The 119,877-nt window shown below is 51.2% G+C and overlaps 5 protein-coding genes and 2 long non-coding RNA genes across 9 annotated transcripts; 5 read left to right on the top strand and 2 right to left on the bottom strand.

The window, feature by feature from the left end:
• Positions 1 to 6,293: 6,293 nt before the first annotated feature.
• On the top strand, positions 6,294 to 18,024 carry KRT73 (keratin 73). Its single transcript, XM_001504434.6, has 9 exons — positions 6,294 to 6,902; positions 8,368 to 8,582; positions 9,286 to 9,346; positions 10,007 to 10,102; positions 10,846 to 11,010; positions 13,646 to 13,771; positions 14,148 to 14,368; positions 15,372 to 15,406; positions 16,204 to 18,024. Exons 1-9 carry the CDS (start codon positions 6,456 to 6,458, stop codon positions 16,458 to 16,460), a joined length of 1,623 nt encoding a protein of 540 aa, XP_001504484.1. The 5' UTR covers positions 6,294 to 6,455; the 3' UTR covers positions 16,461 to 18,024.
• Positions 18,025 to 22,110: 4,086 nt separating this feature from the next.
• On the top strand, positions 22,111 to 35,052 carry KRT72 (keratin 72). The gene is made up of 9 exons (XM_001504432.6): positions 22,111 to 22,926; positions 24,479 to 24,693; positions 28,305 to 28,365; positions 28,666 to 28,761; positions 29,507 to 29,671; positions 30,304 to 30,429; positions 32,800 to 33,020; positions 33,674 to 33,708; positions 34,474 to 35,052. The coding sequence occupies exons 1-9, from the start codon at positions 22,465 to 22,467 to the stop codon at positions 34,662 to 34,664; spliced, it is 1,572 nt and encodes a 523-aa protein (XP_001504482.4). The 5' UTR covers positions 22,111 to 22,464; the 3' UTR covers positions 34,665 to 35,052.
• Positions 35,053 to 44,052: 9,000 nt separating this feature from the next.
• KRT74 (keratin 74) lies at positions 44,053 to 48,589 on the top strand. Its single transcript, XM_005614775.3, is given in 6 exon segments — positions 44,053 to 44,523; positions 45,136 to 45,350; positions 45,801 to 45,861; positions 46,364 to 46,459; positions 46,932 to 47,090; positions 48,295 to 48,589. Coding segments are annotated over 6 exon segments (1,179 nt in total). The 3' UTR covers positions 48,472 to 48,589.
• An 8,400-nt stretch (positions 48,590 to 56,989) lies between these two features.
• LOC106783331 (uncharacterized) lies at positions 56,990 to 68,648 on the bottom strand. 3 transcript variants are annotated; one of them, XR_011440111.1, is made up of 6 exons: positions 68,383 to 68,519; positions 68,042 to 68,219; positions 66,092 to 66,274; positions 59,789 to 61,712; positions 58,723 to 59,184; positions 56,990 to 57,339 (listed from the first exon to the last, which is right to left on the bottom strand). It is a non-coding gene; the product is annotated as an uncharacterized lncRNA (long non-coding RNA). The 3 variants fall into 3 exon arrangements; XR_011440110.1 differs by lacking the exon at positions 68,042 to 68,219 and having other exon boundaries at positions 68,496 to 68,648; XR_011440109.1 differs by lacking the exons at positions 56,990 to 57,339; positions 59,789 to 61,712; positions 68,042 to 68,219 and having other exon boundaries at positions 58,719 to 59,184; positions 68,496 to 68,648.
• On the top strand, positions 59,700 to 68,862 carry KRT71 (keratin 71). The gene is given in 9 exon segments (NM_001346219.1): positions 59,700 to 60,218; positions 62,572 to 62,786; positions 63,490 to 63,550; positions 64,063 to 64,158; positions 64,519 to 64,683; positions 64,871 to 64,996; positions 66,412 to 66,632; positions 67,214 to 67,248; positions 68,059 to 68,862. Coding segments are annotated over 9 exon segments (1,578 nt in total). The 5' UTR covers positions 59,700 to 59,771; the 3' UTR covers positions 68,271 to 68,862.
• Positions 68,863 to 88,104: 19,242 nt separating this feature from the next.
• On the bottom strand, positions 88,105 to 95,010 carry LOC111773988 (uncharacterized). Its single transcript, XR_011440108.1, has 4 exons — positions 93,865 to 95,010; positions 93,174 to 93,313; positions 92,938 to 93,063; positions 88,105 to 90,974 (listed from the first exon to the last, which is right to left on the bottom strand). It is a non-coding gene; the product is annotated as an uncharacterized lncRNA (long non-coding RNA).
• A 138-nt stretch (positions 95,011 to 95,148) lies between these two features.
• Positions 95,149 to 101,402, top strand: KRT5 (keratin 5). The gene is given in 9 exon segments (NM_001346208.1): positions 95,149 to 95,773; positions 96,357 to 96,571; positions 97,319 to 97,379; positions 97,488 to 97,583; positions 98,176 to 98,340; positions 98,924 to 99,049; positions 99,305 to 99,525; positions 100,294 to 100,328; positions 100,738 to 101,402. Coding segments are annotated over 9 exon segments (1,782 nt in total). The 5' UTR covers positions 95,149 to 95,221; the 3' UTR covers positions 101,049 to 101,402.
• The last annotated feature ends 18,475 nt before the right edge of the window (positions 101,403 to 119,877 follow it).

Here is a 119,877-nt window from a genome sequence, read left to right as displayed (position 1 = left end):
TTGTTTGTTCCTTTCCATTGCTGAGGAGTACGCATGGTATGGATGCACCACAGTTTGTCACCCATTGAAAGGCATCTGGATTGTTTGCATTTTTGGCTATTATGAATAAAACTGCTATAAACATTTGTCTGCAGGTTTTTCTGTGAACGTAAGATTTCATTTCTCTCAGATAAATGCCCACGTGTGTCATTGCTGGGACGTATGGTAGTTGCATATTTAGTTTTTAAAAAATTGCCAAGCTGTTTTCCAGAGTGGCTGCACCATTTTACACTGCCACTAGCAATGTATGAGAGACCCAGTTTCTCGTCAGTGTTTGGTGTTGTCACTGAAGTTTGTTTTAGCCAATCTCATAGATGTGTAGCGATATCTCATTGTGGTTTAAATTCGCATTCCCGTAATGGCTAATGGTGTTGAAAATCTCTTCTTGTGCTTAGCTGCCGTCTGTCGATCCTCTTCAGTAAAACGTCTCTTCATGTCTTTTGCCCATTTTCCAATGAAATTGCTTGTTCTTTTATTGTTGAGTTTTGAGATTTCATGATATATTCTAGATTCTAGTCCTTTGTTGGATACGTGGTTTGCAAATAATTTCTCCCAGTCTCTAGCTTGTTTTTTTTTAGCCTCTTAACAGGGTCTTGGCAGAGCAAAATTTTTAATTTTCATGAGGTCCGATTTATTAATTTTTTTCTTTTATGGCTCATTCTTTCGATATCAAGTCAAAGAGCTCTTTATCACCCTAGATCCTGATTTTCTCCAAAAGCTTTTTAGTTTACATTTTAGGTTTCAATCTGTGATCCATTTTGAGTTAATTTTTGTATAAAGTGTGAAACTTAGGTTGAGGGTTTGTTTGCTTGATTGATTTTTGGCTTATGGATGTTCAATTGCTCCAGCATCATCTTTTGAAAAGACTCTCTTTCCTCCATCGAGTCACTTTTGACCCCATCTCCAAAATTAACTGGAGTCCACTTATCTATTTTTTCTTTTGTTGCTTGTGCTTTCGATGTCCTTTATGGGTTGAATTGTGTCCTTCAAAGAAGATGTGTTGAAGTCTTAACATCTACTACCTCTGAATGTGACCTTATTTGGAAATAATATTGTTAAAATTTTTTCTTTGACCCATGAATTGTTCAGAAATATGTTGTTTAGTTTCCAAGTGTTTGGAGAAATCGTTTTTTAAAAATTGATTTCCAGTTTCATTCTTTGTGGTCAGAGAATACACTCTGTATGATTTAAATTCTTTTCAATTTGTTGAAGTTTGTTTTATGGCCCAAGATATAGCCTATCTTGGTATATGTTCCATGGACACTTGAAAAGATTATTTGTTCTGCTTTTGTTGGGTACAGTATTCTATAAATATCAGTTAGATCCTGTTGGTTGATAGTGTTGGTGAGTTCTTTTATATCCTCATTGATTTTCTCTCTAGTTGTTCTGTTAATTGTTGATAGAAGAATATTGAAGTCTCTAAATTTAATTGTGGTTTTGTCTATCTCTTCTCTTAGTTCTCCAGTTTTTGCTTCACATACTTTGTAGCTCTTTCATTTGGTGCATACAAATTAGGATTGCTATTTCTTCTTGGTAGATTGGCCCTTTTACATTATATAATGTCTCTCCCTGTCTTATAATTTTCTTTGCTCTGAAGTTTACTTTATCTGATGTTAACATAGCGACTCCTATCTTGCTTTGATTAACATTTGCATGATGTATCTTTTTTCTATCCTATTTCTTTCACTTTGCATGTATCATGATATTTGAGGCAAGTTTTTTTGTAGACAGCATACAGTTGGCGCATGTTTTTTAATACACTCTGACAACCTCTGTCTTTTAACTGGTGTATTATACCCCTTATATTTAACGTAATTGTTGATGTGTTAAGGCTTAAGTCTGTCATTTTATTTTTTGTTTTATATTTGTTCTTTGTTTTTCATTTCTGTTTTTTCCCCCTGATTTCCTGTGGGTTATTTGAACCTTTTTAAGAGCTCATTTTGATTTATCTGTAGCGGTTTTGAGTATATGTCTTTGTATGGCATTTTTAGTGATTGCTTTAGGTATTATGTTATATATACATAACTTATGACAGTCTACTGCTGTCACCATTTTACCAGTTCAACTGAAGTAAAGAAACCTTAACTCTCTTTACATCCCTTTGCCCTCTCTCATTATAATATAATTTCTTAAGTATTTCCTGTAAATACACTTAGAATCCCATGAGACAGGGTCATAATTTTTGCTTCAATTATCAAACATAACTTAGAAAATTCAAGAGGAGAAGGAAAGTCTATTGTATTTATCCATCTTTTTTATTACCATCTTCTTTCCTCCTTCATGTTCCCAAGGTTTCTTCTTGGATCATTTCCTTTTTGTTTAGAGAAATTCCTTTCGCCATTTTTTTTAAGATAGGTCTGCTGGCAACAAATTTTCTTAGTTTTCCTTCATCTGAGAATGTTTTGATTTCCCCTTCCTTCCTGAAAGATGCTTTTGCTGGATATAGGAAAATGCACTGATAATTCTTTGCTTTCAGCACTTGAAAAATATTGTGCCACTCTCCTTTAGCCTCCATGGTTTCTGATGAGGAAACTGTTATCCTTCAGAATAGTTTCCCTTATAGATAAGCTATTGTTTCTCTTTTGCTGTTTTCATGATTTTTCTTCGTCCTTAGTTTTCAGAATTCTGACTATGATATATCTTGGTGTGGATTTCTTTGAGTTTATCCTGTTCAGATTTGCTCAGCTTCTTAAATCTGTAGGTTTATGTCTTTTGCCACATTTGGGAAATTTTCAGTCCTTATTTCTTTGAGTAACTTTTCAGCCAATCCTCTTTCTTCTCTTCTGGAATGCCAATGACATGAATATTAGATCTTTTGTTATAATCCCACAGGCCCCTGAGGCTTAGTTTACTTCTTCGTTTTCCAGTCTATTTCCTCTCTGTTACTCAGGTTGGGTAATTTTTGTTGTTCTGTCTTCCAGTTCACAGATTCTTTCCTCTGACCCCTTTATCCTGCTGTTAAACCCATCCTTTGAGTTTTTTATTTGGTTATTGTATTTATCAGTTCTAAAACTTCCACTTCGTTCTTATTGATATCTTTTATTTCTTTTTGAGATTTCTATTTTTTCATCTGTTTAGCGTTTCTTAATTGCTGTTAAAGCATTTTTATGATGGCTGCTTTAAAATCTTTGTCAGATGTTTCTAACATCTGTGTTGCCTTGTTGTTGGCATCTATCTTTTTTCATTCGAGATCTTCCTTATTCTTGGTGTGACAAGGGATTTTTGATCAAAACTTGGGCATTTTGGATCTTATTCAAATCTCTTGTTTTAGATGACTTCTTCTGACATTGCCCTAGCAGGGGAAAGTTGTGGGTTCTACCCTGTTACTGCCAGGTCGGGGTAGAAGTCTAGGCTCCCCATGTGGTGTCCACAAACATTGGATGGATTTGGGACTTATTCCTGCCTGGTGGCGATGACAGTACCAGCTCCCATTGTGGCCTTTCCCGACATCACCCAGTTCCTGGGGGAAGGGGGCAGTTGGGGCCTCATTATAGCCTGGTCAATAGGGAGTCTAGGATTCCCACTCTGCCCTAGCTGGAGCGGGTCGGGGCAGAGCTGCAGTGTTTCAGTGGTGTTTGGCTGGAGTAGAGTGGTTACTCTCTATAAGCTTTCTATCTAGGCTGCCCCATTCCTGGAGCTTGGGCTGGAAAGATTGGGCTTTTAATAAATCTGTGCCCTTCCAGGTTGCTGCTTTCTTTGGTACCAAGTCTGCAACATGTGAAAGAAATAGAAAATGCAGGGAACTCACCGCCATGTCGTTCTTTGGCTCCCAAGATCCCTAGCTGGTGTGCCTTCTTCTCTCCACCTTTCAGAGTCTTCTTACATTTGTTTCATATATAAAGTCCAGGTTTTCAGTTGTTGTAAGTGGAAGAATGGTGTTCACGCCATTTCCCCTGTTAGAGCAGTGTCAGAAAAAGTATGTCTACTCCATCTTCCTGGATGAGAAGTACTAAATATTCTTTTACAACGTGATTTTTTTTTTTTTTTTTTTTTGCCTCTGGGGGAGATGGGAATTGATTTCCTGCCTCCTTGGTGTTGAACCCATCTGAGCCACCTGCCCTAGAGGCTGGGCCAGGCTAATGGCAGCACTGCCCCTCTGTGGGAAGTGGGACTGACTTAGCAATTGGGTGAAGATTAGATAAGGGGTCAGCTGGCATTGAGTTTCCCGTGGCAAAGGCAGTGGCAGGATGTGAAATGTAAGGGGCTCACTAATTGAAAACCCACTTCAAAGAGTTTTAAGGACAGAGGCTAAGGACTCTGTTGTTAGGGGGAATGATTTCAAGGGGCCCCTAAGAGTCTTCTTGTCCCCTCCCTGACTTCCTGAGGATCCCTCGCCCCCGTGGCTCTGGACAGTGAGTAAAGAGGACTAGACAAAGGATGGGATCTGGAGCTTGTCCTCAAGAAACTTTCTGGCTGTCGGGGAAGATTGGTACGCCCCTGGAACACAGGTGGAGATACCGCACTAGAACAGAGACGTAGTACAATTTGGGAGGCTTGCCAGACAGGAGGGGCTGCATTGAGATGAGCGACCAGAGAAGGTTTCCCAGGGTGCCCTGCGGCAGGCTCACAAGGTGAGAAGACCAGGGTGGGGGAGGGGAAGTGAAGGTCACGCAGGGGTGAGGAGCTGGCTGCTGGCTAGCACTCACACACGGCCTTGCAGAGATGGCATTCACAGCCCTCAGGGGGTGATGGCAAGCCTGTGACAGCAGTTTGTAGTTTTGCTGAGACACAGGTCTGAATCACGTCCACCCTGACTCTGCTGAGCGTGAAGGAGCCAATTAGGGGGTCATTCCGTCTGGAACACTCAGCACCCTCGTCCCAGCATGGCTCTGTCGGTCTTCCCTCATCATGCCCCATGAAGAAATTGCAAAGGGATAAAAACCTTTGTGTCTAAGGACCAAAGACTAAAAAGATTGCTAAGCCCCATTGCTGGTAGTGAAATTGAGACTGTCTAAGAAAGTGGTTTTTCTTGAAAATAGCTGTTTCATATTAAAAAAAAAAAATGAGGGAGGTTGAATTTGCCAATTGCTTGGTACAGCAGTATTGGAGGCATAATACTGTGTGTCATAGTACGTAACACAGGATGGGGCCATAATCTCTGTATGGAAATAGAAAAGAGGGATTGACAAGCTGTTCATTCAAGTACTCGGCCAGTGAAATGACTGCAGTTTTATGGGGGAAATTACATACATTTGGGAATTGTGAAACTCTTCGGTCACATACTTTGGTAATGTCAAGAGTCTAATAAAATTCAAGTGTCAGCCCTTCCCCTAGAATAATGAACTTGTCTTATTAATTTGTGACCCCAGAGCCTAGCACAGTACACTGGGCAGAGTCAGCCCTCAACAGAGGTTTGTTACATGAAGGGATGGATGATTGAACGAGTAGGTGAATGGCTGGCTGGCTGCTGGATAAGCAAATAAGTTCTGAATAGCTGTGAATCTGGGGTCAGAAGACCAAGCAAGGGGGTCCTCCAGGCTGGGGCCTACATTTTGTTGGGCATTTGCATGCTCTGGGATTCATACAAAGAAAAGGCTCATGAAATGTTTGCTGTCCTCAACTGTCTGAGCCGCGGTTTTCCCAGTTGTAAGCCATGGATTTCACAGCTCCTCCCCAGGTCACGTGGATTCAGAGAGCTCCTGTGTGCAAGGAGCTCTTTAATGCTGTAAAGCACTGTACCAGCGTCAGCCGTCGTGAATGGTGGCAATGCCATTGTGTCAAGGTCAAGGGTGGAGGCGGTGGGAGAGTACAGGAACAAAGTCAGTGTGTGCAGGGCAGCCTGGCCAGCACAGAGGAGCAAAAGACCTGCCTGGGAGGGCACAGCAGGGATGGGCACCCAGAAAGCTGGGCCTGGATCCCTAGAGGGCTTGTTTCCCATGGCCTTGGCCAGCCATGAGAACCGTCTCCGGAAGCCCTGGGGAGCCAGACTGCAGAGTCTCTTCCTAACCACATAAAAGCAGCTCAGTCAGGGTCCCGGGGGCAGCCCATCTGATGCTGGTACGGTCCGTGAGATCTCTCACCGATGACGCTGTCGATTAAAGGTCTCCCCTCTGCACCTCCGCAATCTAGTCCCTCCACTCCCTGGGGAAGGGCAATTGAGGCTGTGACAAACCTCCCAGCCAAGATCTTTCTAGGGATAATTTGGCCAGGCTAATGATCCCATGTAATTAGATAAGACTCAAATTATACCAGCAAGATTTGCAAGCTCAGCACTTTGAAGGTTTTTAAGTTATTTACCCGTTGTCTCTGATTTTGCTGGGAGGAAATGATTTCTTGCTCCCAGGCAAACTAAACCCACAAATTAGGGCAGTGACTCTCTCCTGAGCCCTATAAAAGGGGAGCCTGAGATCGCAGGCTGGTGAATTGCATCTCAGCTAAGGGTTAGCATCCTATTCTAGCTCTCTGGCCTCCCCAGCATGAGCCGCCAATTCACCTACAAGTCAGGAGCTGCCGCCAAGGGGGGCTTCAGCGGCTGCTCAGCAGTGCTCTCAGGGGGCAGCTCCTCCTCCTACCGGGCAGGGGGCAAAGGACTCAGCGGGGGCTTCAGCAGTCGAAGCCTCTACAGCCTTGGGGGTGCCCGGAGCATCTCCTTCAACATGGCCAGTGGCAGTGGGCGGGCAGGGGGCTATGGGTTTGGCCGAGGCCGGGCCAGTGGTTTTGCTGGCAGCATGTTTGGCAGTGCGGCTGTGGGGTCCGCGTGTCCGTCTGTGTGCCCTCCAGGGGGCATCCACCAGGTCACCGTCAACAAGAGCCTCCTGGCCCCCCTCAACGTGGAGCTGGACCCGGAGATCCAGAAAGTGCGCGCGCAGGAGCGGGAGCAGATCAAGGCGCTGAACAATAAGTTTGCCTCCTTCATCGACAAGGTGGGACTTTCTAGAGAAAGCCAAGCCTAGGACCCCTCCTTCTTCCACCTTCACTGCCCTTGGGCAGTGTCTGGGGCAGAGGAAGGCAGGACACCTCCCCAGGATGCTAACACAACCGAGGACAGAGTAAGGAGGAACTGGGCCAACCCTGGACATCAGTGCTGAGGGATGGAGGTGCTCAGTGGGGTGGGAGGAGTTCAGGGAAGATGTCCTCAGAGTCGAGAAGTAGGAGAGTGACGGCACATGAAACAGAAGCCAGATGAAGGAGAGGCCCATGGCAGCCTGGGGTATCTAGAAAGCCATAAGGCCCATCTCCTCCTCTCATGGGACTCAGACCAGCTCAGATTCTGGTTGAAAGACAGACTCATAGCATACAATACACCCAAACTGTAAGGCAAGGCAGATAGGGATCAGCGGCGTCCTGGAGCAGTGGTTCTGAAAGGCGGTCCCTGCACCAGCAGCGTCAGCATCACCTGGGCCGTTGTCAGACATGCACACTCTCAGGGCCCGCCTCCTACCCAATGTATCACACACTCGGAGGGGGCCCAGCACCTTGCATTGCAACAAGCCCCCAGGTGGTGCTGATGCACACTTGGGTTAGAACCCCTGAGGAACCAAGGCAAGGGAGGGTCTTGGGAAGCAGAGACTTCCTGAGCCTAGGGGAGCAGGGGAAGCTCACCAGGGATGACAATGAGATAGGGTGGTGAAGCATGAATAGGAGTTTACCAGATGGAGGTGGGAAAGGCAGTCTAGGGAGAGGGAGCTGTCAGGACTTGTCTGGAGAGTGGGGAGAGCCTGGGTTTGCATGGGTGCTGGGAGAATGGTTGAAGGGCGATGGGCACATTGTAAAGAGCAAAAGAAAGAATTTGGACTTGACCCTGTAGGTGATGTGGAATTGCCAGAGGGTTTTAAGCAAAAAAATGGCCTGATATTTATAGGCTGCAACTTGAGAATGCCGGCTCTCCCCCTGGAGAGATGCTCTGAGACCAGAGAGAGTGGGGCATGAAAGCAGCATGGGAGGCCCGAGACCTGAGATCAGCTAAGCGCCCGCCTCTGGCTGGGCTGGGAGAGGCCGTGAGCAAGGACACAGAGGAGGCAGAGCCCAGGCCGGGCCACCAGGCCCCGAGCAGAGACGCCCATGAGCGTGAAGGCCGTTTGCACGTCTGAGGACTTGCCTTAGAGAGGTGGCCCTGGCTGACCAGCAACCAGGTCAGGGCAGGTTTAGACAGGTGCAGAGGAGACAGACTAGAGGGAAATGAAGATGTTGAGGCCCCTCCTGATCTTAGGGGCTGTCCCCAGAAAGAGAACCTCAGTTAGACGAAATGCCCTGGCTGGGAGGGGCAGGAGAGACATTTTCTAAGACATTTTCTTACCTTTGAAGCTAATGTTGCATAAGCTGCTGCCCAGGAAAGGAAACCCCATTGCTTCTCTTCATGGACTGAGTGTCTGTTGATTCGGGGTCCAGGTGCGGTTCCTGGAGCAGCAGAACCAGGTGCTGGAGACCAAGTGGGAGCTGCTGCAGCAGCTGGACCTGAACAACTGCAAGAACAACCTGGAGCCCATCCTGGAGGGCTACGTCAGCAACCTGCGGAAGCAGCTGGAGACGCTGTCCGGGGACCGGGTGAGGCTGGACTCGGAGCTGAGGAGCATGCGGGACGTGGTGGAGGACTACAAGAAGAGGTGAGTGGGGACCCTGCACCACGCTGACCCCCTCCCGGGCTGGGCTTTCCCAGCAGGCACAGGAACATTTGCCTCTGGCCTCAGGGGCACTGATCTCAGGTGAGAGTGACCCAGGCTCCCTCCTGGTCCCCTCTGGGGAGAGCCCGAGTGTGGTACCCCATAGCCTCTCGGTTCCTGAGCTCACTCAGTTTCCTCCAAGTTCCAAGGAAAGTCCCAAAGCAAGGCAGGGAGTTGGAATTTCTTTTGGGTTTCCTCTCTCCTTTCCCTGGGGTCCTGGACATTTGGGCCATGTTCCTTCCTCCTGTCCCCAGGGGCAGTTCTGGCTTCCTCGGGACTCATGCTTGGAGATGGGGTGGAGTTATCAGCAGGGGTGTCAGGCAGCTGGGCGACACAAGAATCATGGCTGACAGGGGCAGAGACACGTTCCTGTGACTTGGCCACTGAGTGGGAGGAGGAAGGACCTACTCGCTCTCCAGGGAGCTGAGGAAATCCAGACCCCAAACCGCTGGTCCGCTGGCCCGGGAGGGCGTTGCTTCAAACCAGCCTGCAACGCTGGCCAAATAGTCCTGGTGAGCTGGACAGATTTGCAAAGATGTAGAATAGCACCTGTTAAAAGTTACATGACATGGGCACCTCTGCTCTCTCTTCCCCATGAGAACACACGCACGCACACCGCCTGCTCACTGGGACACTTTCCCTGCAGGTATGAGGAGGAGATAAACAAGCGCACAACAGCCGAGAACGAATTCGTGGTGCTTAAGAAGGTGAGGAGGGGGTGGGTATCCCTCAGTCACCGGGGGAGCGGAGAGTGGAGGGTGGGAGGAGGTGACATCAGAGAGGAAACTGAGGCCTGCGCGCCCTACAGAGGGGCCTGGAGCTGACGTGCCAGGAGAAGACGGAGGCATTTGCTGCTTGGGACACCGTGGGACACCTTGATGTTTCTCTAGCACATACCACTTTGTCTGCCCCTGTTTTGGATAAATGGGGAGGAGCCCAGATGTGGATACTCAGTCCCCAGGTCATGCCCACTTTGGCTTGGGGAACAGGACATGCTTCAAGAGGGGCTACAGGTTTGCCCTCCAACTCTGCCCAACTCTGGTAAATTGCCATGGCTGCCCTCAGCTCTGACTGCTGGATGACTGACCACATGGGGGATGGGGCTCTCTCCATACTCTCTTTTGGAGAAATAGAGGCAGTAAAAATATTCTGTTTTTGGATAGGGCAGAGGAGTTTCAGTGCCTGGAGGAACTTGCTCAACGTCCCACAGTGCGTCCTGGGTGGAAGTCAGCTTCCTGCCACCTGGATCTTGACTCTATTCCCTGGGGCAGCTAGCTACAGAGTTGGGTGCTGGGGTGTCAGTTCCCAGGAGAACCCTGTCTGGGCTTGAAGAAGGGTGATGAATGGGGCTCTCTGGATTCCCTTAGGACGTGGATGCGGCTTACATGAGCAAGGCAGAGCTGCAGGCCAAGGTGGATGCCCTGGACAGAGAAATCAAGTTCTTCAAGTGTCTGTATGAGGGGGTAAGGCTCCCCCCGCCCCACCCCCAGCTCGGACTTCTGGAAGGACAGGCCTGTGAATGAGTGATTACCTAGTCATCTGTGACTTTAAGAGCCTAGGGGACCTCCAGCATTTGGATGCTGAGAGCTTTGTAGATCAAAGGCGAGAGTGACATCTATCCTGGTGCCCCCAAATGATGTGTGCCATCAGTCCCGGCCTGGCCTCCAGATGTCCCACTCTCATATCCTTCAGGAAGCCAGGGGTCCCTAAAGTGTCCCCACTGACCTTCAGCCAAGCATATTCTCATTTTGGTCTATCTTTTCTCTGCCGCCTGGGGAATTTCCTCAGTCTTAGGCAGGAATCCCCAGGGATGGAGGTGGGGAGTCCTCACACCCTTTCGACCACCTCTGTGACCATCTGGCTTCAAGTCGCAGCCTGTTGGCCAAGCATCCATGGCCTCTCGTGTCCTTGGTGTCTCTTGCGTGGTGGCCAGGCTGGTTCCCCTCCACCTTCCCCACTCCTGACCTGTCTCAGCTGACAGACATATGGGCTGTTTTCTTCTTGAGCTGCTTCAAACCCATCTATCAGTTTTTAGATGTGGTGTTGAAAGCTCCGGGTTGGTGGGTTCCATTTATATAAGCTTTGGGGAATACAGCTTGCATCTGTTTGGGAGGGTTTGGGGGCTCCCCAACTGGGACAGGGCCATCACCTTGGCACCTTCCTCTGCTCACAACAGGCATTTCATGCTTCCTTGTGTCCTATGCAGGAGATCGCTCAGATCCAGTCCCACATCAGTGACACATCCGTCATCCTGTCCATGGACAACAACCGGAACCTGGACCTGGACAGCATCATCGCTGAGGTCCGGGCGCAGTACGAGGAGATCGCCCTGAAGAGCAAGGCCGAGGCTGAGGCCCTGTACCAGAGCAAGGTGAGGTTGGGGTCACATGTTCTGGGCCTGTGGTCCCGTCCCAGGACCCACCACGGCTCACCTGCTTGCTGGGAGCATAGCACTGTCCCAGGCACTGGGGGAAGCCTGAAGGGAGGAGAAGACAGCTCTGTCCTTGGGATCCACTTAGTCCGTGGTGGCCATCGGAGGACACAGCTGAGTGCAAATGAACGTGGCACCGACAGAGTCGTGAATGCTGGGGAGACAGGGCTTAGGGGACTAGGATCAGGTGGGGCAGGTCAGGAACGACTTCCTGGAGGCAGAGAGTTTTGAACTGAGTCTGGGAAGGAGAGAAACATGGGTAGTTAGCATCTCAACTCCCTCAGTAATTACAATAAATTAGGGGGTCTCTTCAGTGTGATCTGAGATCAGGTGACTCCTACCTTTTCACTCAAGTCCAACGCCAAGAAGAAAGGGGGAGTTTGAGTCCCTTAGATCTTAACTCCTCTAATGGGCAAGGGGTGGGGAAATGATTCTAGATAATTTGGTCTCTCAGATCAAGATGGCAACTTCCTAATTGTTGCTTGCTTTTTATCAGGCTCCTTCTCAAGGGAAATCCACACTCTCAAGACCGTCTCTTGTCCTTCCTCCTGCCTCCTTGCTCCCCCAGGGTCAGGGAGACTTGGCCTGCAGGGGTGGGAGGAAGGGAGTCTTTCAAGGCCTAGGGGACAACACAGGCCAGGGCTTCTTGATAAACATTCACACTCAAGTCCCCAGATGCCAGTCCCTCCACATTACCGCTGCCGGCCAGGGTCGGGGTGGCCGTGTGGCCTAACCACTCTGGGTTGCCAGTGGCCAGTGCTTAACCCTAGGCTCCTTCCCGAAGAATTAGGAAGGTCTGTGCACACGTGATTTTTGGATCATTTGCTCTCTGGGGTTATCCACACTGGCACCTCTCCGGTTAGGGGTAAGCACTCACTCAATAGAATTTCACGCGTGCAATCTTAGCAACAGTGTTATGAGGGCTTGTTAGTCTCATTCCCCTTTTAAAGATGAAGAAGCCGGGGCTCAGGGAGTTTAAGGAACTTGTCAAGGTCATTTAGCTGGTAAGTGATGGAGCTGGATCTGAATCTACATGATTGACTGCCAATTCCATGGTGTTTAGACACAAAATCGTGGGGTGACTCTGGTTAAGAAACATTTATGATCGGGGATAGGGGTGGGCTGAGAGCTGAATGGCAAGAGCTTACTCTCCCATTTGCCTCAGAGGGCGACTCCTTGGTGTCAGAACTGGGGGAGTTAGTGGCTCTGTCCCGGTCAGTGTGGGATGCACCCTTGTGCTCACACGGCCTTGCAGAGGAGCAGGAGAAGGCCGCCTGTCCTACCCTGGTGTTTATTGTCCCAAGGTTAGCATCAAAGACAAAACACGGAGCATAGAGAGAAGCCCCCCTGCCTTCCAGGGGGCTTGGCATCTTTAAGAAGAATCCTGAACCTAGGGCCTTGCTGGGGACAGATATGAGACAACTAGCAAGACCGAGCACCCAGGGCTAGAGACAGGCAGTGCACAGCCACCGGAGTTCTGAAGGTCACACGTGTTTTGCGTTCCCTTCAAGCCAAATTCTGGGGTAGAAATGGAGTACTCTCTGTTGACCAGTCAATGGATGACATCAAAGGCGGGAATAATCCAAACTGGTAGATGACTCCAAATTCATGACTCGTGGAGTTGGGATATAGCCGGATCTGCCCCCACCATGCATACACAAATGTTCCTCCATGCCCAGCAAGGCTGCCAGTAGTCTGCGGCCCAGCTGAGCTATGACGGGAGGAAGTCACAGAAAACACAGATGGGCAGCTTGTCAGCTCCCTCCTCGGTTTATTCATTTATTTATTCATTCATTCATCAGACCTATTTTGAGCCCCAGCCAGGCACTGTGCTAGGTACTGGAAATTCAGAAATAAAAGAAAAGGTCCCTGCCATCCAGTCATTCTGAGTCTGATGGGGAAGACATAGAAACGTGTGATCACAGTACAGTGTGGTAAGACCTGTGGGCTGGTATGCTGGGTGCTATGGGAACAGCACTGCACCCAACCAGGGGATCAGGGAAGGCCGCCTGGAGGAAGTGACCCTGCACTGGCTGAGTTGGACCTAGCTAGGGAAAGAAGGAGGATGGATGGGGAAAGGTTTTCCAGGTGGAGGGAAAGGCTCAGGCAAAGACTCAGAGACTTGAGAGCACAGGGGACATAACATGAACCTGTTTGGTACAGGTGGAGAGCCTGGTGGGTGATGGGCAAGGGCAGTGAGAAATGGGGCCGGAGAGGCTGGTAGTCACCAGATCTCAAAGCACCTTGATGCCACGGTAGGAGTTTGACCTTGACTTGGAAGGGCTATCGGCAGAAGCATTTCATAATTGGAACTGTGTGTTATAAAGTTGCAGTGTTGGAAGTGTGGAACTTTCAACAGTCCTTATGGCCAAATCTAACCATGAGACCAATTATGTTTAAGGCAAACAAATAAGCCTAATGAACTGATGGTTGAGTGGGGGGCTGTTGGTAGGCCTGGTGAAGTTGGGGACCCCTCCCCACGTCTGCCATACTCCCCAGGCAAAGGCACAGTCTGCCAGAGGAAGCTCAGCTGGGTGCTGAGTCAAGGTTCCTGCTTTGGCTTCTCTCCCTCTAGTTCCAGGAGCTCCAGCTGGCGGCCGGCCGGCACGGGGATGACCTCAAACACACCAAGAATGAGATCTCAGAGCTGACCCGGCTCATCCAGAGGCTGCGATCAGAGATTGAGAGTGTGAAGAAGCAGGTGAAGGGGCTCGGGGGCTTCCTGGCTCACTCCCAAGGGAGAGCGAGCTGCCTGTCACACACTCTCCTCCGGGCCCCCCTCCTTCTCTTGTTCCTCCGTCTTAGAACCCCCTTCCTCAAATGGAGCCCCTGCTCTCATCCCCCACACTTATCACCCTTCTGAGATCTGGAACAACTGGAAGGACCTTTTCAGAAAGCCAAGGGGGCTGAGAATACCAAGCCTCCCAGGCCGAGGTTGTCAGGGCTCCATCATCATGGGTCTTTGCTGCAGGAAGCAGGGCAGGACCGAGGAGGGTCCAGCCACAGTGAGCAAAGGGGGTGAAGGGAGGCTCAGGGGAAATGAGAACTCAGGGGAAATGCTACCTCTTGGCCCTCAGTGCTCCAACCTGGAGATGGCCATCGCTGATGCCGAGCAGCGGGGCGACTGTGCCCTCAAGGATGCCCGGGCCAAGCTAGATGAGCTGGAGGCTGCCCTGCACCAGGCCAAGGAGGAGCTGGCCCGGATGCTGCGCGAGTACCAGGAGCTGATGAGCACAAAGCTGGCCCTAGATGTGGAGATCGCCACTTACCGCAAGCTGCTGGAGGGCGAGGAGTGCAGGTTGGTGGGGAGAGGGGTCTTAGAATATTAGAGCTGGAAGAACGTTTGGAATGCTCTGACTCAGTTTCCCGGAGTATGGGGGACAGGCTGCTGGAGGGGCTGAAGATGCTTTTCAGGTCACCCACAATGTAGCCTTAAACAGCATCCAGTATGTGACAAGACAGAGATTTCCTTTACATTTCTTCTCCTTCGACTCTTCCGATTACGACCGGGAGGAAGTCTCATGGTGGTGCTGCTGTGTCTTTAACGCCTCTCCGACACGTGCAAATTCCCTATTAATAAAGAGACAGCAGATCCCAATTTCAGAGTCTCCGGGCAGACAATATCTAGCCAAAAGTTTTTAAAATTGATTTATTTTCATCACATTTATTTTTACTGCTGCCTTTTTGTTCTGTTTTTGGTCAGGTAGTCCTGGTTTTCTATTTCCCACAGCGATATCAAACTTCCTTTTGAGAGAAATACATTGTTGTTATAAAATGCAGAGTCAGTGAAAAATGCTAAATACGTAACAGCATGACTTTGCATGGTCATAGCAACAGTCGGAAGGGTCGTACATGAAGCACCGACATTTGAAAGACGCTGTTCTAACCTATCGTCATTGTTTCCTGGGACCTGGAGAGGAGGAGTGACTGGTCCTAAAGTCATACAGTTAGTTCCTTAGTGGCAACTCCTGATGATAATATTTCCACGTGTATTTGTTCAGGCAGCAGCCTTACAGGAAGGAAGAGGTGGACTAGAGAGAAACCCAGCAGGAGGGCCCCTGGAAGGTGGTGTTGCTGTTGGGGGCTCCAAGGTCGCGAGTTTGCACATCTCTGAAGTGGGAAGAGTAGACTGAGGAGGGGGAGGGAGGTAGTTAGAGACAGGCAGGTGCAGTTAACACCGTCTGGCCAGCTGGAGGGCTTGCAGAGGCTGAGCTGGTCTGGCTGATGATTTTTGACGATGTGGCTAGGGCAACTCAGATTCCGTGTGAGGGACACTCACCTGTGCTTTTCTCTCCATGCAGGATGTCTGGAGAGTACACCAACTCCGTGAGCATTTGTGAGTATTTCATTCCTCTGAGGGAATGTTTTTAGTCCTTTAGCCAACACAAAGTAAGTGGGTGCCTACCACCCGGCCCGCTGTGGGACAGCCTGGGCTCTGCCCGCTAGAGCGCCATTGTCATAATTGCCTCCCTTGCTGAGACCTGCTGCCTCTTCCCCGTGGAGTTAACTCCCTATCACATTCTATCTCACATTTGCCCCTTCTCCAGAAATCTCATCCATGCTGGGTAGACGCTCTCAGCCCCACCCCTTCTTCTGTCACCTCCATCCCAGCTTTCCTGCATGAAAGAAGATGTCAGCAGGAAGAGTCACACTTCCTCACTGAGAGTAGAGACCTGTGCACAGACACGCTGTGCACAACCAGTTTTAGTGCTGGCCCCACAGCATTCACCTCCATCTCCCTCTGAGATAGACCAGCAGAAACTCCCCTAAATCAAGCAATCAGGAAATTCTTTGAAAAAGAATTGAGAATCTATTCTGAAGTTAAATGCAAGACTTATTGGCTTCTGTGAGCTTGGGCATCACCTGTTCCTCAGGGCAGCCCTCACTACGCTTGGTTTGTCAGAGAATGAGCAGACTCCTGGTCTGGGGGTCCTGTGGGATCCGGGCTGTTTCTCGCGGTGCTTGAGCTGCTCAGGGATTGAGCGTGTGTCCCTAAACTCAAGTCCACGGTTGACAGGAATTGTTTATTTAAGAGGGAGACATTTAAGCTACTTGGGGCTGGGAGGTTAGAGGAGACTTAGGGTCACCGCTGTCAGGGACACACACTTACATTCCTGCCTCTATCCTCTGCAGCGGTCATCAGCAGCTCCACGGCTGGAACCCCAGGCGCAGGAACCAGCTTTGGGTTCAGTGGCGCTGGCACCTATGGCTACCGGTCCAGCTCTGTCAGTGGGGGCTACAGCATGCTGTCTGGTGGCTGTGTCACCGGCAGTGGGAACTGCAGCCCCCGCGGAGAGGCCAAAACCAGGCTGGGGAGTGCAAGTGAATTCAAGGACCTCCCGGGGAAGTCTTCAGCTCTGAGCTCGCCCTCCAAGAAAACCACGAGATAAAGTGAAAGACAGCTGTCCGCCTTGCCCTGGTTTCCTCTGGACTCTCTTCTCCAGGAAATTCCTCTGTCACATCTGTCATCACCTCCTCCTTGCTTTTCTTTGCCACTGACATCTCCTCCTCTCTTCCGCATCTCTGTCTTAGTCTTTCCTAATCTAGAATCAGGAGTCTAGCCCATCCTTCTGCCTTCATACAAGGGACCTCTGAACTCAGCCTCCCCTTCCTGAGCGTTGCCAAAGATGGAGGCCTGACCTTTCTCTGGCCTGCATGCCCCCTTGCAGAGGGAGGTTTTCTCTCGAGCGTAGCCGCCATCTTCCTGCTGTGTGTCCCACGCCCTAGCGTAGGTAGTTCCTTGGCCGTGGGCTCCATGGGTACGTGAGATTACAGGTGCACTGATGGACCTGCCAGAACTGTCGCCTGTCAGAGCACCACCAGCCCAGCGAAACACCAGTTATAGGTCGTATCTTACATGTTGCCTGCAGACTATATAGCTGGCAGTACCCCTGCAGGCTGGTCCTGTCAACGAAGAGATCTCTGCCTCCATACATGAGCTCTTGTCCTCATCCAGGCCCCACCTCCCTGCTTCCCCCGTGTCAGCAATAAATTTATAAAACTCATGCAGGACCAGGCTGCATCTCTCTCCTAAGGGAATCCTCATTCAGGCCACGTCTCTTCCACGTGTGGAGGTCAATGACCTGAAACCTGGGGCATCGGAGGTCCGTCTGTTCCCTAGAACCCCAAGTACCTTTAGATCTGAGTGACAGAGACCCTTGCACAGATTGCAGAGTCCCACCATCACCTCTGCTGGATTTTGTGACATTCAGGATTCAGCTCTGTCCCCAGCCCCAGCAGATGCACCTTCTAAATCGTGCTTTTCCCAGGCCAATGCTCCAGTGAATGGGTCATCTTTAAGAACACCCAGATTATTAGCAGGGAGAGGAAGCCAAAACATGCCTTGAGGCATGATTTAAAACTGGCCAAGAGGCAGCAGATGGCCAGTTCCCAAGATCCTGGGGCTTCAGTGATGTCTGTTCCCTGTTCTGTGGGGAAAAGCCAAAGGTAGCTGCTCTTCAGAGTGACGATCCATGACCTCTTGGTCCTTGGTAAAGTTTCACTGGGTTGACTATGGATGTGAATGTACATATGAGTTGTGTTTAAGCAGGAGGCCACTACTGTACACACACCACTCAGCTTCCCACACATTCTTATGCTCAGAGATTTCTCTTAGGTCCCCAGGCCAGGATGATGCTGTCAGGATGCAAAGAGCAAGTGAGAGGCTGGCACACATTCAGGCTGGGGCTCACAGGTGCATCTGAACAGGGTCACCATGGGTCTGGAGAGAGTCCTGGAGTTCAAGTCAATAGCTTTGAATTCAGATTCAGACTCTGCAACTAACTGCTGATCATGAGCAAAGCTCTCAACCTTTTTGAGCCTCATTGCTTTAGCTATAAACTAGGCAGAATAATACCCCCGGATTGTTATTAGGCTAAAATGAGACAACACGAGGATGTCTTGTGCAATTCTTGATACAAAGTTCATGCTTAATAAATGTTGGTGGAAACAGAATCTTGTCCTCAATCTTTTTGGTTCAAAAACTTGACTTAATTAGCTCACTAAAAGAGGTATTTAGCTGCTGGAAAAGCAACTCACCAAATCCAAACTTTAAAGAGACCCTCGTATAAACTATATGCTGGTTTATTCATTGCCCAAGAGAGAACTGGCTGTCAGAATAACTAGTCTCAGGGAACACATTCTCGGGGCCAGTAAAGAAATTGTGGTCAGTTCAATGAATATTTATTAAGTGTCTATGATGTGCCTGGCATGCATTAGTGTTGGAAATACAGGGATATATAAAGCTGGTCCATGTCCTTGATGGAGACATAATCACAAAGAAATGAAGCTGCAACATGGTGAGATATTGGCAGCAAAAGAAGTTACAGAGGCCTCACAGAGGAGAGAGTTTGCTAGAGAGACAAGGGGGAGGACTGGGCACCATGGCTGGAGGCACCAGCATGGTGGAAAACAGGGCCCGATTGCGGGAGCGGGAAGCAAAAGGCTGGAGGACGTCCCGCAGGTGGAGAGGTGGGTGCAGTGGCAGCTGGAGCTGGGGAGGCAGGCAGCAGCCAGATCAGAGAGGCCCTCTCAAGTCTGCTAAGCAGCTGGGATTCTATGCTGTCGAGCTCGCAGGATGAGCTAACACGCTGGGTGTGAGATGGACCCAGGACTGAGTCTTTGTCTGCCCCTTACTGTGTGACTTAGACACTTCTGCTCCGCGAGCCTCAGTTCCCCCATCTGTAAAAAGGAGTTAGGAATAGCAATTCCCTCATAAAGTTGCCATGAGAATTAAATTTAATGAAAGAGTATGCGAGAATTATTTAATTCAGTGCCTGGCACATAGTTTGTGCTCAAGAAACAGTTGCTATTAAGTCATGTTTACTATTAGCACTCAGTATTATTAGGATGGACTCTTCTTTCAAGAAGCCTAAGTGAGAAGTAAGGAGGTCAATAGCCAGCAGAAGATTATGTGATGAACATTAAGGACAAAGAGCATTGGCTGTTAAGAGAGATTTGTACCATCCAACTTCTATGCCTGGATTCAGATAATTAACACTGACTGCCTCAGTGGACAAACCCTGAAATCCCAATGGCTCAACTCAACACAAAAGAGATTTATTCCTCACTCACAGCCCAAGACAGGTGAGGCCAGCCCTCCTGCATGAGTCTCCCAGAGGATGTCTCCGGGACCTGGGCTCTTCTGTCTGGTAGCCTGCCACACGGCACGCGTGGCCTCCAAGGTTATTGGGACGGGGGAAAGAGAGACAGAGGAGGCACACGGGCTGTCAACTGCCTCACCCTAGCAGTGACACACTTTAATGCCATTCACATTTAACTGGCCAACATGACTCCAAGCCCCAAGTGAACCCCAAAGGAGGCTGGGAAATGAGGAGGAGAACAAGGATACTCAGTGAGCCCTGGCAGTCTCTGGCACAAACTTCCTCAGTGTAGACACCCGACATCCGTCACCAGCCTGAGAATTCTTTCTCCCTGGAGCAGGCAGGATGATGCTGGCACATGTTCTCTAGTCCGTGCGAACAGCCTCCCTTTGGTTTTGACCATGTAACCCTGAGCTTGTTGCCACAAACTGGATCAGGCTGCACGTTATATTTATTATATTTAGATCTCCTTCATGTTTTTTAGCAGATATAGTAAATCTGTTTGCTTTTGGGACATTTAAGTCTATTTAATGGCAAAATGGAAATGCTTTGTTCAGTGTTCCTTAAAGAACATTCCTTGAAACCTGGTTCCTATAAGATATTTGGCCAAAGAGAGGGCTTTATGGCCAAAAAAGGGGAACAAACTTAGAAAGCACCGAGGTTTATTTTTTGACAAGAACAAGCACTTTATTTCCGACACTAGAATCATCCTTCCGCCCCTTCTTCTCTAGTTTTGAAAAAATAACATTTATAAAAATATTATATGCTCGTATTAGAAAATTTAGAAATATTAGAAAGTATAAAAAATAAATATTATTCATAATCCCCCTTCCCAGTCACCATGTGAGGAAAACACAGAGTTTTGTGTTGCTCTCTGGTGCAGCCGACAGCACCAGGCACATTAATGCATCTAAGAATTCCCGCAGTGAGATAGCTGCTGAACTTTTCTTTAAACCCAGCATGGAATGCACCCATACACTTTGTTTTTCGAAGCGATACCTATGAATTCGCCAAGAACTAGCATTCCAGGGCAAAAGCCACCCAGTTCAATCGGCAACGCATTCACATACCCTCGCTTGGAGCGGTCATCCAGCGTAGGCTGCTGAGCTCCGGTTTCAGAGGGGATGCTTCCGACCTGGCTACCAATCCAGGGGTTGCTCTCACCTAGAATTAATGGCAGAGGTGGCCCCCAGGGCCTGAGGTGACAGAATAAGCTGCTGTCAGAGGCAGCCGCCGTGAGAAGCCCTCCTCCCACGCCTCAGCCACCATTTCGTCTGCCCGCGTGTCCACACATCTAATGCCTCTGGAAGCTGGATGTGTCACTCTGTCTCTTCAAAATCTGTAAGAAAGGCGAGCTGAAGGGTTGAGGAATTCCTGATTCATCCAGCCGGTCAACCCCTCACGGGAGGATAAGGAAAGTCCATCTTACCTGATCCTTAACCCTCAGCAGAAGTGCCTTGGTCCCAGAAGGATGGGTGTCTCGGCTTCTTAGAAAGTTTCCAGAAAAAAGGAGACTTCAAAGGCTCCCTTTGAAAGCCAATCCTAAGGAAGTGTCTCCTATTTCTATTTAAACCCTTTTCTATCCTCAGTGACCAGAACTAATAAAGTCTTGGGCTTGGGGGGAAAAATTAAGGGGTGGAGAGAGGAATCTCATGAATAATGGAAAGCATAACACTGAGCTTCCTGTAGGGCCTGCTGGCCACTCAGCCTCACTGACACTCACCCTCCCTTCTCCAGAGGCAGTGGACTATGGCATCTCCTCTTAGGCAACACAGAGAGCCCACCCACTTCCCCACCCAGGACACCCCAGACGACTCTATCTGTTCATCTGTGGCCGGCGCCATCTCCACCCCTCACCCATGCAGTAAACACCTTGGCTCTTATTATGCTCTGTGATTTGTTCAGCGGAGGCTCTGCCAGCCAATTACCCCCGGGTGCCATCCGGCCACCCCATGAGGGTCTCAGGGGAGCACAGTCACCAGGGTATAACTGAGGACACATCAACGAGCCCCATCTCAAGCACCCATCTATTTCACATTCATTCTGAATCTCCCTGGGACCAAGGCCTGGTCTGAGCACAGGCAGAGCAGGGGAGGGAAGGGTAATCCACAGGGACCTGTCCATCTGATGGGGAATGGGACCCACCCCCAGGACTCAGACAGGCTGAGCAATAAAAGCAGTGAAATAGAACTCCGCCCGGAAGCCCAAGGGGCAGTACAGGAAGGGGCTGTTGCCTTCGGAATGGAAGAGCTGAAGGCAACTTCAGTTGGGGAAAACAAAATCGGGTTACATCGCACACAGATACTTCTGAGCTCATATGGAACGAAGTTCTAGAATTGAGTTCTTAATTTCAGATCCGAGGAGCCTTCCTTGGCCCTTCTTGACCTGTTCCTAAGAGTCCGTCATATTTCGACCCAGAATCAGAGACGCCAGGGGAGCAAATGTCCTGATCAAGGTTCCTTGGATTGGATGAATGATCCTCTTCTGCCACTAAAAAGCAAAACAAAAACAAGGAAAGACATCTACCTAAAGCTTTCCTGTGTCATCTCCCCAGGCTGCCTTCTTCCCTCCTTCCCAGCTGGCATCTCCCCCACTGGGTCCAGAAACGCCCGCCTGGAGAAACATTTTAACTGGGGCCTCACACTTGTGGCCAGAGCTCTCAGTGGCCTTCAGTCCATCACTGTGCCCAGCCTCCCCCAACAGATTGAGAGTTCCCTGCAGAAGGGCCACAAGTCTCCACCCTCGCGACTGCCTCCCAGGACTCCGGACAGAGCCATCCTCAAGCCTGGGGACGCAGCCAGGACAGGCTACAGATGATTCTCTGGAATCCTCTTGACCCTGTTCATGTCCTTCTGAAGCAGCACCTGCCTGGACATCTGCTCCCTGTATCACCCTCCCACACACACCCCCAGAGAGGCCAGACCTGCTGGAAGCTTCCATGGAGATCCTGGCAGTGATAACCCCAGTAATTGCAGGGCAGCAAGTGGAGATAAGGGAGCCAAATTATTACAGTGCAGGAGGTAAGCAAAGCAAATAAAGGGTCTGGGCCTTTTATGGGGGATGCATGGGGCGTTCAGGGTGGAAGAGACAAAAATCTCAGACAGGGCATGGTAATTTCCTAGACGAAGAACCCAAGAGGCCCCATGTGGCCTAAAAGATGTCCCCGACCTACAAATTAGGCTGACTCCAGCCCGCCCGGCCCCGCGCTGGGGCTATTTAAGGGGCGAGCGAGGGCGGCGAGTCAGCGGCCCCGCGCCCCTCTTGCTCCACGCGCAGCGCGGTCCCCGCAGCCATGAGCCGCCAGCTGCGCTACTGCGCGGGCGCCGAGCGCCGGGGCTTCAGCGGCTGCTCGGCCGTCATCGCGGGCCGAGTCAGCGGCAGCGCAGCCTCGTTCCGGGCCGGCGTCCAGGGCACGGCCGCCTTCGGCAGCAGGAGCCTCTTCAGCCCGGGCGGCGGCCGGCGCCTGGCGCTGAGCGTCGCGGCCGGGCGACCCGGTGCCTACGCGCTCGGCCACTCCGCGGGCCCCGGCGGCGGTCGCCTGGGGGGCTTCGTGGGCACGGTCTTCGGCAGCGCCGGGCTGGGGCCCGCGTGTCCCTCCGTGTGCCCGCCCGGTGGCATCCCTCAGGTCACCGTCAACAAGAGCCTCCTGGCCCCCCTCAACGTGGAGCTGGACCCTGAGATCCAGAAGGTGCGCGCCCAGGAGCGGGAGCAGATCAAGGCGCTGAACAACAAGTTCGCCTCCTTCATCGACAAGGTGGGTCCTCCAGCACCTGCCTGTCCCTGCGTTGGTGAGCAGTGTACACAGGATACTGGCCCTGCCACTGACAGCTGCGCGGGATCTGGGTCCAGCGAGTTATCCTCTCTGAGCCTCCCCTTCCTCATCTGGAAAATGGGCCCAAGAGCGCCTCTTGCCCCAGAGGGTTGTAATGAGGATGAGCTGCCTGTTTTTAAATTGCCTGGCTCACACTCGGGAGTTCATTATAAATGGGAGCTTCATTCCTTCTTTGCCAGGACAAGACTCTTGGAAAGGAGGGAACATGTCAGGGGCAGGAGATGTGGGGAATGGGCCCTCTGAGGGCCCTCAATATCAGACAAGGAGATGGGGACACACATTCAGGACAGGGGCATTAGAGGGACACAGGTCAGGGGTGTCACAGGACGCAATGCTTGGCAAATGGGGGAGGACTTGGAACGTGGGAAGTGGGGTAAGGGTGTAAGCCAAGAAGGTTTCTAGAGGAGTGAGAGAAAAGAGCCAGGAAACTGAAGGGTGGGGCTGAAGGGAGACGGTTCAGAAGGAGGGCATGGCAGGTTACACGTGTGTGTGTGTGTGTGTGTGTGTGTGTGTGCGTGCCCAGAAATTGAGTAACGGGGAAGCTGTCTCTGGAGAATCAGAGACAGTGACCCCAGTGAATGGGGAGGAGACAAGGACTGGGCTTCACCTGTCTCACCCCTGGGGCAGAAGGTCTGGACCATGAGTGACAGGGGACATAATACGAGTAATGGCTGACATTCCTCAGTGCCTGGTGCTGTTCCAAGTGGCTCTCATTTATCAGCCCATGGTCAGCCTTGCAGACGAGGAAACTAGGACAGAGGGAGGCTAGGAAAGGTGCCCGAGCTGCTGGGAGAGGCGACAGTAGCCGGTGTCCCTCACCCCTGAGCTGGGGAAGAGGAGGTGAGGCGGCTGGAGGAGAGGAGCAGGGCTGCCGTCCCAGAAGACAGCCATTTCCTCCCCTTGGTCTGTTCTTCCCTGGCTTATCTCATTCTCTCCCTTAAGCTAGAGGGACAGGGGAGAAGAGGAAGGAGTGGGTGGCAGAGGACCTGAAGCTCTTTAGTCCAAAAACGTGAAACCTTTGGTCCAGTAGGAAATAAACCTGTAAAGATGTGATAATTCACTTTGAAAACCAAAGAAACAAATCAATGAAGGGCAGTTTAGACTGTCTATAAGAGAAATGCCGACCGCCAGTGTGGCCCTCCAGAGCCAGCCCCTGCCACTGTTCTCCTGCTTCCCATTTCCCTTCACTCCGAAAACACGAGCATTTCTAGCAAAAGGAGCTACCTCACTCACGTGGTAACTCAGGGTGGCAGACAGGGCGTTGCTGAAACGCACTTCCTGGTTTCTTTTAGACTGGATCTTATTTCTTGTCTTGGAGACCCAGGTGGGCATGTTGCCTGGCTGAATCCACTCTCTGATGTTGCTCTTTCCTGCCCCCACCCCCCACCTCAGGATGATTGCATCTGATTTCTGGGGCCCTCTCCCCTCTCTTGAGAAGCAACAGCATGGGGCTATGAGCACCTTTGGGTTCCAGGTGCGGTTCGTGGAGCAGCAGAACCAGGTGCTGGAGACCAAGTGGAACCTGCTGCAGCAGCTGGACCTGAACAACTGCAAGAACAACCTGGAGCCCATCCTGGAAGGTTACATCAGCAACCTGCGGAAGCAGCTGGAGACGCTGTCCGGGGACCGGGTGAGGCTGGACTCGGAGCTGAGGAGCATGCGGGACGTGGTGGAGGACTACAAGAAGAGGTGAGCAGAGGGGCAGAGAATACAGGGTCTTGATTACAGTGACGTTTCCATTTGGAGCCAGCATTTTTACCTTCTTAGATCCTGTGCTGATTCCATTGCTATTTCCCTTTCCATAGGGTGAGGAGAGAGATCCAGATGGGATGAGATTTAGGAAGAGAAAAGATCTACCCCAAATGGTGCTCTGAACTGCCTAGGAAATGGTGTGCTCAATTTTTAACTTTGGAAGCATAGGAATGGGGGGAAAAGAATTTTCTCAAAACCAGATGGACAACCCAAATAGCTTTTCAGCTCCTCCTAAGTGAGTTTTCCATGGGAGTTTCCAGAACATGAGACACCCCACCAATCCCAGAACAAATCTTAAAGCTATGCAAAAATGAATTTTAAAAACCTTTATGTTGCGGCATATCTGTGTTGCTGAATCCCACCATTAAAGAGAACAATTGAGAGTGTACATGGAACCAGAGATGGTTTCTGCCTCCGAGTTGAGCCAATGGGGAGAGAGTGATAAATCCAGGCTCAGTGTGGTCTTGGAAGTTTCTAGGTGCCAAGATTTCTAGGGATCAATGACTTCTTTCACTGTTCAAGGGGTAGAGATGGTCAGAGCTGAGCAATTTCTCTTGCTCCTCTTTCAATCTGCCTGTCATCCCTATTCTGCAGTTCCCTCAAAGCAGAATTCTGGCCTGAGTCTGCATGGAGATCCTGAGGGAGGAGGTGACATGGCCCCTGGCCTCTCAAGGCACACAGATTTGGGGGAAGGCTTAAAGAACATTTTCGGAGAGCCCTCAGTCCATGGACATGAATGTGGTGTGAATTGACACTGACTGGAATTAAGATGGAAATTGGAGCCCAATGGAAATTTGAGCAGGATTCTGGGAAGTAGAGGGGGCTGCCAGGCACAGCCTAGATGTCCAGGTAAGGGGCATCTGGGGGCCGTGCTGTCTCTGGGCCTTTCAGACTGGAAAGGCCAGGTGTTCCTGAATTACCACTCACTAGTCAAGTGACCACGATTGAGTCTCTTGGTCATCTGTGAACTTCAGTTTTAATATTTATAAAAATCAGATATGGAAAAATCAGATACCTGTCCTGCCACCTGGAAGAGCTGTTGAGAGGGTGATGCCAGATAGTAATGCGTTAACAGCTCTTAAAAGAGCCAAAGTGGCAGACCAATGTAAGGCGTTGTCACCCTGATGTCAGAAGTCTTGAATTTGAACCCTTGCTTCCCTATTTTTTTTCCCTGGTAAGCTGTATCAGCGGGGGCACCTGGATTCAATTTACCATGCTTAATGGAGTTTCAGAATTCAGTATAACTGGTCTGGCCAGTTCCCACCAGCCCGGAGCTCCACATCCCTTCTTTAGATGATATTCCAGAGCACCCAGCCTCAGTGCTCCCACCTCTCAAATTAGCAGGAAGCCCAGGCCGATATGTCAAAAACTCCCGTGATCTTATATATAGAAAACCCTAAAGACTCCATCAAAAAACTATGAGAACTCATAAAGGAATTCAGTAAAGTTGTAGGATACAAAATCAAAACTCAAAAATCTGCTATGTTTCTAGACACTGAGAATGAATCCAGCTTCACTAATGACCAGCTTTATGACCTCGGCCAAGGCTTCACCTCGTTCACAGAATTGGGAGATAATAATAGAAGCTGCTGCGTAGGGCCGTCGTGGGGATTGGAAGGGATGATGTCGGTGAAGAGTTTAGCGCAGTGTTCTAGGATGTAGTAAGGGGTGTAAGAAATATGGGCTGCTTTTGTTATTATTTTTAAAAATTAATTTTATCACTAATCTTTCACACCTGTGGGTCCTCAGCCGCTGTTTGGGTACCTCTTTCATGATATAAGAGATCATACATCATGCCTGTGTTAGAATTTTCCATGTATTTACCTTCTTGTAAAACTATGAGATTCCAGAGGAGAGGCAACTTGTATGTCTTAAGCACCATTGTATACCCTGTGGCAGTGGTCTTCTAGATTTTTCTCACAGGCATTCTAAAATAATTACTTAAAACTCACAATGTAAAAAAATCTTCCCACAATTAAAAAATTGATATAAAATTATTTATCATAAATTTAAGTAGTTGCAGAGGACATACTTTCATGCATATTATATATGTTGCTATTTAATATTATAACGGCTATATCAGCTCGTTTAAATGTATCCAATTGCATATATATTCATGGCAATTGAATACCCACCATCGTTTATCTAAAAAGTTAATGAACAAGCTCTGCTGTAAAAATTGTGAATTTTGATCCTTTCCTTGTTTGAACTCCAATTTTCTTCATTTCTAAATTCAAATAAAAATATAAATATGCACTTTGGGAACTATTATAAAACCCACTCAGCAATCAACTGAGGACTGTATCTTGCGTAGTAGGTTATTGAAAACATTCAAGATTAAAGTGATGTAGATTTAATGTAATAATACATCTATCTTATAAAATAAGAAATCAATATGCACTTTCTTGTGGTTTAAATTTTAATTGTGCATTGTAATGTGTTTTTTAAGTTATAAGTTATTTATAAAGTCAGTAGTACTATAAAATGCATTGTTTTCTTAGTAAATGTGTGTATGTGTGTATTGAACTCCAGTGTTTGGTTTCTAGAAGTAAATAATGAAAAATTATATGTGACAAACTAGTGTCATTAATTTTGATAGCCATCATCATCAAATTTTTTCTACATATTTTATGAAATAGAAAGATATAAACTGCTAAAAACTAAATGGTCTGATAACTAACGTATGTTTTTATTTTTGTTAATAGGAGGTAGATAATATTGAATATTTTATAAGATAATATGAGATAAAGATTGAAACAGAAACAACTATTCCATAACATAATGTGATAAAAAGTTTTCAATTATCTCTTGAATAACACGTGGAATCTGAGATAAATTATACAAACTGTCTCCTATGTGTTTCATCTGGTGTAACTAGAAAAATCTGTCAATCTCAGAAAGTGTTCCAGTCGAATTTTAAATAACCCATTTCACTAACGTGGCAGAGAGATGGAAGAGCGAGGTCTTTAAATGGGATTAAGTAATTTTACCCGCCCCACCCCCATCTGCTCTGCAGTATGTCTGTATTAAGAACATCTCAGCCCCTTCCAAACCCCTGATCTCTAAGATCTTGCTTCACCTGGAACAGAAATATGTCTAAGAAACAGGTATAACGTGGAGCTGGAAGGTGGGAATGGTGTTTTGTCTGGTGCCTGGAAGGTTTTTGTGCCCTGGGCAGATGCACTGCACTCAGGTGCCAGATGGCAGAGGGGGTGTGTCTTCCTGCTGTCGCACGGGAGGGGGTCATTGTGAAGGGATGTGGGACAGAAGACCCCGCCTGACATCTCCATCCCTGGTGCGTCCTCAGGCAGATACCGTTTAGGGCAGACTGCCTCTGAACTGCGGAGCTGGAAGGTGATTCCTTCAAACCTGTCCTTGTCTCATCGCCTTTAGGGAGGCTATGCACGTCCCAGGGGTGCGTGAACCCCAGCTTGTGGATGCTGCCCTGCAGTTCTCAGCACAGGGGTGAGCGCTAACTGCTCAGTGAGTGCTCGCAGAATGGAATTATCCCATTGGCAACGCTTTCTCCTTTCTCTTGCCCCACGCAGGTACGAGGTGGAGATTAACAGACGCACAGCTGCTGAGAATGAGTTTGTGGTGCTTAAGAAGGCAAGAGGGGAGCAGGAAGGGCTGGAAGAAGGCTAGAGGGCCCCTGAGCACCCGGCAGGGTGATGTTTGCAGGCTGAGGAAAGAGACCCCGTGGGTCACTCAGTCCCTTGGCTGGGGCTTAGACTCCAGGCATTTGCCGCCCTCCGGGCTGGCCATCCCGCTGCACATTAGCTGGTTTGCTCTCCTGGATCAGGCCTCCCTGTGGAGCATGGGGTAAGGGGAGGGGGTCGAGGAGGGGACCTGGGGCTCCTTGTGGCAGGGAGGGAGGGAAGTCAGCTAGCCCCTCTCCATGCTCCCCAGGATGTGGACGCCGCCTACATGAACAAGGCTGAGCTCCAGGCCAAGGTGGACTCCTTGACGGATGAGATCAAATTCTTCAGGTGCCTCTATGAAGGGGTGAGGACCTCGCTGACCTCACTTGTGTGGTCTGCTCCTCTTCCAAGTGCCTTCTGGCCCTTGGCCAGGATGGTTGTGTGGACCAAAGGCTAGCAGAGAAGTCTTTCAACGCAGGGCGGCAGACATTCGCTGAGGCCCTACTGTGTGCCAAACAATGAGGTGGGCTTTGATGGGACCGTGATGGAGAAGAAATGACCCCTGTCCTCCAGGAATTCACAATCCGACAGGGAAAACCACGCGTAGCTGAGTTTTGGGACTGCAGAGGAAGGAAGCGCGAGTTCTGCCCGAGCTGTCAGGGACACATCCTGCGGAAAGATAAGGGAGGCTGCGTGGGTGCTGGGAGGGGCATGATCCGGCCTGACGGAGCAGAACGAGTGGAGGGTCAGAGGCCCGAGCTGTGCTAGAGCTTGAGGGGCCTGGAGCAGGGAAGGTCACTGGTGACTCCCTGGAGGGCGCTGAGGGCCAGGTAAGGAGTTCAGACGGTCCTATGGGTGAAGGTGGCCATTGCTGCAGAGAGCGTGGAATGGGGGTGGGGGAGGTCCTGAATGCATCGTGGAGAGGGCCAGCCAACCTGGGGCTAGAAGCCCAGTGCGCTCATCTCACACCGGCAGACACTGGTTGAAGGCAGGGCTCAAACCCCAAAGAAGGGCAGAAAGGGGCGGTGGGGGATTTGCCAAGGAGGATGAGGAGATGGGCTCCCACCAGGGGAACCCTAAATGGCTCCTCTCCCCTAACTGCCCCCCAGGAGATCGCTCAGATCCAGTCTCACATCAGTGATACATCCGTCATCCTGTCCATGGACAACAACCGGGACCTGGACCTGGATAGCATCATTGACGAGGTCCGCGCCCAGTATGAGGAGATCGCCCAGAAGAGCAAGGCGGAGGCTGAAGCGCTGTACCACAGCAAGGTGAGCGGAGTGTCAGCTGTGTGGAGGCCCAGTGACCACAGCTCATCATGCATGCATGCGTGTGTGCATGTATGTGCTTGTTTGTGTGCATGCGTGTGTACTTGGGCTGGGCAGAGACCTCCATCTTGGAGTTGGGCCTTGTGGAAATGCCTCCCCCTGGTCCAGGGAGGTCAACCACAGTCTTGGCACATGTTGGGAACGTATATGGGCTTGGCCTTTCCCCTGCCATGGCCCTTGCTGACAGTAGAGGCCACACCAGCCACAACTCTGATAAGACTCTGACACCGTTTCTGTGGGTAATCTGTACATCTTGGCTTTTCTTCTTGTTTCCAACATTGTCAAAATGAGGACAGGAAATTCGAACTCCACCAAGGCTGCCACTTTTGAGAACACAAGGATGCTGTGAACTGGGGCAGGGCCTTCCTCTCCAGAAGGAAAGGGTTGTCTTTCTCCTCGACCTTTGTCCTCCCTCTTTCCCTCCCTCCCTCTTCCCTCCCTCCCTCCTTCGCTGCTGTCTACAAAGCTTGGATAATGAGAACAGCATGTAGCCACCCGCCTCCCCATGCTGAACACACTTAAGAGGTAAATTCCCAACTGTCCTGTCCTCCTCTTCTCTTGTCACTGAACTTCAGATCCAGGAGCTGCAGGTTACGGCAGGCCAGCATGGGGATGACCTCAAACTCACCAAGGCCGAGATCTCGGAGCTCAACCGGCTGACCCAGAGGATCCGCTCAGAGATAGGGAGCGTAAAGAAGCAGGTGGGTTCTATGAAATGAACCAGCTGACAAGGTTCGTTGAGCACCAAGTGGTATGAGACCAATTATGGAAAAGGGGTAAGACACTGTCGCTCCTTAGGGCATTTATAATTCATGAAGAGAGCTCGGTCTAAAGTCGTATGGAAGGGTGAAGCGTCCCGCCACTGGCGGCATGCTCGTAAGTGCTGTGGGAGTCCAGCGGGCTCGAGCTGAATGAGGACCCAAGTGAGGCTGTCTGCAGGATGCGGGATTACATGGAGAGGGGAAGGGGTACTGAAGGGACCAGCAGGAGCCGTGGATCCAAGGTGGGCACGTGCCTGGCATGTGTACAGGGAGGAGAGTCACCTACCCAGAGCAGAAGGTCCACGATGGGTGGGGTGGCAGGGAGCAGAACACCACTAGGTAGCAAGGGGCAGATTATGGACACCCTCAAAGCTGGGCAGTAGAGTTTAGACCCGGTGCAGTAGGTAAAAAGGAGCTAGTTGGAGGTTTCACATGATGAATCCATGCTGGAGGAAGGAGGGTCCGGCAGTGGATTTCAGAAGAGAGTGAGGAAGGAAGAGCCCCCACCGTAGCCTTGGCTGGGGCTCTGCTCTGTGTTTGCCCTTCCCTGTGGTTGTGCTGTGGGGGGTGCTGCACCGGGAACCCCCTGGAAGGGCCTTATTGGGGCCGTGATTGTGATTCCCGTGCAAACCCGTGCGTTTCCCAGAGTTTGTGGAGGCCCGTGTGAGGGTGTAAGGTCTCAGCTTCCTGGACAAATTAAGTCGCCTTATCACCCTGCCCTGCCCCCTTACCGCCCTCTCCCTCACCTTGCACACACATGCACACATACATGTACACACAGAGCTCCTCTGTGCAGTAGGCTCATGGCCACGGGAAGAAGAAAGAAATGAGAGCTCACGGTGTTCTTACTTAATCAAGTTTTGCATAAATGAAAGAAAATCAAGGTGTTTGAAGCTACCTCAGTATCTGATTACAATGTTTATCTGATAAAATGCTACATGTTCATGGCTATTACCGTGAACCAGAAAGTGACTTTCTGCGATCAGAATGCCACCATGCTTTGGAGGTCAGGGAAGATGTCCTCCATGTGGATGACTCTTGATGCGTGGTCCCTCTCTTGAGGGCCCTCAGCTGAGGTGCCTTCCTGCCCTTCTGGCCCCTCACCTAAGAAGCCCACAGTTTCATATGCAGACTCTCTTGGCATTCAGTGGCCCCAGAATTCACATGATAATTGTTTCAAAGGATGCCCAAATTTTGTGTTCTCTCAACTCACACCACATTCACAAGACCCAAGCTTTTGGAGTCCCCCAGGTTCACCCTTGGGATCTTGGGTAGTGAAAAAGAATGGAGGGCAGTTTGATTGAATTCAGGGCACAGAGTTTATTGCCATCCCATGAATAATTAGACCTCCACAGTCTCAAGGATGGGGCATGGTTTTCCGTGGTTGGGCAGCTGGGTTCTAGGTGGTTCTAGGTGTCTCCACTGATGCTGTGAGCTGCTCACCCAGAACGCTCTGGCTGGGGGCCCCAACTGGCAGAGGAGAGTGGCACCAGCTGGACAAGAGCCTAGAATTCCATCTGGCTTCAGGATCAGCTGCTCTCCTTGGGGTGAAGCAAATTTGACTCCAGAGGAAGGGGACATCCCAGAAAGAGAAGCCAGATACTTAGATCCCACCCAAACCTTAGCCAAGCGACCGGAACACACACCTAAGACCCCAAGGCTCAAGAAGCCCATGGAGCAGCCCTCCCACCATGCAAACGCAGAGCCCCATCTGCAGTTTCCTCCTGCAGGTTACATGTTTATTTCCAGAAGCCGGACCTCGGTAAACTTGTAAGACCTGTTAGTTATGTAAAAGTGAGGCTGATGCCAGATAGCATGATTCTCTGTGGAACTTCAGAGACTCTCAGTGCCGCAGATTTAATCGACAGACATTTTATTAATAGGAACTTCATTAGTCCCCCATTTTTTTTCACAATTTACGGGATCTTTCAAGACAGCCTTGCACTGTGGGGCAGAATTAAGGCCAGCTATCCGGAGACTTTTCAGGGTTGGCATTACAATCTTACAGCTGATGTTACAGACGGGAGGGAAGGGCAGAGGCCACGTCCCAGGTTGCCCACATTCTCTCCTTCCCCTCCTCTCTCCCATGGTAAGGATGCTTCATCCTTCACATGCCAGGGCCTGAGCTGGGGTGAACAATACCTGGAGTCAGGGCAAAGACACAGTCACCTCCAGTGATGTCCAAAGCTGGAGAAACCAGGAGGACCTCAAAGCGTCTTCTGTCAGTCAAGACTGAATGAGGGGAGGCCGTCTGAGCAAGATCTCAGAACCGTGCTCTGACTCAAAGCTCCGAATCTGTTTGCCCCTCAGTGCTCCAACCTGGAGATGGCCATCGCCGATGCTGAGCAGCGGGGCGACAATGCCCTGAAGGACGCCCAGGCCAAGCTGGAGGAGCTGGAGGCCGCCCTGCATCAGGCCAAGGAGGAGCTGGCCCGGATGCTGCGTGAGTACCAGGAGCTGATGAGCCTGAAGCTGGCCCTGGACATGGAGATCGCCACCTACCGCAAGCTGCTGGAGAGCGAGGAGTGCCGGTGAGAGCAGATAGCTTTGTCTGGATCAGTTATGTCTCCGCGTTAGCAGAAAGACTGAAAACAAGCTGTGTAGCTCTGTTGAGGGCCCACTGAGGTGAAACTAGAGAGAGTGGGCTTGACATGGTGCAGTAAGAAAGACCAAACTTAGACAACAAGAAAGACTAAGTGGTAAAAATCTCAAAAAGGTGGTAGGAGAGGAAGTATGAACGTCAGCGACGTTTGAGAAACAGATTATCCCTGGCCCCTCATGGTGCATTCTTAAGGGTGAGGGGAGGGACCAGATGGCCACCAAGAGTCCTCTAAGTTCAAGGTTGCTCTGGCAAAGCTGGGGCCCAGTGAGGATGTGAGCTCATTCCTCTTAATTGTCTAAGACCAATGGCATAACCGGAGGGAAGCGGGGGCCCAATTATTCTACACGGATAATCAGATAATCCCACAGCCTCTTTGATGGCGAGCTGACTCCTTGTAGCAGACTTGTCATCTCAGTTCTCCATTTCTTGAGAGGCCCCCTGGGTGTGTGGGAAGAAAGGAGGCTGGGCTGGGGTGAGAGGTGGCACGTTCTGAGAGGAGAGGCTCATTCACAGAGGTGGCCCCCTGGACAGATGGGGTGATGGTTTATGGGGAGTTTACCAGCTGTCTTTCTCCCTCTTCAGGATGTCTGGTGAATACCCCAATTCCATGAGCATCTGTAAGTACCTGCAGGACCCGCTTCTGCCCTTGGCCACCTACCAGAAGTCTAAGCCCCTCTAATTCCATGACACCAAAGAGAAGTCAGAACGCCAGAGTGGGTTCAGGGGGTGCTTAGGGGCACAAGGAGGGAGCTGGCTTTAGTAAGCAAGGAGAAGCAGTGGATGGAGAAAAATAATAATACGAAATACAAAAGGGTAACCTATAGAAAGTTTGGCTGATACCCAACAGTGTATAATCTGAGAGTCTATTGTAAGAATCAGGCTTAACGGCTACATTCCATTTTTGTTGAGGCCAGACCAAAATAAAGGCCCAGAATGGCAGTAAGAGGGGTTGAGGGGAGCCTGAATGGTGCAATGATGGGACAAGACAGCTGGAGGCCCCTCCTCTGGGTTTAGAAGCCTGCGAGCGTGCAGGGGAGGTGCTGTTAGGAGAGGAAGGGATACCCCGGCGGCCGGTTCTCTAGCAGCACCTAAAGGCCTCCGGGAACTGCCTGTCTCCATTTGGCCCCACTCGTGGGAAATTCACTGACAGAGCCTTAAAGCCTGATATTGCTAGATTGACACAGACTCATAGGAAAAGGTCAAATACACAGGGCCAAGTATATGAAAAGTGGTCGGTGCTGATGAAAATCTCTTAGTAAACTAAAAATACACAACAGAGAGCATCTGTGTACCCGTGAAGCCAGAGCAGGAGCGAGAATGAAGGGAGTGGCCAGGGTGCCCCAGGAGGGCCCACGGATCCAGGGTCTTCTCTCTCGTTCCAGCCGTCGTCAGCAGCACCAGCGCTGGGGCCGGAGGCGCTGGCTTCAGTGTGGGCTTTGGCGCCTCGAGCTCTTACAGCTACAAGCCCGCGGCGCCAGATGTCAAAACCAAAGGCAGCTGTGGCAGCGAGTTCAAGGATCCCCTCGTCAAAGCCTCGGGCAGCAGCTGTGCCACCAAAAAGGCCTCCCGATGAAGGGCAGGTGGCGGGGGGCTCTGTGAGCAGGAAGCTACGGCCACCTCCTCCTCTCCACCCCGGGTCCCCTTCCAAGTCAGCAAGTGCTTCCTCCGTCACCAGACTCCCAGTCCCATCCCCTCTCCTGGTTGTCCTCAGTCGGTGACACTCTGATGCGGGAAGTCCAGTTGTGGGCACCTTTGGTGACCTCCTCCTTGGCCACCTTTCACTGGGTCACTGCCCCCAGGTGCAGACATAATACACATACCCAGGATGCTTCCCTGCAGCCAGGTGCAGCCCCTCTGTCCCCGTGCCTTTCTTGGGCCTTCACAGCCGAGGGGCTCTCTTTGTCCTCTGGTTGGGGTCATGTCTCATTCTCTGCTTCTCCCACAATAAAGCGTCAGTGCCATTTGAGTTTCAGTGTTGAATCTGTGCCTAGGATGTCATATCTGCATTGTCCTGTCTGACTTTTCCGGGTCTCACCCTTGCTTTCCCTCGGGTCCCTGGCCTTACGTGGATCTTGGCCGTCTGGTTCTGGCCAGGTGGCCACTGGGTGAGCGCTGCTCCTGGTAAACAGCCAGGATTTGTTGCTGAGGTGCCTCCTGGCAGGTTCGGTGCGTCCCCTGCACCGGGGTGCCGATTCCACGTGGCAGCTGTGAGACAGGCATTGTCACCCGTTATAGAGGCTCCCACCGCTGTGAGCAAGGAGCCAAGTCACGCCAGGACTGTCAGGTGTTCGCGCTTCAGCGTGGCTTCTCAAAAGCACCCCCACTGACACACACTAGCCGCTTCTTGTTGCCAGAGTGGTTGGTCCTTCTTTTTCCTCATCTCTTCACTCTCCGGCCGACCTACCCCAACCCTGCTCCCTGACAATAGCCCTGCTTTCCTCTTTCTCCAGCCAATTCTTCTCCACCCTAAAGTTTGTGACCTGCATGTATATATGCTTGTGGAGGCCTCAGTATCTGTTGTGTGCGTGTGGCAGGGGCTCACTGACCAGTCTTTAGTGAGCCGGGCGTTGCTCAGGCACTGGGAGCACTGGGGTGAACCACCGGGCACAGACCTGTGCTCACAGGCTTACGGTCCAGCGGGACGGGGAGAGTGAAATAAGCAGCTAACAGAGAAACCGCGAATACGCTGTCAAGCAGTGATGAACGCCGCGAAGCAAAGTTGGTGGAGTAAGAAGCAGGGGGTTCCGGGGTGCTCTTCGAGGCACACATGTGATTCTGCAAGCGTGTATGTCTTCTCAGGGGTGGTTAGCAGCGTTGGCTTGAGCACGGTGCTAGGGAACCGGGTCCTCAAGGGCAAGACCACCTCCCAAGGACGAGCCTCACTTGAGGGGGGCATTTGAGGTGCCCATGGCCCCTTCTCCTCCACGTTGTTCCCTATCCTTTCACTGCAGCCTTTCTTCCAGCAGGCCAGGACTTTTCACATGCAAGGACCTTCGAAAATATGATTTTCCAATCTCTTTCTTCAATGCCACATTTATTGAAAGCTCGCCCATCCTTTGTGGCTCAGCTGAAATGCCACCTCTGATGTTCACGTGTCTTCTGGTGCCTCTGGGTGGATGCTGTTAACTCATCAAGCGTTAAATGAGCAGGAACATTAGAGCTGCCGCCCAACGACTCTCCCGTCCCCCTTCTTTACAGGGGGGCAAAGCAAGGCCCGGATGGCTACGTGCACTGCCCAAGGTCACAGCCCCACACACCCATGGCATCATCCCCAATCTGTATTACAGTTGGTCCTTTATTTTCCTGGTGCTGTGTTAGCTGCACACATCTGTCCCTTCACCCCATCCCCTCCCAGCCCCTTGTCCCTGGTTCCTCAAATCTAGCTTACAGTTGGCGCTCAATACAAGTCTGCTGCAGAAATGCATAGCTTAGTCTAGCCCGCCCTCACAGGAGAGAAAGAGCTCAAGGTACACACATGTGTCCTGATGATCGGGCATGCAAATGAAGAGACACATTTGTGTTAATAAAATTGTGTTTGCTATGCATCCGTTTGTATGCAGTTTATATAATTTATCAACCAAACTGGGGCACATGCTAGACTGGTTCTCGGACGACAGGCATAGGCCAGATGGTCTCAGGCAAGGCCCCCCAGGTCTAGCACACTGGCTCAGTGTAAAAGGCCTGCCTTCAAATCCTGGCTCTTCGAATGGCTAGTTGTGGCCCAGGGCAAGATCCTGCCCTTGTAAAGTGGGGTCGATACCATCTGGCCTCTACCGAGCTCTTCCCTTGTCCGGGGTTCTCTTCCCAGCAAAACTCTTCTAAGCATCTTATGTCTGGCAACTCGGTGAATTCTCCCAACAACCTTCTAGGTTTTATTGTTATAAGGGGCGATTATAATAATACACATCTTGGTCATGAGGGTTTAAATGACCCACCCGACATCGCATGGATAGTAAATGGCAGAGGTGGGAATTGAATGGCAGTTCCAGAGTCCATGCTTCCAGCTGTGACACCTCATTCCCTGACAAAGTTCTCACCTTGGAGGAGAGGTGAGAATATGAAAAGGGTTAATGGAAGTAACACAGTGCCTGGAATACAGTTTGCAGCCAATAGATGTCAGTTGTTATTCTAATAATTAACGCATGTTCATGGGGTCTCCTGTGTTCGCTGGCTGTACACAGGCCCACGACCCGTCGATCCACAGCAGGACTGTGCCCAGAGACCCGGCTGAGACGGGCCGAGCGAGGGCCGGAGGGCACTGGGTCTGTTCACCGGAGCACATTGCCAGCCAGTCACCAACGGCTAATTTCCAGACAGGAAAAATAACTCTTTGGTGCCTGTATTTTGTGCACACACTGCCCTCTGCCATCAGCTCCAGGTACCGCACCTTCCTCCCAACCACGGAGGGAGCTGTGGGATGATCTTGAATGGCTCTGTGCTCACTGCGGAGCTGCCAGCTGGAGGAGATGCGTTTCTGCTCCCAGACATGCCCAGGCTGGCCCCAGCCTCCGTGTTGCCCAGGCCCCATCTCCTGTCTCCCCTCCCTCTCCTCTCTGACCTCTCCTCTATGCTGGCGTTACAGTCCCGTCAGAGGACTGGGGGCCTTCAGACCACTCTTCCTCCACGGGCACCTGAGAATCTGGTGCTGATTCAGGGGTCCTGGGAGTGAGCCCCCATCCCTCAGCACACCCTTCCCCGGCCCCACCTGCGCTGTGTGTAAAGCCCTGCCTGGCTGCAAGGGGGTTCCTCTGAGAACTCTCTCTCTCTCTCTCCTTCTGGGTGTTTCTTCCCTTCTCCTGCCCCGTTGCTAACTCCTGTTCCCAGGACCCTGCAGGCTCCCTTATAACGTGGGCACAGGGCAGGGGGATGGCCATTACTCCCACCCCTCAGGCAGGTGCCCCCAAGCCCAGCCCACAACTCGGGCTCCTCCCTATGGGACTGGGTAGGGGTGGGGGTGGGGATGGGCTTCTCCCTCCTCTTTGGGCAGGGCTGCACGATGCTCTGATGGGAGATAGCGAGCATGTCATTAGTGATGACTGGCTTAATCACAGCCTGCCACGCGGCCAGGCCTGTTTGCTCTGGAAGTGGGAGAGGAAGAGGCAGATCGAGCATCAGAACTCACAGTCACGATCGAAAGATTAAGGCATTTCTCCCAGCCTCTCTGTTCTCTTTCAAAAGAAGAATCACGCAGTAAAGGGGCTGGGGGTCAGCAGATGCCTTAGCAACTTCTTCCAGACGTGGCTGTGGGTGGAGGGGTCTGAGGGAAAGAGATGGATGAAATAATACAGGAGTGGGGGCCCGCCGGTGTTTTGAAATGAGGAAATGGAAGAAAATATGCCTTCCCGGAGCAAGACCGAGCTTGTCCCGACACAGCTCTGTGCTTCTGAGCTCAGGGGAGAGCTCCGTGTGATGACTAGGTAGGTGGTGGAATGGAGCTGTGAAGAGTGCAGAGAGCTTTTCTTTTTAAAAAGAGGGAAGAAAGAGAACTAAAGAGGCTTGATCTTCACTAAAGGCCTGGGGGTCTGTCCAGTCCTAACAGCCAAGGAGCCAGAGCAGGAGGAGAGAGAAAGAAATGAGAATGAAGGAGCTCCATGAGATGCAGTCCAGATGGGCTGAAGGCAGAAGGACACTCAGGCTGGGAAAATGGAGAACTGGCCTGCAGCTCCCCAAGCCAGAGAGCAGCTGGGCAAGGCAGTTCCTGTTGACAGAGCCCTGGGGGCCCTGGTGAGGTGGGAGCCGGGGGAACATCACTTTCCCCCAAGGCTCAGAGAGGAAAAGGTCCAGGGGACCAGAAGACAGAGCTCAACCAGCCCTGAGAAGTAAACAAGAATTCAGGGGAAGCCAGGCTGATGACCGTCCCCTTGGGAGGAAGGAGAATTCTGGCCAGAGGCTCCAACTCACCTTTGTAACGAGAGCCTATCCTCGAGATTCAGGCGAGCCACCCAGGCTGCCCCAAGGGCCACGTGGGTTGTGCCCAGCACTAGGGCTCAGGGAGGGGCAAGTGGGGACTGAAATCCAGCTGTGCACCCAGGAGAAGGGCTGCATCTGCCCAGAGGAAGGGGTGCCTCTTTCTAATGGGCGCAAAGGTGCCATGTGAACCCTGCAGCCACTTGGCTGAATTTCTCTGACGTTTCTCTCTTGAGGTAGGAAGGAAGGGATGTGCCCCTCCTGAGCTGGGCTGCAGCAGGCAGATGGAAGAGATGCTAATGCTGAGGAGAGGTCCTGGGGCAGGCCCTGGACCCAGAGGACGGTGTTTGTGGAGTGACACTGAGGAGCATGGTGGAAAGTTCTAACACTAGCAAAGATAAGGGAACCACTGCCAGGGTTCAGGTCACCCAACATCCTCTGCTAAGTTTTAATAAATAGACGCTTGCTGCAAACGTCTTCTGCAGTAATGTGGCGCCAAGAAATGGGAACTGCGACCATGGCGACCGCCTGTCTGGGATTTCACCAGCCTGGGGGCTTATGACAGAGCAGGCATGCAACAAAGGAAAGTGGAATTGAATTTAATTTCACGTCACCCAGCTACCTGCCTTCTTAATAATCTGGGGAATTCATGTTAACATATGTGTGTCACGGGTGGAGGGACAGGGACTAGGAGGGACGAACAGCTGGAGTATTCAAGTTTTACAGACTTGGGGAGATGTCACTACAGCGACCCCTGCAAACTACTGGAGAATCTGGTACTCTGTGCTCTGCGATAGGGTGGGTCATGTTGGGGGTGATCAATGGTCCAGGTTTTCCAGAACTGTCCAGATTGTAGCTCTGAAGTCTCATGTCTTGGAAAACCCCTCAGTCCTTGGCAAATTGGGACAGTTGGTCACCCTACAAAACAGTATGTAAGTCAGTCCTTCTTCCTAACACAGGACTTTCTGCTCCCCTCCCCCAACATCTCTCCCACCCTGCCCCAGCCCTGTGTCTAGAGCCCCAGATAGCAGCAGTGGGCTCTGCCCCACCTCTTGGGTGCATACCCCTCTGACGTTGGACTTGACTCTCCAGGACCCAGAGAACTACATGTCAGGAAGGGTGTGGGGAGGGGGTGTGGAGAGAATGAGGAAAAAGTAGATGCACTCTATTGTCTGAGAGAGCTAACTCGGATGAACAGGCTGCTTTCAAACTGGTTTAGACAGGCAGGGAGCATTAGGGTTCAGCTCTGAGCTCATTTTCAAAGGGAAATCGGAGAACTCAGTTTCAAGTCCTTTCCAACTCTGAGACGCTGTGGTTTGCCTCCAAGTCTTGTCTCGTCCAACTCAAGAATCCCTTAAGCTTCTTCCTCTCTCCATCAGTGACTTTGATTTACGGAACGCTGGTTCCCTCGGCTGTGCCCAGGAGTAGTCAGAAGGCCAATGGACTAGAGAAGAGTGACCTTCAGGATCCATTCTCAAACCAAGCAGACACGACTTTGGTTATGTCCATTTGGGATTATTCGGGGCACTTCTCTCTATTTACCTCCAGTGTGATGTACTCTGCAGAGTGGGACTCTTACCTTCCAGGAGTATCCTTAACCAAGATGGCAGGAGATTATGGTGCATACGGGCTCAGCTCCCTCGTGGCTCCCTGGGTACACGTTCTTTAACCTAAAGCACTGGCTCTTCGAAATTTCTTCCCCCAGGACCTCACATGATTCCACACTATCTGCCAGGAGAAGGGAACTATCTTGGCCAGCTCCACATGTTTCTCCCATTAATCTCTACTCCCTAAGTCAAACCTTCCCCTGCAATGGCCTGGGCGGCTCACTGCCTCTCAGATGCCCTGTGCACCTGACCAGTCCAGCCCACTTCCCAGTTCCCAACCCCCACCTCCAAAAGCCCGAAGTATTTTATCCTAAGTTTTTTTAAAAATCAGAACTTCAATAACGCCTTGTCTCAATCAGTCATTTCAACACAGACTCCCATACAGGCACATGGAGTTAAACTACAGCAATAACAACAGCAAAACAGCTTTCGTGTGCTTATATTTTGTCTCTTCCAGTTTGAATTTCTTCGAGGGGAAGGAGAGTGTCTTAGATGTCTCTCTGTCTGTCTAGGGTAGAGCAGTACACACAGGACACACTCAATCTTATAAGCCACGTGCTGCTTTACGATGTTTTGGTCAATGACGGACGGCATATATGACGGTGGCCCCATAAAATTAGTCCCATATAGCCTAGGCGTGTAGTAGGCTTTACCATCTAGGTTTGTGTAAGTACACTCTGTGATGTTCACACAATGACAAAATTGCCTAACGACACGCTTCTCAGAATGTATCCCTGTTGTTAAGTGACACATGACTGCACTTACTGAATGAACCATTTCTTCAGGCCTTCTTGGGACACTCATTAGTCCAATAAACTCAAGGACTGGGGTGTGGAGTGTGATGACTAATTGAAGGGTAGCCAACACAGTGAAGATTGGAACTGTCAGAGGCCATGGACAATTCCCTGCAATTAAATTCCCCAGGAATCAGTCAGGAGGGGCCCCTGTGTGCGGCACGGTCACAGCACGGCCATCAGGAAATTCCCCTCTACTTTCTCCTCTTCCTTCTGCATCACCACCACCACCATGGCCATCATCACCATCACCACCATCACTAGCCCCATCCTGACCGGCCCCCAGCACAGAGCCCGGCACATGGAGGCACCCACTGCGTGCTTGTGGAACGAATACAAAGGGTGCCCGGAGCCCTGCCCACTCCCAGCTCTCCCCGGCTGTGACTTCTGGGTGTGAGTGGGCTCAGTTCATTCTGCAGCATTTTCCTGGACACCTGAAAGCCTACTTTTTATTTTCCCTCAGTCTTCTCCAGCCTTGAAGCTCCAGCCTCATTCCTTTCCTGCTCTTTGGTTGACGTCTCCGGTAAGAGGTCCAGCTCCTCTGGCAGATTGGGGCTCACACTCACCAGGCGGCAGAGGTGCAAGCTTGGCCCAGGAGACTCAAATCACCAGAACCGTGTTTCTTTCCCCTTGGAGCCCCTTAGTGAAGGCCCAGCTCATAGGGATTCTAGAATAAAATAGCCTGGTGTGAAAGGGAGTCTTTTCTTCCCTCTGCCCATCCCCATTTTGGCTGACTTTCTCTCTGAACCCCAGAGTGGTGTCTAATCTAGAGCAACGACCTTGCATAAGCCCCCAGTTCAGGCGCAACCTCCCCTTCTCGTGTCATCAACTCGTCTCAATGACATAAGAGAAACACGAGCAGGAGGGACTCAGAGCCCACGGCTGCCGTGCCTGCCTCGTGCATCAGAAAGTCTGGGCATCTTTGGCTCTACCTCTCATCTCTGTCAAGTAATGTGATAGTCAGGAACCTGGACTCTGAGACCAGACATGCTCGAAATCCAGTCCCAGCTCTGCCTTAATTGCTGAGTGACCTTGGGCAAGTTCTTTAGCATCTCTAAGCCTCAGTTTCTTCAACTGCAAAGTGAAGTTAGTAATGTGAGAGTTAAACTAGAAATCCTTGCTCTGCCCCGTGCCTGGCACACGTGAAGTAAACAATCAGTGCTGACTCTTCTCGTTACTTACCGTCGCGATTACTATTGCTGCCAACATTGCTCCTCTGCTACAGAGAATGCATGCAATCTGGCTTAGAAAACCACGAGAAACCGCTGCAGGATGCCCTCCCAGGCCCTGGGCTAGGCCCTGCTGGGAGGTTGGGAGACAGGGTCCTGGAGAAGGAGCTTCCACTGCTGCCTTAGGAACCGTGAGCAGAACACCGTGTAAGGGGAAGACCCCCCTAGGCAGCATCCCAGGCCTAGGCTCCATCCATCCCACTGCCCAGCTCACAGGCTCCCCCTTTTTCCTCCCCATCAGCAGGCACAGTTGTCTGTCTACCACCTCTGGCTGATCCAAACGGGTCAGGGCTCCCCAGCTTAGTTACAGAAAGTATCAGAGTCCTGCCTTGGGCAGCTACCAGATGTTTGTTTTTGGAATAATCTTTTAACATTTCACACCGCCAGGACTACCTAAGCTATAAAGGCCTGGTCTCTCCTGTCCCCAGACTGAGTGGCTTCCTGAGGTGGCCAGGAAAGAGGCAGAACAGCCCACAGTGGCAGGCGTGAAACTCAGGGGCTGCTGCGCTTTCATCACTGGGCGCGGTGTGTTACCCCAGGGAGCACAGGGGAGAGTTTCTCCCAGGCAGAGAAGAGCCAATGTGCCAGCTCCTGAGGCAGCTCCACGGCTTGACCTCTAGGATGGGGCAGGCAACCTCATCCAGGAGAAAAACTTCGGCTGCAGGAACTGCCAGCTGCCTGAAGAGATTCCCACTGTTGAAAAGTCAACATCAAGGTCACCACCACGCAGGCCCTGCCCCGTACAGAAAGCTCCAGATAGCACCCCTGCTGGGGGGCCATGCAGGCTCTAGGTGGTCATTCCCACTCTCTTCCTGGGGTCCGTTCCATTGCTGGACAGCTGTGGTCCTTAGAGTGACCCAAAGAGAGGCCCCGAAACTTCTTTCTCGGGCCCAGATCTTTGAAGACAACATCGTGTCCCTTCTGAGTCCTCTTCCTGCCATGAACACCCCAGTTCCTCAACAAGACCGGATAATAGGGAGACGGGTTCTCCTGGGAGGAAAGCTGGGGGCTTTGGGTGAGCCCTCAGAGCCAGGCACTTCCCCTGCTCCTTGCTGATAGATAAGCAAGAAGGAGGCACCTGGAAAAATAAAGCGAGGAGATCCCTGAAGGGGATAACTCTCTGGGTCCCTCATTAGGAGCTCAGATGAAGGCCCATGAGACTGCTGCAGTCTGCAAGGGCAGTGTATTCCACTCACTATCAGGAGCGCTTTGTGGCCGCAAAGGGCTTGGAGATCTCTGTTCTGACAATCATCCATGGTCCCTGGCCCTCCAGCACAAGGAAAAGAGATAGCGGAGAGACGCCCTTTCCGGTGTCCCGGGCTGGATGGGATAAAAGGAGGCAGTGCTCTGCGTGCCCCATCAGAGTGTCCTCCATCCGTTGGTGACTGCTTTTCTCCAGCTCTGTCAACGCCACCCTTCCCGCCATGAGTTGGCAACTGAACATCAAGTCTGGTGGTGACAAAGGTGGCTTCAGCGGGCACTCGGCAGTGGTGCTCAGGAAGGCTGTGGGCGGTGTGGCTTCTCACCGTGCAGCTGGCAGAGGAGCTGGGGCTGGCTTTGGCAGTCAGAGCCTCTACAGTATTGGAGGGAATCGGAGTATTTCCCTCAATGTGGCTGGTGGCGGCGTTCGGACTGGAGGGTACAGCTTCCGGCCTCGCTCTGGGTGTGCAGGGGGCCGGACCACTGGCTTTGCTGGCAGCGTCTTTGGCAGCATGGCCTTGGGGCCTGCATGTCCATCTGTGTGTCCACCCAGGGGCATCCACCTGGTCACCGTCAACAAGAGCCTCCTGGCCCCCCTCAATGTGGAGCTGGACCCCGAGATCCAGAGAGTGCGCACTCAGGAGCGGGAGCAGATCAAGGCACTGAATAACAAGTTCGCCTCCTTCATTGACAAGGTGGGTCTCACGGGAAGAGGATAAAACAGTCCAGTGAGATATAAGCAATTCCCCGCAGCCTGGGAGTGGACGGGCCATTGTGGATGGCAGGGTTGCAGCTGGACCTCAGGGTGGGTTCCCTGATCATAACAGGGGCAGAGCAGACCTGTGAGCTAGATGGTGCAAAGGCATCAATGAATGTATTGCTTCCTTTGGGATTTTACAGAGAAGGGTGGGAAACTGGGTAAAGGGTAGAAAGAAGCGATGGGTTTCCAGAGGACAGGTGGATGGATCTCAGCTCTCTAAAGAGGGTGAAGGGCTGATAGAATCAGCATTGTTCCAGAGGGAAGGGCTCATGGTGCAGAAGAAACGCTCAGGGGAGACAAAAGGAAGAGCATCTCCCGGGTGCTGGGCCAGGCAGCAGAAGAAAGCTCTGGAATGTCCTTCTTCAGTGAGTTTTCAGTGACTGGATTTGTCCAGAAGGCTCTGCAGTGAGTATTTGCAAAGGGTCTGCGTGGAATTCCACGAGTGGAGAGTCAGCACTTGAGCCAAATGACTTTAGAAAAATCTGGATAACCCAGGGAGTTAATGGTGTATGTCTGCGGGTCATGATAGCATCCATTGTGGTTCCAGGTGTGGCTCCTGGAGCAGCAGAACCAGGTGCTGGAGACCAAGTGGAACCTGCTGCAACAGCTGGACCTGAACAACCGCAAGAACAACCTGGAGCCCATCCTGGAAGGTTACATCAGCAACCTGCGGAAGCAGCTGGAGACGCTGTCCGGGGACCGGGTGAGGCTGGACTCGGAGCTGAGGAGCATGCGGGACGTGGTGGAGGACTACAAGAAGAGGTGAGCAGGCCCCACCAAAGGTCATGGGTCATGTTCCCAGAGGCTCCTGGGCTCATGGAATCTCTGTGCCACTTTTTAGGAGGGGATGGAGTGAGTACCAGGTCAGGGGCTCCCCCTGCTCCTTGGTTGTGGGGGAAGGACCTCCCTTGCTTGATGAGAACGTCCTGCCTGGCCGAGAGGAAGGAGTTCTGTGCTCGTTGACCCACTGATTGGTTCAGTGGCCGATCTGGGGAGGCTAATAGGCACCCGGATATTTTCCTAGGATCCAGCAGGTGGAATGTAAATGAAGTAACTTAGGGACATAGCACTGCCACCACCAGGCTCTGAGGGCTCACCTCTAGGAGATCCTGCAGGGTCTCTGTGTCCCGAGCACTCGCCCGGCTAGGCGGAAGAGGAGATCACTTGGCCGAGGGGATTGAGGCCTCTGCTGTCTTCTCTCCTTGTCCACAGGTATGAGGTACAGATTAATCGGCGCACAGCAGCTGAGAAGGAATTTGTGGTGCTCAAGAAGGTAGGGGAGAGAAGAGCCTATGGACTCGGGTCTCTCTTGCGCCCCCATCCTAACCATCTCTGCTCAAGACTTCAGCTGGGGCCTCCTGGGGAGGGGCTGGAGCCTGAATGGGGATGGAGTCATGGTTCTGGCCTCTAGCAAGTTGGACAGGCAGGGCACAAACCCAGGAAATGGACAGAGACAGACAGGAGAGAGCTCTGGTCTGGGAATTGTGAAACTCTGGTCCAGTTCAGCCTTCCTGTGCGGCTTGAGAAAACTTACTCTACCTCTCTGGGCTTTGCTTTCTCCAGGTGTAACAGAAGAAGAGCAGGCCCTATTCCTCTTTCCCTATTCCCAAAGATTCAGTAAGTCTGTGAGAAACACAATATCGAGTGATTTTATTTATCAACATGCGTCCCTTTGTGGGCAAAAAATAAGAAATCAGATGCCTTTAGGGGCAGGAAGAGGGCAGCTGACGGGATGAGGGTTGTCTTGACCGACGGCTCCGGGTGCCTCTCGTCAGGATGCAGATGCAGCCTACGCAGTCAAGGCGGAGCTCTAGGCCAAACAGGACTCTCTGGACAAAGACATCAAGTTCCTCAAGTGCCTGTACGATGCGGTGAGGACACGCCTGCCCCCCACCCCCTTCTCCAGCCGAGGGCTTCACCGGGCTCTGCCGGGGAGGGGCCAACAGGAGGGATTTAGGAGAAACAGAATGAAGGATGTTTTCATGGAAAGGTGCAAAACCCTGCAGTGGGAGACCATGGAAGTGTAGGATCCTGGTCTCCGGAGGCCATCACACAGGAGACAATCCCATCCCAGCCACTAGAGTGACCTTGCCTGCAGGCGGGAAAAAATGAGCCCATGAGGTCCCACTAAAGCACAGGTTCTTGATTCTGTGAGTTGTAGGAAGTGCTCTGCCTGCTGCCCGTGCGAGGCACACCCTGCCCCTGGGAGCACTCCTCCTTGGCTCCAGTAGGCACTTTTCCCTTGTACTTTAGTCCTTTCTGCCAGGAGCCACAGGGCCAGAGACTGACAGGCAGAAGAGGGAGGCGGGGGGACCTTGACTCTGTCGTCACCTCTCAACTCAGGAGATGGCTCAGATTCAGACTCACACCAGCGAGACCTCCGTCATCCTGTCCATGGACAGCAACTGGGACCTGGACAGCATCATCGATGAGGGCCGTGCCCAGTATGAGGAGATCGCACTAAAGAGCAAGGCCGAGGCCCAGGTGCTGTACCAGAGCAAGGTGGGCACCGGGTGGGTCTCCTCCTCCACCAGCCCCTCCTTTCTTGGGGAGGGACACCTCCACCAGTGACTGCGAGAGAGACCTTTGTAGATGTGCTGTCTGAGAGAATGGTTATGGCCAATGGTTGAATGACATTCTACTCAAGAATTCTTGGCAGAGACTGTTCTCAAAGATAAATCAAAAAACTGGTATGGGTGACATATCCAGCACTGAGGGATGGGCAGTCGTCTGATGGAGGAAAGCAGCAAGGTGTTCTTGCTATAAAACAAATGTATTTCCAGGGATTGGGGCCGATGGAGAGTCATAAACATGGAAGAGAGTAGCTGTGGGTGACCCAGGTGGGGCAGGGAGTGAAGAAGAGGAAGCCACGAGCTCTTTTCTGACGCGTGTGGGAGGACTTCCAAGAGGAAGAAGTGGAATTCAGGGAGCCCTCTGGGTGATGGGAGTTACGCTTTGGAGTAAAACACTCTGGGCCGGTCGCTGAGAAACCCTTTACCTGGGCACTCTCCAGGGCTCCCACCAGCCCCGCTCTGGCGCTCCTTTTCACATTCGTTAAATCTCACCACTGGGAAGGATCACAGGCTCCTTGTTCCCTGTCCATGGCCCTGTCATCCCCCCGTCTCTGGAGGACTGGGCAAGGGGACAGGGGAAGAGCTGAGCTGCAAGTCCTGAGCCAACAATCCCAGCCCCAAGGGTACACGCGGCCCTCGGCTTCCCTGGCCCTCCCATCATAGAGGAAGGATTGCCCGAGAATACACGTTCCATGGGGACAGGGACCTCACCCATCCTGTTCGCTGCTGTATCCTCAGTACCTGGGGCAGTGCTTGGCCTTTAAAAGATGCCTTTATAAAGAGGCGCCAAATGAGAGGAGAGAGTCGGAGCTCTTCGTACATCTTGGAAGTGCTCAATAAATGCGACCAGCATCTTTCCTTTATCCAGCCCAGGAAAGACGTCAGGCAGGGTGATGAGAAAGGAGGGTAGGCTAGCAAATAGGTTCTGCTTGGAGAAGCAGGTGGACCTCTAGGTCAGAACCGCCACCAAACAGCTGGAAGGACGCCCGGGTCCCAGCTCCATCACCTTCTGCTCCAGAGCCACCTCCTCTGGCTGGGCCCCAGTGGTGGAAGAGGTTGCTCAGGACCCTTTCCCCACCTCAGATTGGGGGCAATTCTGTCTCATCACCAACTTCCTATCTCTGGGAAACCAGATCCAGGAGCTGCAGCTGGCGGCTGGCCGGCACGGGGATGACCTCAAACACACCAAGAATGAGATGTCAGAGATGAGCCAGCTCATCCAGAGGCTCCAGTGTGAGATTGTGAACGTGAAGAAGCAGGTGGGCAGCAACTCCACCGAGAACGCCGGGGCTCAGTTTCACCCTCTGTGATGGAGGTCCTGGAGCCCCCTCTTTAGCAAAAAGCAAATCTCCCTTGCCTGGGCTCGGGAGCCCCTCAGCCACCCACAGCCCCTCTTTCCCATCCTGCCCCAGGACCCCTGCACTCAGAGCTGACACCCTGCTCAGAATTGGGAGGGGCCTCAAGCGTATTTCATCTGACTCCCACAGTTTACAGATAAGGAAACGGCTGGAGAGGGGAAGTGACTTGCCCAGGATCCTCAACTGGTTATTAACAGAGCCAGGACTGGAACCCAGGTTTCCTCTTTCTCAGATTTTTTCTGTGTGCAACAAACCTGCCCTACATCCCTTCAGGTGTGCCCCTCTGACGGGAGGTCCCACACCTCCTCCCACTGGACACACAGCACACACAGGGTGCATGGGGTGTGCAACTCAGCCCCTCCACGGCCTATAAAGATGGGCACAGACGCCTGGAGAGAGAACTCAGACACGCCATCACAGTAGTTTGGGCACAGGCTTTGTGCCTATTTTGGTTGGGGGTGGGAGGCCTCAGATTTTCCGAAGTTGGTAGTGGGCCTGGATGGGTTTCCAAGTCCCTCAGCTTTGGCCTGCAGAACTGAGCCCTCGAGTCAGCCTTCTGATCATCTTGTGTTCTGGGTGTGCTGGAGATGGTTCCCCCTACAGCTCTCAGGGCAACGGGGTCAGGGGGGTTGTGAGGGCGGGGCCTCCACTGGCCTCACTTCCCTTTCGTGTGTTGAGGGTCCTCTTCTGTGAGTGCCAAGAGGCAATAAACCTTGGGAAGCACAGGAACCCAAGAGTCTGGTGGGCTTTCTGCCCAAATGCCTCCCTCTGACGTCACTGCTGTCGTCTCTGTGGTGCTGGGAGTAGCACCCTGGGAGTTACGGGGTTCTGTTCCAGCTCAACCGCTAACCGGTCACCTGCTATACTCAGACTAAACAGAGATTCTTCACCTCGTGAGCGGGTCATGCACCGCTTTGAGAGCCGCTTAAAGCTGTGCACCTTTCCCCCTGAAAAGTGCACAGATTCATGTCTGTGTGTTCAGAGGTCCATCCGTGGACTCCCCGGGTCATGGACCCCAGGACCAGATACCCCTAAGGCCCTTCCCGGCACTGATGCTCTGCCCTCCCCAAAAGACCAAATTCCCGGTGAAGCAGTAAGAGGGGCTGGGATGATGGGGTGGAGGGGACCCACAACCTGAAATAGCCTTTAGCGGAATCCATGAGCCCTCCGCAGAATTGCCTCCTCCGGGGTCACAGTGCAGGCGTGCCTCTGACCTCTGGACTGTGGGGCCTGAGTGCGGTGCCCAGCCCGGATGCACGGTGAAGGTCCCAGCGGCTAGGCGAATGGGATCCTGGGGGATGGAGTGTGTCTTGTGCTGGAGCGCTGGGAAGAGCAGAGGGGCAGCGCCCTGGCTGCAGCTTGTCCGCCTGAGAAATGGAGAGATTCCTCGGCATCTGGAGCTTAGGTGTGATCCTGAGAAGTGCACGGGGTGACTTCAGGACTCAGTTTGGAGATTCCTTTGAAGCCCTAGAGGGGAAATCTTGAAGACAGGACCAGTGGCGACAACTTCAGCTCTGTAGTCAGACTTCAGCACGTGGGGCAAAGAGACAGAAGGAATGGGGGCGTGTGGGAGTTTTGGATGGAGAGCAGCCCAGGGCACTGAGGGAGCACCCCCACTGTCCAGTTCACTTGCTCTGTGTAGACCCCCAGTGAAGGTCCGTTTAGGGGCTGAGTCATCCGCCGGGCGATGCTCCTGCTCCCGTGGTCCCTGCGCATGGATTGTCATTCACACCTTTCATTACCTGGTCAACTCTCACTGCTCCTTGGAGATTCTGTTCAGGTTCCCACTCCTCCTAGAAGCCTTCCTGAACCCCCCGGGCTGGGCTGAGTGCCTGCTTTCTAGGATCTCACAGTGCCCGGTGCTTGTCCCCACCGTGCTGTTTCCACATGTGATTGAGATGGTCTGTGTGTCACTGACTCCATCACCACCAGACTTGGCGGTCCCAAGGGCAAGGACTGGCCTTGTTCTTTGCTGGGACTTGCAATTAGTCAACATGCAAGAGAGCTTCACCCGACAGAGACGCCCAGAGAACGGTGTTCCTAGGCCCTTACTATCTAGCACAAATATTTTTCAAAATTTTGAGGGGTAAAACCCACACAAGTATGGCCATTTTGACAAGATCACCAAGACCATTTGTGGAGGAAAGAATAGTCTCTTCAAGAAACGGTGCTGGGAGGAGTTGGCCCCTCCAGTGGCAGTGGTTAAGTTCACGCACTCCGCTTCAGCGGCCCAGGGTTTCGCCGGTTCGAATCCTGGGCACGGACATGGCACCGCCCGTCAGGCCACACTGAGGCGGCGTCCAATATGCCACAACTAGAAGGACCCACAACTAAAAATACACAACTATGTACCGGGGGGGGGGAGGTGGTTTGGGAGAAAAAGGAAAAATAAAATCTTTTTTTTAAAAAAAAAGAAATGGTGCTGGGATAGTTGGATTCCCACATGCAAAAGAGGGAACGTGGACCCTTGCTTCTCACCATGTGCAAAATTAGCTCAAAGTAGATCAACAACCTAATATATAAGGGCTAAAACCATAAAACTCTTAGAGGAAACATAGGGGGAAATCTTCATGACCTTGGATTTGGCAAAAGATTCTTAGATATGATGCCAAAAGCACAGGCAACAAAAGAGAAAATAGATAAATTAAACTTCATCAAAATTAAAAAACTCTTGTTCATCAAAGGACATTATCAGGAAAGTGAAAAGACAACCTGCGGAATGAGAGAAAATATTTGCAAATCATCTATCTGATAAGGCTCTAGTATCCAGAACGTATGAAGAACTCTTACCACTCAGCAATAAAAAGACAAACAACCCAATTAAAAAATGAGCAAAGGATTTTAATGGACCTGTCTTCAAAGATGACATACAAACCGCCAACAAACACATGAAAAGATGCCCCACGTGATTAGTCATCAGGAAAACGCAAATCCAAACCACAATGAGATACCATTGCACATCCTCTAGGGTGGCTGTAATAGAAAATACTGGAAAATAAAAAGTGTTGGCAGGGATGTGGAGAAATTAGGACCTTTGTACATTGCTAGTGGGAATGTAAAATGGTCCGGCCATTGTGGAAAACAGTTGGATAGTTTCCCATAAAGTTAAACATAGGATTGTCATCTGACCGAGCTGATCCACTCCTAGGTGTAAATATGCAAAAGAACTGAAAACAGGTGCTTTGAGAAATTCATGTCCGTGTATGCTCGTAGCAGCCTGTTCACAGTAGCCAGGAGTGGACACAGACTGCTATGGTCTGAAGATTTGTGTCTCTCTAAAATTCACGCGTTGACATTCTAACCCCCAAAGATGCTGTATTGGGAGTTGGGCCTTTGGGAGGTACTTAGGTTATGAGGGCGGAGCCCTCGAATAGGATTAGTGTTCTAATATAAGAGACCCCACAGAGCTCCCTACCTCCTTCCTCCACATGAGGGCACAGCAAGAAGGCACCGGCTGTGAGTCAGGAAGAAGGCCCTCTCCAGATGGTGACTGCGCTCACACCTTGACCTTGAACTTCCCAGCTTCCAGAACTGTGAGAAATAAATTTCTGCTGTTTATAAGCTACCAATCTGTGGTATTTATTACAGCATCCTGAAAGGACTAAGACAGCCCAAATGTCCATCAACAAATGAATGGATAAAAAACACTCAGGGTATACACTTTACAATGGAATATTATTCAGCCATAAAAAGGAAGGAAGTGCTGATACATGCTACAGTGGGGATGAACCTTGAAAACATTACACTAAGTGAAAGAATCCAGTCAAAAGTCACAGACTGTATGCTTCCATCCGTATGAAATGTCCAGAACAGGTAAATCCATAGAGATTTGGTGGTTGCAGGAATTGGGGTATGGGAATGGTGTGTGCCTTCTAATGGGTACTGATGACAGTGTTTGGAACTGGAGGAAGGTGGTGGTTGCATGACATGGTGAATGTACTCTATGCCCCTGAATTGTTCACTTTAAGATGGTTAATTTGAAGTTATGTGAATCTCACCCAGATAAAAAATAGAACTTGGGGATGGTAGCAGAGAAGAGGCCAGAGAAACTGTGTCCCTGAATTTTGCTCCCAGCCTTGCCCACCTTATGGCAAACAGCAACCTGGGATAAAGACAAGGAGAGAAGTTGGGCTAGCAGGAGACGACGTACCCTGCATTCGACTGACCAAGGGCAAGCCTGGGGGATTTGGGGTGTGTGGCAAATGCCTGGCACAGAGCAGTTGCTCAGTAATTGGTGACTGAATCACCAAATGCAACAGAAGATGGCAGTCAGAACATCTGTGCCCTGTCTCCTAGGGCCTCATCCACTCTTGCCTGACACGCCTCCTTCTGCCTCTGACCTTCCATTTTCTGGTCTTTACAAACATCCTCTCTAGGTTCCAAACTTGGCGCAGCACAAGGCTTTAACTGATTCAGCCATTGTCATTGGTCCAGAAAGTCTCATTGAGACTGATGCTCTGTGACCTTGAGAAGTCCCCTTGTCTGTCCTCCTGCCCCTGGGAAGGAATGTTCTTCAGGCCAACTCGTCAGAACCTCTTCTGCTTGTATGTTCTCAGGGATGTTGAAAGAACAAGTCAATGAATGGATGAATTTGATTCCCTCAATTGGTCACCAACTGGGAGTCACCCCATCCCCCACGGCTGCTATTGAAAAAGAATATAATGAAAATGAGATAAGCGCCTCCCACTTGTGTGCCACTAGTGGAGAGGAATGGAGTCCTGGAGATCTGAAAGTGATAGCTAAGCCAAGATGGGCCCATCGTCAGGTGGATTGTCACCAGAAACCCGTGTACACACGCATAGACACGTGCTCATTGGCTCACAGGCTCAGGTCTATGGAAGATACCGAAAATATTTAACAGCTGGTACAATCAGTCACTAACTCTGCACAGTGGCTGTCAGCCACAGACAATCAGGACAGCCATGCCAATCCCTACTGGCTGGACACCCATTCTGCTCATGTCAGCGTTCACGACCACTCACACACAAATGTGCGCCCACACACGTCCTCTGACGTGTATTGGAGCACGTCTGTCAGCTGGCAAGCAGCACTCACAATTCCTGTCACAGGCCCCGGAACCTGGGCCCCAGGAGCGGAGAGCATTGCCCGGCTCAGAGGGACTGTTAGATGATTTTAGGCTGGAGGATGCACACAGCACTGGGGCAATAGGGCTGTGTGCAGAAAGGTACAGCCGACCCTGACAGGGAGGGTGGAAATCCGGGGAAATCAGGGAGGCTTCTCAAAGGAGGTGTGTCTTTTTTTTTTTTTTTAATAAAGATTTTATTTTGTTTTCCTTTTTCTCCCCAAAGCCTCCTGGGTACACAGTTGTATATTCTTCACTGTGGGTCCTTCTAGTTGTGGCATGTGGGACGCTGCCTCAGCGTGGTTTGATGAGCAGTGCCCTGTCCGCGCCCAGGATTCAAACCAACGAAACACTGGGCCGCCTGCAGCGGAGCGCACGAACTTAACCACTCGGCCACGGGGCCAGCCCCTTGGTTTGTCTTAAAGGATAGGACAAGCCTGCCCCAGTGGGCAGGAGACTGGGAGAACAACGCAGAGCGCGACACCGGGGAGAAGCATGATGCATGTGAGAGTTACATGGAATCATCTCATGAGCACCCCAACCCCATCTTTACCTAGGTCCAGAAATCACATTGATTTTCCTCAAAAGAGCACAGAGGGCAGAGAAGGGGAGCGAGGGTCGGCTCCGGCTGGCCGGAGTGTCTGGGACAGGAAGGGAAGAGTGTGGGCGAGGCCAGTCCTGGTGAGCACAGTTCTTCACACTGTCATTCAGATTTTGGGAAGACAAACAGCAGGGAACAAGAACAGGAGGTTGTGGGAGGCTGGAGGTGGCGTGTGCCCCCGGAATGGGGCAGGCATCTGCCAGGGACACTTGCACACGAGAAAGCCAGGACAGTGTAGAGGCTGCGAGCGTGGACTGCAGCCAGGCTGCTGGTCGAACCCTGGCTCAGCTCCTCATTAGCTGTGCGGGCTCGAGTAAGTTACTCAACTTCCTTGTGCCTCAGTATCTCCATCTGTAAAACGGGGATGATCACAGTGCCCGCCTCCTAGGACTGTGAGAATGAAAGGAGTTAATACATGTGAAGCGTTGGAGCAGGGCCTGGCAGGGCTCACGCTATGTGTTAGCTATTATTACTGTACCGTCATTATTATTATTTACAGGTGCCTCCCATCTACCTGGGGGAGTAGGTGGGGCGGGCGTTAGTACCCCCTTTTTAGAGATGTGGAAACAGAGGCTTAGGAAATTGGGAGACCTGTCCCTGGTCACACGGCAGGGCCAGGACCTGAGTCCTCAGAGTCCCAAGTCCACACACTTTGCCAGAGGCTTGAAGTGGGGCTGGAGGAAGGAGGTGGCCAGCAAAGTGCAAAGGAGGTGCTCCCCGCCACGGAGCTGAGCGAGGAGGAGGCGAGGGGGCCAGGGCTTCCCTGGAGGGTACCTCTGGCAGCCATATGGCAGGATGGGAGCAGGTCGAGTGCCTGGCGGGACAGCCCTCCCCCGTCCTTTATACACCAGCTCCTCTGGGGTGAGCTCACCGTCAGCCTTGCCAGCTGCAAACCTGCTGAACAGCTATCCTGCCCCCAGATGAGCGGCTCTGATTGTGGCCGAGACCCCCAGGGACTGGGCTCCATCCAGCTGGCTTGGGGCTGAGGGCCCCGCCTGCTTGAAACCACAGGAGGATATAGGGGTACGAGGAGGGGGTTTGTGGGGAGTCACAGACCCCATGCTCATTTCCTGGGCCCGTCTGCTGAGGAGAGCTGGCAGGACTCAAGCCAATGTCATCCAAACAGCCCAGCTCATTCTCTCTAATTTTGGAGACAATTAGTTGCTCAGAGAACCACCTGCCCCTCTCTCTGTGCCTCCAGCATCTCCCCACCCCGACTCCTACTCACACAGCAGCTGGATTCTGCTTCCTCAAACACGTATTGTTCAGGCTCGGCTCAGCTCCAGAGCCCTCAATGGCTCCCTATCACTCGCCTTATCACATGCCCAGCCTCGGATCTGGGGTCCCTCCACCCACAGTTGCCTTTCACTTGTGATTTCTCTGGCCTGGAGGGTCCTTTCCTCACAAATGCCCTTCCTCCTGCCAGCCTGGGCTGCTTTCACCATTCCTCACTGCCAGTCTACCCAAGCCCTTTTCCCTTAAAACCCCCTTCTCCAGGCAGCCCCTGCGGATTCAGTGTCCCCAGATCCTGCCTCTCCTCTGTGTGTTCCCCTTTCCTCTCACCCAGCAATTACCCCCTCAGATTGTACTAGATTTTCTTGCCTTTCTCTCTCTGGGGCCTTCTGTGGAGGCTTCTCAGACCCCAGAATGCTGAGAGTGGGGAGCCAAGGGGTCCTAATTGAGGCCATGGGATCATCATGACCATGTCAGACTGACCATCGTCACAGAGGAAGAAACAAAAATACAAAGAAAGCTACAAATGATTTGTGTAAACCAAACAAAACATTTTGGTTACAAAACCAAGAGCCATATAAATGTAGTTTGTTTAAGAAGCCACGTAAATTTTCCTTGAACGGACAAGCGAGATCCTCCCGGTGCCGGGGGTTTGAGTCTCTGATCTGACACACGTCCCCCCGCATTTCACAGAGGAATGATGCTGTGGCTCAGAGACATCTGTGCTTGGCCAAGCGTCACTCAGGATTTAATTCCCGCTGAGAACACAGGGCCATCCCAATACCACAAATGATGTGAGGAAGAGGTGAAGCTGGGACGTGGGACGCGGTAGATGACATCTTGTCTCCCCCACCAGCTGGAGAGGCCTCCTGCCCCCGAGCCTCCGCGGATCGCAGTGAAGGCTGGGGCAGCACCTTCATAACCTTGGTGAGCCGCTCCCAGTCCTGGATTGTTCAGTCCCTTCCTTTTTCCCTCCAGCAAAGACGCAAGCACCCCAGGAGCTCCACCTGGGCCCACCCTTCCTGTGGGTGGCCCAGAACGCTCCCCTTTCCTCTTCTATCATCACCCTCATCAACAACATTGGGTGTTTCATTCCTGAAGGCCAGTATCTGATGAATGATTTCACGCTAGGGTGTTAATGACTTGTTAATAGCTCGCTGAGATGCTTTTCCCAGGGACACCTGCGTTTGGAGGGAATCCAGAAACTAAGTTCTTTGAGGGCAGGATAATTTGTACTGCCCTCCTCAGCACTTGGTAGGTGCTCAATAAATATTTGATAAATGGATCAATACCAGTAGACTCGATGTTTGAAACGTGCTTCCTGCCGAGATTTGTACCTGGCAAGCTCTTCTGAGACAGCGGCTCTTATTATTATTATTTCTAGTGGCGAATTCTTCATTATCAGAGATGGTCTGAGGGGGGAGATTCCTTGAGCTTGGGACCACTGGGAGGACCAGCCCTCCGTGTTCCCCAACAGCAGGTGACACTGTATGGGAAGGTGCTGATCCAGACACCCTCTCCCGGGGGGAAGGAAGGAGAGGAGAAGACAGGCCGATTTTTGAATTCCACTTTACTTTCTACTTTTGGTAATTGACAGCATTTATTGAACATCGACTGTGTACCAGGCGTTTACTGAGCGCTTGACATGTGTAATTGTCACGACTACCCCATGAGTTTATGATCCCACTTACAGCTGGGGAAGCTGAGGCTTAGAGAGGGGGAGCACTACCCGGTGCTGGAGTGAGATTCCGACCCCTGGAGGCCAGGCTCCCACCTGGTGCCATTCTAGGGGTTGCAGGCCCGGGAGCTCCCCGAAGATGCACTGTCCCTGAGTGGCTGCTGCTCCAACAACCATCAGTCCTCGGTCACCTGGGAAGGGATGTCCAGGAGCTGGGCCCGGGTCCTGAGGGAAGGTACAGAGGGAAGAGTCGGCCGCGGGACATGGAACCCTCATCCAGGCCCCAGCCCGAGGGAAGGCAGGAGCCTACACACAGGTGTCAGCGGACAGAGGCATCCAGGGCACAGCGGAGGAGATGGCACTAAATCCGGGGTTTGATGCAGGAATTTGAAAGAGTAGAAGGATTTGGATCAGAAGAGATGCGGAGAGAGGGTGTTCCAGGCTGGGGAGGAATAGTTCAGCAAAATGTTGGAGGTATTGGAAGAGGAGGCCTGCACGTGAGATGGCCTTGGCCGGAGCAAGGAGCAGCGAGGAGGGCAGTCGCGGGAAGAGGCAGGGGCAGGGCCGCAGTTGCAGGGACGTTGACTTCTGGGCTGGGGGGGCAGCCAAGCACGTGAGAGAAACATACAGCCAGCAAAGCCATCGAGGGGACCACCGTGTGAGGACTGGGTTCCAGGGGCGTGAAGGGCCTTTGGCGTTGCATCATGAGCTCCTGTGTCCCAGTGCTGGGCACAAGGCCTGGCACACAGTGAGCGCTCAGTAGAGATCTGCCGAAGGGAGAGAGTGAGGGAGGGAGGAGTATGCTAGGTGGCCTCTGATCTGGAGGACCTTCTACTCTCCTTACAAAGGAAAACTGAGGTGGCAAGTGACACAGCCTTCCGAGGAACCTCGTGGGAGCTGCCCGTGGTGTCATGGTACTTCAGCACATGCCAAGAACATGCTAAGGGAGAGAGACAAGGGGAGCTCCGAACCAGGCTGTGCTGACCCAGGAAGACGTCTGGGAAGAGGGCAGGATGGCGAGAGAGTAGAGCAGGAGGTAGTGAAGGGAGAGAGGGAAAGATGGATGGGAGCTGGAGAGGAGGGGTGGAGAGAGAAGTGGGGAAAGAGAGAAGGGAGGGAAACAGACATTCTGGTGAACCCTGGAGACAGAATGGCAGGGGGCAGGTGGGGAGGAGGGCAGGGGAGGGGGAGGGAATGGATTCCAGGTCAACCCCTAACAAAATGAGAGAAAGCCCCATACCAGCCTGGCTCCGGGTCCTCCTCCCTCCTGCGCCCACACGCAGCCAAGAGTCCCAGCCCCCCATGGAGCCCAGCGGGAACCTCTGGGCAAGGGCAGTCTCCAGGGAGAGAACTGGCCACGAGTGGAACAGGAGCCACAGCAGCAGCAATCATGGGGGAGGCCTGGAGCGCCTCGCAGAAGCCAGGGACCCAGGATGGAGCGGACAGCAGGCAGATTCTGGGGCAGGATCGAGGGGCTGTTTGGAGCAGGACGGCCCCGTGCTCACTGGCCCACCCCCTGCGGAGGCCAGCACCCCTGGGAGGGCCCCGGCCGGCCTGTCTCCTTGGCTCGCAGGCGTCTGGAGGGGCGTGGGAGGAGTTCTGTCTCACCTCAACAGCAGCTCCTTTATTTGAGCTCTAAACAGAGGGCTCCTGTCCTCAAGCTGCTCCTGGTCTCATTAGCAGGTACACATTGTAGAGAAGACAGAAATGAGGAAACGGACCGCCCAGGAGTCTCTCCTTGAGAACTCCAGGCCCGGGGGGGGGGCTCTCTCTGTCATCTCCATACCTCCTTCCAGTTGATTCCCTGAATTTCACAACCACCTGCCCCAACTCCATCCTCCGTTCTCTTCCTTCCGTCCAGTGCTGGAAGGGCTGGACGTCAACTGTCCCTTGCACAGCCTGTAGCCTCTCTTATCACAGGAGTTTGAGAGGTGAAGGGTGGGGGTCCCATTTCTTGAGATGGACTTGGCCTCCTGTGTCCACACTTGGCTCTGGCCTGGGCTGCTCATGTCCCATGCTGGGGAGAGGGTCACTCTACCCCAACACTTCAGCAGAGAGAGCTGCTGTCCTCTGTGGGTTAGGAGAAGAGGCCGTCAGTGGGGTGTGCCTCCAGGAGGCCCAGGGGAGAGGTTAACGCCTGGATGAACGGCTGTGTCAGAGAAAGAAGGAGACACAGCTATAGTTGGGGCCCCAGGTACCCAGTCGCCTGCCCTGTCCAGGGAAGCCCATGACCTCCCTGCTCCCTGATCCCCCAAGAGGAAGCCCCCAAGCCAGAGGAGATTAATCAGGACAAGGACGGTGCAGTGCCAGTGACGTCCCCCTGGAGAGGCTGGGCCTGGGGCAAATTACCCTATAACAGCAGGTTAATTAGATAAGCCCCAAATTACATGAGCAAGGCTTGCAAGCCCAGCAATTTGAAGGTTTCATGTTGTTTCAGAGGTGGGGAGGGCTTGATCTCGAGCTCAGCATGGAGAAAATGACTTCTTGCTCCCAGGCAAGCCAAACCCACGAATTAAGCTCTCAACGGCCCATCCATGAGCCCCAGCGCCAAGCACATATAAGGAAGGGCACCTGCTGGTCCTCAGTGCACCCTACAGAGCCCGTGTGGGATTTTGCCTCCGTCCTTCCTGCGCCTGAGCTCCATCACCACGAGCAGCATGAGCCGCCAATTCACCTGCAAGCCAGGAGCTGCTGCCAAGGGGGGCTTCAGCGGCTGCTCAGCAGTGCTCTCGGGGGGCAGCTCCTCCTCCTACCGTGCAGGGGGCAAAGGGCTCAGCGGGGGTTTCGGAAGCCGGAGCCTCTACAACCTGGGCGGCGCCCGGAGCATCTCCTTCAATGTGGCCGGTGGCACCGGGAAGAGTGGAGGGTATGGATTTGGCCGGGGTCGGGCCAGTGGCTTTGCTGGCAGCATGTTTGGCAGTGTGGCCCTGGGGCCCGTGTGCCCGACTGTATGCCCGCCTGGAGGCATCCATCAGGTCACTGTCAACGAGAGCCTCCTGGCCCCCCTCAACGTGGAGCTGGACCCTGAGATCCAGAAGGTGCGCGCCCAGGAGCGGGAGCAGATCAAGGCGCTGAATAACAAGTTCGCCTCCTTCATTGACAAGGTGGGTCTGCTAGGACCTGGGGAACCTGTGCACAGCCCTTCTCTTCTCTTCTTGGAACATAAGCTTTGTTACAGCAGAAGAGATTGAGGTTAGAGATGAGGAGGCCCTTACTGTGGACAAGGCAGGTGTTTTCTACCATCAGGGTGACTTATGTAAGATTCCCTGCGTGGTCTTTCCTCAGAGAAGACAAGTAGGTCAATCTCTACTGGCAGAGGCTTGTCAGGGTCTCCAAAGGGAGACCCCTGCTTCTTACTCTTGAGGGCCAGCGTGGTGCCATTGCTAAGCTTGGGGCCCATGGAGCTGTGTGCAGAAAAAGCCAGTGAGAGGGCATCTGCCCCAGAATAACTGGGGAGGCTCGTCCTTCTCCCGTTTGTTGCGAGCCACTCTCGTGCGCTGGTCCTTTGACCGATGGATCAGGAGCATCAGTGTGCGGTCATTCATGGGGGCTCATCCCCGGGCATTTGTTCCTGTGGGCTGAGCACTCAGGGCAGTGGGGAAGAGGTCTCCACACGGCTCAGACCTGGCTTGGACCCTGCGTGGCTGTGTAGAGAGTTAGCTATCCTGTCTGTGCCTCTGTTTGCTCATCTCTACAAGGGAGATAATGACCTGCCTCTTGAGGTCGTTGTCAGGTTTATTAAAGAAAATGCATGTGAAGATCTTGGCACAGTGCCTGCCGCATACGAAGTCCTCCCCACACGGTGGTTACTGTTACTGTCACTTTTATCTCTGGAGAGCTACGAGACGGGTGTTGAGATGGAGAGGGATGAAAGGCCTGGAAGAGGCCTCGGGGGATCCTCTGGTCCAGATTGGCCTCTGACTTTCCTCAGATAAGAAACCTGCTCCCATTTTATGAGTCAGCAAAAGCACGGTGGGAATTGTCACGCCCAAGGTCATCTGGGGGAGGGAAGGTGAGCTCGGACTCTCAGCCACCTGCCTCCAGAGCCAGTGCTGAGGACTGGAGGGCCACGTTGGCTGCATAAGGATGGGTCAGCCCAGGACAGAGCCTGTGGTTGAGACGGTCAGTGGCCGTCAGAGCCTGCCCCCCGCGCCTCTAGACTCCTGCTGAGAGGATTCCCTGTGCCCGCTCACTCAGGGGCAGCGCCGTCTCTGTGGCTCCTTACTCCTCTCAGCCACTTCACATCTGGAAGATCAAAGTGTTCTGAGGTTTGGGGTCTAGAGGGGTGGGAGTAGACTGACCTTCGGCTGGGCTGTCAAACCCCATTCAGGGGTAAAGTCCAGAGACACGGAAAGAAAGATGCACATGAAGACAGTCATGTCTGTGAGAAAAGGTGGTCTGCCCGGGGTGAGGGGGAACAGGTTCAAAGGCCTGGGTGATTCCCAAATAAATTTAGTCTCTAGAGGAGGACAATCCCATAATCCCAGGCAGCCAGGGAAGATGGTGCCTCCTATCAGCAATCCAGATGTGTCCGTGTGTGGTCCAGATGCGAATGGTGGTGTCCTGGATGTAGGGTTCCTCGGTGGTTAATACTCAGTCTATGGATAAACATGAGAAAGTCGGGATTGGTTAAACCAAACCAAATGCTGGAGGACCTGCTGGCGGCTAGCTGTTTGGTGGCTAATCCCATCTCAACACTGGACCCCAGACAGTTTTCTAAGGTCCTGTATTTCTGACTTTGGGGAGCACAACCTTATTTAAACAGCAGTTGTGCTCATGAGGATTAAGAGAAGTCACATTTTCAAAGCCGTCCTCCCTAAAACCAAACAAGAGAGGTACACGCAGATCCACCCCCGCGGTCGTTTCCCGGCCCGGTGAGGCCGTGATGGCGCGGGGGCTCCATCTGTCCGTCTCGCCCCGTGTGCCAGGCTTGCTCCAGGAAGCTGGTTCTGAGGAGCAGGACTGGTAGGGGCGGGTGGAAGAGGCCAGGAGCAGAGATGGAGTTGGGGACTGACGCAGGAATTTGGAATATCCAGAAACTCTTGGACCGTGGAGCCTCACTGAACTTGATATGTTGTAAAATGAAGCGCAGACTCTCCCTTCATTACAGTGGCCACTCTTCCCAAAGATGGACCCAGCCTGAGTCTCTCCTGGTATTTTCAGGCACATCTCTGCCCTGAGCTGGTTTCCCCTGCTGGGTTGAGTGACCTCATGCTTTGGTTATGGGGACACATGTCCGGGTTCAGTTCTGGGCTCCACCACTTGTTAAACCATTGGACCTTGGAAAGAGGCTAAACCTCTCCATGCCTCAGTTTCCTTTCCATCAAACAGGATTACCGATTCGCCCACCTCACGCAGCTGTTGTCAGGGGTGAAGGAGAAAACGCACAGTGCCCTGCGAGTGACAGGCGTGACTGTTTCCGTGGGGGCTCAACCGTCTCTGGGCTTTGGGTTCCAGGTGCGGTTCCTGGAGCAGCAGAACCAGGTGCTGGAGACCAAGTGGGAGCTGCTGCAGCAGCTGGACCTGAACAACTGCAAGAACAACCTGGAGCCCATCCTGGAAGGTTACATCAGCAACCTGCGGAAGCAGCTGGAGACGCTGTCCGGGGACCGGGTGAGGCTGGACTCGGAGCTGAGGAGCGTGCGGGACGTGGTGGAGGACTACAAGAAGAGGTGAGCGGAGGGGACCCCCTGCAGCTAGACAACGCCCCTGTCCCTCTGAGCTCGTCCTGCAGGGGCGGGCCCCTTGGGGAGCCGCCGCTACCCCAGCTTAAAGCTTTTGGAGGTGGGGGGTGGTGTTCCTCGTCATACCAGGTAGAATCACGCCAACAAAACTCTGGAACTTACTCCCTGCACCTGCAGCCTCTGGCCTGGCATGTAGGACAATTACCCAGTTAGTTGGACAGTGGGCAGAGGGTTATATCTCTGGCTCTGGGGTGAGGGAAACCTTGGGTAAACCACTCGTGTTCTCCCTGAGCTTCTGTGTCCTCATTGGTGACAAGGGGCTTAATAAATCCATGCCCCGCCCAGAACTGCCGTGAGGAGAAGTGAGGGAAATGCTCCCGTCCATTTGTAGGCTTTATTCAGATTTTGAGGGAGGAGGTTATCTCTTGCTTCCTCAGAGATTTCCCACAGGACATTCGCTCCACATGCTCCTTCCTCATTTTTGAAGCTGGATCTTCAACAATCTCCTTCTTCCAAACCTGGTTACCATGTCCCCTCCTCCAGGAAGCCTTCCTTGCCTGGCTGGCCCCACTGGCCCAGTCCTCTGAAGCCCCTCAGCACGGGCACACCGCTCTGCACTCGGGGTCTTCCCTGGGCAGATAAGGGTTCTCAGTGAGATCTACTAACCCATCGAGCCCTGGCTTTCCTGCAGGTACGAGGAAGAAATCAACAGGCGGACGGCTGCAGAGAACGAGTTTGTGCTGCTCAAGAAGGTGAGAGGAGAGGCGGGCACAGAGTCCAGGGTGGCCTGGGACGAGGCGGAGCCGAGCCTGCCCATGTGCTCTGCTCTCAGAGAAAGTGAACTGACTCAGAAATAGTGAGGTGAAGGTAGGGGAGACCACGATGAAAGACTACCCAGAAAAAGGAATAAAAAGGCGGGAGGATGGTGACCTTCCTAGTGTTTAACATGGACAGGGTTGTCCACAGTGAAGAGCAGCAGAGGATGACACACAGGGGCTCCCCCTGTTGCTGTGGGGTCCGGGCTCAGGGAGGACTGACAGCAGCCTGGCTGGGCTCCCTTCCTTGGAGGGGCACCCCATCCCTGCTGAGTGAGCAGATTCTCAGGAAGGTGCAGCCGGGGCCTCTTGCTCCTCCTCCTCCTTTTCCATGAGCCTTCCAAAGAGGACAGGGTAGCTGTTTCCCAGTGCAGTGCACCCAGGCTGGGTGGGTGTTGCCTCCTTGGCTGTACCGGCAGTGACTGGAGCATGGCTGGGGCATCTTTCAGGACGTGGATGCAGCTTATGCCAATAAGGTGGAGCTGCAGGCCAAGGTGGACTCCATGGACCAGGAGATCAAGTTCTTCAGGTGCCTCTTCGAAGCCGTAAGTCCCTCTCTCACTCGACCCCTCTGAGGGCGGCCAGTGGGTAAACCTCTGTTCTGGGGGCTGGGTGAGGCACTGGGGTCCTGCTCCCAGAGGGGCCACCCTGGTTAGCCGTTCATCTCCCATTCCAGCCCTGAGAGGCTCCCATCTGCACCCTGTAGGTGGGAAGGAAATGGGCCAGGCCCTGAACCATGGTGGCAGGAATCCATCTGAGGTCTGGAGGGAACTCGCTTCGCTCAGAAAGCAAGAGCCTTGGGTCAAGCCTCTAAGTTGGCATCGCCGGGGTTTGCCCACCTGGCTTGGGGGAGGTTGCCAGCCTCAGACAGTCAAGTTCTAAGACCATCCCTGTTTCCCCTGCAGGAGATCGCTCAGATCCAGTCCCACATCAGCGACATGTCCGTCATCCTGTCCATGGACAATAACCGGGACCTGAACCTGGACAGCATCATCGACGAGGTGCGCGCCCAGTACGAGGAGATCGCCCTGAAAAGCAAGGCGGAAGCTGAGGCCCTGTACCAGACCAAGGTGAGGTGGGCCGGGCCGGGCACCCCAGTAGGCATGAGCGCTGGGCCTGGCCGTTCCCAGACCAAAGGCAATGGCCAGTTAAGCGTCCAGCGTGCTCTTCCCTCATGACATCCCCAAGCCCGAGCTGTCATGTGCCCCCGACTTGCTCATCATGCTCATTGATGGCTCTGTGCTTCGGGGCCCCCAGTTCCAGGAGCTGCAGCTGGCGGCAGGCCGGCATGGCGACGACCTCAAGAACACCAAGAACGAAATCTCCGAGCTCACCCGGCTCATCCAGAGAATCCGCTCAGAGATCGAGAACGTGAAGAAGCAGGTGAGGGACCGGTCGTCCGGCGCCTGAGGTGGGCGGGCGCAATTGGAGGGGAGAGGAGTTGGCCGGGGACGTGGGCCTCCCAAATCTCTGCCCAGGAGAGGAAAGGGGCCAAGGAAGTCACTGCCTCAGACGCTTAAAGCAGACGTCCCTGGTGCATCTCATCTCCTACTCACCCCGAGACCTCTACTTTGAGGTCCCCTCCCCGCCCCAGGGAGCTCCTCTCATCCCCCAGGCTGGGCTGGACCGCATCCCCTACAGCATCCCCCTAATCAATGTGCTCTCCTGGCACCTGTGCTTCCCGGTACTTGTCACACTTCTGTCACTGCCCTACATTGGTCTGTCCCTTCTTCTATGGATGTGAAAGAGGCAGGGAGCAGCTGCGTTGTCCCCACTGTGTTCCCAGCATCTGGTACAGTGCCTGGCATGTAGCAGCAGCTTAGTAAACATCTGTTTATTAAACGATTGAGGAGAAGTGGGCTCAGAGAGCATCCCTCGAAGTACCTTCTGTGGATATTTATTAAGGCCTTTCTCGGAGTTGCTCCAAGGAATATAGGCTGCAGTCTCGGCTTTAGTAGGTGGGCGACAAGATGCACATGTGTAATAAAACGGCAGCAGCTCCTCTCGTTTTAGCACGCTGGGTCCTCATAAAGACCCTGTGAGGCGAGCACTGCCCCTTGCCACAGAGCAGGGAACGGAGGCTCAGAGAGGTTCAGTGGGTTGCACAGCTGGTAAGTGGCAGAGCCGAGGTCTAAACCAAGTCTGCTGACTCCTCGTCCAGTGCTCTTTCCACTCTCCCATGGGCTTTAGCACTTAGCAGCTCTGTGACGTTGGGCAGGTCCCTTGTCCTCCCTGCACAGGGCATTGTAAGGACCAGACGAGCTAAGGTTTGTAAGAGGCCTGGAGAGGGCTGAGGGCAGGGCCCGGCATACGGCAAGCGCTTGGGAAATAACAGCTGGCCTTGGGGAATCTCCTTCCCTGCGCCCCTTTTCCGTGGTCCCAGGCACCTGGGCAACCACTGTCCTACCTGCAACATCGTATTCCAATGATCTCTCCTCCCAGACTTTAAACAACTCAAGAGCAGAGAACCAATCTTACTCGTTTTGTATCCCCGGCACAGGGTGCCCAAGTAAATGTCTTTGCGATGAACTGAAGTGGTGCTGGGTTGGCCATCATCCCAGGAGGGCAGGATGCGCTATTCTTCATCACCACCACCATCTAAACGCAGGGAGTTGAGTTAGAGCTAAGGAGGGACTTGCCAGCTCCAGAGGGGTCTCCAATCTAGAAGAGAGCACAGGGTGTAAGGAGTGGGGAGGTGGGCATCTCTGCCCCGGAATCTCAAAGAATGAGCAGGATCTAGATGTGAATGGCTCCAGTCACCCCTTCCAGCTTTCCAATGTCTCCAACTCTTTGTTTAGGCTTCCAACCTGGAGACGGCCATCGCTGATGCCGAGCAGCGGGGGGACAACGCCCTGAAGGACGCCCGGGCCAAGCTGGACGAGCTGGAGGCCGCCCTGCATCAGGCCAAGGATGAGCTGGCCCGGATGCTGCGCGAGTACCAGGAGCTGATGAGCCTGAAGCTGGCCCTGGACATGGAGATCGCCACCTACCGCAAGCTGCTGGAGAGCGAGGAGTGCCGGTGAGGGGGATGGGCTCCGGCAGGAAGACCCCAGGGGTTTGGGAAGGACCAAAGGAGAAAGCCTAACACATCCTAATCCAGAAAAGATGAGTTCCTGGGGAGTGAAGGGGTGGCGATGACAGAAATAATAAGTACTTAATAATACCTATCCCCGCCCCCATCGCAAAAACCACACAAAACCCCTCTGCTACATTAGACCTCTTGTTCCATCTTCCCTACCCGTCCAGCAAGTCACAAGCTTGTCAGCGATGTCCCAGGATGGCCCCTCCAGCTTCCCCAGTGTTCTCAGAGATGGAAAGGCTCAGTGCCAGGCCTGGTCCTGGGGAGGTGTGCACGTTGCCCGCACATGTGCACCTCACACCAACTACTGTTTGACTTGGGTTGTCGCCGGGGTACCCCAAAGATTCAGGGGTGGCCCCCACCTCTTCTCAAGCTCTGCTTATGCCCAAGAAACCCTGGAATTTCCCCAGGTGGCTGTTGGGTTCAGAAACCCACGTCAGGCCAGTGAGGGCCCTAGCTGTGAGGTTAATAGATTGTGGTTGGATGACTGCTTGCTCTTATTTTGTTTTTCGCCCTAACAGGATGTCAGGAGAATTTCCCTCCCCTGTCAGCATCTGTAAGTACTTGTGTGCTTGGACCTAAAATAGTACAATTTGTGGGCTGGAAAGGCCCTTGATCACACACACCCTATGTGTGTAGATGTGCAATCTAAGGACCAGAGAGGCAAAAACTGACTGAGATCACACAGCCAGCTGGCAGAGGCATGGTCAGCAATCAGGCCTCCTGACTCCCAGCCCAGGCCTCTTTCCTCCTTATCACTCTGTCTCCCTGGTCCCAGGGATGGCAGCCCGGAAGGCTGTCACCACGGGGATGGGGAAAGCAAGAAACTGAGTATGGGTGTGTGTGAGGCTTGGGGAGCCAGGTGTGCAAGTTGTAGTCAGCCCTGGGCTGGGGGATTAGAGGGGACGAGTGATGGGGGACCTCAGAGGTCAAGCTGGCAGCGTGGGATCTCTGGGTTCCTCAGTGGGGCTAAGAGAGTTAAACCAGAGCTTCCGAAAGATGCCATCTGTGGGACAGCTAGGAGGAAGGAGGGGTTGGGGGCTGGGAAGTTTAGCAAAAATGCCAATAGAAGGGGCAGTGGGTGGGCGTCCAGAATGACAGATGCCTGCATTGGAACGTGGACCAAAGGGATGGGCCTCTGAGAGTTAAGAATCAGCCAGATTGGCTGTAAGCTGGGCAAGCCAAGAGCAGGACGTGGGGGAAACTGTCTCTGGGACATTTTCCCCTCGAAGGGGGGCAGCTGTGACCAGAGCCCCCACATAACGCATCACGCCAAGGACAGCCCCATCTGTCCTGGGGAAGGTGGCTTCCTCTTAGTTCCACCCCAGCTCTGCCCGAGGGGTGCTGACCTGCTCTCCCTCTGCAGCCATCATCAGCAGCACCAGCGGCAGCGGTGGCTATGGCTTCCGGCCCAGCTCGGTCAGCGGCGGCTACGTGGCCAACAGCGGCAGCTGCATCTCTGGAGTCTGCAGCGTCCGTGGCGGGGACAGCCGGAGCCGGGGCAGTGCCAGCGACTACAAGGACACGCTGGGGAAGGGCTCCAGCCTGAGCGCCCCCTCCAAGAAAGCCAGTCGGTAGAGAGGGCTGCCTGTGCCCCCTGCCACCCTCGTGTCCCCAGCTCTGGCTCCCACATGCACCCTCCCCAGCCGCTGTCAGCCCCATCCCCACCCTGCTGGCCCTGCTCTTGTACCTCGGGCGCTGGCTTTGGTCACCCACTTCTCCCAGCCTGAGTCTTCCTGGGCCTGGACAGGTGTGGGTGACTAAGCTTGGTGAAATTCCTCCCTGCTCGTGCCTGGTGCTCACCTCCTTGGCTGTAGTCAGCTCGGCCCCTGGCTCCCAGCCTTCCGTCCTCTGCCCAGCCTCTGGCTCAGTTGCTGACTTTTGTGTCTGGCCTCCTGAGCTCACAATGGGGCCTTTGTCCCGGCTCCTGCCCGTGCTGGGAGCTGGCTCTGTGTTCAAGAAAAGCAGGACTGAAGGACAAACTGCCAAGAGAGGCCAGTCCCCGCCCCCGCCGGGCTCCGTCTCACGGCTCATTCTGAGTGGGACCGAGCACGACTCGGGGTCTCTATCTCCCCTCCTGCACCCAGAAGCAGAGAAGAGGAGGCTCGCTCGCTTCTCTTTTCTTCTTACAGCCCCTCCCGTTGCATCCTCAATAAACAGCGCAATCTGACGCTCGGTCTCTGAGTGTTCAAGGTGTGCACACGCACCTCCGTTCAGATGCTCCTGAGAGCAGGTGCCGCACACCTGCACGGATGGACACACCGGGACACACACAACACACCACTGCGCATCACCAGTGCATCCACATTTCTAGGTCCATTTTCTCTGGAGAGCAGAGGAAGAAGAAGCTCTCGGAGCACACGTGGTGGAGGGGCTGGGAGCACGGTTGGGCGGCAGGGAGATGAAGTGCCTCCAAACTCTACTCAGACTTTGGGAGGAGGGAGGGGACGGGGAGGAGAGAGAAGAGAGGAGATGCATAGAGCAGGTGTGTATGCAGCCTAGTCTGCGGCTTTCGACAGAAGCGTTAACTGTGCCCAATGACAGAAACGGTCCTGCTCCTGACAGGGACTCTGGACTCCTGAGAGGTGGCTCTTTCCCAGAGGGGAGGTGGGGGCTGGCTGGAGAGGTACCCGCAGTTCTTCAACCCTTTCCTCTCTGCTCAGAGGCCTGGCCTCCTGGGGGGCCGCTCAGGAGGGGTGGAGCTCGTGGGGTCTCTCTGCCATAAAGCTAAGATACGGAACAAGTGCTTGGAAATTGGGGTGGGGTGAGTGGGGGTTCGGGCCAGGATGTGAATTTCAGTCCCTGTGCAGTTGGCACCTCCCCAGACGCCTGTCCACCTGGGAACCACTGTGGTGGTGGCCAGTCTTGCCTTGTGGTGAGAAGGGGTGTAAGGAGGACAGAAAATCAGACTCCCCAGTGACCAACAGGGGCCAGCAAACCTCAGCCAGGAAGTCCATGGGGGCCTGAGGGGCTTCCAAAGATGGAGGTGGAGGGGTTGATGGATGGGGCAAATGGGCTGGGTTGGTGGATAGAACATTCAGAGTGGTGGTCGGGGCTTAGGGCAAGGCCGCAGGGCCAGGCTTGAACTCCTCAACACCCAGGAGGTGACCATCAGCCAGAGCCTCCTGGCCGCCCTCAACCTGGAAGTCAACACCACATTCAGCAGGTGCGGGTTGGGGAGGGCCAGCAGATCAGGACTCAGAGCCAGTTTGCTTCCCTGGTCGACAAGGCAAACCTGTGTGTGTGTTTCCAGAACTGGGTAGAGACACTGCCATTTCCTCAGCAAAGAGTCCACACACACCTGCTGCCTCTCCTACCCTGCTCCCTTTGCAGCAGTAAAGACTGAGGAGGGATAGTAGAAAGAACTTACCCATCAAGAGGCTTAGAAGAAACAGCTAATTCTCAAATGTAGGGCTGGAGGCTGCATCTCTAGATGCTGCTGGTTTATCACCCAGATTTGGGGAGGGAGTGAAGAACTCTCCCACAGCCCCTTGTGCCCCAGGGCTCACAGGGATCTCCTGGTGGGCACGGTTATCCTGGATTTCGAGTCTGTTTTCTAGAGCAGCAGATCAAGGTTCTGGAGACGGAGTGTCGGCAGGAGACAGTCTGGAGCCCCACACTGAGGCCCCCGGTAGGGACCTGACTTATCAGCTTGATGGGTCCCCAAGTGAGAAGTCTTGGGTGGCGTGGATTATACACCAGGCAGGACTTGGCGGATGATTTTGGGAACAAGAAAGGGCTCTGAGGAAGGAGACTAATGACAAGAACAGGCAGGAAGGGTGGCCACTGTGTTCCATGAGTCTACATGGTCATTTGACTGTGGTTGCCAAGAGCAGGGGTTCTTTACACAGGCTGAAAAATAACCTGTGAACTTTAAAAGATACTGATGTCTGAGCCCCCACCCGAGACCAATTAAGACAGGTTCCTGAGGCGGGGCCTTGCATTCAGTGGAATATTCTGAAACTTAACGAAGGGATTCTAGTGACACCCAGAGCTGAGAAGCACTGGCCTAGAGGGTGATCTTGTGGTTGTGTCTAGATGCAGAGGGAGAAAACGGCACAATCGATTAGTAATGCCTGCCACGGCCACAGGTGGAGGCAGCTGTGGTGCACTCTGCCCTCTCTCATTGGTGTCTGTCTGTGGCTTTACAGCTGACCAAGTTCTTTCACACCTGTTGTCTGAGAATAGCCCTGGGAGTGAGGGGATGCTGTTATTGCCATTTTACAGATGAAAAAATTGAGGATCAGATCCCCCACCCATCTACAACCACCATGGGCTAGAGAGGATCCCAGAGGCACCCTGTGTGTTGCCTGCCTTTTAGGGGGCTGAGTGGAGAGTGGGTGCAGGGCTCGGACTAGACGGGAGTTGGTGCTTGGCAGTGCTGCCACTTGCCTGCTCCTCCCGCCTGGCAGTGTCCAGGAGGAGATGGACCATGGGGTGAATGTGGAGGAGGGCTCGGTGGGGCCATGAGTCCTCTCAGGGCCCTGATGCCCCGAGGTGCATGCCCTCTGTGCTGCACAGCTGGAACTGCTCTGTTTATTCCACCAGTGAAGGATCTGAGACCCAGGGAGGGGCAGGGGCCTCTTCTGAGGTCACCTATGTTGTCAGGGGCCAAGCCAGGCTCGGACTCCAAAGCCCTGTGCTCTTTCCAACACACCCACGGGGACACCACTGTCTCCCCCATGGGTGAGGAGGCGTGTCCCTGAGGCGGGCAAGTCAGGGACCTGGGTAGTGTCAAGAGCAGAGGGGACCCCGGACACTAGAGGGGAGGTGAGCACTTACAGCATTCAGTGGCACTCTGTGGGGTGCAGAAGTGGGTGCAGGTGGGGCCTGAGGTGACTCCGGGGGCTGGGGCAGTAGCAGCAGGAGAGGGGAGGCGGGGCAGCGGCCATCTGCGAAGCCATGGGGCGTGAGGTGTGCAGCCAGCCAGCCCTCTCCACTTGAGCCTCTGGTTCCTTGAAGCCCCGGAGGAGTAGAGGGAAGACACGGGGTCTCTGGAGACATCTGAGGCAGACGAAAAGAGGTTCGCATTCACACTGTGCTAGGGTTGAGGCCCACAGCTCTTCCTCCCCCCCAGGGGTGGAGCGGCCTTTGGCAGGAGGGTGGAATGGAGGCCTGATGGAGGGGCAGCGCAGGAGACCAACTTCCTGGGGGTCCCATTGGGGCTGGCCCTGGGAGTCGGAGTTACAGCTGAGCCAGTCCTGCTCTCTCCCTGGAGGATACAGGGCTTTGGGTGCCCTTTGAATCATGTATGGCCTGGTTTCCCTCTGCTGCTCAGCCGCTTTCATCTCCCCCACCCCCAAGGACCACATGCAGGGCTGGAAAATCTCATGTCCAATGCCCCCTCACGTGTACTGAAACCGAGGCTCAGAGAGGGTAAGTGATGGGGCCTGGCCCAGGCCTCTGACTCCAGATCCGTGTCTCCTTGTTTCTACCAATTATAACAATTCTTGCTGGATCCCCAAACCCAATCTGAGGACCAGCAGGGCAAAGGCCTGCTCACGAGCACCCCAAAGTATGAAGTGTCACCCTAAGTCAGGGAGTTCTTCACGCTGCTGCATCAGGAAAGCTGGCCTGTTGGCCTGGGGCTGAGCTCCCCACCATCTGGCAGGACGGGACAGATACGCCTGAAGCCTAGGCCTCAGATACGTGCATGTTCCAGTCCATGGCAGCCAGCAGCTCCTGGACCCGGCTGCGTCATCTTGAGGTGCATGCCCAGAGGAGGGGGCCCTGGCCCAGGCCCTGGAAGACTGGGGGGGCCTCTGCAGTGCTCTCTGGCAGGGCTCCCTCTGCCTTCTGACAGTTCCAGGACAAGAGTCTGTAGCTGAAACCCAGGCTTAAAAGACATCAGGCAGGAAGATCAATGAAAATAGGGCAGGAAAGTCACGGAAATGGGATCTCCCTTGAACTTCTGAATGGGTTTCTGTGGCATTTGGGATTGAGGTGCGTTCCTGGGGTGCTGATTATAGGTATAAGGCCCTGGAGCCATGATCAGGTGAAAGGAAGAGATGGGGAGTGGAGAGTGGAGAAGCTGAGGACAAGGGGGAACTGGGGGGACCTGTCCTGAGGGACTGGTGTAAACTTCTCTCCGGATGGAGTGGCCTGCTGCATGCGATGGGGTGTTTGTCATTATTGGAACTGTCAAGAACAGACTCAACAACTCTTGACAGGTATTACAGAGGACTCAAGAGTTGTATGCATGGTTTGGCTAGACCAATACTTCTCAGACATTTGCATATCCATCTTCTGGGGATCTTGCTAAAATGCACCTTATGCTTCAGTGGGTCCGGGGGGCGGGGCCTAAGAGTCTGTATTTCTAAAAGCTTCCAGGTTATGGATCCTGCAAAGGAGACTAAGGAGGAGTGAGCAGAGAGATGCTTGGAGAACCAGGAGCGGGGCTTCAGGAATCAAGAGGGAAAAAATGCTCAGGAAGAAGAAAAGGACCAAGAGGAACAAATATTGCAGAAAAACCAAGAAATGGCAAGATTCAAAAGACAGCTGTGGACCCAGTGAGGGGGGTCAGGGGAGAGCGGGGCTGAGGCCTGTGGAAGTGGGAGCGGGAGGGCAGCAGCGGAGGGTAATGAGCGCATCATCGTGCCTATTGATAGTCTCCAGGAAGGTACTGGGTGGAGAAAGAGAGGTGCAAACCAGCAAATGTATCAAGGTCTTGGGAGAAGGGAGTAGAGGTGGGGTGCAGGGATTACAGGTGGCAGGATGAGCTCTGAAGGGGACTTGGGGGCAGGATGCTGAGAAAACTTATACCTGATAGCCTAGACTTATTGTGCAGGTGGAAAGCATGGCCCTGTGCTGAGTGATGGTGTGGCGATGGGGTGTGGGGCACGAGCAGAGGGTGAGGGGCAGGAAAGGGAGCTGATCCCAGGTGTGGATCTCAGGACAGGAGCCTTGTGACGTGCTTCACATCCTGCCTCCATGTCTGTCCCACTGTGCTGCCTTCCTCACATCTAAGTGATGCTCCTCAGAGAGGATGCAGGAGAAAAGGAAGCAAAGCTATAGTCCCTGCACTCGGGAAGTTTCTGGTCCCACAGGCAGGAGGAGCCACTCAGGAAGCATGCAAGTGGAAGAAAAAATGGGGCAAATGAATAAACTATGAGACGTAGAAGCTGAATCCAGAGTGGGAGCTGGGAACGCTATGGGGCATAGGGCTGTGTCCCACCCTAACTGAAGTGCCAGGTCCAGGGTCCAGGACACTTTGAATGGGCTCCCACATTGGGGGCCAACTCAATACCCCCCACCTAATCTCTCAGACTGCAGAGACGAACTGAAAGGTCAAGAGGTCAATCACCAAGGGCAATGGAGATGCTGAGGCATCTCTTGGGCTGAAAGCAGAGACTGGTCTAAGACAGCACTAGAGGCAGCTGGACAGCTCCACTGGACGGGATGGCTTGTGCCAGAGGGAGCCTGGAGTCAGGCTGAGGGGCAAGGGCATGGCGAGGCGGATGTCCCAGGGATAGAGGGGCTGTGGCTGGCCGTGACCATGGGGGAGAGGAGAGAGAGGAGTCAGTGTGCTCCCTTCCCTCAAATGCAGGTGGTGAAGGCCCTTGATGCCAGCAAGGGTCCCTTGCTTTCTGAGACCCCTTCTCTGCTCCCTGACCTACCTCACTCATCGTTCCCCTCACCTCCCCCAAGCGGACAGGCACTGGATCATCCTCACCTTTGTACTCCTGTGCCTGGCACAGCATTTGCCCTCAGCACAAGCTGGTGAACTAACCCCCCGCCCCCTGCTGTGGGGCCCTGACTCCAGGCTGCCATTGTGGCTACTGACAGTAGCTGGCCTTGGGACTCCCAGCTGGAAGGCACCCTCCAGCAGGCCAAGCCAGACACAGTCGCAGCTCAGCTAGGGGACTACCTGGGGCTGCTGTGAGTCAGGTTGGCCAGAGCTGTGGAGTTTGGCACCCTCAGGACATCTCTGGAGGGCAAGGAGAGCCAAAGGGGTCCCACAGGGCACCTGGGGGTCCTGCCAGGGTGGCCAAGGCCTCCTGGCCTTGACCCTACTCAACTCCTTTTTTCCTTCTGTGAAGCCTCATCCCCTGGGCCCTTTCTTACACTTCAGGCCCAGAGTACAAGACAGGGGTCCGAGGGGAGGGAGAGGAAACTGACGCTTACAGAGCAGCTGCTGTGGGCCAGAATCTCCCTGGGCTGGGCACATCACCAGCGTCACCCCTCTGAGGTGGGTATTGTTATTTCTAAGACAGAGACACGCTAAATCCAGGGCCACAGAGCCAGGACATGGAGCCAGGATTCTGTGAGGTCTGTCTCTCTGAAGCCCACACTCTTTCCACGTCGCCACCCTGCCTACCAGTATGGGAGTCATCTACTTCTGCCCATCCAGCTGCTGTGCGTTCCCACCCTACCCTGACATCCTGTGGGCTCCCTGCCCGCTATCTGTTGGAACTTCTGTCATATTCCGTCATCGGAAACTTGATGTTTCTGGGTCCTAGGCACTGGGCTGGGTTCCCTTTACGCCTACTGATGGCCAGGTGACCCATCTCAGCTTTCCCTATTGCAGGCTGACTGCGGAGGCTGCGGCCCCCCTGTCCCCTGTCAGTCATGGACGCTGATCCCCTCCCAGGTGGGGGCATCAAGGCAGCACATAGATCCGCCGCCCCTTTTGCTCCCCCTGAAGCCCTGGTCCCCTGGGCCAGAGGTGGCCAGGGCAGTGGGGGTGGTGTTGGCCCTGGGACAGGAGCAGCTGGGGACAAAGGGGGAGGCTGCGAGGAGGGGGCTGGAAAGTGGAGCCAGTGTGTGCAGGGAGCACTTTGGAGGGAAGGAGGCTGAAGCAGACTGGGGCGGGCAGTTTATCCCGAGAAACTGATGGGGCTCTGGGAGCAGAAGTACCAATGAAATCCTTGACCAGCAAGAAGGATCTGGAGAAGCAGTAAGGAGGTGGCCTGGCTATGCCCGTGGGTCTTCTGGGCACCGTCCTTTCTCCAGATGTCCGTGTGGTGGCCAGTGCAGCCAGCTGGAGATGGCCACCAGCTCGGCCATCATCCCTGATAGAAGCATCTGCACTTTTCTTGAGCACCTTCTGAGGAGGCTGCGGAGTCCTCGTGTCCACAACCCGGCCGCAGAACGGTTCTGCTTCGTGTTTGACCACGGCCCCTCCAGCCACAGGACCCTGACCCCTAGCACGCAGGCACAACGTTGCCCAGCAATACAGAGTCTTTCTTATCTGCTCACTCAGCCCTTGGCCTTCTCGGAGGTGGAGATTCTTGGGTCCTGCGGCCCAACCCCAGTGGCCCAGTTTGCTAACTTTCCTCCTTCACCTGTGGGCTTATCAGCTAGAGGAGGGGAGATCTTTTCAAGCCCATGTCTGTCCTTTCCTCTGCCTTGGCTATTTCTAGCTTCCCTCACCCCATTCTAGACTGGAATGCCATCACTGTCCACTGGCAGGGCTGGTGGCAGAGGGAGAGAAAGCCGTCGAGATCCAAAACTGAACACTAGGCCATGCAGCAGACAATGCAGCAGCATAGATGCTCCAAGGATTACTTCCATTTACAAGAAACAGAAAATGGTTATCTTCTAGGAACTAGCTCCCCTCGCTTGGTCTTAATTGTTTCCTGGTTTGAGTAGATCTTTGATGGTCCTGGAATCCAGCCAGATCAGGAGACAGGGGCCTCTAGGTTGCCATGGAAAATCCCCAAAACAAACAAAAGGTGAATGAATCATGGCTTTTGACTGCCCGAGGGATGGACGGGACAAGAGTGGGCGCTGGGAAGATTCCTGTGTGATTTTCTCCCCAAGCAAGCAAGTGGACCGTCAGGGAAAGGGGCCCCAGGCAGGCTGAGGCAGGTTTGAGAAAGAGGATTGGTGGGGACACTGCTCCCTCGGAAACCAGAAAGCCCAGGGTGTCCCCTCTGCCCGTCCTTAGTGGGCAGGTGACCCCAGACCCTGGGCTCCACAGTCAGGGGTCATGGAGGCATCTTCCCAGCTTCCCTGGTGGGACGGAGGTTGGGCACCACCCTCTGAGCATCCCTTGTATTTCTCAACGGTGCAGGTGCACCTGGATAAATACCTGGCCGGGAAGAGGTGTGCGGTGAGAGCACTGAGCGAGCCCCAGGTGCTCTAGGCCAACAGGGTAGGACCGTGAGAGTCCATGATCAACTAGGTTCAGATCAGATGCTTGGGCTGCCAGCCTTTTATTTTGCCAAAACAGGACATTAAAAAGCAACAATTGCCATCTACTGCCTTCATCATTTCATAAAAGAAGGGGACAATTTAACAGGAGGAAAGACACTCGCTCAGAGTAAGTTCAGTCCTTCAGGTTAAATACAGTTGGCCACAGGAAAAACTGACTGCACGCACTCATTTTCCTCCATTAGCTCCAAATGAAGGGAAAATGCCTCAAGCGCGGGCCCCATCTTGGCATTTGTTGTGCAACCCCTTTGTGTCTCGGTGTCCGCGTCTGAATCATGAGAATAAAATCCCTCTGTCAACTACATAGCATTTAGAAAATCATCGAAAAGGACAGTGAAGGGGAAGCTGTAGAGAAATAGCAGGAGCCGAAGAACGTTCTGGATGATGAGCAGACCATCCTGCAGAGGCACCGAGTCGGGTGGAGGCCGTGGGCTCTGGTCCCAGACCCCATCTGGCAAGGTTGCGCCTTACAACGAGTTCAACAACCGCTCCATGTCCGTTTCCTCCTCTGCAAAAATAGGCATAAGAATAAGAACTGCCTTCTAGCGTTTTGGTGGTGGAGACGTAAAATGCCAGGCTCAAAATAAATGTTAGCTGTCACTATTACTATTATTTTTGCTATTAATAGAGACAGTGATCGCTACCTCTGAAACCACAGGCAATTTTCACAGATTCACCAAGGACTTCGATCCTCATTTGATTTCCCAGCAGCGAGAGCGCTTGTCACCTCCTTTCTTCATCCTCTACACTACACTGATGTATGGAGCCCATATTTCAGAAACCTTGCCTTCTCCAGGGAAGTAACCCAGATCTTCAGAGCCCACGACTTCCTTCTCAGTCTCTGCCCACCATAATGCAGGTTTTCCCTGAACCAAACACTTGCCTCGCCTGAAACCACGTCTCTCTCACTCCTGGCATGTATGTGTTGCTAAGTTTGTGTTTTACTTCAAGCAAGATTGCTCAGATTTACTTTAAACAGGATTTTATCCCCAAGGCTGCCCCGCTCAGTAGTCTCGGTCAACGTGTCTGTTTCCTCCGGGGGTCCCCACTGGGCAGAGCCTGGCAGGTGCGATGTTTTCTTCTATGGTGTTCAGGACAGAACTGCCACAAGCTGGACTCGGTATTTTCAAAGACGGTGGGAAGAAGAAACTTACGGAGCGGTGTCCCCAGTGCTCTGAACACCCCTCACCCACACCACGACCCCCTCAGCAGCTCAGCCGCCCCTCTACCTCACTTCAGACCTGTCTTTGATGGGGCTGGGAATGGCCACCAGATCATTCACCTGAGGGCCAGGCGTGTCAGCAGTCATTGCCAAAGCTGACTTCCAGCTGCGAGGCTCTCAGGGCGAGAGCAGGCAGGCAGGGCTCGGGCCAAGCACAAATCCTGGGAACACCATCTCTGTGGCACCAAGATTGGCTATTCAGGGCTGGTGCCTGGAAACTGGGATGTAAGCCAGGACGAGCGAGAGGAGAGGAGAGTGAAGAAAGCTGTCCTGAGTGGAACACAGGGAGGAGACAGAGGGGTCTCCAGTCCACATCTCTGAGGCCTGGAGATTTGGAAAGTGAAGGATGGGGAGGGACAGTCTGTCAGTGCCACAAGGAACAAGGCCTGGGGATTGGGCTCGGGGTAACGGGAAAGTCAGAGACAGTGGTGTGCTGGAAAATATTTAACAACCAGCTCTGAAAAAAATGTGTATGTGTAAATATACACACACACATACATATATACACGCATGCATATATGTATACATGTGTATTTATATGTACACACATAAGTGTATTATAAATTTTACTGATACATAAGCTATGCAGCACACAACCTACAAATAATAATAAAATATAAATACCCTTTATTGTAAACTCTATGAAGCCAACTGGGTCAAAAACTGCTTTCAGTTCATTTTGGCCAAGCTCTGAGATCCGTAGCCAGCCTGTGGTTACAGCTGACAAACTAGTAGGCTCTGATGTGAACAACGTGGGTTCATATTGTCATCCTAACGATTAAGATGAAAGTGAAACAATGAAGACGGATGCTGGAACTTCCCTTGTTCCTCAGTGATGGGAGTGACTTCTTTCCTAAATCAGGTAACAGTTTTGAGTACTGGGAGACTATTTTGTCAGTTTTTTTTTGCTGTCCACAACATAATGGCTATAGTCGCGACACACATCTAAGTTTAATTTGCATGACATTTTCTCCATCACTTAATTAACTCTAGACCAGGGCTGTCCAGTGCACATGCAATGCAAGCCATACATATAATTTCAAATTTTCTAGAAGCCACCTTAAAAAAACAGCTGAAATTCATTCCAATCATGTATTATACTTAACCCAAGATACATAAAATATTCTCATTTTAACATGTAATCAATATAAAATTATTAATGATATATTTTACATTCTTTTTTCAGACTGTCTTCAAAATACAGCGTGTATTTTATTTTACGTTTATTACACCTCTAAATTTGGATTGGCCACATGTCAAGTGCTCAATAGCTACACAGGACAAGTGGCAACGGTGATAGACAGCATAGCTCTAGATAATCAGTGAACAATAAATCACTTCAAAATATATCCATGTATCGAATCGTTATGTTGCACCCCTGAAACTAATCTAACGTACGTGCCAATTATATCTCAATAAAAAATACAAAAAAAAAAACAATAAATCAAGCTCTGATTCACAGTGCTGGCGATTCCTCTGGTGTAAATACTCCCACAATGGTGATTTCCAGCTGCCAACATGATCACATGATCACAGGGTTGCAAATCAACGTGTAATAGCACATCATGGCATAGGATTTCCACCATACAGATTCAATAGATGCATGTAACCTCAAGAGCTTAGATAAGAGTGAAATAATTAGAAAGATAGGAGTTTTAAATGTTTCTTACCTTTGTTTTTAATTTAATTGTAAGTCTATGTAATGTCGATGAAAATAATCCATAACCAATCTATAAATGAAAATTTGGGTGAGTTTATTCTGAGCTAAAATGTGAAGGCCATGGCCCAGGGCCTTTCTTCCCAAAGGAAGAAAGGGCACCAAAGAAGTGGGGTGTACAGAGTGCTTATATACCCCCAAAGAGCATGTTTCACATATGATTGAAAGGTCCTTTTACAATAGTCGCAAGACTGCTCTGTCAGCACAGCGATTGATGCACACAGCAGGTAGGTCTGCTGTCTGGGTGGACACAGCAGGGTGGCAGGTCTGTTGTCTTGAGCTGGGTGGTCAAAGGCGAGCACAGCAATCAGTTCCTAGCCTGAGGAAAGATGCTTATCCACAAGGAAATGCCAATGTGGGGGGAAGTTGCACCTCTTAAGAGCATGTAAGTGTTTAAAGCAGATATACAATGCATGCTCACCGGCCATGTCAGGCCCTTTTGGAAAAACAAAGTCAGGCCGAATTAGGTTTACACCAAATGGCTTCCTCACATACTCCAATATATCCTATTGCTTGCCATTTCTATTTGTCAATAATTTAATTTGAGTTATAGCTGTGTTTAATAACCAGCTTACCAAATTCTTGAAAATTTGACAATTGTCTCTTCTTAGCCAGCTGAACTTCTCCAGACAACAGTCGTCAGAAACAAGAACAAGGTGAGCCTTCAAAGGCCACAGATGGCTTTTTGGCAGGGAGCAAAATGGGATTTTTCTCTGTTAAACTTAACAGGCATTTATTGAATGTGCTGGTTAATTTTATGTGTCAACTTGACTGGGCCGTGAAGTGCCCAGACACTTTGGTTAAACATTACTCCAGGGGTGTCTGTGAGGGTGTTTCTAGATGAGATTAACATTTGAATCGCAGGACTGAGTGAGGCAGATTGCAGTTCCCAGTGTGGGTGGGCCTCATCCGATCAGTTGAAGACCTGAATAGACAAAAAGGCTGGGGAAGAAGGAGCTCTGCTGGCTTAGCTACTTGAGCTGGGACATGGTCTCCGTAGGACTGGAACTGACACCAGCAGTTCTCTTGGTTCTCAGGCCTTCAAACAGAGACTGCGACACCACTGGCTTCCTGGGTCTCCAGCTTGCTGACTGCACAACTTGGGACTTCTCAGTCCCCCAGTCATGTCAATCTCATGTCAGCCTAATCAATCAAGGAGCCAATTCCTTATAGTTAACGTATATGTATGTATCTCCTAGTTGGTTCTGTTTCTCTGGAGAACCCTGACTAGTACATTGAGGTCTCAGCTGGTACGGGAATGATGCCGGCGATCTGGTGCAGGGGGGGTGGGGGTGGGGGGGAGTAGAATGAACGCAATATGATTCTGGCCCTCAGAGGTCTCATGATCTAAGGGCAGCAAGGATGCCCACAGAAGCAATAATACATGCAAGCTATAAAGAGGGCCCTGAGGGTTGTGGGGCCCAGAGGTGCCTCATTTTGCCCTGGGTTTCCTTGTCTGTCAAATGAAAGGGTTGGGCTGGGGGAAGCTCCAGGTTCCCTCCCAGCTTCCAAGGTGGGTCTTCTCACACGATGATGAATAGGGGTGGTGGCTTCCTAGATGAAGTGACATTTGAGCCAGGCTTTAAAAAAACGGCTTTCTCAATGGACAAAGATGTGGTTTCAGGGAATCCCAGGCGTCGGGAACTTGGAAGGCAGAAAGCAGAGGGGCAGGAAGGAGATGAGCACCCTGTGGGGCTGCAGAACAGGGAAGGGAGAGCAGAGAGGGTAGGTACCAGAGTTTTAGAGGCGGAAGGGCCTCAGAGTTTACCCAGAGATCTACTGGGCTAGGGCCTCAGTTTACAGATGAGGGACCTGAGGCTTAGAGAGGGTAAGTAACTCGCCCAAGGTCACACAGCTGGCAGGTTGAAAATCCGGTCCTCGTGACTCGATATAGATAAGGATATACGTAATTGATGCATTCGTCCCCAAACTCACACATTCATAAATTTATCCCAGTTAGCGGCTTATTTCCAGACGTTTGGGTCTAGGATAATCATTGATGAACACAAATCTAAAATTTTTCACTTTATATAAAAATGCCTGGATCCAGGACTCTCAAAAAGGCATCCCCAGAAAATAGCATGGAGATGGGGAGAATACCATGAAATGACTAAGAAAAAACATCGAAAACATATGATAAGATAATTAGCTTACAGTAACCTCTGAGAAAGGGGCTAGGCATTTGGACACCTCAGCTTTCATCTGCTGTCGCTGGGGGGACCCTCAGCTTCCCCTCTGCACCCGAGCCCTTAGCCCACAGACCTGAGATATCAAGGAGAATACAGTCAGCAGGCGCTGCCATCGGACCTCTTGAGAGCCCTAGGTCCCCTCCCCCCCCAGGCAACCCAGGGAGCCCCCATCCCCTCCACACACTGAGCCAAAGAGATGATCTTGTTCCTACTGAGAGGGCCAGGCTTTGGGTCCCCAACAGACTGCCCAGTAGGCCAGGCTCAGATGGAGTCTTCTCGGACTCCTCAGAGTTCCAGGTCAGAGCTCCAGTTCAGACTGTGGTGGGTGGAGAGCATTCCCGCTCCCTGCCTGCAGCACCCCCTTTCTCTTCCCACCCGCTCTATCCTCGCCACAAGGACCTCATGCAAACCCCAGCCTACACCTCCAAGCTCCAACCACAACCCATAGACAGCCTAACGGAGTGCCCACCAGCAAGGCAACCGGTGTTCCTGAAGATGGAGCTGGGGAAGAGGCCTGTACAGGCCTGAGTGTGGGCTGGGGGTATGAGCGGGGAATTCTGGGGTCTTAATTTCGTAAGCCAGTCTAGAAGAGGAGTGTGGCTCCAGATGAGCTTGTCCTTGTGGCCCTGCAGACTCCTTGCTCTGTGGGGAGAGGGCAGCTGGAAGGGGCCAGAGCAGGGCCTGCTAAAGTGGGGTCTAAGGCTGGGACCCCTCATGACTAAATATAAGGTTGCTCCTAGACACAGGACCCGCACTCAGGACACCAACTGGAGCAGAACTAGGCAGCAAGGCCAGGCTCCAGGTGTGAAAGGACAGGAGGATGGAGCAGGTTGGGGCCCTGAGGATGGGGCGGTGCCGAGCCCATCAAGGAGATGGGAAATAAGTACAGAGAGAAACTCTGAAGGTAGGAATACTGCTAATAGCTACTGTCTATTGAGAGTGTCCTGTGCGCCAGAACATGGGCTAGGTTCTTTAAGGATCTTTGCTTATTAAATCCTCATCAACGACTCCATTAGCACTCCCTTTTTATATAAACAAGGAAACTTAGGGCCAGAGAAACGTGCTTAGGGGCACCTGCCAGAAGTGGCCCCACACTCTCTCCTGCCCTGATGGCATTGTGTGCTGGAGCAGGGGAGAGGAAACGTCACTGTCCCCTCTTGTGTCTGCTGCAGGGCTTGGCTCTGTGTCTTCAGGCACCAGATCTGAGACACTGGCTCTCTGGAAAAGTTGGGGACCAACAACAAGAGTCTAGGGGGACAAAGGGTGAGGCTGGAGCCAGCACTGTGGCCTGGGCAGGACTGCCAGATGTGATCGGGTCAAGCAAGGGCCCAAAGGCCCATGTGGTCAGGGCTGTCCTTAGGGGGTGGTCAGTGTGGCCATGGTCCTGAGCCGATGGCCTAGGGAGGGGACAACTGCCTCAAGGTGAGAAGGCTTGGGGATTTCTCCCGGGTCCCGCCTGAGGTCAGTGAGAGTGGTCCTCTGCATCTGCAGGTAGACGCTACCTATCCCAGGTGGGGGTTCAGGTGCCTCAGCCACCTCCTCTTCCCCAAAACATACCTGGGCCGACCCGCCCACGGCCCCCGGTGTTTTGACTCCCGGGTTGTTTGGTCAGAAGCTGCCACTTGCTACACTCACCCTCTCACCCCGGAAGGACTATAATTTGCCTTTCTAAGTGCTCATTTGTGGTTTCCAGACACTCGATGGTATAATTACAGAAACAGACTCGCCACCTCCCTGACTCGGGGTCAGGTGTACCTGTTGGCCCAGATTCGCAGCTGGACCTTCTGAGGCCGTCAGGCAGCCCAGGTTTTGCCCTTCCCCTCGCCCCTGGTCCTGGGCCCTCTCCCAAGGGCAGCAGAGGGAGCCCCTCGTTTGGCGGGAGAGGAGGCCTGAGATCAGAGAGCGAGGCCTGGCTTGCAGCAGGAGAATGGACGCAGGGAGCCAGGAGGCAGAGGGCAGGGTCTGTTCCTATTCTCCAGAACCCTGGGAAGAGGCAGCAGGGGCACGTTAGGACGGAGTCTGGGGCAGAGGCTTGAGGAGGGGGACGAGGTGAGGAGGGAGGGATCCTGGAACACAGTTCCCTCCCAGCAGACCTGGGGAAGGCTGACGCTGCTGGCACACGATGTCATTTCAGGCAGTGTCACAGCCTGTTTGAGAGTCTTGGTCTCATTTGAAGGTGTATTAGAAAACATGTCATTCAATCATCTACAAAGTTGCTTTATAAAATAAATACAGGAGGTAAACTCGCAAGCGAATTTAAAGAAAAAATATTAAAGAAAATAACAGTAGAGGTGGTTTGTGGATATGGGCAAAATCCTGACAGAGGCCCTTGAAGGACTGGAGTTTGGAAAGTACGTAAGGAGTCATACGATATCCGAGAGGGGCTCAGAGGCCGGAAAGGCCGGCGCAGGTGTGGACCGGCTGTGAGGGCTGCGACCAACTCCCCAGGGACATGAGCAGCATGGGATCTGGCAAGCTGCTGCTGTGTAGCCAGATTGGGATATAACCACGTTAGTCTCCCTGGGGCATCAGGGTCCTCGAGTCAGAAAAGGGGGACCAACGAAGATATGTCCCCAAATATAGAAAAATTTGCCAAAGGGAAAAAGGAACTGATCTTCTGTGTAACTCCACAGAGCAGAGCCACCACCGAGAAGTGGATGTTGGAAAGAGGCCGATTTCAGCTCACAGTGAGGAAGAACTTTGTTCTAGTGAGAACCGTCTGAATAGTGGGTCTGGGCAGAGGAGAGTTCCCCTTGCTGACCTCCAGTAGGGCTGGGGAAGGGCTCGCCATCTCTGGTCTCCCCTGGCAAGTTCAGTGTGACCCTCCAAAGAGGGAAAGTGGGAGGGAGGCAATGACTGTGTTCTCAGAGGCTGAGGAGAGGGTCTGTGACCAGGCAGCTCGTGGCCAGTGTTCCCGGGGCCCAGCCACATGCCGGAGGGGTGATGCTCCACAGGCCAATCGAAGGCTGATTCTGGTTGCTGGGAGCGGATGAACGAGAACAGGGAGAGTGAGACTGCGAAAACTTCCCTCGGCCCTCAGAGTTGTGGATGCGGACCCTGCCGCAGACATCTCAGGACTCTTGTCCTTGGAAAACAACCTCACCTGGATCTGAGCGTATTGGATTGAAGAACGTGGCCAACCTGCCACCCAACCTGAGGCCCAGCTTGAATCCCGGTCCCAGACCGAGGCAGGTAGTTGATGATGCTGGAGGCCTTTGGAAGCGCCGACCCAACTGAGTGGCAAGGTGGGGCCCAATTTGGTCACCTGGAACCGATGTTTGGGGTGAGACCATTTGTGCTGCTTTGGTTTCCTCAGGGAGCAAACCCAAGACATGACTTACTCTGCTCCTCCCACTTCCCTGCGGGGCTGTCCCCCACCAGGGGAAGAGCCGTAACCCCGCCATGCTCGTTTCCCTGGAGGGATACAGACAGGACACAGGCCGTGGGAATCCTCACGGGGGTGTAGGGGGAAGCGGAGGGCAGAAGTCCTGAGCAGCCCAGAGCCATTTCCAGGTAAAGGACTGTCTGTAGCTCGTGCTCCCAGCTGAGGTCATTATGAGATAAACCTATTAGACATGCCCTGTTCTCCTCAAGAACTGGAAGCTCTGTCAAAATTCTAACACAAAGGGCACTTTCTGTTCTCTGCCAACCAAGAGGGCTGTGGGGCTTTGGGCAGCTGGACGGGGCCCATGCCTTTTGGGGTGAGCCCTCTGGGGGCTGTCTGGGAAAGGGTGGGGATGGTTTCCACCACCTCCCTCCCAAAGAACTGGACCACTGGGAAGTGTCAGCATTTGTCCACCAGGCCAAGGTCCACAGGGAGACACCAACTGTGGGGTCATGTTCTAGGACAAACACATTCTTCACCAGCTGGCAGAGATTCTTCCTACGAACTGCCATCTTGCCTTTCTTGGCTTCGCCAGCATGAAGACCGTAGCTGAAGGCAGGCAATGGAGGGCGAGACCACTAGGTGGACAAAGGCAGCAACGGACGAAATCAGTTGGCCAGGAAATGAGGCCACTGAACTGCTGAGATACCAGTCCCCTCAAAAGAACAGGACAAAGCCCGGCAGAGCGGGGCTCTTCACCGAGCAGCCAGGCCCACCCCAAGCGGCCAGGCCCCAGCGTGGGGCAGGCGTGGACTTGAAGGTTCGCTCCCGTCCAAGAGTAACCAAAGGACGAGTCTACATCCAGCCCGAGTTCTTCCTTCCCTCAGCCAGTGAGTGAGCACCTGAGCCTGTCAGTCCACTCCGGGCACTGCTCCTGCCAAGCCTTGGGGCAAGGGAATGTCGGGGGTGGGAAAGGTCAATACTGAGGAAGATGGACTCAGGGACCCGATCCAGAGTGAACTCTCCCGCTGAGACCAGTGGCCAAAAACCCAGACTGCACACAGACCCTAGGGCAGGAAAACACACCTCCAGCAGAGGCTCTCCAGTAACGAATGCAGCCTGTTGACTGTTGTCCCATAGACCTGATCCAGTGCCTGGTGGGACAACATGTGGAACAGGCCAGTAAAGGAGAGAAAGGTGGTCCTCTGCAGTGGGCAGCTTTTGGAGTGGGGCTGCGAGGAGCAGAATTCAGGAAGGGGGAGGGGCAGGCAGGACTGGGGGAAGGAGGCAGGGAAGAGGTCTTGAATCTGGGAGAGGGTAACCTGGGTGTGGTGTGGAGGGTGCAGAGTAGATCCCCTTGGTGGAAGCAGAATCCGGATGGAGATGGTGCATTTGCGTCCTGTTGCTGCTGTAACAAATTACCAAAACACAAATTTATCCTCTCAGAGTTCTGGAGATCAGAGTCTGAAACGGGTCTCACTGGGCTAAAATCAAGGTGTCGGCAGGGCAGCATTTCTTCTGGAAGCTTTAGGGGGAATCTGTTTTCTTGTCTTTCCCAGCTTCTGGGGCCGCCCACATTCCTTGGCTCACCACCCCTTTCCACCCTTCTTCGAAGCTGACAATGTCACTCTGACTGCCTTTTCTGTCTTCCTCCTCCACACGGAAGGACCCTTAGGATTATCTTGGACCCACCGAGATAATCCAGGATAATTTCTCAATTTTAAAGTCAGTTGATTAGCAACCTTCATTCCTTCTGCAGCCTTAACTCCTCTTTGCCACGAAGCATGACATATTCCCGGGTTCGGGGGATGAGGGTGTGGACATCTCTGAGGGCTGGTATTCTCCCCACCATACATGGTAGTAAGGATGATGAGGAAGGGGGATCCAGAGGAATGAGGAGGTGAGTATAAGGCCAATAGAAGCTCCTGCATGTTCTTGAGCAAAGGGGGGACGGGAGATAACCTTGATTCTCAGGGTTGGAGTGAGATCATGTTCCAGACTCAGAACAATGGAGCCATGTTATGGCTGAGGACTTGCAGACCATAACGTGTTATTGTTCTCTGCTGAGGGCAGTGTGCCAAACTGCAGGAGGCCATGGCTGGCACCAGAGTGAGGGGGCCCAGCCCTCAGGGATGCCCAGGTCAGCTGGTGACTGGAGACTGCCCAAGAGGCTGAATAGGTCACGACATTCAGGCTGCAAGGCATCAATAGCCCTTGAGTGCCTCAGTGGCCCTGGACAGCGAGTCTGCAGGGTGAGGAGTCTCACCCTGGGTGGGTCAAGCCCTCGGGGCAGACTCAGAAACCGGTTGGGACTCCTGGGCTGCTGAGGAGGGAAGCATGGTACGGTGGGGGCACAGGAGGGTCATAGTGAATGGGGCTTTTGTTCTCTCTTTGGCACATGCCTGCTTGGGAGGGCTGATGGGTAAGTGGAGAACACTAGGTCCTCATAGATCCAGAGAGTTGGCAGTTCCATCCTGCGGGGGCCTCGCTGTGTTGACAGCCTTAGTGTGCCTCCAGAATCTCTTCATGCGTAGGTCTTGGGGTTTAGGGGCTGTGATCTAGTTAGAAAGAGGCGATGGTATGGCAGACCTGTCTCAAAGCTGGTTTGCAGAGGAGTTTCCGTTTAGGTGGTGTGTTTATTTAAGGAGGCTTTGGGGTGTGGGCTGCCCACGGTGCTCAAGGTCCCCTGAGCACCACTACTTGTGCTCTGGTTGAGAAGACAGGCTCTAGGAACATCCAGACCTGGGGTCAAATCTCACGTTTGATGCTTATTAGCTGTGTGACCTTAGATAAGACAGATTTCCTTTCTGGGGTTCAGAAAACAGCAATAACAATAGTGCTTTATTGCCTTGGATAATGTGAGTGTTAAATGAGACAATGCATGTTAAGTCCTAGCCCCACATTGGGCACACAGTAAGCAATTCAATAGCCATTCGTTTCAAAAAAGAGTGGGGGAAATGAGGTCCAACGTCACCAAAAGAAACGAGGCTACATATCGGAATGAAATGAAGTTAATTTCCTTTCTGAGTGGCGCAGCCTCAGGCAGGAGTTGATCTACTCCCTCTGAGGCCACTGGGTAGCCTGGCTCATTCTTAAGGGTCAAAAATGGCAAACGACACTCAGGCTGGGTCTTCCCATTTCATTCCCTCCTGTCGGTGGCCTCTGCTCATCTGGAGCGAAGCTCTGCCGGGCCTGTGTGGGTGTCTTGGCCATAGGGAGTTGCTGGGTTGGGAGAGGTGAGAAATAGAAGGAAAAACTGAAGGCTGAACCAAGATGCTGGACCACTCCTGAGGTGTCGGGGAAGTATTGTTGGTCACTTCTTGGCCCTGTGGAAACCACTGCCTTGGAGGCATCTGGGCCTTTGCCCCATCTCTGGTCCCAGGGAGAGAGGGAGAGGAGTGATGGTCCCCAAGCTTCCCCTCCAGGAAGGTTGTATAGGATGACCCCAATCCACTGGAGTCTTGCCCCAGAGGTCCCGCTGCCCCACCCCGGGTTCTGGAAGTCCAGAGAGGGGAGGGTCTCCCCAAGGTCATCCCCCATCTCCACTCAGGGATAGAGCTCCCTCTCCCTCAGGGTCCCTGGAAGATGCTGAGACACCTGAGTGACTGCCGAGTGTCAACCATGGTGAGACAAGGGCTTTAGGGTTCATATCCAGGCTCTGTCACTTACCAGCTACTTAACTCCTCTGGGCCTCAGTTTTCTTGTTTGTAAAATGGGCATCATAACAGGCCCACCTCATGAGGTCGTGAGTGGTAAATGAGTTACACTCGCTGTCTGGAACCATGCCTGGGCACAGTGAGTGCTGTGTAAGCATGGCTGCTCTGATTGTCTTCTGTCATGCCACAAAGCACATCCTGGGCACCGACCCACCCTGTGTTTCAAGGAGTTTGGGGATCACGGAAAGTCCAGAGTTTCAGAGAAGCTCCCCATCCAGTGATCGTCAGAGACATCTCACTCATTTGGAAGAGACTAGATCTTTGCCTCATGTTCTGTGTCAGGGAAGCCAAGACAGAGACAGAGACAGAGCCAGCACTCAGCGTAACTACCCTTCTAAGCATGAAAGCTGGGGAACAGTGGGCCCTGGGGTGGGGTGTGAATGGATCCACCTGGCTGAAGAGGGGAATTGAGGCTGAACGGCCATGGGAGCCCAGGCACTGGTAGGTGGAATGAAAGACATGGGGCCCCTGGAAACAGTTTCCGAGGACATGGATTTGGTTAGAGTCAGCCGAGAGCACGGTGGGGTTCTGAACACAGGCAACGGAGCCAGGTCTGAGTCCTCCCTCCTTGTATCCGTCAGTGGGAGGACAGGCAGGGGAGAGGGGCAGGACAGGAAGGGGTTTGCACCCTCCCATCTGTGGTCAGCGCCCCAGCCTGATGGGACCTGGTGGGACCTGGTGGCCTGGCACAGGCAAATGCCTTGGGGGAAAGGGCCTTGGTGCTGACTTTGGCTCAGAGGCTTGTCTCCACCCTGGAAAGGCCTGGGTCAGTGCCAGCGACTCTCAGGGCTGCACACAGGAGAGAGTCGGGAAGCAGTAAAATCACATCACCCATGACAGCCGGAGGTCAGCCCCTCCATCCACGCAGGCCTCCTTCCACCCTGGCCTCAAGAGAGGGTCCTGCGTAGGCAACCAACACATGCAGCCTTGGAGTGGGACGTCAATGGGCTCTTGCTGAAACCAGGGAGAGACAGTCAGGGCAATGGATGGCGTGCAGAACAGGGCAGACCTGGTCCTGGCTCTAACCCCATCTTGCTGAGGGATTTGGGGTTAGGGCTTCACCTCTCTGAACCCAGCCTCCTCCTCTCCTAGTGAATCGCCGAGGGACATCTGGGCATGGCTGGGAGGGGGTGGGGAGGAGTCAAAGCCAGAAGATTCTCATAGGAAAGTCTGGCCGGGGCTCACCCTGGATGGCTTGTGGGAACGGAGTTATCTGAAACCAAGTCAGGCTGAATTCCCCAACCCAGCCTTTGCGGGGCCACCCCCTCACGAGGCAAGTGGCGTGGCTTACTGTGCTGGCCCTGGCAAGGAGGTCGGGGAAGAGACCTGGCCCTGTCCTCAGACCCTGTGTCTCTCCCATGGGCCTGTCTTGTTCACCGCTGTGCCCCCACTGTGGCGGCTCAGTGCACAGCACCCCGCAGTTGCTCAAAACACGCATGTTGAATGAAGAAATGACTAAATGATCAGTGCAAGTGTTTCTGTGCTCTCTCTTCTCGGGTGCCTTTGAGGCTGTGTCTCTCTTGGAAAAAGCTAACAAGTTTTCACGAGGCCTCGACAGTGGCTACTGGTCTCAGTGGACAGTGAGCAAGGCCGGTGGTCTACGTGCCTGTGGGATGTGAAGACAGGAGCCGTGAGCACGTGCAGAAGATGTGGCCGGGCCGGGCAGGTGTCCATTCGCCTCCAGCACTGTCCAGACCCCGAGTGTGTTTCCTGAGGCTGGTCCTGGGAGAGGTGACATTTCCAGCCTCGGTGCTGTCGTCTCCTTTCTTCCCTATCGTATCATCTCAGTCTGTACTGATTCACTCCCAAGTCATTAGAGCTCACCCAAAGCCGAGGGGAAAGCAAAACACCCTTCAAATGAGGGAAGAACATTCCCAGACCTGCAGGGACCTGTTGGCGGGAGGCTGAGAGCTCCGTGGTACGCCTCTCGCCCCACAAGTGCCAATCGCCCGCCGAATCTGAGGGCTGGGGGCCAGGCTGCTCCCCACAGCCCCCTGCAAGTTTGCCCCACCCCTCCTGCCAACCCCGGCTCGAAATTACCATCCCAGCTGGCGCGGCCCCTCCCATGAGCTCGAGCCCCTTTCCTCCTGCATCTGCAGACTGTGCTCGTCTCCAGCGCCAGTGGGGGAAACTGCAGGGAGAGGTGGGGCCGGGTGTTCAGGGCCCCAACAATTCCAGGGCTGGGTTAGGACCAAGACACAGCCCAGCGTGGGCCCACAAGCTTCTGCTCCTATGCTGTGACCCACAATTTGTGTGAAGCCCTTCCACAGGTAAAGTCATCTCCAAGGGCCCACTTGTCACCCAAGTAATGGCAGCAGGGCCTCCAAAGCCCATCAGAGCCAAGGCGGTGTAGTTGCTTCACGTGTGGACATCTGCATTTCTACCCAGGCCTATTTTCAGATGCCGGGTCTGAAGGTCCTAGAGAGGCTGGGTGGGGTTCCCAGCATCACAAGGCAGCCCTGGCCAGACATGGCCGCTGTGGGATGGGTGGTGCATCCAGCTCCCCAGGCCCCAGAGGGGCCGTCCCCTCTACGCCCCTGTGATCCTGAGAATGCAGCTGAGATGAAAGTGGGCCCCAGAGGTGGGTTGGGGGCAGGATTCCCGCTGGCTCCCAGCGGGAGGTGGAGGCAGCGACAATCTTCCTGGAGGCTGAGGCTTTGTGAGGAGTTGCTGGGGCTGGAGCAGTGCTCCACCAGCTCTTCCAGCTCCTGCGGAATCTGGCTCGGTGCTCCCAGATGGGGCTGCCAACTGTCACCCAGGGAATAGGTGACTCATGCCTCAACTATTGCTCCCCACTTTTTGTGCTGAGCAGGCATGGGATAGGAGGTCTGGAAAGAAAGACGAGGACAATGCAGCTTTCTTTCTCTCCTGGGAGGGGACATGTTGGCTGGGGCAGGGCATGGGGGCCACTGGTAGCCTCCGGGCAGGGTACGGGGGAGAGGAGTGGAGGGAAGTCCAAGGAATGAAGAGTCATGAGCATGCCTGGGCTGAAGGGGACAAGAGGCCTGTCCTGTAGACATGGACCCTGGGACAGAAACAGATGGACAGGACTCTGGGATTTGGTGTGGGGCCAGGGAGGGCCTCACACCAAATCTGGGGAAGGAGTGGAGGGAGATGGCCTTAGGTCTGTCAATTCAATCCAAAAAATGTTTGCTGAGCACCTTCACTGTGCAAGGCTGGGCTGAGTGTGCAACGATGTGAAGATGAGCAGACGTGTTCCCTAACCTGAGGGAAAGTACCATTTGGTGAGACCTACAGGACATGTGCAAACCATCTTCTATTGAATAGACGTTCTGTTGACTGTGTTCTAGTCCATCCATCTTTTATCACAGGCATACAGATTGCGGGGGGCTCCGAGGAGGGGGCCCTGGGCTGGTGTTGCAGGATTTGCCTAATCATGCCCCATGGACACTTGCACCAATCCTACTCCCTGCCTGGTCTGTGAGGCACGTCGCTGTTTATGAAATGCTGCCAGTGTTCCATGTCCCCACACTCCTCTGTGAGGGAGGCCAGGGCAGTCATCATTGTCCCTCCTCTGCCAGGGACACCCGGAGGGTCAGCCACCGCGGCTCCCTTAGCCTTTCACTCATCTTTTGCAGATGAGAAAAACGATGCCTGGAGAAGCGAAGTCATGTGTCCTGCTAAGTCTTGGTAACTCCCTCTTCTGGGGCCCAGCAGAAAGCTCAGGGAGCTCCGTGTAATCCCTCTGTTCCTGCCCCAGTGGGATTCCAGGCTGGGTGGGACTCCCACACTGCTGGTGCCTGGCTCCCCACGGGCGCATCTCCACTATTTATAGCTGTCCAGGTCTGGCAGTGCGGGAGGGGTGCCCTGCCTGCTGGAGGTAGGGTTTCCACAGAACTTGGACAGAGACTGCCTCCCCCCAACCCCGCCTGGAGTCAGGCACCAAACCCTTCCCGCCACAGTTACTCACCACCCACAGATCTTCGGTCACTGGCATCTGAATCTGAGCTTGGCACATTCTAGCGATTCTCAGACTGGCCAGAATGCATTCCTGTTCCACCGAGTCCTACTCCTTCCACAACACAGCTGGGAGGAGAAGGAATGCAGAGAAGAGAATGTCCTAGTGTCTCAGGAGGGGTGGAGCTTTCCCCAGGGCAGTGGGGACCAAACCCAGGACCCGGGGAGGACACACGTACCCTCATGGAGCTCGTCCAGTGGAGAGGGAGAGTTAGAGGTAGGAGTCCCCAGACACTTGCTTCAAGCTGGGATCTGTTCTATCGGGGGCTGAGGGTCCCCCGATATGTCTCAGGACCCCTAAGACACTCACGTCTGATGCCTGAGACGCAACAAAGTGTGAAATTGATGAACTCAGTAAAATTCACCCCTGAGTTTCAGGAATTCTCCAGGCAGGGAGCCAAGGAGGGAGATCTCATTGCTCCAGACCTGTAAGCCTAGCTCTGGCCATTGGTCTGTCTGGATTTCCCTGTCCACGACTTTCTCATCAGCCCTCCGGGGAGCAATCACATCTCAGCTGATCCCTAGCGGCTCTGGGTCATTTTCGTACAGCTCTGGCTCCCTTGTGGCCAACCACAGGCCCTGACTAGAGAGTCCTGAGCCCAGGCTGGGTCTTCCTTTCTCTCCTCCTGCAAATGTACCTCCTCAGCGCCGGGGCTTTGAACCCATCCCCACCCCACCCCTACCTCCAGCCCCAGGGCAGGGGTGTCCCCCACAGCTCTCAGTGGCCCAAGTGTGGCCTGGGGGTCTTGCTTCTGTTTTGGGGAGGCAGCCTACTTAGATCTGGAGCCAAAAAGAGGGGGTGTAGTGGAGGACAGACACCTGCCAAAGCCTAACCAGACCCGCTGTCCCCCATCTGGCGCCACAGCCCACCTGGACAAGATTTGCAGAGGGGTCTTACGGAGGTCCACCCTAAAGCAACTGTGGCAGGTTGTTATGCCAGCTGCCCAGTCCCCGGAACCTGCTCTGGCAGGACAGTCCACAGCATGAAAACCCCGTTTTCCATTCCCCTGGCCCTGAAGGAGACTCTGGGCTGCAGCCGAGAGAAAGCACAGCAGTTCCCGCTGCTTGGCACGGAGCGGTCCGCCGTTATAACAGGTCTGCAGGTTCTCAACATGTTCCTGACGAGATTAGAAGCTCCTGCAGGTATGTGTTTGTGGCAGCCTACAGCCTGTATCGACAGATACGATGACTCATTTCTTCCCTGGTGGAATCACTGAGGGCTTGCTGGAACACACCCGGGGGGCCAGCGGAGCGGGCAGAGCAGCTCCCCCTGCAGAGAGACGTGACTGCCAGGCTGAGTCCCAGGACTTTCTGTGAGGGACCGCATGGGGCCCCTGGGTTTGTTAAGCCCCCGCAGGGTCCTGCCCAGGCTGAAGAACCAGCAAAAAGGTTAAGTGCTGCAGAAAACGCAGAATCAGGAGGAGCTGGGGAGGGCTAGGCCTGCCCTGCAGAGAGCAAAGTGGTAAATACCGGGGGCTGAGGGTATCCCCCCGTTCTCTGTTTCTGGAGCTTGGGGCGCCTTTCCGGCTGGAACTTTGCAGGAGAATCTGCCCAGCAGGCTCTGGGATAACTGCGCCTCCCCCAAGAGAGGAAATTCTGCAGGAAAGGACAGAGTTCTATCTTCCCCTCTGCACACAGCGGAGATCTCAGGCCACAGTTGCACTTCCAGGTGCTGAAGTCCCCATAGCAACCCCCTGCCTGGAAGAGTGAGAAGAGAAATCACTGCCAGTGGGAACTTACTTTGCCCCCGTTCACTGGCAGTGTACACTGCGCTGGGCGGTTGACAATATCCCCGGTCCCATAAGGATCCCTTGGGACATTGGCCAAATGCCCCCTTGCTTCCTGGCATCCTTGGGCTGTTCCCAGCCCTGGGCCTCAATGGCAAAGATGGACTCGCTGACAGCGTCGCCGACTTGCTGCTAAGACATCAGTGCTGCAAGGCAAGGTTATTCCTACCTAAGCAGGGCCTGCCAGGAAGAAAGTGTTTGCACCCCACACTGCCCGCGCAGGTGTGACGGTGAGCTCACAGCTGCCCCCCAGGCATGCCCAGCCCACTTAATCATTCACAGCTCGACAACTCTCCCGCCCAGCCCAGCTCTAGAGGATAAAAGTGGGGATTGCAGCTCTGGGGAACACAGCCACCTTCTGCGTCCTGCTGAGCTCTGTTCTCTCCAGCACCTAGGACCCCCAGTGCTCAGTACTCTTGCTCCACCAGGAACAAGCCATCATGTCTCGCCAGTCGAGTGTGTCCTTCCGGAGTGGCGGCAGCCGTGGCTTCAGCGCCGCCTCAGCCATCACCCCATCTGTCTCCCGCACCAGTTTCACCTCCGTGTCCCGGTCCGGGGGTGGCGGTGGCGGCTTTGGCAGGGTCAGCCTTGGGGGTGCTGGTGGAGCGGGTGGCTATGGCAGCAGGAGCCTCTACAATCTGGGGGGCTCCAAGAGGATCTCCATCAGCACTAGTGGCGGCGGCTTCAGGAACCGATTTGGAGCCGTTGCTGGCGGCGGCTATGGCTTTGGAGGTGGCGCCGGGAGCGGATTTGGTTTTGGCAGTGGCGCTGGTGGTGGCTTCGGGCTTGGTGGCGGCGCTGGCTTTGGAGGTGGCTTTGGTGGTCCCGGCTTCCCCGTCTGTCCCCCTGGCGGCATCCAGGAGGTCACCGTCAACCAGAGTCTTCTGACTCCCCTCAACCTGCAAATCGACCCCACCATCCAGCGGGTGAGGACCGAAGAGCGGGAGCAGATCAAGACCCTCAACAACAAGTTCGCCTCCTTCATCGACAAGGTGAGACATGATCCTTTGTGAAAACCCGCTCTGAGTGTGGGATAAACGCCAAAGAAAGAGGGGGTGGGGTGGGGAGCCTTTCTGACTTCGTGCAAATACTTCAGAGTTTGCAGTTGCATGTTTCCATTTGTTTCCATGTCCTGGATTTGTGGCCCACTCTCTTAATTAGACTGGCACCTTCAAAGAGAGAGTCTTATGCCCCTTCAGAGATTACCCTTTCAGGGCTCTGAGATTACTGCTGGACAAAGAGATGAAGTCCGTGCTTCCTGTAACGGGACTGATCGCATAGAGAGGAGGATGAGTCCACAGGGCAGTAGCCTGAGTGCCTCACAGCCCCCACCGTGCTGGGCCACAGTCCGCCCAAGCTGTGCCCGGTGCTGTCTGTGGCCTGGATAAGTGTCCCATCGCCCCCAGAAAAGTGGGGTTAGGCGCCTCCCTCTAGACCTCCCCTCCTGGGGCTCAGGGCCAGGCGCTGCACAGGGGAAAGGTTCATGGGGACAGCATGAGATGGAAAGAAAACTGGTGAATTGATCAATGAAACACAAAATCCAAATTTCTCATCTTCAAACTCTGTCCCCTCCAGGTGCGCTTCCTCGAACAGCAGAACAAGGTCCTGGACACCAAGTGGACCCTGCTCCAGGAGCAGGGCACCAGGACCGTGAGGCAGAACCTGGAGCCTTTGTTCGAGCAGTACATCAACAACCTCAGGAGACAGCTGGATGGTATCCTCGGTGAGAGAGGCCGCCTGGACTCGGAGCTGAGGAACATGCAGGACCTGGTAGAGGACTTCAAGAACAAGTGAGTTGGGTGGAGTGGAGAAAGGGGTGGCCGGAGTCTTCTTGGCACCAGATGTACTTCATAACCAGACTACTGCCTCTACCTTCCCCACTGACTAGAAGCATATAGCTTCCATAGACACCTAAAAAAAAATCCAAGTCCATGTTTAGAAAGTTCCAGGCCCGAGCTCGGTCCCTCTGCAAAGCACTTAGCCACCGTCCAGAGCAGCAAGCGCGGTGCCCCGGTACCACCCAGTGAAATAAGCGGTCGTGCAATCCTTGCTCTTTGGGGCTTTCCTCCCCTAGACACTCAAGGTACACAGCACGGGCTTTTGATGGATTCCCTGCAAAGCAGGGATGACATAACCCAGCTCGGTGGCTCAAATAATTTCTTTAGTCCTTCTGAACTAGCAGCTAGCCTGCTAGTTTTTTGTTTGTTTTTTTAAAGGGCTGTGAAAGCTGAAAAAAAGCACTAGAGAAATTTACTAGATGTGGAGTTGGGGAGAAACAGCACAACTCTCCTACAGGAGTATTCTTGAAGCAACTGAATTATAGCAATAATAGAATGATTATCTGGTAGGCAGCTACAGAGAAAACGGTATCCTAATGGGTAAGGATCTCGCCCAGGGGCTCACCTACCAGCGCCCCCTCCCTCTCTGCCGATATGACGTAAGAAGCTCGTTCCCGGTGGGAAAGCAGGCAGTAAAGACCCCAGGCCTCACCTGGCCCTCCTCCTCTGATAAGCACTTCCCATTGTTTTTACCACCAGGTATGAAGATGAAATCAATAAGCGTACCACCGCTGAGAATGAGTTTGTGATGCTGAAGAAGGTGCGTGGGTCGAAAAAAACCTGTAGCCAGTGGCTATGCTCTCTTAAGCTCATTCGTTTAAGTCAGGGTGGAAATCGGGTGCAGTGCCAACCATGCCTGTTTCTCTAGGATGTGGACGCCGCCTACATGAACAAGGTGGAGCTGGAGGCCAAGGTCGATGCGCTGATGGACGAGATCAACTTCATGAAGATGTTCTTCGAGGCGGTGAGAAATGCCCCCTGTTCAGGACCCAGAGAGACGGTCACTGGGACACCACCAGGAATCAGGGTCTCCAGGATTAAGCAACTTTCAGTGGCTCCTAAGCTGGACCATCCTTGTCTTTTCTATTCCTTTAGTACTACTCACACTTTGTTACTTATAAAGCCAATCCTTAAAAAAGTCAGATTTAAAGCAAAAGACCTGTTCAGCAGTCATTTGGCAGAGCGAGGTTTGGAGGGAGTTATAGAGGCACAACATACCCTTCCTGGCCTCCTCCTCTTTCCGGAATACTGTCCTCTCTCTGTTTTCTCCCAGCATGGCAGACCACACAACTAGATTCTTTTAAAATATGTTATGAGCCAAGAAGATTCGAGTCTGAGAGATTACACAGTAGGGGTTTCCTGGAGATTCAGAGTTGTTAAGATTCTTTTTAAATAGATTTAGTAACGATTTGGATTGTTTATTAACTCACCTAAATTTTTTAGGTAGATAGTTGGTATTTTTTCTCTCGAATTGATATACCGCAACGAGTAGAAGCTTTGAATGGACCTGATATTAAATAACACAGTCAGATAACTGACTTCCAATGTCCCCGCAGGAGCTGTCCCAGATGCAGACACACGTCTCAGACACGTCTGTGGTCCTCTCCATGGACAATAACCGCTCTCTGGACCTGGACAGCATCATCGCCGAGGTCAAGGCCCAGTACGAGGAGATTGCCAACCGCAGCCGAACGGAAGCCGAGTCCTGGTACCAGACCAAGGTGGGTGCTGTGGCGAATGTGTCCTGAGTGAGGAGATGGACATGTGTCCAGGACTCCAGGCCCTGACAAAACGCTAAGGATGGAGTTCCCAAAACCTATTGAGGCCTCTTGGGATGAGTTATGGGAACACTCCTGTATGCATTTGCCACATAAATTCAAGACCCTGAAGGAGAATCTCACACCAGTGTCTCTAGGAAAGCAAAGGCACTAAGGAGGAAATTCTGTCATATCAGGTCCTCCTTGATAAAGCCAAAACCAGCCCCAGGCCCCAGATAACTACGTGTCGTGTCGCTTCATGGGGATACGTTCTGAGAAATGCACTGTTAGCTGATTTCGCTGTTGTACAAACATCAGAGAGTGTACTTAAACACCTAGATGGTGTAGCCTACTACACACCTAGGCTATATGGTACTAATCTTAAGGGACCACAATTGTACGTGCAGTCTGTCGTTGACCAAAACGTCATTATGCAGTACATGACTATATACCACTTGCCACCTCATGGTAGCTCCTGCCTGTGAACTTGGGAAAGTGTTTCCATCCTCATAGAAGTAAAATCTTTCCTCTTTTCTGGTGGCATCAGTACGAGGAGCTGCAGCAGACCGCTGGTCGGCATGGTGATGATCTTCGAAACACCAAGCATGAGATCTCCGAGATGAACCGGATGATCCAGAGGCTGAGAGCTGAGATTGACAACGTCAAGAAGCAGGTAGGGAGAGGGTGAAAGAAGGCAAAGAAAGTGCCTGAGCTCTCAAAGGGAGACGTGTTTTGTTTTGTTTTGTTTTACTTTCCTTTTTCTGAACACACACACACGTACACACGCAGAGCTGGAACAAGTGCCAGTGTTTCAATGTTTCCGCATCCACAATGACCGGGATGAATGTACTGGCTTCCCTCTGGAGTCTCAGAAAGATTCAGCTCAGCTACTAAGGTGTCCCCACTCTTCCTTCCTTTTCCTCTGTAGTGCGCCAACCTGCAGAACGCCATTGCTGATGCTGAGCAGCGTGGGGAACTGGCCCTCAAGGATGCCAGGAACAAGCTGGCCGAGCTGGAGGATGCCCTGCAGAAGGCCAAGCAGGACATGGCCCGGCTGCTGCGGGAGTACCAGGAGCTGATGAACACCAAGCTGGCCCTGGACGTGGAGATCGCCACCTACAGGAAGCTGCTGGAGGGCGAGGAGTGCAGGTGGGCAAACATGGCTGACATCATGAGCCCAAGATGACCTCGCATTTGATAAAGTGGAGCTTCTTCTCCACTACAGGGTGTAAAGCACACACACAGGTGGCCACTATCTTGTGCATGATAATCATCCATCATTAATCCATCATAATTAATCATTATGACACCTGGACATACAGCTGACCTACACAATGCGGCTCCAACTCACTTCACTGACTTTATTCCTATCAGTATTCACGGATGCTGCCTCTCATTCAAACAACTAAGCAACTCAACAAATGTCATCCCCATTCTTCGGGTACCTCTTCCTTCAAGAAGCCTTTTATGATTACTCCAGCTGAGCGAAATTCACCTGACATTGGATTCTCAAACGATTCCAATTCCTCTGTTCTGCTGACACTGCCCACTGCCTGCTTTCTTTTAGAAGTGTTTCTGTCCATGCCCGGTCTTCTCACAGAATGTAATCTACAAAGCAAAAACTGCTTCATACATATTCACAGTTCCCGCAGCCTCTTACTCATGCTTTCCACGTAATGGGTGGAGGAGAATGTGCATTATAATCTTCCTCTGATAACCTGTTTCTAGGTCAACTCCTCTTCATTGGGTACTTCCCGTAGAAAGCCATGTCTTTCTCTAAACTAAGCAATTTTGGGGGGGCATGCATGCTCCTTGCTTATAGAAGAAGCTCTAAACATGACTCTTAAAGTTATTCACGTAGAGGAATGCTGTCTTTCGGCGAGTTTTTAACTCTTATTTCAATCTTCCCCCTTTCAGACTGAGTGGAGAAGGAGTTGGACCAGTCAACATTTGTAAGTAACTTTGAATAGACATTAATAATGATGATAGTTTGGGATGTTTGGTGCCAACTCACAATCCTGCTGTTTCTAGACACCAGACACTCCCATCCCCATATAGTTACTTAGTGCGCTTAGTGAGCAGCAGGTGATGAGGGGAAGAACACAGATTGAGACATGAAGCAATGTGGCTCATGTCTTATCTCTTAAAGACCACACCCTGTATCTTACACATCTTGCGCCCTGTCCACCTGCCTTGCCCCTTCCCCTCGAGGAACTAAATGACTTAGTTCTTCTGGGCCTCATTTGCTGCTCTGTAAAAGGGGCCAGGTTCAGGGCTAACATTAGTAGGATCAAATAAATTGGACGTGTATGATCAATCTGACAGACTGGTCTCACCATGTGCTCCCTCCTTTCCCTGCAGCTGTCGTCACAAACAGCGTCTCCTCCGGCTACGGCGGTGGTAGTGGTTTTGGCGGCGGCCTCGGTGGAGGTCTTGGCGGCGGCCTCGGTGGAGGTCTTGGCGGCGGCCTCGGTGGAGGTGGCAGCGGAAGCTACTACTCCAGCAGCAGTGGGGGTGTCGGCCTAGGTGGCGGGCTCAGTGTAGGGGGCTCTGGCTTCAGTGCCAGCAGCGGCCGAAGCCTGGGGGTGGGCTTCGGCAGTGGCGGGGGCAGCGGCTCCAGCGTCAAGTTCGTGTCCACCACCTCGTCCTCCCGGAAGAGCTTCAAGAGCTAAGAGCCCGCTGCGACACTGCCTCCCGTGTGCAGCGACCCGGCCCGCGGCGACCGCCTCTTCGAGGTGGCTGCCTGAGCCAAGTTTTCTCTTTTTCTGGAGTGTAGTCTAGACCAATCCCGTTGTAGAACCACATCTTTGGTTCCTGGAAGGGCCCATCCCCCGTCTCTAGTCTTCCGTTTCGCGATTCTATGTTCTGCTTCGAATCAACCTTTAGGTCTCTAGGGCGTGGTCCTCGGTGACAACACATTTTCCAGCATCTAAACTGTCAAAACGGAGTCCCCACCCCAATCTCAAATTTTGTTCTGGTTCTGACTACCTCCAGAGTGTGTTCAATAAAATGCTTTTATAATATAAGCTGTTGTACAGACTTGTTTTTTCAAGGTCTACAACCAGCCTAGAGACCCCCTGAGGGTCCATCCAGATGTGATCGGACCCTCTGATGACTCACCGGGAGAATGAAAGGACCTTGAAGGGAAAGTGGCCATCACGGATGGTCCAGAGATTGCAGGAAGCATCTGAGAAAAGCCTCTAGAATGAAGGAGACTCTGGCAGGTGTGAATGGGAGTGTGTGTTCTATTGCAACTTGGACGAAGTGCAGAGCCTCTTGTTGGAGACGGGCCCCGTTCAAGGTGGGCTGAACAGCATAAACGGGTTTAAGTAAAATTTTTAAGTAAAGAATACGTTGCCTTCAGAGCCCCAAAAGACCTCATAGATGTTGGGCCTGTTCTAACATTGTGGGTACTGAGAGGATCAATAGCTGTTTCTTCACAGTGTCAAGGATGGAGCGGCCCTCAGATTACCAGATACTTTCAGGAATTTAACTGAGGCGGCAGCAACTTACACGGTGTGGGGAACAATGGTCCATCCTTTCTTTGTGAGCGCCTTTGTGAATATTTGTATGTCCTGAGTGAGTGTGTCCGGTGACTCTCTTTGAGGGAGGATTTATCATTGTCATATCATACCTGTGCTCCTGGTGACAGTCAGATGCATTTAGGGTCTTGCCTGCCAAGACTGTGTGCAGTGGCAGGGCTGTCGAGCATCTGGGTAAAGACATACTGTGCCCCTTTAGAGGTGAAGGCAAACCGTGACTGAGAGGCTGTTGAAACGGGCACTGAACAGCGCACCATTAGCCAAATCCATGAGAAGAAAATATTTACGAGTTGCTGATTGCAGTCAGTAATTTCAATACTCTTGGGTCAGGGCCCTTCATGAGTGTGACCATGGCATCAGGGTTGCGGTAATCCACTGGGAGGCACCTTTATTCTTTCTAAGTTTAAAAATAGGCCAAATTGGGCTGTTGAATGGAGAAACAGTGCATATAATCATCCTTTCTCTAAAGACTTCTCCTATAATGGCTTTCACTCTTTGAAGGTCCTGTTTTAATTTACACTGGAACGTATATTAACTATTTTAACTGGAAGAAGGTCCATGGAGTACCCCCCGTTTTTTTTGATGGGGAAGATTGGCCCTGAGCTAACTTTGTTGCCAATCTTCCTCTATTTTGTATACGGGATGCCACCAGTGCATGGCCTGATGAGCAGTATGTAGGTGCATGCCCAGAATCTGAACCTGCAAACCTTGGGCTGCCAAAGCAGAGCACGCAGACTTAACCACTACTCCACCAGGCTGGCCCCCCATGGAGTCCCATTTTGTCAAACCAATTTGTAAGTGTCAAGGACTTAATTTTTTTTTTTTTTTAAAGATTGGCACCTGCCCTAATATCTGTTGCCAATCTTTTTTTTTCCTTCTCCCTAAAGCCCCGTTGTACATAGTTGTATATTCTAGCTGTGAGTGCCTCTGGTTGTGCTATGTGGGACGCTGCCTCAGCGTGGCCTGATGAGCGGTGCCAGGTCCGCACCCAGGATCCGAACCAGCAAAACCCTGGGCTGCTGAAGCAGCGCACACGGACTTAACCACTTGGGCACGGGGCTGGCCCCTCAAGGACTTAATTTAATTTTAACTTGTTACTCATTGGGTCAGAATGTCCATGACCACTGTGAGGTATTTTGGAGCCAATGGGTGGTGTAATCATGTGAAATTTAGGCAATTCAGTAGTTCTGATAATTAAGATGCGGCATGCTTGTCTGTTCTCTAGCTTGTGGTCAATGATTTCCCTAAGATTACAGGGGTACCTTGTTTAAATTTAGTGAGATTCCCAGGCACTGGTGTAATTTGAGCTCCAGTGTAGAGTAAGGCCAGGAAGATTTTGTGAACTTGTGTCCTTCAGCAGATGTCACAGTTAATTCAGAACCTATGTGGTAGAGGCACAAAGCCAATCCAAACCCCTTTTTATCGTTTTGATGTATAAACTCTTTTACTAAATTTTGGATTTCCAATTGCATCAAATTGTGCTTCAGTTTTTCGTTTCCTCCCCATTTCCAGGGTTCTTTCTTTCCTTTCTTTCTCTCTCTCTTTCTTCTTTCCTTCCATCTTCTCTCCTTCCTTCCTTCCTTCCTTCTTTCTCTCTCTCTGTCTCTTTCTTTTCTGTGGTTACTGGATACACTGGCAGGAGACAGGGATAGTTCCTGCCCTGCTCATGTCTATCAATTTCTTCCTCCAGAGAGCCTCACATCAGTATCTTCAGGGCTTGGGGCCTCCCCCATGGAAATAGTTGAATTAACCCCTTAATTGTGCCACAAAGGTATCATATGTACTTTCCCCTATAGCCCTGAAGATGATGGTCTTTCTTGTCAACAGAGGCGCAGCAGCAGCAGCAGCAAAGGCATTTTGTAAGGTCCTAGTGAACCATCTGCCTTTAAAAGTGTGGCCACAGAGTAACCGCTCTTCCTCCACGTGAGCGATCACCTGACAGGACTATATATTGCACAGGTTATCAACCTCTCCCCTGAGCACTTCACAGAATGGGGCCAACACCTGCTTGAGACACACACCAACGTTCACAGGGTAAGAGTTATTCCCTCGAGCTTAGCACCTGTCACTCTTTATGGAGGAATTGAAAGCAATTCAATGTGAGACACACAGATAGGTCTGAGCTGAGACACACCACCCAATGCCACTTTAAGGAGGGCCCCAAACCCATACTCCCGCCCCTAAAGGACAGTTATTGAAACTCCTGACATATGTCAGTTAAGTCCACAATAGAGGCCTTGGTAGAACTCAGTAAATGTAGCACAAAGCAGCACAGCTCAAAGTGAAGCTTGGCAGCAAAGAGCAACACAACTCAGAGAGCCCACTAGCCAGAAAGTGGCAACTCAAAGTGCCTGCTCACAAGCAGACAGTAGGGCCAAATTGCAGGCCAAGCAAGAAAAGAAAGACCTCAGAGGTAGCAGTCATCATCTGGACATCTTGCTCAGAGTGCCAATTTTTGTGGCCACTCTACAGAGGCAGGATGGATCCCCACTCAGAATTTGGTTCAGCTACTGAGATTGATGACCCCACATGCTCCAAGGTGGTATGAAAATGTATAAATGATATTACTCATGCAATAAGGCTTTCTAGAGAGAGTAGGATAGACTTCCCGAGCTGGTCCAAATATGGCTTGAAAGAGAAGGGAGAGGAGACTGGAGTGGGGTTTTTTAAGTGGTTAGGAATGGGACCAGGCTGAGGATTCCTGCACATGGTTTGAAGTTCCCACCTGTTACAAAGGAGGGACCACCCAGTCTTACTTATCAGTTTCCTCAGATGCAGGTAAAGGAGAAGAGGGAAGGATGGGGCTTAGAAGCTGTCAACTGTCAAACATCATTACTGTGAGGGTGGTTTAATATTCAAAAAGATCAATCATATAATATACATTAACAGAATAAAAGGAGAGAAATCAAATGGTCATCCCCCAAACAGATGGCAAATATTATACTTAATACTGAATGATCAAAAGTTTCTCACTGAGATCAGGAAGGAGGCAAGGATCACTATAATCACCACAGTTATTCAACACTATATTGGAGATCATAGCCAGTGCAATAAGACAAGACAAAGAAATAAACATCTTAAGGATTAGAAAGAAAGAAAGAAAACTGCAGTTACTCACATAAGATATGATTATGTATGCAGAAAAACCAAAGATTCTCCAAACTGTTAGAATTAATAAGTGAATTTATCAAGGTCACTAGAATTGTATTTCCATATACTAGCAGAAAGCAATTAGAAAATGAAATGTAAAAGATACCATTTCCAGTAGCATCAAAAATATGTATATGAGAATAAATGTAGCCAAAGATATGCAAGAGTTATGCACAGAAAACTATGAAGCTTATTGAAAACAACTAAAGAAACCTAATAAACAGAGGTACACGCCATCTTCATGGATTTCAAAACTTAAGATTGTAAACGTGTTAATTTCCCCCAACTGAACTATAGATTCAAAGCAATTCCAATCATATTTCAGAAGGTATTTTATGGAAATTGATAAACCTATTCTAAAATTTGTATAGAAATGAGAAAGATCTAAAATAGTCAAAACGATCTTGAAAAAGAACAAAGGTCTTATAGTTCCAGGTACCGAGACTTATTAGGAAGATATATTTATTAAGAGAGTGTAGTATTAGGGAAATAACTGAAAAATGGACCAATGTAACAATATATAGAATTTAGAAACAAACCACATATATGTTCACTAGATTTACAACAATGGTGCCATCACAGTGCAATAGGGAAAGAATGGCTTTGCACAAAAAATGGTACAAGGTCAGTTGACTCTCCGTATGGGAAAAAAACGTATCACAAGTCCTAATTCACACCATTCACAAAAATCAGTTTCAGCTGTATTATAGTCCTATATGTGAAAAGTAAAACAATAATATGTTTAGAAGAAAATAGAACGTATCATTGTGATCTGAGGGTGGGCAAAATTCCTTAAACACCATAAAAAATTGCTTACCTTAAAAACAGCATAAACATCTGTTCATAAAGCAATGTGAAGAGAGCAAAGCAGCAAGCCACGACCCATGAAAAGATATTTACAATACATATATCCCTCAAAGAAATTGCACACAGAATATACAAAGAAATACAAAACATTATCCACAACAACATTCTTCTCAAGTATACGTGGGATATTCACAAGGATAGACCACATACTGAGCCAATTTCAAAAGGTTGAAATTATATAGACTATGTCCTATGGCCACCGTATATTAAATTAGAAATAAAAAACAATAAAATATCTCAGAAATCCTAATTTTTTGGAAATTAAACAAAATACTTCTAAGTAACCTATGGGTTCCTCAACGAGGGGATGATTTGGAGGAGAGGGTGTTAAGTTTGCCCTTGCCTATTGTCTGCCACTTACAATAGGGATCTGGAATGGCAGGCCACCACCAGTGCCCTGTCTGTAGTTCAATACACGGGCAGATCTACTTCATAGGCAAGGTTGTGAGATTTAGCAAATAAAAATACAAGATGCACAGTTCAATTTGAATTATAGATAAATAACAAATTTATCAAGTTTAAGGTCAATTAAATTACAAATTTAATGTCAGTATGTTCCAGGCAATATTTAGGACATACTAAATACTAATTTTTTTAAGTGTTTATGTGAGATTCAAATTTAACTAGGCATCTTCTATTTTTTCTGGTCAGCCCTATTGATAAGTGATGGGGACAGCAATGCCCACCCTGAGTATCAAGGCTGCTGGCGTGTAGTTGGCCTCTACAGAACTGGGTACTCTTCTGGCCTCCACTCAACCGTGCAGAGGGAGGCCTGTGGGTAGCCTGCGGTCGTGGAGCTTGTCCTGTGGGGAGGGAGAACCAGAGTCCGAGCCTGGCTCATTGAGAGTTTCTCCATCAGCTTTTGGGACTTTGTACAGCATGGCAGGGCCTAAGCTCTGCTTCCACCATGCCCTTGAGCTCAAATTCTAAAGCTGCATAACAGAAGACAGGGAGGTCACTAATCCTCAAAAGCTTCCCCAGCTCCAAAGCTGCTGCCTAGAGACTTCCTCAGAGGACGACCGTGGCCCACCTGTGGACAACCATGGAATAAGGCTAGACAGCAACTTGATTTGTGACCCAGGGCAGAGGGTCTCTGCCATGGCTTCAAATTAGCAAAATATTAATTATAACCGAGTTGGTTATTGTTGTTCTTATGGATTTTTTCTTGCTTTTTATTCTTTTGCATGCAGATAAGACCTGGTATGGAATGCCTGATTAGCCACTTTCTAGAATAAGCTTGTGTATGCATGGCCTAAATGGTAGAGAATCCATTTCTGTTTAAAAGTCAAAATTTTAACCCTGACACTGATATCTGGGAAGATTTGAATGAATCTCCAACATCTATTTTAGCTTGTCAAAATTTGCATAAAGTTTATACTGAAAATGGTGTTTGCATAGCCTATCACAAAAGGAGAATGTTTCCAGTCGGAACCACCTCCGTGCTCGTCTGAGGGTCATCTGTCAACATGGACCATCTTTCAATCTCATCTTTTTACTAACAGCACTTCTAAACAAAGCCTCTAACCAACACTGTTTGAGGTTTTATTATTTTTAAACTAATACCGGGGTAGAAAATGCTGAATCGTAATTGACAAAGTGTTGGAGGCTTAGTACAGATAAGCTTGGGAGTTAAAAACTCCAGTGAGACCCAGTCTTAAAGAGATGCCCACACTTTTGTGAGTTTTTCCTCCAGGAGCTCTACCCAGCGAAAACCAGGGAAAAATCACTTTGTGCTTCTGGCAGAGGGAGGAGAAAAGTAACCATTTTGAAATGCATCAGGGCAGTCTTAACAAGGCTTGCCCTCAAAAGAAACTACTTTGTCAGAGCCTAAACTCTCCGGGTTTTGTCACAGCCTAATCAACTTGGGGGAAGAGAAATACCCAACTCCAACCCCCTTTAGCCATCTTGTCCCACTAAAGGGGGGAAAATAACCTGACAAGTATGTGCCAATTTCACAGTTCAGGAGTACAGGCTCCCTAAAAGAGCAAGACCTTATCGCAGGACTGTAGGATGCTTTCTTTCCCCCACACCTAAACACCACATCACTAAAGGCCTATCAACACAGCTCCTTTACCCAGTGCATCATGCTTATCTTCCAACAAAAAATTACAAGGCATATTCAAAGGAGGAAAAAACTGTTTGAAGACACAGAGAAAGCACCAGCATCAGACACAACTATAGTGGGGATGTTGGAATTATCAGCCTAGGAATTTAAAATAACTATGACTGGTATGTGTAGGACACTAATCCAAAAAGTAGACAGAATGCAAGAACACATGGATCATGTAAGCAGAGAGATGGAAATTCTAAGAAAGAATAAAAAATAAATATTAGAGACCAAAAACATTATAACAGAAGTGGAGAACGCCTTTGATGTTCTCAGTAGATGAGTCACAGCTGAGGAAAGAATCTCTGAACTTGAGGATATGTCAACAGAAACTTCCAAAAATGAAAGACAAAGAGAGAAAAGACTGGAAAAAAAAAAAAAAAAAAACAACCAGGATACAATATCCAAGGACTGTGGGACAGATACAAAAGGTATAACACATGTGTAATGGGAACACCAGAAGAGGAAAGAGAGAAGGGAACAGAAGTAATATTGGAGGCTGTAAGGATTTAAAATTTCCCAAAGTTATTGTCAGACACCAAACCACAGATCCAGGAAGCTCAGAGAACACCAAACAGGATAAATGATTTAAAAAAACACACACAAAAAAAACAACAGCAAAGAAGATATCTAGGCAGATTCAAACTGAAAAAAATCAAAGATAAAGAAAAAAAGTCTTGAAAAAAGCCTGAGGAAAAAACAGCTTACCTATAGAGGAGCAAAGATAAGAATTACACCTGACGTCTCCTCAGAAACCATGCAGGCAAGACAAGAATGGAGTAAAATATTTAAAATGGTGAGAGGCAAAAAACACCAACCTAGAATTCTGTATCTGCAAAATTATCATTCAAAAATGAAAGAGAAATAAAGACTTCCTTAGACAAATAAAAATTGAAGGAATTTGTTACCAGTAGTCCTGCCTTGCAAGAAACGTTCAAAGAAGTTTTTCATAAGGAAAGAAAATGATATAGATCAAAAACTCAGATCTATTTAAAGAAAGGAGGAGCATTAAAGAAGGAATAAGTGAAAGTAAAGTAAAAACTTTCCTTTTCCTTCTTCTGAATTGATCCAACAGATATTTGTTCAAAATAATAACAGCAACAATGTATTCGATGTTTACAGCTTATGTATAAGTAAAATGAAACGGCAATGATACAAGGAATGGGAGGGAGGAATTTGGAATACTTGGTTATTATAAGGCACTTGGACTACTCGTGAAGTGGGACAGTCCGATCTGAAGGTAGACTTGGATTAGTTGTAAATGCATACTGCAACTCCAGGGCAACCACTAAAAGAAGTAAAAAGACATGTATAATTAACATGCTAAGAAAGGAGAGAAAATGGAATCATATAAAATGCTCACTTAAAACTACCAAAGTTAGACAAAGAGTGGAAGACAAAAATAGGAAAAAAGAACAGAGGTAATGACTAGAAAACAGTAACAAATATGGTAGATATTAATCAAACTATATCAAAAATCATTTTAAATGTCAATGATCTAAATACACCAATTAAAAGACAAAGATTATCAGAAAGGATCAAAATACAAGACCCAACTACAGGTTGCCTACAAGAAACCCACTTTAAATATGAAGACATACATGTACAGATTAAAAGTAAAAGGATGGAGAAAGACGCCTACCACACTAACACCAATTAAAAGAAGGCTGGAGTAGTTGTATTAATTTTAGAAAGAGTAGACTTCAGAGCAAGGAAAATGATCAGGGATAAAGAGGGTCATCACCTAATGCTAAAGGGATCAATTCTCCAAGAAGATATAACAATCTTTAATGTGTCTGCACCTAACAACAGAGCATCAAAATACATGAGGCAAAAGCTGATAGAATTGCAAGGAGAAATAGATGACTCTACTATTATAGCTGGAGACTTCAACATCCTTCTATCAGTAACGGGCAGATCTAGCAAGCAGAAAATCAGTATGGACTTGGTTGAACTCAACAGCACCATCAATCAACTGGATATAATTGACGTCTACAGAACGCTTCATCCAACGACAATATAATACACATTCTTCTCAAGCTTACATGGAACATTCACCAGGATAGAAAGAATAGAAATCATACAATCTATGTTCTCAGACCACAATGGAAGTAAATAAGAAATGAATAACTGAAAGAAGAAAAATATCCGAAAATATGAGGAGATTAAAGAAGATACTTCTAAAGAACACGTGTGTCAAAGAAGAAATCTCAGGAGACATTTTAAAATATTTTGAACTGAATGAAAATACAACTTATCAAAATTTGTGGGATGCAGCAAAAACAGTGCTTAGAAAGAAATTTATATCACTGAATGCCTATATTAGAAAAGAAGATCTAAAATCGATAAATTAAGCGTCCTCTTTTGGAAACTGGAAAAAGAAGGGCAAATTAAATCCAAAGTAAGCAAAAGAAAAGAAATAATAAAAAATGAGAGCAGAAATCAATGAAATGAAAACAAGAAATTAATAGAAAAAAATCAGTGAACCCAAAAGCTATTTCTCTGAGAAGACTAATAAAATCAGTAAGCCTGTAGCCAGGATAACTAAGAAAAGAAAGAGAGAAAAGACACGAATTACTAATATTGGAAATGAATGAGTGGACATCACTATAAATCCCATGGACCTTGAAAAGATATTAAAGAAATACTATGAAAATCTCTATGCCCACAAATTTGATAACCTAGATGAAATGGATCATTTCCTTGAAAGACAAAATCTTCCAAAATTCACACAAGAAGAAATAGACTATCTCAATAAGCCTATATCTATTTAAAAATTGAATTGATAATTAATAACCTTCCAAAACAGAAAGCATCAGGCCCAGATGAGTTCAATGGTGAATTCTGTGTAACATTTAAGGCAGAAATTATATCAGTTTTCTACAATTTCTTCCAGGAGATAGAAGCAAAGAGAATACTTCCTAATTCATTCTCTGAGGCCAGCATTGCCCTAATACCGAAACCAGACATTACAAGAAAGGAAAACTATAGACCAATCTCTCTCATGAACATAAACACAAAAATCCTCAGCAAAACATTATCAAGTCAAATCCATCAATGTATGAAAAGAATTATGCACCATGATCAAGTGGGATTTATCCCAGGTATATAAGGCTGGTTCAACATCCAAAACTCAATTAATATAATCCATCACATCAGCAAACTATAGAAGAAAAATGACGTGATTATATCGATAGATGCAGAAAAAGTATTTGACAGAATCCAACACTCATTCATGATAAAAGCTCTCGACAAACTAGGAATAGAGGGGAACTTCCTCTACTTAATAACGAGCACCTACATAAAACCTACAGTTAACATCATACTTAATGGTGAGAAACTAGAAGCTTTCCTGCTAAAGTCAGGAACAAGGCAAGGATGTCCCCCCTCACCACACCTGTTCAATATTGTACTGCAATTCCTAGCTAAAGCAGTAAGACAAGAAAAGAAAAGGTATACAAATTGGGAAGAAAGAAATGAGACGATCTTTGTTTGCCAATTACTTGATTGTCTGCAGAAAATACAAAAGAATTGATGAAAAGTACTTCTGAAACTAAGAAGTGATTATAGCAAGATGGTAGGATAAAAAGTTAATATATAAAAGTCTATTGCTTTGCTGCATATCAGCAATTGGAATTTGAAATTAAAAACCCCACACCACTTACATGAGCACTCCCCAAAGTGAAATACTTAGGTATAAATCAACAAAATATTTACCAGATCTATAAGAGGAAAACTACAAAACTCTGATGAACAAAATCAAGAAGAACTAAATAGTGAAGAGACATTCTATATTCATGAATAGGAAGACTCAATATTGTCAAGATGTCAGTTCTTCCCAAATTAATCTGTAGATCAATGCAATCTCAATCAAAAACACAGTCAGTTACTTTGTGAATATCAACAAACTGATTCTAAAGTTTCTATGCAGAAGCAAAAGACCCAGAACAGCCAACACAATTTTGAAGGAGAAGAACAAAGTTGTATGATTGAAGCTATCCAACCTCAAGACTTACTGTAAAGCTTTGGTAATTAAGATAGTGTGATATTGGTGAAAGAGTAGACAAATAGGTCAATGGAACAGAATAGAGAGCCCAGAAGTAGACCCACACAAATTTAGTCAACTGGTCGTTGACAAATGAACAAAAGCAATACAATTGAAAAAAGATAGCCTTTTTAACAAATAGTACCAGAACTACTGGACTTGCAAAAAACTAATCTAAACACAGACCTTACACCCGTCACAAAGACTACTCAAAACACATCATCAGACCTAAACGTAAAATACAAAACTATAAAATACCTAGAAGATAACATAGGAGAAAATCTAGATGACCTTGGGTTTGGCAGTGACTTTTTAGATAGAACACCAAAGGCATGATTCATGAAGGAAATCATTGATAAGTTGGACTTCATTAAAATTAAAAACTTCTGCTCTGCCACAGACACTGTGAAGAGAATGAGAAGCCAAGCCAGAGACTGAGAGAAAATATTTTCAAAAGACATATTCAATAAAATGACTGTTATCCAAAATATTAAGAGCTCTTAAAACTCAACAGCCAAAAACAACCCAATTAGAAATGCGCCAAAGACCTTAAGAGACACCTCACCAAAGAAGATAGACAGATGGCAAATAAGCATCTGAAAAGATGCTCCAATTCATGTGTCATTAGAGAAATGCAAGTTAAAACAGTGAGCTATCACTACTCATCTATTAGAACGATGGAATGCCAAAGCTCTGATGACACCAAATTCCGGGGAGGCTGAGGAGCAACAAGAAATCTCATTCGTTGTTGGCAGGAATACAAATGATACAGCCATGTTGGAAACAGTTTGGCAGTTTCTTACAGAACTAAACTTACTCTTAGCATACGATCCAGCAATCACACTCCTTAGTATTTACCCAAATGAGCTGAAAACTTACGTCCACACAAAAACCTGCACATGATGTTCTACCAGTATGGATCCCCTGATTGTAACAAAAGTCCCACTCTGGCGCGGGACGTTGATGGTAGAGGAGGCTATGTGTGTAGGCAACGTCGGGGCGTATACTGGGAATCTCTGTACTTTCAGCTCAGTTTTGCCGTGAACCTAAAACTGCTCTAAAAATTAAAGCCTGTTTTTAAAAGTAGAACAACCATTTTGGAAAACTAACATACATTTGCTCGTGTGCGTGTGACTGTGCATGTGTATGTGTACATGTGTGTGTCTGAAATGGAATTTATCGTGGCTCTGATTATGGACAGGCGAGATGTGCCTGGCTGGGCTGGCCACACATTTACTCTTGAGGCGGTAATTCTATTCCTAGATATTTATTTAAGCAAAATGAAAACATACGTCCTCATAAAGATTCACAAGTATGTTCATCACTGTTTTGGGGATGGTAACCCCAAACTGGAAATATTTTAGGAACCCATCAGTCTGGATGAATAAAGAAACTGGTATATTCATATGACGGCACATCACTCGGCAATAAAATAAAGAGTGAACTACCAATATTCACACAATCTGGATGAATCTCAAAAACATTTTGCCAAGCAAAAAAAGCCAGATGCACACACAAATATATATATATACACATACTTTAAAAATAGATGTTGCATGATTCCATTTATATAAAATCCTAAAATAAACAAATGAATCCAAACTGGAAAAATCAAACAGTGATGGCTTGGGGCAGAGGGATTATGGGGAAAGGGCACAGAGGAATTTTCTGGAGCAATGGAAATGTTCTATATCCTGATAGTGTGTGGGTTCTAGAAGGGCATGAATTTGTCAAAATTGGTTGAACTCTACACTTAAGATCTGTGCATTTCACTGTATGTAAATTATATCTCAAAAAACAATTTTTTTTTAAAAAAAGAGAAAGACTATTTCACTTTTCAAGTTTCTCCAGTGGAGATGGGACAGAAAGAAGGGAATTGGCATGGAATCTAGATTAGCCGATCAACAGTTCCCGCCGCAGGGTGCACACTTTCCTAGCCGCATCAGGTGTCCTTCCCTTCCTATTTGGAAAACTCCAGGCTGTTTCCTGGAAGGGGCTGAGAGAAGGGCAGAGGAAAATCAGAAGTTAAATTTATCAGATCGTAACCGAAAGTTTGGTCCCTGAACCCGATGCCAATCCAAATAACGAGAACAGAGTCTTGAGTGGAAGAAGAAAGTTTTTTACTATGCCAGGCACAGGGAGCAGAGCAAGGGCTCACACCTCAAAAATTGCTGGCCTCCCGATGAGGAAAGGGTAGGGATTTTTATTTGGGGTTTTGGGTAGGGGAGGGGGAGCATGGAGCTTGTGCAGGTCAGCACTCTCCCACCAGCCTGCAGCGAGGCCGGGGATGGGGTGGGGGGGGAGGGGGGGTGGGGAGCGGCGCGAGTCGAGGAGTTGAGGTCTGGAAGACTCCGCTCCTTGATATTCTTGAGACAGCGGCTTTCCTGGCAAAGTTCAAAGACACATGATCAGCTAAACTTTGTGCCTCCAACTCCAGGCCACCTGGGCTTTGAACAATTTGTAACTCCCATTTAGTTGTAAAGCTCAACGAGTCAAACTTTAAAGAAACAGGTATTTACATGAGTGGAGATAGAGAAGCGGGAAAGGGGGTGGTGGGTTTTAGTTTTAACCCCATATACGCTGGGCTCAATGTGGGGGAACTGATATCAGGGCTGGTGTGAAGAGCCTGTTACAAGATCTCCTGAGGCCTCCTTTGCCACTTCCACAGACTTGTGCCAGAGTATCGATGATTCATCAGTAATCCCAGCCCTAGGCTTCAAGTGAGATTATAACGGATGGACAGACGGAAGCAGCCATGAAATGCTGAGAAACCTGAGAGGAGACCGTCTGAGGCGTGCTCGCTCTCTAGGATATTCATACTCTAAGAGTCAGATGAATTCCAGATGAACTTTTTGGGGAGGAATTACTCCAAATCACCCTGAATTGAGGAGAATTACCCAGTACATTCACAATGACCGGATATTTCCCCTTTCCTGAAGCAAAGGGAATTTAAGCAGAAGGCAGAAGTAGTCAGACATCATTCCTTAAGGCTGCGTCTCCCCTGACCCAGCACATAATTTAAGTCAGGTACGGGGCGACCTCATTAGAGGATTGTTGGAGTGTTTTTACCCAACTACACTTAGAAAAATTGTTTTTTTAGTGACACAGTGTAGTGAGGTGGCCCCTGCCGTGGTGAGGAGGTAGAAAACAGAAGCTCCAAGGAGACAGGAAGAGAGGGAGGCAGGGACATGAGGGAGGCATGGAGGGAAAAACCAGGCCCATGGGGACTCTCCTTGGAGATTTTATTGGCCCCTCTGGAGCCCTGGTTTGGCTCTCTTTGACCCCTGTTCTTATCAAGGACCTCGGACACGTGACGGAAGGAGGACCCGGCCCTCGTTCCCTCATCCACCCCGGTTGCCCTGCTCATCCCCGGCCTCATCTACACCAGCCCTGCTCGGCTCGCTCTCTTCCCGTCCTCCCAGCTTCTCTAAAGCACTTCTTTTCACCTCCAACATCACTTCTTGCCTCAGAGCATCAAAGAGCCTCCGTCGTGAGACACACGTTGTTGCCCCTCCTCCAGCTAGATTCCCTGTGTTGGTAGGAAAGCCGAGGGCTGTCACGTCCATCTGAATGTGCCCTTCAGTCCCCAGCCCAGGGATATCCTTATCAGTTACCTAAACACCCAAGTGCACCTACCTACCCAATACTGGTATGCACGGGTGAGTCAGAAAGAAATGAATACTTTCAAAAATGTATTACTCAGTAACCAGGCTTTATAAGCGCATGTACCCAGATCAACAGAAGGGAACTAACAGAGTCTTTTCAAATAATTGTACAAACACTCAGTTTGTGTCCCTCCAGGCACGTGCATCGATCCTGTACACTAGAGACTGCGCCCCGACTCATCCCAGACCCTTCGTTCCTATGACTTTTGTTGGTTGAAATGGCTGCCACAGTGCGTTTCTTCCTCTCCTCCAGACTACGAGGAAGAGGTGGGACAAATATGAGGTTCTTGACTTATCCCCACCACATGTCACATGGAGTGACATCTGGGCATGTGGGACCACAGATCCGGAGGCAGGTCAGTGCTTTGACGGGAGCGTCTCACTGAGCACAGTGGGAGATGCTCTTTCAATGACCTCTGGACCCCACAATCGACCTGAGGAAGATCCCCATCCCAGTAGGAAATGACGTGAGCAGAAACTTCCTGCCGCTGTGGATAGGTATAAATGGACACTCGGGTATCACATCCAGATACGCGACCCGATCACTGTGTGCTCTGCAAAAAGTGGGTGGACGGCGTGTGTGAAAATTGAGCAATACAACGGAAGCTCTGCAATCTCGTGCTTACTGCATGTTCATAAACGGCCTCATTGCTAAATCATACTATCCGGAAAGTTTCAAGACTTTCGGAACCAGTCTGTATATCACAGAAGGCTGCACTTTGCACGCCAACTTTGGTTCCCCTCTCTACGTTGTCTACACATATGGCTGCTCGTGTTTGTCTTTCGATGGGTGCTCCCCAGGGACGGGACTGGGTCTGCGGGATTCCCTCTGAACAGCATCATCCTGTGCTGGGACTTGCAGGATTAGGCACTGAGTCTGAAGTTTTGACGGATGATGACAATAGCTTATCCCTCATTCTTATCTGCCAGCCCCACCCGGGGAGGCAGAAGGACAAGGCAAATCCTCCGAGGCGGACTTCCCATGGGTTCAGGTTTCAGGGGTCCCCTCCTGCCTTCCCCCCGTGCAGGGAAAAATGCTGGAAGTGCAGGTGAACCCCTGGGCCCTAGAACAAATGCCTTCCTCCTTCCATGGCAACCAGAGACAGCTCCGGACAGGATGGGGGCTCTGCTGGCAGGGAGGCGAGGCCGGGCTCAGCTGCCTGAGGGGAGGAGCCCGCCTGCCGCTGGCGTTACTCACACTGCCCGCTTCGGTTTCTCTCGCATAGCTGCCTGAATTATCATCCTTTGTTCCAATCTTATTATGAAGGCCTGGCTTTCTCCACCCTGCTCCTGTGGGAAAACATAACTCCCCTGGGCTCCACCACGGGGCCTGTTTCGGGAGCCCTGAGGAGATTTCACCTGAGAAGTCAATCTTCTAGCCATCCGGTGGGTCCCCACTACCTATAAACACAACCCTCTCCTGGGCGCCCAAGCAGGGGGACAGGGCAGAGTGCTGGACTCTGGAGGAGGAAAGGAGTACAACCAGGCCGGGGCGGCAGTCTGCAGAGGCTTAGGGAGCACCGGGCCCCTCCCCACGCCCAGACAAAGAAAGATATAGATTGTCAAGGGCAAATGAATCAGGTACACACTTGTCCTTTTAAGGGCAGTGGGGTTGGGAGAGCATGGAACCAGAAATGCACCTGCCGCAGAGTCATCTTCTCTAACGCCTCTGTTTCTTAGGAGCCCTCTCAGCTGACCTCACTCATGGTCAGGGTCACTGGAAGTGGTTCCCAGGGCATCATTCCCTGGCCGGTGGTGACAGGAATTTAGAGAAATAGAAAATATGTGTCTTTATATATAATAGAGAGTATATATACATATATATGAGAATGTATATATATTAGAGAATGATATACTATATATAATATATTAGAGAATTAGATATTATATATGTATATATATATTGGAGAATGTTTTATAAATCTACCAATAGGAGAAATACTGGTGTCAGGAAACTAACCGTGATACACTATATTGCTGGTGCTATCAGGTGCCCATGCCAAGCTTGGGATTGAGTCATATGTTGAAGTTAAGGCATCCTCTGACAGGCTAAATGTTGAATGTGAGTTTCCTGCTGCAAATGAATTGTACAGTTCGTTCCGGGACGAATCTGCTCCCACCTTGGAAAAGATATGAAATCAGTACTAAAAGAGGTACTGATCCGGCCACCTATGCTGGCTGATAGGAGCCTGTCGCTGTGTGCACAGCCCAGAGGACAGACAAGGACCCAGCAGAGGGTGACACAGTGGAGTCTGACACCACAGGAGGGCGAGAACAGCCTGCTGGGCCCCCTCCGAGGACTCGGATCCTCCCTGCCTCCCACCACAGTTTCCTTCCAGCCACTTGGGCAAGGAGCTGCACCCGCCCCGGAGCGAAGCTCTTCCCGTCCTGCTGCTCTGAGTGCCAGCAAGCTTGCTCATCATCCTTCTGATCCTGTGGCTCTTTTGCCTGCAGCGGCCCTGCATGGCCTCCAGGAGCAAGGGCAACCCCTACGTGTGGTTTCTAGGTCCTTACTGATGTGGCACAAACCTGCAATGTTGGTATCATTTTCTTTCATTCTGCCACCACCTACACACACACAAACTGCACCTGTGTTCCAATTCTTGAAGCTTCTTGTGGGTCCATGAACACACCAAGCTGCTTCATATTTCCACTACAATAATGATTTTAGCTCATCTTCACTGAGAACAATGCTAAGGTTTTTACATTACTTATTTCATGTAGTCCCACAACACTGTGAGGTAGGTACTATTTTTACCTCCAGGTTACAGCTGTAAAATGAATAATTTGCATAAAGGCATATGGGAGCCTAGTTATGAGCCTGAGCACTGTCTCCAGAGCCCTGTCTCCTTTTTGCTAAAAAGTTAGGAAGCTTATTCTTTAAAGGGCCAAATAGTAAATCTTCTAGGCTTTGTGAGCCATACACTTTGTTGCAACTGCTCAACTCCACCATTGTAGTATGAAAGCCACCATAGATGTTGGACATTGACATAGACATTGGACATTGACATAGACATTGGACAATGACATAGACATTGGACATTGACATAGACATTGGACATTGGGCAGTTGCATGCTGCTCTCACTTGATTTGCCAGCCCTTCCTACCCCTCCTGGCATCATCCATGCTAAGTCTAAAGCCTCTATCCCAAGACAGCAGAGTGGGTCAGGACACCCTGGCATGGGCAGAAGAACTTCTTTCCCAGAACTGGGTGGAAACACATTTCTTTGCTATTGTGGTTATTGTGCAACTGGGGTGGAGAGAGGGGAGCTGCTTCTGTTGTCCTGAGGACGTCTCTCTTTCCTGCCAGACGCTGAGTTAGCACCTCCTTTGGGCAAGGAAAGCCCTGCCCTCTTGGATGCTGTGTCCTCCAAAACATTGGAGAGATGGGACCGCTTATAAAATAGTAACAAGAGCTTCCCTCAGGCTCATTGCCATGTGGGGTTTGTCTTTCCTCCTCTGACACCCATTTCACCAGATGTTCTCATAGAACAACATGCCTACAATTGCTCTAAACGGTCTTCATGCTGAGTACTTAATGTATGGACTGGAAAAAATGAAACTTCTTCCCCTGTAAACCAAACACCACGCTCACTGGACAGTCTTCCCTCTCTCTAAGGAGGAGTGTAGGGATTTGAGATTTCAAGTGCCTAGATTAGAAATATAAATTTGGAATTTACTTGTGACATCATCACACTTGTAAGGGCACATCTTTATGATTCACTGCTTCTATAAGCCCCTCAACTTTCTGTACACGCCCCATTAAGATGTGTGATTCTCGATTCTTAGGAAATGTCAAAATCTGTGGGAATAAAAATTTAGTGAATTCCTTAATGAGTTTTATTCTCTTCATTTTGATCCTTTAAGTTAAGCCCTAAGTGAATATTCTTAAACAGCAGAAAAAGGTGTCTATGAATCCCAGTTGGAAAGAAAAGTTTGCATGATCATCAGCTCAGTGGGAAAGCAAACTGGAGGGAAGTGCAGAAATGAATAGAAACTGGGTGCAGAACTTGGGTCTCTGTGCAGAGTGGCCTTGGCTGGTGTCTCCTGCCCTCTCAGAAAACTGACAATCGAACAGGTTATCACACAATATAAAGAGCATATGTTGCCCTTACACCATTAGA

The sequence above is a fragment of the Equus caballus genome, chromosome 6 (genome assembly GCF_041296265.1).
Source record: "Equus caballus isolate H_3958 breed thoroughbred chromosome 6, TB-T2T, whole genome shotgun sequence".
Taxonomy (NCBI): Eukaryota; Metazoa; Chordata; class Mammalia; order Perissodactyla; family Equidae; genus Equus; species Equus caballus.
Note: the sequence above shows the minus strand (reverse complement) of the source record. Positions and strands in the feature narration are given on the sequence as shown.

Bases quoted from the DNA above. Each gene is read 5' to 3' on its own strand.
- KRT73 (XM_001504434.6), top strand. From the start codon at position 6,456: ATGAGCCGCCAATTCACCTACAAGTCAGGAGCTGCCGCCAAGGGGGGC. The intron at 8,583-9,285 runs GTGAGTGGGGAC...CTTTCCCTGCAG, and splicing joins GTGGAGGACTACAAGAAGAG to GTATGAGGAGGAGATAAACA. The intron at 15,407-16,203 runs GTGAGTATTTCA...TATCCTCTGCAG, and splicing joins CACCAACTCCGTGAGCATTT to CGGTCATCAGCAGCTCCACG.
- KRT72 (XM_001504432.6), top strand. From the start codon at position 22,465: ATGAGCCGCCAGCTGCGCTACTGCGCGGGCGCCGAGCGCCGGGGCTTC. The intron at 24,694-28,304 runs GTGAGCAGAGGG...TGCCCCACGCAG, and splicing joins GTGGAGGACTACAAGAAGAG to GTACGAGGTGGAGATTAACA. The intron at 28,762-29,506 runs GTGAGGACCTCG...ACTGCCCCCCAG, and splicing joins TCAGGTGCCTCTATGAAGGG to GAGATCGCTCAGATCCAGTC.